The 144,179-nt window shown below is 39.6% G+C and overlaps 5 protein-coding genes across 6 annotated transcripts; 2 read left to right on the top strand and 3 right to left on the bottom strand.

Moving 5' to 3' along the window:
- Positions 1–4,617: 4,617 nt before the first annotated feature.
- stk35 (serine/threonine kinase 35) lies at positions 4,618–26,679 on the bottom strand. Its single transcript, XM_067445539.1, has 3 exons — positions 25,968–26,679; positions 19,165–19,924; positions 4,618–8,785 (listed from the first exon to the last, which is right to left on the bottom strand). The coding sequence occupies exons 1-2, from the start codon at positions 26,482–26,484 to the stop codon at positions 19,206–19,208; spliced, it is 1,236 nt and encodes a 411-aa protein (XP_067301640.1). The 5' UTR covers positions 26,485–26,679; the 3' UTR covers positions 4,618–8,785; positions 19,165–19,205.
- A 30,681-nt stretch (positions 26,680–57,360) lies between these two features.
- Positions 57,361–59,864, top strand: pdyn (prodynorphin). Of its 2 annotated transcripts, none has more exons than XM_067447160.1 (3): positions 57,361–57,518; positions 57,720–57,857; positions 58,934–59,864. In XM_067447160.1, the coding sequence occupies exons 2-3, from the start codon at positions 57,732–57,734 to the stop codon at positions 59,564–59,566; spliced, it is 759 nt and encodes a 252-aa protein (XP_067303261.1). In that variant the 5' UTR covers positions 57,361–57,518; positions 57,720–57,731; the 3' UTR covers positions 59,567–59,864. The 2 variants fall into 2 exon arrangements, with proteins under 2 accessions (XP_067303261.1, XP_067303262.1); XM_067447161.1 differs by having other exon boundaries at positions 57,395–57,505.
- Positions 59,865–60,555: 691 nt separating this feature from the next.
- On the bottom strand, positions 60,556–87,498 carry gmeb2 (glucocorticoid modulatory element binding protein 2). Its single transcript, XM_067445537.1, has 10 exons — positions 86,739–87,498; positions 86,175–86,346; positions 85,996–86,093; positions 83,445–83,569; positions 80,025–80,128; positions 75,964–76,121; positions 71,294–71,362; positions 71,071–71,208; positions 64,874–64,996; positions 60,556–61,604 (listed from the first exon to the last, which is right to left on the bottom strand). Exons 2-10 carry the CDS (start codon positions 86,306–86,308, stop codon positions 61,003–61,005), a joined length of 1,551 nt encoding a protein of 516 aa, XP_067301638.1. The 5' UTR covers positions 86,309–86,346; positions 86,739–87,498; the 3' UTR covers positions 60,556–61,002.
- Positions 87,499–87,839: 341 nt separating this feature from the next.
- Positions 87,840–90,645, bottom strand: LOC137078345 (dolichyl-diphosphooligosaccharide--protein glycosyltransferase subunit DAD1). The gene is made up of 3 exons (XM_067445538.1): positions 90,368–90,645; positions 89,587–89,741; positions 87,840–88,141 (listed from the first exon to the last, which is right to left on the bottom strand). The coding sequence occupies exons 1-2, from the start codon at positions 90,576–90,578 to the stop codon at positions 89,611–89,613; spliced, it is 342 nt and encodes a 113-aa protein (XP_067301639.1). The 5' UTR covers positions 90,579–90,645; the 3' UTR covers positions 87,840–88,141; positions 89,587–89,610.
- Positions 90,646–91,895: 1,250 nt separating this feature from the next.
- scp2b (sterol carrier protein 2b) lies at positions 91,896–136,346 on the top strand. The gene is made up of 5 exons (XM_067447159.1): positions 91,896–92,044; positions 98,454–98,553; positions 102,380–102,509; positions 116,909–116,988; positions 135,082–136,346. The coding sequence occupies exons 1-5, from the start codon at positions 92,022–92,024 to the stop codon at positions 135,175–135,177; spliced, it is 429 nt and encodes a 142-aa protein (XP_067303260.1). The 5' UTR covers positions 91,896–92,021; the 3' UTR covers positions 135,178–136,346.
- Positions 136,347–144,179: the final 7,833 nt, after the last annotated feature.

The following is a 144,179-nucleotide window of genomic DNA, read 5'->3' as shown; positions in this document are numbered from 1 at the left end:
ATGGAAGAAGGTGGCCTGGTCTGATGAATCACGTTTTCTTTTACATCACGTGGATGGCCGGGTGTGTGTGCATCGCTTACCAGAGGAACACATGGCACCAGGATGCACTATGGGAAGAAGTCAAGCCGGCGGAGGCAGTGTGATGCTTTGGTCAATGTTCTGCTGGGAAACCTTTGGTCCTCCATCCATGTGGATGTTACTTTGACACGCTCCACCTACTTAAGCATTGTTGCAAACCAGCCTTTCATGGAAACGGTATTCTGGTGGCTTCCAGCAGGATAATGCTCCTGACACAAAGGAAAAATAATTTTTGTGGTTTGAGGAGCACAACAAAAAGTTTGAGGTGTTGACTTTGGGTCTCCAAATTCACCAGATCTCAATCCAATCCAACATCTGTGGGTGTGCTGAACAAACAAGTCTGATGGGGGCCCCACCGCACAACTTACAGGACTTAAAGGATCTGCTGCTAACATACCACAGCACACCTTTAAGGGTCTAGTGGAGTCTGTTCTTTATTTATGTATATATATGTCTGACATTAATGAATGTCAATTAGGATTTGTGCCATGTATGAGCTAAACACTGCAAAGCAAAAACAGCATGATCAGATAAAGAAAATGCACACTGTGTACTTCGAGAGAGAGAGAGAGAGAGAGAGAGAGAGAGAGAGAGAGAGAGAGAGAGAGAGAGAGAGAGAGAGAAGAACAGATCCTATAGAGCAGACCAGTCTGTACTTCAGCAGAGAGCGGCTGAACCTTATATGAAACACGCCATTAACACACATGGGTGGAGAGACTGATAATGACTGACAGAAGAACTGATATTATCTATACCTCAACAAACACTGCCTGACCAACAAATTTAAGAATTTCAAGTCATAAGCTACAGAACACATGTGCAGCAGGCAGCAGACTCATGTAGGGAGGAAGTGAGACTTGAGTGTTTTTTACATGCATATGCTCTACTCGGCAAGGACAGGAAGTGCAGAATGATGTACTTTTCCTTTAAGAGCTGCTGTCATTACCATGACGACCACGGCAGATGTGTGAATGAATGTTGCTCGCTCTTGTTTGTTAGTGTCACGCTGCCCTGAAACTTTGGAATATGTTACTTATGCTGTTTAGAAGGTTTATTTGGCGTTTCTGATAACGAAATAAGGATTTTATTTGATAAACGGCAATATTATTCATCATTACCCGTGTCGCACTCCAGTCTTCAGTGTCACATGATCGTTCAGAAATCACTCTAATAAATGATGATTTGTTGCTCAAGAAACATTTGTGATTATTATCAGTGTTGAAAACAGTTGGGCTGCTTCATATGTTCTGATTCATTCTTAGCAGAAAAGGTTCTGTATGGAAAGTAAAGGATTAATCCGCCAGGAACGTCACATAAAGGATATTTTAGGGCTTCCCTTCGTGTGCTCAGTTTATTGATATCAATTAATTTTTTACCTTTAACAAAATTTTATGAGCTTGTAAGCATACTTTATCACTAGAAAATAAAATATTAATAACCTAATAAAGTTTTTTTTGGGCATAAAGTGTTAACTATTTCAAATTGAGTCAAGAACCCAGTGTTTTATTTAGAGTCATGGTCAGAATTATTGGCACCCTTGGTAAATATGATCAAAGAAGGTTGAAGAATTAAATCTGCATAGTTTATTCTTTTGATCCTTTCATTGAAGTAAAACAAGTGAGAGTATATGGGGTAAATCACATTATGAAATAAATGTTTTTTCTTTAAAACACGTTGCTGGCCACAATTATTGCCACCCCTGTGAAGGGGGGAGTGGGCCGACAGCCTTGCCTCTTCATCATATGCATCTTATCCTTTTGAATGATTTTTAATAACCTCATGAATTAAATAATCAGTTATTATCCTTTCAAAATAATGAATTATTGACAATCAATTTTATGTACATTTAACTATTATTTAATATGATTTTGACTCTATGTCTGCTGTATGGTTTCTAAGTTGCTTTCCAGAGACGGTCTGACAAAGACAGTCTGACCCCTATCTATGTGCCCTGACATAGATAGCCTGACCTCTATCTCTGCGTCCTGACCAACAGGGCCTGGAGAGAAAGTTAGAACTTCCAAGAGGTGAATCCTGCCTGTTGTTAGTAACCCCAGGACAGGAAGGGGTGGGAGGATTTGAGTCTCCCAATTGTGATTTCTTCCTATTTATATAGTGTGATTTTTCCCATTGACACATTGTAAATTTTTGTCTTTATATTTCTTTATAGAATGAGGTAGATGACATTAGTCTTTTACTTTTCTTTCTGGAGATTCGTTTGTCATGTGTTGATATCTTGTTCTGTTGATAAGCTCACTGCTGCACTAACCTTGGAGGAGAGATGTTCCCTAGAGTCTTGTGTGTGTGTGTGTGTGTGTGTGTGTGTGTTACATGTTCTGTGCAGGTCTATGCACTTTTCTCACACCCTAGACCTCTTGGCGTCTTTCTAGGACTCCCCTGAAGTCAACACTACCCCAATCTTGGGAATGTCTGATGTATGTACATCCTGATTAACAACAACAACATCTATCTATTCTCGCATGACACATTGTGTAGACTTTATGCCAATCAGTAATATTCCACGTGTTTGTAATGATGTAAATCATGCCCTTGAAATTGGTATAACTGGTGTGGTAATTTTGTGTAGAGTAGAGTCTGGCCTTACACCGCCCTGAGAGACTCTGAAGCTGACTCTACTGATGAAACTGCAAACTATTCTTCAGTAAAATTATCTCCGATGATTGAACATCCTGACTCCTGGTCTTCATTTCGCATATCTGGTCTATGGGTCAAAACTGTAACCCCTAACACCTGGAAATCCCATTTATATTTGCAATTTTCTTTTTTCTTTTTTTGTACAACGGGTGACTAGGAACATGAAATAGTCCAGCCATGACTTCCTGTTTCAGGAGTCTAAATATGAGGAAACACAAAGGGCAAATTCCCTAAATCATTCATCACAATGAGTAAAACCAAAGAATCTGATGTGCAGCAAAAGATTGAGCTTCACAAAATAAAAAAGTGGCTGAAGGAAGACAGCTAAAGCATTGAAAATCCCCATTTCCACCATCAGGGCAATCATTAAGAAGTTCCAGTCAACTAAGGATGTCACGAATCTGCCTGAAAGAGGACGTGTGTGTATTGTCCTAATGCACGGCGAGGAGGAGAGTTTGAATGGATGGAGAATCACGGAGATTAGTTGAGTCTTGCTCAGAAAAAAATAATAATCAAGCAACCCCTACAACACCACATGTTGTTTGGGAGGATTTCAGGAAAAATCCCCCTCACTCATCCAAAAACAAACTCCAGCATATTCAGTTGTCAGATACGACTGGAACTTCAAACGGGACTGGTTTCTGTGGTCAGATTAAACTAACTTTTCGGCAGAAATCCCATCATGATTTGCAGTCCCCTTTTTTTCGACTTAAAAATTACTTTTTGTAAGTAACATATGACGACCGCTTCTTCATAGCACAGTTGATCTAGTGTGAATGCTAAAGATGGCTCTCGGGTATTACAGACCTCCTTGACTTTATTGCACAACTGACCTCTAAGGCCATTAGCTACATCTACGTGTGCTTGACCCGTCACTTCAAAACTGATTATAACGGATTAGTATTCATCACGCACTACTGACCTACTTTAACAAACCCTTTACCTCAAGGGTGACCTTTCACTGCGCTCGCATTATGTGACCATTACGTGACGATGCTGTCACTGAACGTGAAGTTTCATGAGTCTCAAGTCAGTCATGTATTAAACAGCTCACCACAAAGTCACGGTATGCTGTGCAAGTATTTGCGTAGGTAATTAGGCGTGTGTATACAGGCCAGTGGTGAAAAACAAAGGCTTGACAGACATCTACTGTGACATGTTTACGAGTCAAGTGAACCTTAAATCTAAAGGCCATTTTAATATCAATTATGTTTTCGAATGTGCATTATTGGCTAATATTCTGGAGCATTAGCTGGTTTAACACATCTGATAATATAATTTGTTATATTTCTTTACTTCAAGAAAACAAGAGACTATAAAAAGTCATAAAAACGTAAATAATAATTAAAAAAGTTGAAATTATGAGATAATGACTGAGTCAAAATTATTACGGAGTAAATAGAAATTAGGTGGTAAAAAGGTAAAAGTCAGAATTATTACATAAAGTACAAATTATGAGATAAAAAGTGAAAATTTAGTCATAACTATGTATAAAAAATTAATTAAGAGATTAAAAAAAGTATAAATGATGATGAAGTCAAACTTATGAAAGCCTATTTCCACCACAAAGGAAATTTTTTTACTCATTATGACAAAAAAAACTTAAAAAAAATATGACAAAAATTATCGGCTAAAAAAAAAACTAAATTATCATATACATAGTCATAATTATGACAAAAGAAATGGTGACGAAAAGTCGAAATTAGGAGATAAAGGCTAGTCATCATGACAGATTTAAATTTATAAGTAATAATTTGCATACAAATTTTAATAAAACTGAAATAGATAATAACACTGAAATGTCATTATGACCATCACATTTAAAATGATGACTTACAAAGCAAACCCTATAATATATAATAAATCAAGACAGCACTATTTATTTCTATTTCTTTATTTCAAGAAAACAAGAGGCTACATACAGTTAAGAAAGATCGCTTTGCAAAAACATCAAATGGCTCATAGCATCACAAACCAAACCTAGTTCAGTATTAATTATGAGAAGACATTTGCACAATATAAAATATCCGTAATCTCAAAATAATCTGTGAAACTCAGCAACAAATCACCAAAGGATAGAAAGAAAAAAATTCAGTAGAAAGATAACAGTTTGGTTTCCGTGTCTGTAGTGAGAGTATTGTGCGTAGCGCGGTTTAGGTTAGCATTCCTCAGAAAACGTGGACTGTTACGTGGTCGTCGTGTTTGTTTGACCTGCAAACATTTTACAGTGGACACCCGAGGGACAGAAACATGACCTTACTGTGAGTCGTGAGGTTTTTTGGTATCAAGGTGAGTAACACTACATTTTCAGACCTGAAACATCCTTTAGTATGATTCACTGGTGAAAGACATTAACTTCCTGTGGATTTTGTCTTGATAAATGAAAAGCTAGAAGTTCCCTAAGAAACAAGAATGTGTCTGACACACTGGAAGAGGAGGTATATCGGGAATATTTGAACTGTATTGATCCATAACGAGATCAGAGAACTATGGAGCACCTAAAGGGACATGGTGAAAGAGAAAAATATAAGATGGGAGAAAATATTGATTTGTTTCGTTCCCCCGAGGAACTTTGCGTTCGCTAGCTAAACATTTGTGTTCTCGTTCCTTCGCAAAACCTTTGCATTCTCACGAAAAACTTTACGTTTGCTGGCAAAACGTTTGCGTTCCCAAAAGAAACTTTGTGTTCGCTAGCTAAACATTTCCACACCCCGAGAAACTTTACTTTTGGTAGCAAAACGTTTGTTTTCTCCCGCCAAACTATGCATTCACTTGCAAATAGATTGTGTTTCTTCAAGAAACTTTGAGTTTGCTTGCTAAATATTTTGCGTTCCCCTGAGAAACTCTACATCTGCTAGCAAAATGTTTACATTCCCAGAGAAACTTTACGTTCACTAATTAAACTTTATGTCCCCAGGGAAAGTTTAGGTCCGCTAGCTAAACGTTTATGTTCTTAGAGAAACTTTATGAATGCTAGCTAAACGTTTCCATTCACAGAGAAACTTCAGGTTCGCTAGCTAAATGTTTGTTACAGGAGAAACTTTACAATCGCTAGACAAACGCTTACGTTCCCAGAGAAACTTTAGGCTTTCTAGCTAAACGTTTATGTTCTTAGGGAAACTTTATGATCGCTAGCTAAACATTTGCATTCCCAGAGAAACTTTACGTTCTCTAGCTAAAACGTTTGCTACCAGAGAAACTTTACGTTCTCTAGCTAAAACGTTTGCTACCAGAGAAACTTTACGTTCTCTAGCTAAACATTTGCATTCCCAGAGAAACTTTACGTTCTCTAGCTAAAACGTTTGCTACCAGAGAAACTTTAGGTCCGCTAGCTAAACGTTTGCATTCCCAGAGAAACTTTACGATCGCTAGCTAAACGCTTACGTTCCCAGAGAAACTTTAGGCTTTCTAGCTAAATGTTTATGTTCTTAGAGAAACTTTATGATCACTAGCTAAACATTTGCATTCCCAGAGAAACTTTACGTTCTCTAGCTAAAACGTTTGCTACCAGAGAAACTTTACGTTCTCTAGCTAAACGTTTATGTTCCCAGAGAAACTTTAGGCTTGCTAGCTAAACGTTTATGGTCTTAGAGAAACTTTTATGTTCACTAGCTAAACGTTTGTGTTTTCTAAACTATGCATTCACTTGCAAATTGTTTGTGTTTCTTCAAGAAACTGTGTTTGCTAACAACATTTTTTGCCCTCTTCGGAAAATGTTACGTTTGCTTTGTTTGCGTTTTCACAAGAAACTTTGTTTTCTAGCAAAATGTTTGTTCTCCCCACAAACAATGCTTTCACTTGCAAATTGTTTGCGTTTCTTTGAGAAACTTTGAGTTCGCTTGCTAAACATTTTGCGTTCTCCCCCCAAAAAACTTTGTTGGCTAACAAAGCGAACGTTCCTAGAGAATCTTTGCGTTCGCTTGAAAAAAATGTTTGTGTTCTCTCAGGAAACTTTGTGTTTACTTGTGAAATGTTTGCGTTTCTCCAAGAAACTTTACGTTCGCTAGCTAAAAAAAAAAATTTTTTGCGTTCCCACGAGAAAATGTGCGTTTGCTTGCAAAACGTTTACGTTCCCCGAGAAACGTTGTATTCGCTTGTGAAATGTTTGCGCTTCTCCAAGAAACTTTGCGTTCGCTCGCTAAACATTTAGCATTCCCCGAAAATGTATGTTTGTTAGCATAATGTATGCATTCTCACAAAAAACTTTGAGTTAGCTTGCTAAACATTTTGCGTTCCCACAAAAAAACGTTGCTTTCGCTCTAAATATATAATTTAAATATATATTTTGCACCCTATCTCATATTTGTCCCTTCAGGGGCTCCATAAAAAACATACGATACATGCAAAGACCTTTTTGTTTTACTGTAGTAATTGAAGATTCATCTTGCTCCGTAACTCATAGATAAGCACAATAAAATAATATAAACAGTGAAATGCAAAGTCTGTTCGAGACGTTTAATACGTTACGGATAAAAGAACTGCCGCTGAAAAGATAAAAAAAGCAAAAGACTGAACTAAACGCAACGCACCCCAGCGAGGAAAAGTGAGGTTAAAGATGTCCTGAAAGTGAGGTAGAAACACTGAGCATGTAAACAAGAACACTGAACAGAATTCACTACTGAAATACAGAAGGAACTGGCTTTACCTGGTACAAATGTCCAGTTCACAGGAGAAATATTAACTATTGTGACCTCAACTGTATGTATTATAACCTTGAAAGTGATCAGGATTACAATTAACATCCCTTTTTGTAATTAAAACAAGTATTTAACTGATTGTTTTCCTGATCTGGTAGTGTGTTTGTGTCAAACAGTACTGAGGAGAATCAAGCTTCTTTGACTCAATGGTTCCTCTAGAAACAGAATCTTGCAATGTTCCGTTTAAAATCACATCAAGAGAATTCAAACTGTTGCATTCCAAACGGAACTAAAACATTCCATACATCCGTTCTCTAATGTGAAGAGCCTAAAAGAAATTAGACATTTTGCTACAACAATAAATGTGAAGATGAATACCAAGATTAATAACCACAATATCTGATTCCTCACCAATTCATTATTTACACAACGCCAGCTGTCGAGTCTGCATAGAAAGTAAAATAATCTCTTTTAAACGGCGTTAGTACAAAGAAAAGTGTCATTTTGTTTACACCTGATCTGTTTTTTGATAGAGGATAAATGACTCAAATAAAAATAAATATTTGACAGAAATTGCACCTGCTTCAATGGATCCTGTCAAATGAATTCAAATCCAATTTAAGTTAAATATTATTAGCCTGGGAATAATATGGAAACATTTCAGATCAAATAAAGTCATTTAAAATATCTTTAAAAAAAATGAAATAAAATAATTAAAATCATCCAAACACTTACTTTAAAAAATAAAAAAATAAGGCACAACGGTGATTTTTGTATTTTTTGTAGAAGTGCTGTTGTTGGGGTCAAAAACATTCACACCTACAGGAGAGACGGGGTCACTCTCTACCCAGTTATTCACATTATATCGTTCACAGTATGTCTTCATGGTTGTGAGCTTTATATAATAACTTCCTTCTCTGTTATCCTGTAAATATTTTAGCGCATTCAACAACATTCGATCAATCCTACTGCTGCATTATCTACATCTGAGTATTTACATCTATACTCTCTGGTAAACTCCTTCCAGACGGACGGCCGGTTTTCACCGACCGGATATGCTTGTTTGGAGACATAGTGCAACGCGTGTCTAAATCTGGTCCAAAACAACAGCACGAGTCACAGCAGACAACGAGAGCCTCGTGAAATCACCGCTGGGGAGACCGGAGCAGGAAAAAGCGCTTTTGACGTCAGTTTTGGAAGACTTGTGTAAGGAATCCGATGCATGGAAGTAGAAAAAGAGTGTGTTAAGAAAGACACCTGCATAGCATTTCCACCTGACGGGTCTTTAATATAGAGATCGAGACTTGTCTTTTCACTTCTGCTTTCTGGAAGTGAGCGCAAAACAAAATTCACAGTTCCAGGATTCACTGATAGCTTTTTTTATTTCCAGGGGTGAGCAATTTTACTTGGTAAACCTGTAGAGAGAGCAAAACAAAGGTTATAATCAATTATAACAAAAATGCTTATAAAAGATGAAAATATAAAATTGAGGCACAATTATGAGATAAAAATGTATGGACATTGACAAAAAGTGGAAATTAGGAGACAAAAAAGTTCTTGTTATGACACAAATAGTAGAAATTATGACATAAAAAGTAGAAACTAAGCAGTCAAATTCATCAATATGACAAAAAGTATACATTATGACACATTTAATAGGATATAATTAGGTCATAAGGATATAAAAAGTCAAAATGATTACATAAGTCATATACTCAAAAATTCGAATGATATCCAATTTAACCAATCGGCCATTTTGAATTTTGTGCTTAAATGCTGTATTTTAAGAACGTATGAAGGGATTGTTACGAAACTTGGTATGGGTCATTAGAACAATGCCTTGAAGGAGCTTGGAAAGTTTCGGACCAGCGCCACCTAGTGGCAAAATACATTTGTTTAAACGCTTAGAACCTTGGGTTTGGTCAACTAGTTTTCTTTTTCAACTTTTTTGTCTCCTCAATCCTTGATGAGTCCAACGATACCAAACATGCCAGGTTTCGTCTTAAGGTTTGTACAGTGTTGTGATTTAACGCTTAAAAAACATTTGCGAATATCTTTGAAACCGATTGAGGCGAAACCAGTGACATAATCCGATAATGCAGTCTGTTCAATTGTTTTTCTACGTTTGGCCTGATGGAATTTACTTTTCAGAGACTCTGAGTGAAAATATTTTCCACAGAAGGATTACACAAAGAAAACAAAGAGTTAATATTGGGTTATTATTTGAGATGCACCGATTGTAAATGTTGTAAGTGTGACCTGCCGATACAGATTTTCTTTATGATTTTAAGAACGTATGAATGGATTGTTACGAAACTTGGTATAGGTAATCAGAACAATGCCCTGAAGGAGCTTGAAAAGTATCGGACCAGCGCCACCTAGTGGTAAAATACATTTTAAAAAGCTTTAAGAAACTTTGAGTTTGGTCAACTAGTTTTCTTTTTCAACTTTTTTGTCTCCTCAATCTTTGCTGAGTCCAACGATACCAAACATGCCAGGTTTCGCATTAAGGTTTGTGCAGCGTTGTGATTTAACGCTTAAAAAACATTTGCGAATATCTTTGAAACCCACTGAGGCGAAACCAGCGACAGAAACACGGAATCCAAAATTTATTGTAAAGACAAAAGTCAAAATTATTTTTTAAAAAAAGTAAAAGATAGGGCATAAACAGTCAAAATTATAACAGTACTAACTGAGATAAGAAGTCAAAATTATTACATTAAAGTCATAATTATTAATTCAAAATGATGATAAAAATTTAAAATTGGGAGATAAATATATTGGGACAGTCACAATTTTGAGATAGATGATGACATGCTAAAACAATTATCAGAATTTAGAAATTAAGAGATTAAAAATTAGGAGATAAATCGAAATTATTACATTTTAGGAGATTCAAAATTAAAACAGTAATAATTATGAGATAAAAAGCCACAATTCTTGCATAAACAGTAAAAATGTATTTCAATTTATTACTTATGACAAAAAGTAGAAATTTAAAGATAAAAATATATATTGAGTGTCACAGTTGTTATATAAAAGTCTAAATAATCATACACAAAGTCATAACATTATAATACCTTAACATTCATTAATGATGAACAAAAAGTAGATATTAGGAGATAAAGTCATTGTTATGACAAATTATGACATGCTAAGAAAATTATCAGAATTTAGAAATTAGGAGATAAACCTCATAAATATGAGAAGTCAAAATTATTATTCAATTTAAAAAGACAAAAAAATTAATTAGGAGATTAAAAGTCATCAAGAAACAAAAACTCAAAATTAGGATATAATCATTAGATAAACGGTAAAAATTATGACAGAAAAAATTACGAGATAAAAAAAGTCACAATTAAGACACAAAAAGTTTTATTACAAAGAAATACATTGAGATACAAAATGTTTTAAATGACTTGTTAATGTCAATTGATCATGTCATAATTTCAACTCATCTCATAGTTATGACTTCTTGTCATGTTAATATGGACTTTTTATGTCAACCACTCCAAAGCGGTAAGCGCTAGCTATATTTATCAAACCTCACAAACATAACATCATAACTCAGCCAATCATCAAGTGATAGGTTAAAGGGTTTGTTCACCCAAAAATGAAAATTCTCTCATTAATTACTTACCCTAATGTCGTTCGACACCCGTATGACCTCCGTTCAGGAACAACAAGTGACTAATGAGAGAATTTTCATTTTTGGGTGAACTAACCGTTTAACTAGACCCCGAGACTGATAGCAGCAGTTCTGCAGACGCTGGTATCTGAGCTCAACCCCAGTAACATCTGTCTGATGACAGGGATGTGAGTCAGCAGAAACCAGGGGAGCGCTGGTGGGCTACATGTGGGCTTCCCTCCCAACATCACACACAAACGTGTCCTCCTAGCGTTTCTAATCCGGGGTCCATGTGTCGGACGCGCGGCGAGGGAATGATTTACTGATGTCATCCAAGCTGTTTCTGCATCAGATCCCATTTCATCCTCGGCCAACTATGGCTGTAAGCTAATCCGATAATGCAGTCTGTCCAATTGTTTTTCTACGTTCGGCCTGATCGAATTTACTTTACAGAGACGCTGACTGAAAATATGTTCCACAGAAGGATTACACAAAGAAAACAGAGTAAATATTGGGTTATTATTAGAGATGTGTAAGTGTGACCTGCCGATACGGCTTTTCTTTCTGAGAACTATAATTGACAGCATACTTTTCTTCAATGTAAAGTATTAGTCTCATAAAATAAAAAACAGTTCTTAATAAAAAAAGAACAAATAAACAAATTGCAAACAACAGCACAATAAATGCAATAGAACAAGAGAGATACAGATTAAACCTGTGGGTCTAACAGTTGGGTATTATTCAGGTATAAGTAAAATCACTGTACATTTTCCAGTGAAGTCTATCCAGTGTTATTTTACATCTGCACAGTGTAAAAAGTACAATGATTGTTCTTTGCAGCAGGAATATTAGGCTGCTGCCCCTTTAAGAGTTTATGCACGGATCCAATACACTGTTACACAACATCCGTCATCTTTCCCAACTATATTTACGCTCCCACACTGAAGACACAAGACGAGCATTTTGACATGAAGTTGTGTGCCGCCACAGAGAAGACGTTATTGCCTGTGCCGCTGGCGACAAAAAAAACGGATAATCATAATATTTCCTTACGGTGAGACACTTCAGATGCGCACTGTTTGCCATGCGGGGTTTAAATTGCTTAAAATATGATTTGGAATCACTTCAAAAAGGAAAATATGGTTAATAATACACAAATCGATAATAAAAATAATAAAATAAAAATAGTATTAATTAATAAAATGTAAATAAATAAAAATATTAAAAACAAAACACATTAAAAATAATTAAATAAAATTAACATTATAAAAACCATTATCAATATGAATCAATAAAATAATGATAATAGTAATAATAATAATAATAATAATAATGAAATTCCTTTAAAATATTACAAATAAAATGTATAAGAAATAATAGAATTAAAAATAAAGAAATAATATAAAAGACATATAAAAATATTGATATATACATAAATGTGTTATTAATCATATTAATTAGCACCAGCAGTGATTTTTTAAATACAATTTTTATTAATAAACAAACTCATAATACTACTAATAATAATAATCATATTAATAATTTAGTATTAATTAATAAAATGTAAATATAAATAAATGAATAAAATATTAAAAATAAAAAGCATTGAAATAATTAAATACAATCATCAATATAAATAAATATACTATAATTCTTGAAATATCGTGATATAATGTTGAGGCTATATCGCCCACCCCTAGTTTAAATGGATTGAAATATGATTGAAATCACTTCAAAAAGGTCTTATAGACAACATTATGATAATGCGTGCTTGGGACGTGGCTTTAATGGTGAGACTTTACTTTTTGTAAAAAAAAAATATATCAAAATTTAGATTAAAATTTATCAGCTGAAATATCGGTTATCAGCTTTCAAATATAAACAATTGTCGGTATCGGACGATATGTCCATATCTCTAGATTTAGGCTAAAACTAACTCATCTAAAAACAAACAAAACCGTTTACCAATCAAAAAAGTGTGCTAAATACATGGAAAAACAGCATGTTTTTAGCACAATTATCAGCTGGGAGTTATTCCAGCTTACATAACAGCCTGTAAAACACTCGCTCCGACATCATTACCTCCCCGGCAATCCTGGAAAACCCCCAAAACCACCCCCACCTTTCCCAAAGGAGTCGGAGCCTGGTAGCTTTGCAATCTTTAAGAGTTAACCTGCAGATCAGTGAGATCAGATGGTCATCGGTGCCATCTAATGCACACATTTATCTCTGCTGGGATCGACACTAACGGGACAGCGTTCTGCTGAACAGAGACACAGCCAGCCCAGGACACACTGTCCCATACATTACAGCTGCTGTGCACTCGCTGACCCGCTTATATAATCACTATAATCGCAGACAGACGAGCGCTTCCAGACGGCTTCACATCCGCAGATGAGCCGAGCACAGCGATACTGGAGCCAAAATAGTAGTAGTATAGAAATTATACTGTTTATAAAAAGGAACAAATACAACTTGCAGGGTGGCCCGAGGCAGCAGATTTTAAAAATGTGGGTTGAACTTTATTTTACGGTATATAGTAACTGCATGGGTTAAGTTTAGGTTTAGAGATAGGTTCAGGGTTAGTAACTAGTTATTACCCAGTTATTGCAATTACTATAAGTATAGATGGGACTACCGACAATAAAGTACTTTACTGACTTTATTTACAGTATGATGACTTCTAAAACCCCTTCATCCATTCAGTGATTTACTTGGACAATAATATAATAATGTAATGTATATAATATAATGTATTTGAATGATCTTCAGTTTAGGGCTTTTCTCAGCAAATATTTATTTGTAGACAATTCATTTTGATTAATCACATATTAATCAGCACTAGCAATGATTATTGAATTGATTAAAATTTTTTAATCTGATAATAATAATAATAATAATAATAATAACTGTTAATAATAACTGTTAATAATAACTGTTAATAATAATAATACATTAATAAAATGTAAATATAATAAGTTGATAAAAATATTTTTTTTTTTAAAAATATTAAAAATATTTATAAATAAATAAATAATTAACATTATAAAACATCATTATCAATATTAATGAATGTTAATAATAATAATAATAATAATAATAATAATAATTACTTATTTAATGCATTTTAAACATAAAGAAAAAGTATTAGAAATGACACAATTTAAAATAAATAAATAAATAAATAAATAAATGTAAATTTAAGATATTATAAAATATTAATACATAGAAAATTAAATTTACTCATTAATTAGAACCAGCAGTGATTTCTTAATTGATTAAAATGTCAAATTAAACAAACACACAATAATAATAAAAAATAGTATAAATGAATAAACTGTAAATATAAATAAATTAATATAAATATTAAAAATAAATAAAAATGTACATTAACAACACATCATTATCATTATGGATAAATAAAATAATAATTATTATTATTATTAAATAAATATAAAATATTAAAAAGAAAAATATTAGAAATAAAATTAAATAAATAAATAGTACAAATGTATGTTATTTAATTGTATTAAAATGATTTAATTAAATAATATAAATTAATTAATAATAAAAGTTGTATTCAAAAAATTCGAAGTATTAGAGATAATACAGTTTAAAATAAATAAATAAATAAACAAACAAACAATTAAAGTAATAAAAGTGTTAAAATAATCAAATATATAATAAGTATGAAACATAATTGCTGTGAATTAATATAATGTACATATTGTTACACACTGCATGTGTGTTATATTCTTGTGGTGTGAATTCCTGAAAGTGTGAATGTATAATAAAAAAGGGCCGCAAAATCACCACTGCTATATTTCAGATCTTCAGGATCCACTTCGCGTGCGATCCTCTGATGTGAATAATGTATACCTGTCCGTTCATACGCAGACTGCGGGCAAAGAACAAAATGTCCTGAGCCACAGCCCCTCAGTGTCTCACGGCCTGCAGAGATGGGCGTGTGGGCCGTGGGACGGGAGGCTGCAGTGATCTCCCTGTCCCTGCGGCTGTCAGACTCACGGCCCGCTCCCAGCCAGGCCTGCGTGTTTAGACGGATGGCTGCATCCATTCAGGCCGTGGGGGGGGGGGGGGGCGGGGGGGAAGGAAGGAGGGTTGCATAACTGCTCTATATGCTCAGTAAAGAACGAGGCCATAAACCCCTGACGCACGAGTCCCGTGCACGGCCACACCGACCGCAGTCATCGGCGTCTTCATCGTGTTCTGCTGGAGATGCGTGCTAGTCTCAATGAAGTCATTGTTTTCCAACAACTCGGCTGCCGTATGTTCTAGCCTCGGGACAGCAATGAAGCCAGTTTTGATTAAAACTGAGCAATAAAGTGGCTTCAAAATGCATTTAATTTCCTCTGGCCTTTTCGGTTGAACCTCGTCCAATGCCAGATCCATCAAAGAATGCAATAAACTCTGCGGGAACGCCATTCTGACGTTGTATAACACGTAAAACTCAAAACATGAAGCACCTGGTTAGGCCGTATTAAGACGGCACACTTCAAGTTAATCAAATCCTTTACTGACTTTAATCACAATATATAGACGCCTAATGGCACATGACAATGTAACATGTACATCATATATTTTTGTTGAAAAGTATATATATATAGATGAGCCATAGTTTTTAATAGCCATTTTGACTAATTAGATTATTCAGCATATTGTTTCATTTGATTAAAATGTTGTTGTTGTTGTTTTTTTGATTGACAGCCCCAGATTTGAACAAAAAGTAAGTTATTACGGTTATTATTGAAATATAATAATTACTGATTCAGCTCATTTGTAATCTTCCAACATGAACAACAAACCCATAAATAAATAATGCACATGAAATTACATATATAAATAAATAATTCAATATAAATGTATTATTACTAATTCAAAATAATAACCAAGGCAGCTATAATTATTAATAAAATCTATCTATCTATCTATCTATCTATCTATCTATCTATCTATCTATCTATCTATCTATCTATCTATCTATCTATCTATCTATCTATCTATCTATCTATCTATCTATCTATCTATCTATCTATCGTAATAATTATTAATAAAAGTTATTTTAATTTTAATTCATTTTAATTCATAATATTTACATTAAAAAAAGCATAACATATAATATAATATAATATAATATAATATAATATAATATATATATATATATATATATTTTTTTTTTTTTTTTTAAAGCAGCAATAGTATAATTTCTAAAAAAAAAATTATAATACTAATTTAAATAAAAAAAAATTCCTTTGGCCTTTTCAGAAAGTGTCATAAACTCTGCGGGAACGCTATTTTTGACGTTATATAACAATTGGTTTCTACCCAAATGCAAAATGCACCTGGTTGGGCGTATGCCGTGTATTACACACTCACGCTATCGCCCCCCGGCAGGGTGCATTCTGCTGCTAAAAAGGTGTCGGGTCTTGTCAGTCAAAATGTTCACAAGAGCTCAGGGTGTGGCGTCGGAAAAACCAAACAGGCCTGCGAGACGTGCGATGGGTCGAGCATGGCAGCCTCACACGGTACATGCTGCCCTCGAGGCCAGATATGTGCGTTCGATTAGAGAAATACAAAGCAGCTGGAAGGACGAGAAATTCGACAACAGGCAAAAAACTCTGGGTAGATTCGGCCTAGCCCCGATTAAAGGCTGCATCCCAAATCACATACAAAAAACAGTTTGTGACGAGTAGTGTGTCTGAACTCACAGTACCCAAAAAAGAGCAGGCAAAAAGCACCGAGGAGACCTACTACTTCCAGCGAGATTCGAAAGTGTGCGTGCGATGAGTATATTACATATTCAAAATAATTTGTTACGTACCCACTATCAGTTTGGCACCTGAGAGCACTTTAACACGTAAATAAATGTTTGTAACTGTCCCTTATGTACTGTAAAGCATCCAATAGAGGGCTGCACATAGGAGATTTATTTTTAAATATAGACTGAAAGAGTTGCTGAAGCCTAATGGTAGTATCGCTGAAGTCATGTGATCGTGGTAGTGGATCGTAGATTAACGTCAGTGAACTTGAACTTGAAAATTGGTGTGGACTGGCATCTTTCTGCAGTTGAAACAACATTTCTTTTAGTGTTCATTTGATGCTTATCAGTAGGGCTGCACGTTTTCAAGTTTTTCATTAACCGTTAACCGAGGCCCTTAGCGGTTAATACTCGGTTAACCATAGTGTGCGTCAGGGTTATTTTTATCTTATTAATTTGACGACCACGATCTCCGTAGTGAACGCGCCTATATAGAGAAATGCACATCATGGATTACACAATCAGAGAGTAGCCTATTTCTTTTCGTTTTAAATTGTTAAAAGACATTTCAAGTTTCTTAAGATCTATTTCATGTCTGCGAGGCGTACGCTGAGTTTCGTTAAATTAGGATGAGATGCGCTCCAGTTCACGAGCAATGCGAGTGGCCGCGAGGGCGCCTGCATGATTAGAGCATGTAACGTTAGTAAATTATGCAGCCGAGAATGATTCACACAGACACAGCGTTTGACTCGCTGTTGACTCTAGTTTGACTGAGCCTCTCCCGGCAGAGAGTTCGAGCATCTGTGGACTCGTTCCTTCAGCTCTGGCCATCTTGCTCTCAGTCCGCGATTAGCTTTTTTGTTTTCTTCATTACAGTTAAAGTAACGTCTGCTTTTCTCTAGTCATTCACAAGTTTCTCACTTCAAACTTTCTTTCTTCTGATCCGTTATGAACAAGCGCGCGCGGCTCGCGCTCTGCTTCTGCCCTAATGCGACTTATAGTCCAGTGCGACGTATGTTATTTTCCTCTTCATGACGCATATTTTGACTGATGCGACTCATACTCCGGAGCAACTTATAGCCTGCAAAATGCGGTAAGCACTGCATTACAATACTTGCATTTTGCCCCGTCACTCTCATTTTTAAAGTGCTCCCACGCTTTCTTTGCCCGCTTAGAAAGCTGGTCATGACTTCTTCTTGTGGATATTACAAATGTCTGGGAGCGCTCTTGCGGTCTCTAGGGGTGCAAACATATATTACAAGTAAATTCAAGGCACGTCATTGACGCCACTTAACCGAGCAAAATGTTTCACTCGGTTACGCAATTTTTAACGGTTAATCGGTCAATCGGTTAACCATGGACACCCCTACTTATCAGTGAACTAGAAGGAAGAGTTGATTGGTTCACGAGCAGCTTTAACTGAGGTGCTACAGCCATCATGACATTAAAGAGCCACAAAACTGTATTTATGTTTAAATTTCTTTTAAAAAAAGACAAATTTTGAAAGTTGAGACTTTGTTTCATAGCAAAAGTAACTTGCTCGGTCCTGTCTCTCGGTGCGCTGTTAAGGGGGTCGCACACCGGACGCGGAGCTCGGCGGCGCGCCGCGCAGCGTCTCAGGTATCGCAAACCGGACGTGCACATTTTAAAAGGCTACGTTTATTATACATTTCCCCAAAATATGTTTAGACTTTATTCAAGCTGTTGAACTCAGAATGTAAAACAAATGTGTCTTGTAGCAAAGGTTGAAATCAGTATACCTTAACGATAATATACTTTTAATATAAAGCCTTGAAATGGCGCTCTGTGGCGCGGCAGGATTTAGAACAACTTCCTGAGTCGCCGCAGACAGGCGCCGAATGCCGCCACCGGTGTGCGTACACTCATTGAAAACAATGTGTTCGAATTTTAAAGACGTGGCGCGCCGCCGAGCTCGGCGTCCGGTGTGCGACCCCCTTTAGAGTCCTCTTTGCTCAGTGATGTATTTTTTCTGCGTGAGAACATTTGTGGTGTGAGACCGCCATGGCTTGTTGGACTTAGCAACAGTAACTAAAGGGGGCGGGTCTTCGCAAGCGGGCAATTGGAAAAATATGCCAGTAGTGTGAAAAACCGCTTTGGTGGACACAAAGCCTATGACTTCAAAACTCATAAAACTTGTGCTAATTTGTGAAGATTATCACGATGAATAAAACGTGTAATCATTCATTTTGTTCTGCCATAGTCCAAAAGGATCCAATGGAAAATCATTTGGGTTTTTGTTGAGGGAACCAGAGTGATGTGAACTACATCAAGAGGCTTTTTTTTTGTACATTATGGGATTTAAACTGCACTCTTGATTTTTGAAGATTTTGAACATGTTTTAAAATGATATCAAAAAAATTGCAACCCACCTGAATGAGCAAGCATGCTTGTCTTGGCCAGTCGTGTTGGCTTATGCCGCACATGTGACTTGGTTCATTCTAACTTCCAGCTGAAAAGCGTCGGGCCGGTCCTGCGGGTTGACCGCCAACATATCCTGCAGAAGCCGCTTGACGCCTTCCGACATGATGCTGCGTGTCCTCTGCGGGATGAGCAGGACCATCTTCGGGTTTTCCAGCAAGGCCTCGCCCACCGGGACGATCTCGGTTCCCTGCCGAATGTAAGTCCCGAGAAGCTCTCGCTTGGATTCGGCGTCGATAAACGTGATCCGTTCTACCATGGCCCAAATGATGATGCCAAGCGCGAAGATGTCCGCCTTGGCGGTGTAATGGCCCTCCCACACTTCCGGTGCCATGTAGAAGTCGGAGCCGCATGCTGACGACAGCCAGAATTTGTTAATGTTCACCATGTTCTTGTTATCCTGGTTGTTGCCTTCGTTCTCAATGCAGCTGAGTCCCGCGCACACCTTGCTCAGGCCGAAGTCGGCCACCTTGATCACGGGGCCATCCGATTTCTGTGAGATGAGAATGTTGTCTGGTTTGAGGTCCCGGTGGACAATGTTGTTCTTATGGAGGAAGGCCACAGCGCTGGTCAGTTGCTTCATGAAACTATGGTTGGTCCGTGGATCAGGTCTTCGGGAGAGGATGTACTGATTGAGGTCGCCGCCATCGCAGAACTCCATAACAAACCAAAGATAGCACGGTTCCTCTGGGTAACCCAAGATACGCTCACCTGGAATGATAGAAGAATGTGGATATAATTAGGCAATGCAAATGCACAAGTGCTAAACTAAAATCTGCAGTCAATTGTTGTGCATTTCTAGTTGGGGTGTACATGTTCATTTTAAAGGGATTGTTCACTTTGAAATTAAATTTGGATATGTTTTAGCTTACCTCATGGGCATCCGAGATGTAGGAGTATTTGTTTCCCCAGTAGTTTCAATTTAGATCATTTTAGGTCAGACCGTTCTTGTCTGTGCCTCACATAATGCAGGTCTATGGTCACCACCTCAAAGAGCATACACAGAGAAGTCCAAATTGAACAATCCCCCATCGTAAGTACACACTGATGGCCTAAGACATGAAACGAGTGGTTTGTGTGAGAAAACCAACAGTATTTATATCGTTTTTACCTCTTGTACACCACAGGAAACACGCACGCACGCCCTCGGATCAGTCGGACGTAGTGGTGTACAAGAGGTAAAAACGATATAAATACTGTTGGATTTCTCACACAAACCGCTCGTTTTGTGTCTTAGGCCATCAGTGTGTACTTACGACGGGGGATTGTTTAATTTGGACTTCTCTGTGTATGCTCTTTGAGGTGGTGACCATAGACCTGCATTATGTGAGGCACAGACAAGAACGGTTTGACCTAAAATGATCTAAATTGAATATACTGGGGAAACAAATACTCCTACATCTCGGATGCCCATGAGGTAAGCTAAAACATATCAAAATTTTATTTCAAAGTGAACTATCCCTTTAACAACGATTCGATTCGTATCACGATTTGAGGTTGTCGATACGATTCAAGGGCGACATTGGTTCATTTAGAATGAATCGTTTCGGATCGTATCAGTGACTTGAAATCGATTCAGTAACTTTTTAGCCAAAAAATTTTAATCAGTGTGACTGAAATAAATACGTGCAGGTGAAGTTTCCTAGATTCCTGTTGTTTCTTTTACGGGAATCAGGTATCAATTAATTATGGATATAAACAAACAAGTAAACAATTAATGGCAAATGTGTTCACATTTTATTTGAATAAAGTCCAACCAACAGTTGAGGTTGAATTAACAGGAAGTTAACCTTTTCTGCTGTCATTTTCAAAAAGTACAGTAAGTGCAACCAACATACTACAACTGCTACTTCTGCTTGTTTTTCAAAATAAAAATATGACATTATTAATATCAAAAATAAAGTGCAACTAACATCTCTTCAGGTTTAGTTAACAGTAGGTTTACCTGCTACGTTTGCTGTTGTTTTTTAACATAAAATAATACAAATATAATATTAATATCAAAAATAAAGTGCAACCAACTTTTCTTCAGGTTGATTGAGCAGTGGCTAAACCTGCTACTATTACAAACAGAGAGCGACTTATTAAGAACATCTCCATCTTTACTAGAGCCAAAGTGTTTTCTCACACTGGACCGCAATGGTGGCCTGATCATTTTTTTTAATGGTGGCCTGTTTTCTTTGCGCTGCTGCTGGCGCAGGGCTGACGTCACATATAGGCAGACTGAGTAACGTTTAACGCCTTTATCATTAAAAGTGAAAAGAAAAAACATCCATATAGAGTCTGACGTGCTTAAATCAAATGTGTTATTTCCCATTATCGATACAATCGATCGATTACCTTTTAAAGCGATATTAGATCGCTATATGTCGTCCGGAAGGCCAACTTGCCGAGCACAGATCGATGTAGTTGGAACATAGGAATATAAATCGATACATCGATGTAGTAGATGAATCCTTACACCCCTAATTTCTAGTCAAGCAGCAACACCCGCTGTTTGAAACTTAAGGCCCTGACACACCATGCAAGAAATCCATATCAGAGCTCAACATTACAAAGACAATATTTTCTTTAAAATAAATTCACAATAAGACCAGAAATGTGTATCAAAGGGTTGGTTAGTTTTCAGCCAAAAATAAAAATACATTCTGTCCTATTTACTCATCCTCCTGCTCCAAACCTGCAAGGCTTTTGTTCATCTTCGGAACACAAACGAAGATATTTTTAATGAAATCTGAGGCCTCGTCCACACGAAGCCAGCGCTTTCCTAATCCGATCTTTTTTTTCCCTCGTTTCAAGAAATATCTGCGTCCACACGAGATTAAGAAAACGGACTAAAAACGATGTAATTAGCATGCCAGGCCAGTGTGTGGCGCTGTAATTCTGCCACAGAAATACACTAAAAACGGAGAAGAAGAGTTGTGGCTAGCAGGGGTATAGCAGTGGTCGGAGGTGAGGCCAAAATCTCACAATAAAATAACAATAAATACATTTGCTACTTAACAGATGTGATTTATTAATGCCTACACCTACCCCAACCCAAAACATACCCTTACAATAATGCAGATACGGTCATTAAATGACGCAATATTGATGTGCGCATGCCCAGTGCCCGTAGTTGTATCCCTTAAACTCTTTCACCGTGCTGGACGTAGTGTGATGACATCACCGTTTCACAAAATATACGGATTCGCTGTACACACGAAGACGGAAGATGATCGTTTTCAGATGTACCCACTTTGGGACCCGGTTTCGAAAAATATCGGATTCATGCTCCTAAAACGCAGGATCCGTGTGGACGAAACGCTGATACGGTACAAAATTTATACGTATACAGCTAAACGCGTCTCCGTGTGGACGGGGCCTGAGTCAGTTCTGTACTCTTCATTGACAGCTACACAACTACCACTTTACACTTTAAAAACTGCATAAAGAGATCGTAAAACTAATCCGTATGAATTGAACGGTTTAGTCCACATTGTCTGAAGAGACATGACCACTTTATATAATAAACATATTGAATTTAAGCTTTTATTCACATATAAACATTGAGCCGTGAACATAAACCGAAGCTCAATCAAACCTGTAAAACACGATTCATCATTGGTACTTCCTGAAGCTCAAACGTGCTGCGTAACACGAGAATGAACCTCATTGGCTCTTGAGCTTCCGTTTACCACAACTGATGTGCGAGTTGATGAATATTTAAATGTGAATTGAACCCTAAATTGATCTGTTCATTATACAAAGTGATCATGTCTCCAATAAAAGGTGGACGAAATCGTTCCATCCATATGGTTTAGTTTTGCGATCTCTTTATGAACTTTTTGAAGCGTAAAAATGGTAGTTGCATAGCTGTCAACGAGGGCAAAGATTTCTATTACTCAGATTTCATTAAAAAGATCTTCATTTGTGTTCTGAAGTTGAAGGAAAGTCTTACAGGTTTGGAACACCATAAGGGTGAGGAATTAATGACAGAATTTTCCTTTTTTTGGGTGAACCAACCCCTTTAAGAAAGTAAACAGGGTCAGTTTCCATTTCATGTGAAGCAACAAACAATTTCCTTTGCCTTTTTAGAAACGTGTCGCTTTCAAAGAATAAAGTTCCAATTTTAGGATTCAAAGAAAACATTGGAGGACAACAATGTGCTCCAAGTGTCCACCTTTTTAACAGGAGACTCAGAACTGGCATTTATTGTTCACCACTTCATGATGTTGGCCAATCAAACCCACTCCATAATCTACTCATTGAGCTATTTCTGCTGAGTTAGGCCAAACGTCTCTTCATTGAATGTTTCTGGTCTCTAACTGATAAGCCGTGGTGTCAGACTCATTAGCAAACAGGGGCGGTTGTGTTTGATCACACCCAGTCCTGTACAAACTACAGCGGCTTTACTGTTCAAACCCAAGCCTTCCACAAAGAGTGTTACGCCAGCTAGAACTAAAGTGCTGCTTTAGCTAAGGCAGATAGGCTAGCAAAACACCAATCAGATTTCCGCTGAGCGACACGTTTGGAGCCTTTCCAAAGAGCCCTGTATGAGACTAAGCGTTGATAATCTGCCTGTGTTCTGTAATAACTAACACAGCTTAACTTCAGGAAAAAAGAGTTGGGAAATGCATGAAGCACAGGTGGACTGTGACCTGTGGAAGTGAAATAGAAACAGACAAACACTTGTGGAAAGGAAACGCTAGTTCCCAAACTGGGGTTATTACACTTTGATATAGGATGAGAAACATCCAGAGATCAAAATAAAGCAACATTTAAAATATTGAGTTTGCTTACCTGCAGTTCATGTAACATTTAAAGTGCCCCTATTATGTTTTTTTTAATATTTTTTATTATCTTTCATACGGTGTATAACAGGGCTATTCAAATCTTACCCTGGAGGGCCAATGCGGTGCAGAGTTTATCTCCAACCCTAATCAAACACACCTGAACATGCTAATCAATGTCTTCAGGATCATTAGAAAATCGCAACTGGGTGTGTTTGATTAGGGTTGGAGCGAAACTCAGCGCCACAATAGCCCTCCAGGGTAAGATTTGAATAGCCCTGGTGTATAATATAGCTGTTTTTGAATGTAAAAGGTCTGCAAAGTCTTAAAAGTTTAAAGTGCAAAGCAAATGAACTGATTTGCATAATGGCAGTCATTACACTGGAGTCGTAGGTGAGACTGGAAGAGTTTGGTTCGTGTGTCGACATGTCAAGAAGACGCTGTTTTCTGCACTTACAAAGCAAATCCACTTTGCTGAACTTTAAAATGATAAGGATGAGGACTCGCGCTGGAATTGATGTGGTGAAACCGACACAATCGCTACTGTTCACATCACTGTGTCAAGTGAAGCTGAAATTTAGATATGGTCCATGAGCATTTCGTCTCAGACACACGCTGTAAGTGGTGGACCATTCACAACAGACTGGGTCATCTGACCAATCAGAGCAGAGTCTTATGGAAAAGAGTTAATGTGAGGTAATGTGCTGTGTATATATGATGAGAAATTTCAAGAGTTTTTGACCTTTCATGCATGAACACCTACTGTAGGAGAACATTAGGAACCTTTGAAATAGCATAATAGGGTTAATAGCTATATTAACTGCCACCAGAGAACCAAGAACATGCAAATGTGTTAAATTATTGAAGTATTGACTTCAAATTTCTGAGAATAGTTCAAGTAAGTACTTTAGGTCACACACAAAAAATGGGGGGACTCCCTGATATAAAGTAATATGCAATGTGTTCACTTTGACCAAGCTGACTGACACAAACAACAAATTCTGGCCTAGTCAAACATATTTTTGTCAAAATCCACCACCGAAAGCATTTCTATTCGGATAATTTCTAAACAAGCCTGTAACACCAGGATTAGTTGTTCCATTGTAGACGAGGCCACTAAATGGTGGCACTTACATAACAACTACAGTCAGCACAAAATAGATCCTGCCACTGCTGAGCACAACCACAAATATAGCCCCAACACCACACCACAAACATACACCTCCACACACCAAATGCCACCAAAACACCAACATCACATTATTATTATTTTAGCTGTTTTTAAATGTATAAACTAATATATAAAAATACAATTTAAAACCATACTATGTTTAATCAGTTCCTATGACCATGGAAATATTAGGGAATAAAAAAAGAAAAGATTTCCAAGCCCTGAAAAGTAAAAATGCATGACAAACATTTACATTTCTCACCTAATGAACCATTGAAACAAAATCATTTAATGAGCTAGAAATTGTTTTTTTCTGATTCCAATGACCTGTCCGCAAAAGTAGGCTATTTGCATTCTGCACAAAGACAGCAGAGTTTAATCTGATTTTGGCAATACAAATGACATGAAAATAATACTGGAAAACTAATGAACTCAAGTTGTGTAAATTGCAAAAGTGTACATGCAAACTGACCTATGTGGGAGTGAAGGGGTTAATGCACCATGTGTACTGGAACATGATGTTCCCTCACGCACAGTATAGCTTCTCTTCCTACTTTGTGCACGTTTGATAATGTGCATTTAATGCATTCAATGATGACGCATGCATATTATTAAAAGCGTACAGTGCAATTGCTTTTATGCAACTTTTAAAGCAAAACAATGTTAGTCTGACATACTTGTGTTGACAAGATCTTCATAAAATAAATAAAAACATAAATAAATCAGATAGCAAGCAACATGAGCAGTGCACATGCTTTCAAAAGGCACATCACAGCACTGGTCAGTCATAAACATGTCGAACTTTCTTTACCTTTCAGTGAAGTTTCCACTAATCTCAAATACTGCTTGTTTCGTTTGTTCCCGTGGCTCATTTTCTGTGCCATGCCGTTTCTTTGCAGCACGCACTCCTCCAGCTGCACCACATTCTCGTGCTTCTTCTCCAGGCTCGCCAGGGCCCAGAACTCCGCCAGCGCCAGTTCCACTTTCTCGGGCGCGTCGCAGCGGAGCTTCTTGACGGCCACTCGGGCTCCGGACCTGCGGGCGACGGCTTCGTACACCACACCGTAGCTCCCGCGACCCACCTCCCGAATCAAACTATACCGGGGCGCCGCGAAGAGCATCGCGGGGTCCAGGTTGGCATTCTTGAGGAAGCCCGTGGAGAAGCAGTCCTCTTCTTCCATGAGCTCGCTGTCATCGTTGGTCTCCACGGGCAGCGGGCGCAGAACTTTACTGACATCCCGCCTCATGTTCACGCTGGGCGGCTCGACTCTCTTGCAGCCCCGCCGGAGGTTCGCTATTCTCCCCTGTGTGCCGTTGCGCAACTCCATGAGTTTATTACCCCCTGTGTTAACATATGTTTCGGGGTAATAATCCTATTTGTCATAACGTCCCTATCAAGCTGACAGTTGTTGTTTTGAGGGGGAAACTCGACAGGTTTGTTTAGGGTTTATTTTTTTGGTCTCTTCTTCCATCTAACTGATACAAACAATAACAACATCAACGGGAGAGCGCAGAGGGGGCGTGGCTCCAGCCGACTGTTCCATTCTATTTAAAAGACGGGGGAGATGTGCCACAAAAACAACATGTTTCAAAGCTTTTGTGTAGTTTAAACAACTATAAAACGATTTATTCGGCAGAAGTTCATTTAAATACACAGATTAAAAACCACCGCTTCACTGACAAACAGTATTGGCTAAGTTACTCTAAAAAAAGAAATTAATTAGCCTAGCTACTAATTACATTTTGGAAAGTGTATTAAGAGTACTGTACTAATTAATGTATTTTAACATGATATCATATAGCATATTTTTATATTATATTTAAATTATTCTTTAAATATATTTTTATTATATTTATAGGATTATATTTTTATTCATAGAATTTGTACAGCATTTAATCAGATATACTCATTATCTGGAGACATATTAAAATTAAATAAAATACAAAATAAATAAATTAATTAATTAAATATTGTTTCCACACACTCGCACTATACACACACACACACACACACACACACACACACACACACACACACACACACACACACACACACACACACACACACACACACACACACACACACACACAGGTCCTTCTCAAAAAATTAGCATATGTGATAAAAGTTCATTATTTTCCATAATGTAATGATAAAAATTAAACTTTCATATATTTTAGATTCATTGCACAACAAACTGAAATATTTCAGGTCTTTTATTGTTTTAATACTGATTTTGGCATACAGCTCATGAAAAATTCCTGTCTCAAAAAATTAGCATATCATAAAAAGGTTCCCTAAATGAGCTATTAACCTAATCATCTGAATCAACTAATTAACTCTAAACACCTGCAAAAGATTCCTGAGGCTTTTAAAAACTCCCAGCCTGGTTCATTACTCAAAACCGCAATCATGGGTAAGACTGCCGACCCGACCCTGTCCAGAAGGCCATCATTGACACCCTCAAGCGAGAGAGTAAGACACAGAAAGACATTTCTGAACGAATAGGCTGTTCCCAGAGTGCTGTATCAAGGCACCTCAGTGGGAAGTCTGTGGGAAGGAAAAAGTGTGGCAAAAAACGCTGCACAACGAGAAGAGGTGACCGGACCCTGAGGAAGATTGTGGAGAAGGACCGATTCCAGACCTTGGGGGACCTGCGGAAGCAGTGGACTGAGTCTGGAGTAGAAACATCCAGAGCCACCGTGCACAGGCGTGTGCAGGAAATGGGCTACAGGTGCCACTTTTGGGCTACAGAGAAGCAGCACTGGACTTATGCTCAGTGGTCCAAAGTACTTTTTTCGGATGAAAGCAAATTTTGCATGTCATTTGGAAATCAAGGTGCCAGAGTCTGGAGGAAGACTGAGGAGAAGGAAATGCCAAAATGCCTGAAGTCCAGTGTCAAGAACCCACAGTCAGTGATGGTCTGGGGTGCCAGGTCAGCTGCTGGTGTTGGTCCACTGTGTTTTATCAAGGGCAGGGTCAATGCAGCTATCAGGAGATTTTGGAGCACTTCATGCTTCCATCTGCTAAAAAGCTTAATGGAGATGAAGATTTGGTTTTTCAGCACGACCTGGCACCTGCTCACAGTGCCAAAACCACTGGTAAATGGTTTACTGACCATGGTATTACTGTGCTCAATTGGCCTGCCAGCTCTCCTGACCTGAACCCCATAGAGAATCTGTGGGATATTGTGAAGAGAAAGTTGAGAGACGCAAGACCCAACACTCTGGATGAGCTTAAGGCCGCTATCGAAGCATCCTGGGCCTCCATAGAATCTCAGCAGTGCCACAGGCTGATCGTCTCCATGCCACGCCGCATTGAAGCAGTCATTTCTGCAAAAGGATTCCCGACCAAGTATTGAGTGCATAACTGAACATAATTATCTGAAGGTTGACTTTTTTTGTATTAAAAACACTTTTCTTTTATTGGTCGGATGAAATATGCTAATTTTTTGAGATAGGAATTTTGGGTTTTCATGAGCTGTATGCCAAAATCATCATTATTAAAACAATAAAAGACCTGAAATATTTCAGTTGGTGTGCAATGAATCTAAAATATATGAAAGTTTATTTTTTATCATTACATTATGGAAAATAAGGAACTTTTATTACATGCTAATTTTTTGAGAAGGACCTCTATATATATATATTATGTAAAAGAAAGCTAAAAAATAAATAACGTCTAATCTTAATGTTAAATCTACATCTAAGTGTTAAAAACAATGACTGTAATACTGCATGGTATAAACCATTTTTAATTCATAATTATTTTACATTATATTCAAATAAAACACAAAAGTCACCATCTTCGCGAGAGGTTATCCATTATGTATCATAGAGCTGTGTTATTATTTGTATTAATGTGATCAAACTACACCAAGCGTCAATCTGTAATATGCAAAGTAGGGGGATCCCACTTCTCGACGGGGGGAGGAAATGACGCGGCTTATTTGCGCTGAATTTGATATCGATGAGATTGAAATTCATCAACATCAACTGATTAAAAAAAGATGTTGCACTTATGAAAGGACAGCGTCTCACGGCTTTGTCTCGGAGTTGATGTGCGAGTGTCTTTCGCGTGCACGTGAGGGGGAGGTGAGGGAGAGGAGGGCACGTGCGGTTCAGCATGTTCCCTCAGCCCCGCGCGGACTGTCGTTGACGTCATCGAAGAGATCTGGTCATATAGCCGGCGCATGTATCAGAAGAAGATGCTTTGTTTTTATGATACACGTTAATCTTAACCAGTGATGTGCAGATTGATCATCATATTTGTCCATACTCATGTTTATTCAGCTATGGGCTTTTCTGGCTTGCTTTTCTTTTTCATGGTACTTCATTGTAGCCTATTAAATGACTAAAATCATATTTTGCATGAAAGGCAGCTACATCACGTGACTGCATCTTGTAGCAATTAATTAAATATTTTCCGATTTATTTCATTTTGATGCCACCAGGAAATCAAAATAAAAAGAACTAGTCCTATAGGCTAAGCCTATAAAAATAACTGTATTTGCCAAATAAGTGTTTTACTTTCTCATAATATTTATTGTGATAGGTTTTATAGGATTTTTTTTCAAGCACAAGCCTTTTTTATATTCTTGTAAATGAAATGCATCATAGTGAACAACATTCACAGATATACATTATAATTGTCTTTATTGCGACAGGAAAAAATCTTTAATATCAGTCAAATATATTTTAAAGCTTTTTTTTTGGGGGGGGAGTAATAATAGTTGTATATATATTTTATATATATATATATATATATATATATATATATATATATATATTTATTTATTTATTTATTTATTTTTTTCAGTGGATTATCTTTTTCTTTTCTGCAAAGCACTAAAAAAAACTACTGCATTTTTAAGTCAGTTTAATTTTTAGTTTTTTTTATCCTATGTATGTATGTATGTATGTATAATTCACTGACAGGTGAAGTGAATAACACTGATTATCAGATAAATAACAGTGGAGAACCGGCCACAGGGTCATGGGCTCATTGTGGAGCCCATGACTCCACAAAGGCTCATTGTGGAGCGAAGGCTGGGCCATGTGGTCCGATCAAACAGACGAGCTACTGGAGCTCAAACTGCTCAAGAAGTTAATGCTGGTTCTGATAGAAAGGTGTCAGAATACACAGAGCATCTCAGTTTGTTGTGTATGGGGCGGCATAGACACAGATCTGTCATGGTGCCCATGCTGACCCCTGTCCACCACCGAAAGAGTGTCACGTGAGCATCAGAACTGGACCACGGAGCAATTGAAGAAGGTGGCCTGGTCTGATGAATCACGATTTCTTTTACATCACGCAGATGGCTGTGTGCGTGTAATTTATGTTTGATTATGATTAACATGATTTTAGGTCATTTATACCCACATCAATAGCTTCTCTTTCATCAATAACTAACTCTTTTGCATCAGTTCCATTGATTTCCTCATTACTCCAAGACACAAACCTGGAGAACGGACACGAAAGCTTCAGAAACAATAACAACTATGATTGCATTCAGAAGAGCACCGGGGCCGAGCTCAAGAGTTTACAGCCTTAATTGCTGCCCACTCAAAGCCAGCGGTAGTTTCAGGCTAAGGGCTCTTTGAAGAAGCGTGCTAAAGATCAAATCAGAGCTGTGCCGCTTTCACATCCTCACATCTCCTCACGGTTAGCCATCACACTGCATGGTGTGCCTCTCATGACTCTCTTCCATTACTCTTCAGGCACTTCAGCAATTTGATTTCTCTGCCGATAGGCACCAACTAACCATCGCAGCCTCCCAAAGGGGACGATATCATGCAGAACATCAGGTTTTTTTTAGGTCATTTTGGCTGCAACATTAATAATTCTCATGACCTTCCATATCATTCATTGTTTGTAACTGTAGGCAGAATGTGTTGCTCAAGTTTCAGGGTCACATCATGACTCACATATGCCTCTCTTTCTGTCTTTCACGTTCTCTTTCTCCTCTTTGTCCATCACTCTCTTACTTTTACACCCTGCATCATGTCACTTGCGTTGCCACGGCAACCCGAAGGCCAGCATTTTTTTTTTTTTTATAAAGATAAATGAAAAATCACGTAAACAGCTTCACAATAACGTGTTTATCATCTGCAGAGAGGTAAAAAGCAGGCTCGGATACTAATGAGTGGAAACCTAGAAAAGGACATATAGAGTAAACTAAGAAATGTACACTTTAAAAGTGTATTGAAAACACCAAATTCACTTTGTGGTGGAATGTGCATGAATAGAAACACTTTTAAGAGGCACCATCAAACTCAAGGCTTGCTTTAGGATTAATTATTTTTAAACATTTCTATTTATTTAGTTATGTAAATCACAATAATGAATTACATGATTTTAATAGTGTCACAAGGTGTTGAGTATCTGAAAAACATACTTGACTAAAAGTTGACCATATATATATATATACACTCACCTAATGGATTATTAAGAACATGTTCAATGTCTCATTAATGCAATCTAATCAACCAATCACATGGCAGTTGCTTCAATGCATTTAGGGGTGTGGTCCTGGTCAAGACAATCTCCTGAACTCCAAACTGAATGTCAGAATGGGAAAGAAAAGTGATTTAAGCAATTTTGAGCGTGGCATGGTTGTTGGTGCCAGACGGGCTGGTCTGAGTATTTTACAATCTGCTCAGTTACTGGGATTTTCACACACAACCATTTCTAGGGTTTACAAAGAATGGTGTGAAAAGGGAAAAACATCCAGTATGCGGCAGTCCTGTGGGCGAAAATGCCTTGTTGATGCTAGAGGTCAGTAGCCTAGAAATCTAGACACACCCTAGCGGCAGCAAATCTAATCTGCCCGCAAGTGTCGTCTAGCAACTCTCAATACCTTTCTGAGCTGTAATCGCCTAACTCTTGCCGGGCCAATCGTATTGTGTATAGAGTCGGTGGGCGGGGCCATAATGACGACGGCCGAGTGGCGCTTGCGTGCTTCTAGTAAACACAGAAACTGGCGAACGGCGGTCTTTCGACTCAGCTTTGACCGCGACTCTGGAAGACTTGGAGTTAAGCTTTTCTCTGAGAAAAGAACAAAGAACGGCACTGAAGTCATTCTTAAAAAGGGAAGATGTGTTCGGAGTTTTCCCGACCGGATACGGCGAATGTTTAATCTATCAACGAGCTCCGCTTCACCTTCGTTGCTCTGGTTGGTGTAGCGCTATCCTATCGCGTGCAGAGGGAGTTTGAAAGACAACCGCTTATCCCGCCCCTCGGATTGAGCAATGGTGAGTTTCCAGACCAAACATCTTGATGTGGGTCTGGCTTGTCAGGCTAAGAGGTCAGAGGAGAATGGGCCGACTGATTCAAGCTGATAGAAGAGCAACTTTGAATGAAATAACCACTCGTTACAACCGGGGTATGCAGCAAAGCATTTGTGAAGCCACAACACGCACAACCTTGAGGCGGATGGGCTACAACAGCAGAAGACCCCACCGGGTACCACTCATCTCCACTACAAATAGGAAAAAGAGGCTACAATTTGCACAAGCTCACCAAAATTGGACAGTTGAAGACTGGAAAAATGTTGCCTGGTCTGATGATTCTCGATTTCTGTTGAGACATTCAGATGGTAGAGTCAGAATTTGGCGTAAACAGAATGAGAGCATGGATCCATCATGCCTTGTTACCACTGTGCAGGCTGGTGGTGGTGGTGTAATGGTGTGGGGGATGTTTTCTTGGCACACTTTAGGCCCCTTAGTGCCAATTGGGTATCATTTAAATGCCACTGGCTACCTGAGCATTGTTTCTGACCATGTCCATCCCTTTATGACCACCATGTACCCATCCTCTGATGGCTACTTCCAGCAGGATAATGCACCATGTCACAAAGCTCGACTCATTTCAAATTGGTTTCTTGTACTGTACTAAAATGGCCCCCACAGTCACCAGATCTCAACCCAAAAGAGCATCTTTGGGATGTGGTGGAACGGGAGCTTTGTGCCCTGGATGTGCATCCCACAAATCTCCATCAACTGCAAGATGCTATCCTATCAATATGGGCCAACATTTCTAAAGAATGCAGCACCTTGTTGGGGTGAACCAATAAAAATACACAATACATGCTAAGGAAAAACATTGCCATTTTCAGTACATCATTGCATGCGGTACCTTGAGGCACTCAAGTTGTTTCCTCAAGTTGAGGGCTTAAATACACGGCTAAATGAGGAACCAAACAAGACACAGAATCATTTGAACCAATAATAAATGAACTAATGAGTAACCATATAAGGGAACATGAATTTAACACAGGAACAATCGGAAACTACATAAGAATCCACAAACCGAACATAATTATTACAAAATAGTGAACAAAATGAGGGATATACAAATGATAGTCACTGGTCACTGGTCAGTGTTTCAACCCCCTCCTCAGCTGGAGCTGGACAGCTCAATTGATATATGACGTCACGTAGCATACATGTCGTTTGAGCAGAGCCTCTTGTAGTGAATGATGTGTGAATGTTAAAGGACTGAGGGACTTACAGATGGAAAACCCTTGAGACGAGAAGAGCAGACACCTTATGAACACTAATAAAGAAGCAGCTCTTCTTCTTCAAGATCTAGCCCTCTGGATTCAAAAGAGAGAGAAAAAAAAATGATAACCTCCCCAAATATTTCTCCCTTTAAACACCAAATCACTCTCTCAGTAACCTCTGAAATACATTAAGATCATTACTAATATAATACATGCATTGCATTCACAACCTATCACTAATTTCTCCTTCACTAGTGACTCACACACTAAAAGATTTTTAAGACTCTGAGGGTATGTTTACATGCCAATAATGTACTAAAAAAAAGGGAATAGTTTTTATTTTGTGTTTTTTTGTGTACAGATTAGGCCTACAACATTGTCAAAAAGATCCCCGTTCACACAGATCCACGGAAACGTCTAAAAACGCTGTATTGTGCTGCCAGGCCATAGGTGGCGATGTCAATTAGTAAAAAATAAAAAAAATAAAAAATTAAAAAAATACAACAAAAAATTAAAAAAACAGTTTACTGAACATGTACGGTTTTCACAAATTCCCATTTTTAGTTTACACAGAGATGATAGCGCCTTCATTTTCAAAAACGTACATTTTGAAAAGTAAAATGCTGTTGTCGTGTGAATGAATGGCCAAAAACATAGATATCCATAATAAAGGCTATATGTCTCGTGTGCGCTGTTGGCCAATGGAGGTCGCCGTCCGCAACTGGCGGACATCTTGTCACCGGCAGCTCGCTCACTCGTAACAGTGTGTTTTAATGGTGCATGTACTTTTAAATAATCATAACTTGCTCAATTTTCAACCGATTTTCAAACTATTTCGTTTGTTATAAATGTCAGAGATGTAGTCATGACACTACATACTTATGAATAATAATAACCATGGACTTCAATATGAAAGTAACATTGAACTGAACAGATAGGTGAATGAATATATATATATATACACACACAAGGTATTGTTAAATCAATATATAGGCTACTAAAACTGTGTACCGAATGGCAACATGAGAAATTATATATATTTATACACATATACAGCTCTGAATTTTTTCCCCAGAGCTAGCTATATATATATATATGCTTTTATAATAAGAATATCACTATTATAATAAAATAATTTGTTTTTTTAAATAAAAATTAAACAAAAAAAAACATGCAAACTAAGTTTATTTTAACTAGACAAAAGATTGGTTGTCATAAAATCGTTATTGGTGTCAATTAAACCTATATAATTGAACAGCTCGATTGTGGTCAGCTTTGATAACGTGCATGTAAGTTAGCCGTCATACACAAGCTGCACGATTAAGTTGTTTATCGAAACGAAAAGCGAAACGTGTTAAAGCATCCATTGGTAAATCCGACAAGATTTCAGCGAGATAAGAGTATTTATGTTCGTACAGATCACTCATCTTACATCAGGTTCCACAGAGCCCGACAGAAAGCCTACCTGTGACAAGATGGCCGCCGGTGATGACGATGGCGACTCCGCCGTAAGACATCTAGCCTAGCTCTTATTATGGATATATATGGCCAAAACGCATTAAAGGTGCACTATGCAACTTTTCGTCCACTGGAGGGTGTCTATTCTAAATGGCTCGCGGGTACCAGGAATTTTTTTATGACGGGACGGGACACAGTCGCCAGGTGCTCGCACTTCCGCTTTTTCCGGTCAGGTAAAACAGCTATTTTTATCATATCAGATACATTTAAGGGGCCAAGGGCTTCGGCCATCCGTCCACTCTCTTCCCTGAACTGAAATGAAATAGTGGGCTGTACTTTCCACACGATTGACATCCGGTTCAAGTACGCCAGGTTGGCTGGTGGTTATGTTGCCCGCATACCGCCTCCTGTGGCCGAGACTGGTATTACGATACCTGACGGCCGGGGCTAGTAATGCTACTGCTAACAGCACTATAACTGGACATTTTTTAATGACATCATCACCCTTATTACTTCTCATTCTTTTGATGCGTGTAGGTCATTTTTTTAATATCATCACCCTTATTACTTCTCATTCTTTTGATGCGTGTAGGTCATTTTTTGGATATTTTTACCTCAATTTTTACAGATGGCACCTCACTTTAAAATGAAAATTCCCTGATAATTTACTCACCCCCAAGATGTTCATGTCTTTCTTTCATCAGTCAAAAATTCATTTTTTTTTTGAGGAAAACATTCCAGGAATTTTCTCCACAAATTGGACTTCAATGGCAACCGGTTGAAGGTCCAAATCAATGCAGTTTCAAAGGAAGGGCTTTAGAGTCTCAGGATAGGGTCTTATCTAGTCAAACCATCTGCCATTTTCAAGAAAAATAAACATGTATGTTCTTTTTAACCTAAATTGCTCATGTTGCACAGCTCTGCGACACACCAGAAAGGTGCCAGAAAGGTCATAGACGTAGGCAGAAGTACAGTACAGTAGCAGAAGTACATCAACATCTTGGATGAGATGAGAGCGAGTAAATTATCAGGAAAATTGTGAATGTAGGTTTCAGTTTTATGCAGAACATTTGTTTTTGGCTGCAACATTAATAAAAGCTATACAGTATGCTTTTTTTTCAATTAGGGATGTCTATTTGCACAACTTAAGACCTCTTCGACAGCACTAGAAGCGAATGAAGAGAAAGCGATGGAAAGTGCCTTAAGGTACAAAATGACAAACTAGTCAGGGATGTTACACCCTCATATGGTTTCAAATTTCAAAAAAATTAGTACACTAATAAAAGCCATTAACAAGCAAGGCTTCGCTTTAACCCTATTAATACAATTCCAGATTAAATTCCAAGCGAATTTACATACTGAAATGTTTGTGTGTGTGTGTGGCGGTCGTGAGTGTATTGTCCTGGGAGACTGAACACCTGTGCCCCCTCTTGAGTGACTGGTGCCTGGCGCCCCCTTCTGTCTGAACACAGAACAGCGGCTGAGATGAACAAGAGCTTCTAGATGTGATGATGATGTGTGCGGCCCGTGGCGATCTCACAGAGCTTATAAAAACAGATATTTTTATACATGACGTCAAATCTTTTTTTCCACACCACAAGAGTGTCTGTATCTAGAGCTTCTCTTTCTAGTTGAAACAAATAAACAAAGAAAGCATCTTTTTACAGCTCTGATGTGTGATAGGCCTACTTAGATCTTTTAATAGACCGCACAACAAGTGTCCATAATGCCTGACAGATGTAGGCTACACTATAAAATCACAATGTTTTTAAAAAACAAAAAGCTGTGATTGCCAGAATAAATCTGTAAAATAAAATAAAAAAAATTGAATAATTTTAAATTTAATTTAAGTCAATTTTACAGTAGGCCTATAATACTGTAATTAAAAAACAAGAAAATCATAATTTAAACTGGTAAATCTAACAACACACTACTGCTACTAAAATGTATTTTGTACCTTTAACATGACATTCACTATAATAATGCAGGTGGTAAATTATTTAAAGTATTAAAGTATACAGAAGATGCCATTCACACAAACATGACACTAAACATTCATTAAACAAGACTTCGCAATGAATGACAGAGATAACCAGGCATATATAGGCAGAGGTAATGAGACACAGGTGTAAACAGAGTGCTAATGAGTCCGGGGAAAGGATTATGGGTAATGTAGTTTGTGATGGAATGACAGTCCGGGGTGGAGTGCCCTCTGGTGGTGATCACGGGCACTCACACTGATGAATTGTGACATAGCCCCCCCTCAAAGGAGCGGCTTCCAGACGCTCCTAAAATTGTCCAGGAGGGAGGTGGAGCGGAGGCGGACCCGGGGGCGGGATGGAGGGCCAGGCCCATGTAGTGGAAGAGGGCCTGGAGATTCAGGCAGAGCAGGAGGCCAGGATGGAGCTGGCCGGGCAGATGACCAGGGTGGCGTAGACCGGGCAGATGACCAGGGTGGCGCAGGCGACCGGAACGGAGCTGGCAGTCTTGAAGACCCCCACGGCGGAGCAGACGACCACCACAGCAGAGCAGACGGTCTTGAAGACCTCCACGGCAGAGCAGACGGTCTTGAAGACTCCCACGGTGGAGCAGGCGACCACCACAGCAGAGCAGACGTTCTTGAAGACTCCCACGGCGGGGCAGACGACCACCACAGCAGCGCAGGCGGTCTTGAAGACCCCCACGGCGGGGCAGGCAGAGCAGGTGGTCTGGACTCGGGGGAAGGAGGCGGAGCCCTCTCTGGACTCGGGGGCAGGAGGCGGAGCCCTCTCTGGACAAGCCGCACGGGCCGGAGCCCTCTCTGGACTTTGGTCAGTGGCTGGAGGTTCTGGAAGATCTGCTGAGATGACACAAGGCTTTGGAAGGTCCGCTGAGATGACACAAGGCTCTGGAAGGTCCGCTGAGACGACACAAGGCTCTGGAAGGTCCGCTGTCTTGTCCAAAGATACAGGTTTGGTGGCCATTTTGTCAGAGGACACTGGCTCGGCGGCCATCTTGTCAGAGGACACCGGCTTGGTGGCCATCTTGTCCCATGACACCGGTTCGCAAGGTCCTCTTGTCCGAGGACACAGACTCAGCGGCCATCTTATCCAAAGACACCAGTTCAGTGGCCATTTTTTCAGAGGACACTGGCTCGGTGGCCATCTTGTCCAAAGACACAGGCTCGGCAGATGCAATGGAAATGTCACGGTCATCCTCCATGACACCCACTGTGAAAGCAGAGCCGCTTACCTGAAGGGCATAATCAAGGATCACACTCAGGGACCCTCGAGGACCATCACGGACGAGTTTGCCTTGTAACTGTTTATTGAGTCCATGGCAAAAAAAATAAATCAACATAAAGTCCGGGAGGTTGGTGAAGTTTGCAATGTTCAGAAAGTCTATGATGTGGTCCTCGAGTGAGTGAGTTCCCTGGCATAGACGGACGAGATACTGCTGGATCCATGTTGGCGAAGTCTCCTGTTATGAACTGCTCTGAGACAGAAGGTTGGAGATCCAAACGCAGTATTTATTGAAGGGTAATCCAAAGTCGTAGTCCATAAAACACGCAAATGTCATACACAGGCAAGCAGTCCGAAAAGGCAAACAAAACAGAAGGAACAGGCAAAAGGGTAATCCACGGACAAGACAAGAAATCAAAGACTAAGATACATGAAAACAGGGAAACACTCAGAAATGCAGTTGTGACACTAAACAAGACTTCGCAATGAATGACAGAGATAACCAGGCATATATAGGCAGAGGTAATGAGACACAGGTGTAAACAGTGAGTGCTAATGAGTCCGGGGAAAGGATTATGGGTAATGTAGTTTGTGATGGAATGACAGTCCGGGGTGGAGTGCCCTCTGGTGGTGATCACGGGCACTCACACTGATGAATTGTGACAACATAACACGAGAATGAATTGTGACAACATGACACAAGACCTGACACAAGATCTAAATCGTAGGCCTACTTTACAAGTTCCCTAATTCTTACAAATAACCTCGCCCTTAATGGACAGTGTTGCACCAGACTAAATTTGCCAAATCTTCACGGTGTGTTGGACCGTAATGCAGACATGAGAAAAGGGTTCCTGTGTAAAAATGAAGTTCCTGGGACAAATTGTTCCGGGTAATCTCGGTGGCAACGCGGCGAACGCATCTCAGCATGTCTGTGAATGCTCATCATTTGTTTGCCTGTTGCTTTTAAAAGCATCATGTAGTCTGTTGCAGTATTTAATTACAGTTACACTTGCACTATGCTGTTTTCACACTAACAGTAATCTGAACCTGAGGAAGGATTTTTTGTTCAAAACAACTTGACTAGACAATAAGACTTTTGTTGCTGTATTCATTTTTGGGAAATCTTCCATTTTAGGCTATAAAAGCAATAGTTGAATTAAAAGGCACCAGAATACAGGAAATGGCATCTACTCCAGTCATATTTTCTGGGGGATGACCTACACACATTTTCTTTTCTTTTTTTTCCTTCTTTTTATTTACATGTAAGACAAACATTTTCTCCTTTAATGTTTCAATTCACACAGAACATGTATAGCCTTCAGAATGTTTTTTTCATGAACTATTCCTCTGCAGTAGGCTAATTTACAGCTTGTGATCATTTTCTTCGCATTTATGGCACAATAATAGAGGGCATCACAATCAATGTTAATTAAAGATGATGATGCAGGACACAGTCATAACCCCAATAGAAGCAGTGTCTTTTGTTTTAAAGCCTTAAAGAATTGGCCATTTTACTTCCAATTCTCAGAAATATAAACCAAAAGACGTCTTCTTGACTAGTTATTGTCCCCTGTCATCTTCTCCTTGAACCGCGGGCACACGGTCCTGCTGCGTCGGTCGGAGCGGAAGGCTTTTGTCCTGCATCCGGAAACGTCAGAAAGCTTTCAGCCTCCTCGCGTGTACAGGGCTTCACGCTGCTCACGAGACACGCGGAGCTCTGCCATTATAAACCCTGGTCTGACATCAGAAGCGCTGTGTGTATCGTGACAGCGAGGATCTCAGAAGCTGATCTCAGATCAGGACTGCAGGAGGAGAAGCAGCGCACTCTGATCTGAATTATTTCTCAGCATTTAAACAAACAGAAAGGAAAGAGCTGCGGTTTCTATTTAAAGTCGCTACAACCATCACTGACAATTCTTGCTGTATTTTATGGAATATATGAGTATGCTATTTATTATAAATTATTTATTTTTGCACATTATTACACTTTTAACGTGTTGGGTTGTTTTAACCCATGCTTGGGTCAAATGTGGACAAACTCAACCACTGGGTTTAAAAATGTAATTTAAACATTTAAATCAATGGTTGGGTTTGCCCATATTTGACCCAAATGTGTTGAAACAACTCAACATTTTAAGAGTGTAAAAAAAAAAAAAAAAAAAAAAAAAAAGCGTGTCTTTGTATTCTTTAAAAGATGAATGAAAGTCTACACTCATAAGCCCCGTTTCCACCACAGGAACTTTACCCAGGAACTAGGAACTTTGGGTGGTACTTCGTGTGTTTCGACCGCAGGAACCAGGGTATAAATGAAGTTCCGGGTAAATATTTCCCCCTCCAAACGGCCCTGCTCGCGAGGTAGTACTTTTTCAAAGTTCAGGAACTTTCGAGGGCGGGACTTGGGCGCTGAACATGCTGATTGGTTGAGCTCACGCAGCATTTTTAAGTTCAACAGGCATTTTTAAAAGTCTTTTGCGAGGTTCGTTCTGCGTTCAGTAAATATCAGTCTTGCTCTCTGTCTGGTGGAGCGCGGTCGTCTCAGCCATCTCACGTTCAATGTCCGTAATATCTGATAATAATATATTGTCATTTTAAATCTAGCTTTACAAGCTTTCTGAATATGCTGCATGCTGCTGAATCTGCATATTGCTCTTTTCTGTCGTTGTTAATTACCTCGTAAACCTATACATAACCAGCAAAAGCAGCACAGCTTGAATCTCTTCCATACTCGTTATTAATTTTTTTTCACCATGTAAACGACCTGACCGATTACTTTTTTAAGTGTGTGTCCTTACATGACGTGACGGCGCGCGCCGCGCTCATGTTGACAAGAGAGGAAAGTAAATTTTTCTGAGGGGTAAACTTTTTATTTCGTGAGTTATGAAGATAATGTTGGAGTAATGACACAGCGTATATTGCCCCGGGCAGTTTTTACTTTAACTGCGCCTGACAGAAGATTTTTTTCTCTGGGATGATTATTACACTTTACAACAAATAGATATAAATAATACTGTATTAGTCCTGGTGGCCGTTAAGAGTTGCTATGGCTACAGTAAACACATTCAGCTGCTGGAGAAAACAGCGGCGACATTTTTGATGCGGCAGACAAACTGCATGTCACAAAATGATTGCGATTGAAAGTCATCACATGTAAACATCAGATCGGTTTAGATAACGTCTCATGTAAACAGTCCTTTCAATCGGTACACTTAAAAATGATTACATGTCCTTCACTGATTTGGAGGAGCAGTCGCGTGCAGTCCTAACGTTACATCACCGGACTAATTTGCCTAATCTTCTCGGAACTTTATCGCGGTGGAAACGCAGACAGCTGCAGGTCTGGGGGGGAGAAAAGTTCCTGTAAAAAAGTTCCTGGTACAAATTGTTCCGGGTAATTTTGGTGGAAACGGGGCTTTATATTGGGTTGTTTTTTTCTACCTAAATGCTGGGTTGAGCCTTTTGGGTCATTTTTGGGGGTTATTTTTCAGCGTGTGTGTAGTTTTTGTGTTATCCAGGTCCTGGGTCAGACCAAACAACCCAGTGTTTGGGTAGTTTTTGTGTTACTCAGATGCTGGGTCAGACGTAACAACCCAGTGTTTGGGTAGTTTATATGTTACTCAGATCCTGGATCAGATGTAACAACCCAGTGTTTGGGTAGTTTCTGTGTTACTCAGATCCTGGGTCAGACGTAACAACCCAGTGTTTGGGTAGTTTTTGTGTTACTCAGATCCTGGATCAGACGTAACAACCCAGTGTTTGGGTAGTTTCTGTGTTACTCAGATCCTGGGTCAGACGTAACAACCCAGTGTTTGGGTAGTTTTTGTGATACCCAGATCCTGGGTCAGACGTAACAACCCAGTGTTTGGGTAGTTTATATGTTACCCAGATCCTGGATCAGACGTAACAACCCAGTGTTTGGGTAGTTTCTGTGTTACTCAGATCCTGGGTCAGACGTAACAACCCAGTGTTTGGGTAGTTTCTGTGTTACTCAGATCCTGGGTCAGACGTAACAACCCAGTGTTTGGGTAGTTTCTGTGTTACACAGATCCTGGGTCAGACGTAACAACCCAGTGTTTGGGTAGTTTTTGTGTTACTCAGATCCTGGATCAGACGTAACAACCCAGTGTTTGGGTAGTTTCTGTGTTACCCAGATCCTGGGTCAGACGTAACAACCCAGTGTTTGGGTAGTTTCTGTGTTACACAGATCCTGGGTCAGACGTAACAACCCAGTGTTTGGGTAGTTTTTGTGTTACTCAGATCCTGGGTCAGACGTAACAACCCAATGTTTGGGTAGTTTTTGTCTAACACAGATCCTGGATCAGACGTAACAACCCAGTGTTTGGGTAGTTTTTGTGTTACCCAGATCCTGGATCAGACGTAACAACCCAGTGTTTGGTGATTAGGTGATTTTGTGTTACCCAGATCCTGGGTCAGACGTAACAACCCAGTGTTTGGGTAGTTTCTGTGTTACCCAGATCCTGGGTCAGACGTAACAACCCAGTGTTTGGGTAGTTTTTGTGTTACGCAGATCCTGGGTCAGACGTAACAACCCAGTGTTTGGGTAGTTTTTGTGTTACCCAGATCCTGGGTCAGACGTGACAACCCAGTGTTTGGGTAGTTTTTGTCTAACACAGATCCTGGATCAAACGTAACAACCCAGTGTTTGGGTAGTTTTTGTGATATCCAGATCCTGGATCAGACGTAACAACCCAGTGTTTGGTGATTAGGTGATTTTGTGTTACCTATTTGTTCTGTTTATGAAGGTTTCTAAGCATGTGCATATTTGATCAAAGTTGTTATAAAGTGTCAAAGAATAGAGTTGCTTAAGCTCATTTTAATCAAGTATTGAATAAGCAGCAAAAATAATGTTATTAATGAAGAATTTTCTCCAGCGCTGAATGATATAGTAAAGCAGATCAGTCAGAAAAGCAGAGGCTTTGAATCTTTTCTGATTAGGTGACTCGGAAGTCAATCCGTCTTAGTCACTAACTCGCTTGATTTTTTTCCTGCCGTATCTTTGGAGACCAAGGTCATCTTCTACTGTACTAAATCCAAGTGTGAAAATAAGAGCTGTTCAGACTCTCGCTCACACAGAAACACGTCATACATCTTCATATTTATCATTATTTTCAATGTTACTGTATGGACACGCTCACTGAAGGATACGTTTAAGAACAAAAGGACAAGCCGATAAAGCTGCCAGCACGTTTATCAGGAGGAGTGTGTCTCCTGCTTCTTTTACCTCATTGCACACCCAAATCTTCTATAGGAATGAGCTGTCATAATGACTGCATGTTTTATTTTGCCTATTTGTTTGCATCTCTAATGTTGTAGAGAGGAATGCAATGACAGTCTTCCCTACTGAGAGTGAAACAGCTTCTCAAACAAGAACAAATGTAGGGGCGGGGCTTGTGGAATCGACTGGATGGTGGCGGTTTGCTATTGGTGGATCTCATGTGAGTGACAGGTTGTCCCGCCCTCATCATCAGAGAAGAGATGTATTTTGGATTCAAGGTCTCAGGTGGTCCTAACATTATTTCTTCCATATAATTATTGAGGCATGGTGTCAACACATTTCTGTTGTGTTTGGTGCACACAAATAAAGCATATTAAGCACATTAGGACGGGAAGTATGAAATAGGACTAAAATAGCTCCATTTATCTGCTTATTTAAAAGCAGAGCACGATTTATTAACAAGGCATTGGGTGTTTGCAACAGCTTTTGTATGATTCAAGTCCTTCTCTGAGATGTATTTTTATCCAAATGAATCTCTGCAAACATTGTCATCACATCTCGAGCTCTTGGAAATCATTTCCCTAATGCAGTACGCGACAGAACGCCATCTTCCTATTGACCAAGCTGTGAAAAAACTCATCGTGTCACCTGTTAATGCTTCTCCATTCCTGTCAATTCCTGAGGATGATTCGGGGGTTATGGGATGTAATGAGAAGTAATGAGAAGTTAAAAGTTGCAACTCCCACAGTAATTATTTATGGCAACCAACACAGTTGTCTCTGCTGCCATGGTTACGTTCACACCACACGCAGGTGCAGTTCAATCTTAATGATCTAAATGGTTCTCCCTCACTGTTTTTACGTCATCGGCTTGCTGCTTTCAAAACTCATTACAGACTCACTGTCTAATCGGATGAGGAGGATAGTAAGAAATGCGTGCATGCAATCACAGTAAACAGTAGCCTGGCTCTGCCCTCCTACGTACTTCCGCTCAATTTTCATTTTCCTTCAGTACTCCGTCTGGGACTGCTGTGTAGTCTTAGGTTTTCTCCGAACAAATTTTTCCCGGTCCAATCAGCGAACAGAGGGAGTGGCTGAGAACGATGACGTTGATGTCGAACGCTAGTTTGAGATGTAGTTCAGTAATGGCGGCGGAGAAAGATGCGAACGAAACCATTCATTCCGTTGTGGAACCGCTGCCGAATATCCAGAAGTTAAAGCCGGAGCAATAACAGTCTTTGCGGGGGTTTGTTGGTGGCCATGATGTTGTGGCCCTCCAACAGGGTAAATTCGGGAAAAGTTTGATTTTCCAGATCGCTTCGTTAGTGATGAAGGAGTTGGCTGAAGCTATTCGGACGGTAACTGTTTCTCGTGGGGTCGGAAGGTATTGCCATCATTTAAGTTACAGGGACTGGTCAGTTATTTTATTGCCGTCCGTCTCTCACCACCCGTGTAAAAATCCCCGGCCGAGTTACCTACTGCTTTTGACAAACGCAAGGTCGTGTTGATGTAATAACTGTCCGAATCCACATCTCTGAGTTTTCAACAAGATATCACTTCAAAATTCACTGTTTGTAATCATTTTTGACCACTGCAGAACACCGTACGGTTGCTTTGCTGTTATTAGGATGCATTTCTAGACTTGTATTTCCTTAAAATGCTGGCAAGTATTTAGAAGAGCAATATATTTCATCACCGCTCAAACAAATTAAAATAAAAGCACTTAAACATTTGAATTGGTCCGTTATTTATAGCAGCATTTATTATCATACCAAGCATATGACATTTTATTTACAGCATACAATGATGTTACGGACCACTTGAGCGGCGCATTCCTGATCACAAAACTCTCCTCTCCACTGCGGCGTGAATAAATCACAATCCGAATGCACGAGTTTTAGGTTTTATCCTATAGTTTTATTACTGAGGTGGCATGCACATGTGCACTTTTATTTTGTCGGATTTCCATGAGTGAAACAGGCGAAGGGCGCATGACATACGCCACCAAACGTTAGCGATTGGTTATGGCAGATCCAGAGCGGCTCAGGGCAGATGCAATAGTTTTAAACCTCAACAGGGTGCCCGCCTTCGCGGAAATAAACCCTTGTCAATGGAGAGTGGCCAGACTCTCTGTACAAATGAAATGTACGAGAGTCTGGTAAAACCAGGCTAAGTAAACAGAGCATAACCACATGCTTTATTAGTTGTATTTAGTGCAAATTCATGTTTAAAAAGTTGCATTTACGCATTTGGCAGACGCTTTTATCCAAAGTGACTTACGTTGCATTCAAGGTACACATTTTTTATATTTTTGTCAATTCTTGCTTTCTCTGGGAATCGAACCCATGACCTTGTCAGTGCTCACGCCGTGCTCTACTGTTTGAGCTATAGGAAAGTTCTAGCCTGGAAATCTAGACGCACCCTAGCGGCAGCAAATCTAATCTGCCCGTGAGTGTCGTCTAGCAAGTTAAGGAGTTAAGCTTTTCTCTGAAAAAAGAACAAAGAACGGCACTGAAGTCATTCTTAAGAAGGGAAGATGTGTTCGGAGTTTTCCCGACCGGATACGGCGAATGTTTAATCTATCAACGAGCTCCGCTTCACCTTCGTTGCTCTGGTTGGTGTAGCGCTATCCTATTGCGTGCAGAGGGAGTTTGAAAGACAACCGTTTATCCCGCCCCTCAGATTGAGCTGTCAATGGTGAGTTTCCAGACCAAACATCTTGATGTGGGTCTGGCTTGTCAGGCTAGGAAAGTTCAGTACTTTTACTTGAAACATATTAGTTAATACTTACAATGTGCTTGTTATGCTTGACATGTAGTAATGATAAATTATGCATAACTGTATAATGCAACAGTAGTCAATAGAGGGTATGCATTGACGTCACTTTCCTGCTGAACAGCTGGACTGAGTGGCAGTAGAGCTGCTGCATGAATGGATTTAATAGAGGAAACTGGGAAAACACAAAGACAAACAATTACCAGTTTAAACTAAAGGTTAGACTCCATATAAGTGTTCCTTTCAACTTACCAAAGATCCAGTGACCCATGGTTATAGACATGCAGCCAGGAATCGTGTTTCCTGACATTTATATGAGCCTGATTTGGATGCCTGATACATTAAGCAACTTTGCATGTGAACGCTCTATTTAAATACTAAATCTGGGTGATCACTTATATTAATGCTATATATTATAGCATTAATATAAGTCGCTCTCAGGAGCTCAGTGAACTCAAGCGTGGTACCGTGATAGGTTTCCACCTGTGTAATAAGTCCATTCATGAAATTTACTCACAACTAAATATTCCACACTCAACTATTAGTGGGGTTATTACAAAGTGGAAGCAATTGGGAGCAACAGAAACTTAGCCACAAAGTGGTAGGCCATGTAAAATCACAGAGCGGGGTCAGCGCATGCTGAGGGTCACAGTGTGCAGAAGTCACCAACTTTCTGCAGAGTCAATAACAACAGACCTCCAGACTTCTGTGGCCTTCAGATGAGCTCAAGATCAGTGTGTAGAGAGCTTTATGGAATGGGTTTCCAAGGCCGAGCAGCTCATCCAAGCCTTAGGCCGGCTACACACTGACTGTGTGGTGTGTCCGTTTTTATTTTGCCTCCCATGTTAACATGTTAGAGCTTGCACACTGCCTGCGTGACACGCGCGTCTCAGAAAATGCGTACATTCTACAAATAGTATCGATGCCTATTTTTCACACCACACACAAGTGTGTTGAAAACGTTTCTAGGCAAAATAGAATAGGAAATGCTGTTTATTTGTAATTTTGACACAAATACATATTAATAAATTACATTTTGATGTTTGAAAGTCTCTAGGTTGACAGATATAGACCTAATTGTAATTCATTTATTGTAAAAAATAAATAAATAAAATCGAATTGAAATATTGCACCAGATCCTGTCAATCCTGTCAAAATGCATATTTTGCCGTCAACTCTGCCGACAGAGTCTTTGCTGTGTCAGTAGGCTATATATTTCTGTTTGACATGAAGTATTGGCCTTCCCTGTATGTCACAGCAGCGTCGCGTCAGACACGCTCCTGGTGTGTAAAGACAGAGAAAATGCCACGCAGCCAGTGTGTAGCCGGCCTTACATCACCAAGAGCAATGAAAAGCACCGGATGCAGTGGTGTAAAGCACACCGCCACTGGACTCTAGAGCAGTGAGACGTGTTTCTGGAGTGACCAATCACGCTTCTCTGTCTGGCAATCCGATGGATTCCATGAGGATTGGTGTGGAGGAATTGACTGGCCTGCACAGGGTCCAGACCTCAACCTGATAGAACACATTTGGTATGAATTAGAGCGGAGACTTAGAGCCAGGCCTTCTCGTCCAACATCAGTGCCAGACCTCACAAATAAGCTTCTAGAAGAATGGTCAAAAAATCCCTTTAACACACTCCTAAACCTTGAGGAAAGCCTTCCCATAAGAGTTGAAGCTGTTAGAGCTGCAAAGAGGGGGTCAACATTTGCATAACCAAGAAAATAAAAACATCTTCAAAAAAACTATGCTCAGAAATAACATTTATAAGTTAATGGAAACATTAGGAACATATTTTTGATATCTGGGTAGCTTCCTGAACTGTGGATTTGAAACAGAGTCATTAACATACTGTTTTTAAAGTGTATTTGATATTGAGGCCACTGTTCACGTCTCACGTACACGGGTCTGTTTTAGATGTGAAAGAGGATGTTTCCGTTTGTAATGACTCAGGATTGACGTGCTTTTGTTTCTAGGTTACTGGGAAGGATAAACACTGACAGTAGAACAGTAGAGTATATAAAAACTGTGTTCGCTGATGGGCCCACATAGATAATTGAGTATTGTGTTTGAACAGGCCTCGGCATTAGATTAATGATTTATTCAGGACTTACAACAGAGCTGGTGCACGACACACTTCTGTCCAGACCGCCTCCTCCGGGATTGTGTGGAAGAATGTTCCAGCTGTCTCGGGTATTGCCTGTTAAAATAAGTGCAATGTATAAAAACAGCAGGCTTCCACTGTGACAACTTACCTTATACAGTGTGACAACCATAGGGGCATGTTGTCACGGCGTCTTTGTAAACTCGTCACCTTAGAATTATAAGGTTCAATCTAACATCTATCTATCTATCTATCTATCTATCTATCTATCTATCTATCTATCTATCTATCTATCTATCTATCTATCTATCTATCTATCTATCTATCTATCTATCTATCTATCTATCTATCTATCTATCTATCTATCTATCTATCTATCTATCTATCCATCCATCTATCCATCCATCCATCCATCCATCCATCCATCCATCCATCCATCCATCCATCCATCCATATTTAGCACTATAATTCTATAAATTATGCTTAACTTGAACAACAAAATAATTATTCATCCTAAAATATGAAATAAATGTCATGGAAAGCATTACATTTAACTTTCTCATACATTGTTACAAATTATAAGTAAACTTGCTTCAATTAAAGTGGTGGTAAAGCACGATTTCACTTTTCTCACTTTAGCTAGTGCTAGTGCACTGTAAAAAGTAATTGTTGAATCTACTAAAGAGAAACTTGTAAAATTAACTGATTTTGGAAAATTTTTTGATTTAACTTGAATATACTGAGTATTGTGAACTTTTAGGCGGATGCAATAGCTAAACTAAGAACTAGTTAAAATAACTATTTGTTTGAGTTCTGCTTACAAACCCCAACTTATATATGTAAGTTGGCTGAACTTTTGAAACTGAGTTACTTGTACTCAAGTTTTATGGTAACCTCTACAAATACACAAGTTAACTCTACAAAGCAGTAGTAAGTAGTAGCAAGTCAAAAATGATGACCTAATTTGCTAGAAAATTTTGAGGCAATCAGTTTCCACAGCTTTTCTAAGACTTAAGTCAACTTATTACTCTTTACAGTGTGTTGCTATTTGAGCATAAACAACATCTGCAAAGTTACAACGGTCAAAGTTCAAAGCAAAGGGAGATATTTGCTTTTAAAGAAATACATTTCTAAGGACTACAGCAAACAGCCGGTAGGGACTACAGACATTCCTCCAGACTCGCTGATCTCACCAACCCCAATATTTACATAAACCCCTCCTCTGAGGTAGAGAGAGAATTTTGTTGTGGGGCCCTCGGGTGCGTGATGCGGGTGGTGGGAGCAGCGGCACTGAGTGTTGTTGCCACAACGGCGACGAAACGCTGTTATTTTTTATCTGGATTGCATGTTCACTTCGTTCAGCCTTCCTAGGGACCGGGGAAGTTAGGGGTGAATGGATAAAATTTATTTTTAACTCATAATTATTACCCAAATCTCGCTCTCTGTGGTGCACATTATACGGAGGAAAGCTTTCACAATTGTCGCGCATTCAGTGCAGGATTCGCAAAACGGCTTGTCCTGAAAGATGGAGCAGTTCCAACTTTAAAAACGGGCCACATCCTGTAAGTATGATTTATTTTTTTATCGTGTTTTCCTGTAATAGTTCGTATTGTTTTTTCTACATTGTAGTAAGAAGTAAACAAATGACAATGCTGTTTGGCTCTGCAAACCAGTTTGTTAAATGCTCATTCGTACTTAACGTTATCCAACAAACCACTAACATTACAAACTTTTTAAAAATCTCAACAGAAAACTTGTATTAGTGTCAATTATTCTTCGATTGAGTGTTTATGTATTGATTATCTAAATGCTTGTTTATCTACAGGCATGCTAAACATGGTTCTGTGTTTGATTTGGCACCTATAGTAAAGCCAATGTTTAGTGTTCGTTTTAGGTTAATAGTTCTTGCGACAGATATTTGGTTATAATCGTTCTTACAGTTTTTCTCTGTCACTTAGGTACATTTCTCAGATCAGAATTGAAATTCTCAAAACTACCTGTTCAATTCTCACATCATTGTGTCACTTGTGCACATCAAAAAAGCAGTTTCTCATTTCTTTGAACAAGTTGCAAATGCTGTACCATCCAAATGATTATGTCCAATTATCTGTTGTTTCCTACATTATCAGTTGCTTATGTCATGTTGATCAAAACGTATTATATTGGGTCTCTGTTGAATAGTCTCACCCCCACAACATTTAGGCACAAGCAAATTAGCATAAGTCTTTACATGCAAAATGGTTAAACAAGTTATCATCAAGCATATTTCTATACTTTCTATATTTCCATTAGACTTTTTTCTAAATCTGCCCTGAATTGGTAAATTGCTCCCAGGTGAATCTTGACTTTCTCTAACGAAGGTGCTTCTCATGAAACATAAACTAACAGCTATATATATATATATATATATATATATATATATTTCTACAGCACCGCATGTACAGTTTTTCCTATGTTCACATTTCTTCTTTAGGTTTTTTTGTGTGTGTGCTATTCAGTGCTGTCTTTTCATTTTTGTATCTCAATGACATGTTCTGTCAAAAAAATACAGCACAAACAGTAAGAGTGTAAATTTGAATCTTTTCGATTCTCTTGCAATTGACAATAATTGTCATCAAAACTTTAGCCGTAGTTTCCATCAGAACATCCCTCCAGAGTAAACTGTTATATTGGCAACATGACTAAACAATTTGACTGTCTTATCCGTACACAATGACACAAGGACTTGTCATTCTGATGGCACTGACATGTTCATTGACACAGATATTTACTTTTGAGAGATGAACTAAGGGTTTTGAGGAAGAGAGTGGCTTTTGCAGGTTTTCCATAGTGTTTTGCTATTTGTACAAATTGTTTTGAGAAATGCACTTACTGTTTTGCAAATTGTGAGTTTGATTCGAGAAATGTACCAAGGCGACTGAGAAAAACTGTAAAATACAAAAGGTGCCATTCAGTAGCGGTCACTATAGATCCGCAGTCTTTACAGACTAGCGGTGCACTAGGGGGTTAGCGAATCACAACACACTGGGCCATCTGACATTCATTGCGCATTTTTGAGGGACCGGCTTCATAGAACCCGGAAACCATTTTTCTTTCTTATTCTTTTTTTACTTTACAAGGAGGGGCAGAGCAGTGTATAATAAAGGTAAAAAATATATTAAAAATAATGCAGTTTTTTTAAAACAAAGCATTAACACGTTACACTGCACCCCACAAATACAATCAAGCCTTCGCAAGAATGTGTTTTACCACCCCTTTAATGTTTTGCCAGATTACCAGATTGCCAAATTGTAATTTTTGTAAAGTACTGCAAAATATTTGAAGCTCAATATTGCAAAACCGCTTGGAAAACAGGCAGAACCTTACAATTCCAAGCAAAATTCATCTTTTCTTGAGTGCTTTCTTCGTGGTATCAAATCACTATATTTATTATTATTCTTATTATGCCTCATGTGTAGTGTTTGTGAAGATGTACAGATTTCATTTTTGGCTCACACACGTCACTGAACTTCTCCTGGGAGGAAAGAAGTTCAATTTGTGCATCCTACGTAACAACCTAAATTATAATTTTTTTCTCTTTGGTTCTTTGGCAACAAGCAGGAAGATCAACATGTCCAAACGAGCTCAGGAGACTCACACACATTATACTATTAGGTGAGGTTGCTTAGAAACTGCCATTTATTGATTCAACATCACTGACAATAGTGTCTATCACTGTACGACATCACATCACATACAGCTCTAGTTCTTACAGAGGTGTGTGTTGGGGGCTGAGGTTTAAAGATCTGAGCTGGCAACTGAAAGTTTGTACACACAAGAAGATTACAAATGAATTCAGCTTTATATATTAGGTCTACAGACATGAAGTTTTTGTTTTGTGAATAAAAATGAGCGAGTGAATTCAGACACACTTTTGCATATTTTCTGCTTGCTGTTTAATAATTACTTGAAACGACGCAAACCGGCAGCTCCAGTAATGAAAAGATTTATCTTGAACACTGCCATGGAAACGAGCATGCATAAGCCATAATTAAACAAATTAAAGCTGCAGTCCGTAAGTTTTACCTCCATCTCCGTTTGAACCCTGAAATCGCAGTTATTTGCGGAGTGTATTTGCGTAGTCTTTATGTGGGTTGTGCATCGGCACGGCTCCTCAGCGCGGAAGAATCGAATGTTTTGATGTATATGTGTGGGTTGTATCAATGCTCCAGTTGTCAACGATGACTGTCGTTTTGACTGTCTGGATTACAAGCCACCATCAAAATGACAAGTTTAATTACATTCCAGCTGCTGTTAGAAGAGGCCACAAACGGTCGCCACCTCCAGCATCCACACCCACAATATAGCCTACTAGCCCCGACTCCTTTAATTATACAGACGTGATGTAATGAAGAAAAGACTAATGTCGGAAGCTCGTATTTCCCGCGGAAACCTACTAGTAACACTCAAATTAGAACACATTATTACAAGCGTGAATCATTAAGGAGATTGTTTTGAACACTGGCTGGTTATGTACTTGCTCAAAAATTAGATTTTGTATCATTTTTAACCTAAAAAAGTTACGGACTGCAGCTTTAATAATCAATTAAAAAGGAATTGAAACATATATGAGGCTTCTGGAAGAGGCAGACGTTGGACTTCATTCAGCGCATTATGGGCATAGCCATTGAGCGTACATCGGTTATACACACGATATCGTGGTGCATTGTGGGATTGAATGAGTACACTCAATAACGTCCACTATGGTTTTGGACGCCATGACCGTCACCTTATTATGGTCCTTCGTGGTGTGAACCAGGCCTTTAGAATGACTTCGATGACATCATTTTTGAATAGTGAATTGTGATTGGGCTTATCTTTAAAAAAATGCATAACAAAAACCTACCCAAAACTTTAACACAATTATTGTACTTTTACTATAATTTATTCCTTCGCAAACACTTTAGCAATCACAAACGTTATCTTTCAAAAAAGTGCATTACATAGATGGCCGGAAAAACAACAGTAGGCTAAGCTGTTTAGATTAGTATGCCGATATTATGAATTGACTTACTATCATTCCTTTGTTTATAGACTTACATAAATAATGATTTTAGTAGTTTGTTTGAAAAGTCTGTGAAATAGTTAGCATTAGCATGCTGGGAACCACAGTCCGCAGATTGCCTCCAAATTTGCCTTATTGCTTGCTATTGATTGCTTTTTTTTTTAAAAACCTGTTTTGTAAAGAACTGAAGGGCCTCGATCAGCTCTCTGGTTCAGTAGTCAGGGCACTGATCAGGACACAAGTCAATGGGCTGACTCCCTGATCAGTGCACTGATTACTGAACCAGAGAGCTGATCGAGAAGTTTGTCCAGAACACAGAGGAAGTTTGTCATGTAAAACGAGAGCCTATGCAGTTCAGTCCGCCAGCTATTCGATCTGTTAATGTTACTCCTGATCACTGGCTTCCGTACATATTATATAGGCCTACGAAGATTTCAACTAAGTTTAATGGTGCAATGCAAAAATATTCAGGAGTGCATAAGTTGTAACTTAGTGCATATTACGTCAAAACTAGGCTAGTTGTACCTTGGCCACAGCTGGTGCTACAGGTGTCCTGACATTCAAAGGACCCAGCATTCAAACCCTCACCTGGATGTATTTTCAACGGCATATTATAAACTTACGAGAATACTTTATTACTTGAAAGAAGTAAATATACATTAATGAGCACATATATTTTTGAAAGAACTGTGTTTTTAGCTAAGAATAAAGTAAAAAAGTTACACAGTTTAGCTTTAAATTAAAGTGCGCAGTGAACTCCATTGAAATGCTGGCGCCCATTCCTGCCCACCAAAATGGCGTCGTAAACAAAAAGGGTCACGTGATCTCCGAGCGAATAAAAATAATGTTTGAGCGAGGAGGTAGGCTAACCATGACAACTGTACTTTTACAGCAAAAAACGTTAATAATTACGGAAATTAACCATGGTTTTATTGTAGGCTAGTAAAACCGTGTTTTATATTTTGGTCGGTCATCAACATGTATGATATAAGTTTTTCCACCCGAATCTATTTGCTTTGGCACTAGATCACTTTCGGCAGTTTATTCAGTTGACAGCAAGAACATTTACTTTTACATGCAAAACATATATGTTTGTGAAAAAAAAAACATGCTGACCACAACACCATGAGGTCATTTGATGGCCAAGGGGAAATGGAGGGGCTTGAAAACATAATGGTCATATGACCACAAATGTGTTCTGTTGACCAGATACAGGGGTGTCTCACATTACCCCACTCTCCCCTACTATTTTCTATAATCTGATAAATGACAACCTTACTACAATTAGCATGGTTTTGCTACAAGTAAAATAATAATAATAACATTCTTATATTTATTATAGTAGCCACAAATTAACCATGGTTTAACGATTTAAAAAAACAGTTAAACATAGAAAACCTTAAACACAGGTTTTCGTAGTAATCCCATGGTCACCACAAAGTGGTTATACAAATGGCAAACAATAGCCTACGCCAAAAAAAACATGTGATGATGCTATCTGAAGATTAGCCTGAATTGCTAAAAATGATAATTTCTTTCTAAAAATGTGGTGGTGGGGTAAAGTGAGACATGAGGCACAAGTTGAGTTTTTAAACATATTTGAGATCTTAAACATATTTTAATGTAATATTACATGACATATGTTTTATTTTTAATGCCATATTGCCTAGTGAATGGACCTATTGAAACAACCCAATTTCTGGGTTTGTCCATTTTCAACCCAACTTGAGTTGTTTTTAACCCAGAATTTTTTAGAGTGTAGAGTAAGCCTAGTTTTAGAACATGTCATTAGGCCGATGTTCTAATCCAGGTGGGTCTAGTCCTGTGTTCTGAGTCCCAGGCTGTTCTGGCTGGTTCTGATTGTCCTTTGCTCCAATATCATCCAACTGTGGCCACAAATGGGTGTTATCGTGCTGGTGGGGGTTTCTGTTTTCGCAGACTGGAATGCCCCCTTCTTCTTCGCCTCTTCTGCTGAACTGCTAGCGGCCAACATCCGGATTAATATGTTCAACATTCGCTAGTAAGTTTTTCTCAAACAGAAGCTTCAAAATAAGATCTAGCATCTTGCAACATGACATCATGGCTTTGCGTAAACAAGGGGAAATGACATCATACCCAGTGTGCTTTGAGAAACTCATCGTGATTAGTCGACGAGACGCTAGCAGGAACGGCCAAGCCGGACCCTTCTCCTTTGCTCGGACCCCCAGAGACGGGCTGGCTCTAATGGTCCTGTGTTCTGACCACCAGACTGGGTTCTTATCTAACTGGTTCTATCTGTTATTTTGAATGTTAATTAAAACATTTTGAATTATAGTGTGTTGTATTTGATTTGGTTCAGAGAGACCTTGAAGTGTTTTGAATGTTTGTTTTTTTTGCTTATTGACCCATGATTCTGTTACTAGCCCAACATTAGTTCTGGTATGTGTGGTTGTCAAGCTAGCTGTCAGGGTTCTAACTGCTGGATGTGTTGTTATGGTAGTTTCAGAGTCGAAAAAGTAAGTGGTTCACTTTACCCCCTTGATTTCTCTTGTCTGTCTCAGTTTACCCCTAAGCTGGGGCAAAGTGAGACACTAGACCACTTTTTTTTTTAAATACACTGTGTAACTTTTTTAGGTTATTCTTAGCAAAAACGCTTAGTTCTATCAAAAATATATGTGCTCATTAATGTATATTTACTTCTTTTAAGTAATAAACTATTCTCATAAGTTTATAATATGCCATTGAAAATACATACGGGTCAGGGGTTTGAATGCCGGTCGCCATGTTGCCCCTCCATCTTGAAAGTACATTAGCCAAAGAGGGACATACCCGTAAATTCAAGCTTCGCCTTTCGCGTTTTAACACTCGATGGCACTCGTTGACGAGGTCGAACTGGAAGCCATGTTAATCTTGGACTAAATAGGCCACCGTAGGAGTTAAAACGAAATCGAATTGAGAGGAACAGAAACTAATATTCACTGAATGGTCATATACCTTTTGACCGCTTGATGGGGAAAATATCACACAGTGTAGCTTTAAACATATTTTTCACTGACCTTTGTCTTGAATACATTCTGATCATTTACATCGCTAGTAAACATCCTGAATTAATGAGAAATGTGCCAATTTTACTGATATATCATTTTAGTTTGCTTAGAGGGGAGCAAATGTAAAAAAAAAACTGTCTTTACGTCACATTACCCCACTCTCCCCTATTATAGTTTTGCATATTACAAGCGTAGCCTATTACAAAAACTTCAGCGAGAACGTTTGAGACGAGTGCGCGAGGCAAATTCATTAGAAATGATCGAGTCATTATTCTCACGACATCTGCGGCCCACAGTGATTTACTGCAGCAGTATACGGCTTTCCTTGAATCGCTCAAATGCACTGAATTTTGAGTTCCAGAAACTGAGATTGTGCTCTGTGAACGAAGCGTAATGCCAACCGGAACAGCGTCCATTAAGTCCGGAATGTTAGATTTAATGGAGGACAAAGACAGCGATCTGGGCCTTGATCTCGTGTAGCTATTTTGAATAAAGGACTTGCTGAATGGCAATGGAATACAAACGAGGAGCTGCAGTCTTTGAGAAGAGAAGACAAGCCTGCAGCCTTGAGCTAATGGTGCGACTCAACAAGTTACCTCAGTGCATCATTTTATGAAAGACTATTTCCTTTAAAGTACTGCCAGGTGAATAATCAACAACCCGATATCCCCATAATGTTAAAAAACGTAACAGTTTTGCACATTATAATAACATCATTAGCCTATATGATTTTGTATTAGCTATTATTGCTGTGACGTCAGCATCGCGTCGGTGGACCAGTCAATCACCCGGCTCGTCGTCCCATTGGTCAGATAAACGTTCATTCGGATGGCTGTGTGGGCTGCGCGAATAAAAGTATGGAGACTGGGTTGAGTCCAAATAAGAGCAGTGGATGGATAAAGAGTGACTATTAAAGGACAGAACAAAGAAGTTTCAACCAGCTTCCCCAAGTGATCGCCCTGACGCTTGGACAACACGAAGCTCTGTAGGTACTCAAGGTAACGGAGTAGATTTTACAAACTGTAGCTATACAAAAGATATGAAACTCGTAAGAAAAAGACAACATACCTAGACAAACAAGGCACTTCATAACCTCAAACATCAGTGATGAAAGCTTGAAAAGCCTCGCAGGAGAAGATAAAGTGGATCCTGAGGAAGACAGAGTCACTTGTCTTATGTTTTCTTCTCTCGCACCACAGGAACCCCTGTAGATGATGGAGTGGTATGTTTTGGTGTTGATGCTGAGCTTGCCAACCTTGAGTCAGGCAGACTGTGCGGCGCAGTGCCTGAGATGCGCGCAACAGATCTCCGACCTGGACACTGCAGTGAACCGCTTGGTGAGATCACTCTCGGTTCATTTTCAACATTCAATCTTATCTGCTCAATTTTGTTTGTAAATGTGATGCACGAGCAGGGATAAACCCCGACAGAAATGGATTTAACTTTATCATTATTGGCTCAGTACTTGTACTAATAAAGTTAGAATCGAATCAGAAGTGCTGATAGTATACATCATTGAATAAATGATGGTCGCATGCCTTAACATATTAAGTAAAAAGGGAATGAAAAATGAGATGCAATACGCGTTTCAAATTATAAATACATGAAAAATAGAAATCTGTAATGGAAACATTTTCAAAAATAAAAATGGTAGCATCTTTTGTCATTTTTCTTTTCTTTTTTCTGCAATTGAACTCTCACTGGGGCGCGCGCGTTCAGCACCACGGAGAGCGCGACAATAGCGCGCGCTCTTTTTTAGATTTTAATGTTGGGAAAGCCTTCTTCATTGATATGCTGAGGGGAAAAAAATAGAACGTTTTCCACAATAAAGTGACAGAAAGCATAGTTTGTACAAAAATAATATCTCCCACTCCCTATAGGTTAATTCTCTGTGATATTAAAAATGTTAAATGTATGGTTCTAAGTGGTTCCGAGTTGTTGTTTTAGAACTAAATGAACCGTTCTTTTTCGAATTTTAGGCATCAGATTAGATTATTATGTTAGGAAAGCTTTCTTCATTGATAGGCATTGAGAAAAAAAATAGAATATAAATATAAAAAATAAAATATAAATATAAAAAATGTGTTTTTCGACAATAAAAATGACAGAAAGAAGTTTCCACAATTAAAAACAATGTCATATATAGTTTTGGTACAAAATAAAAAGAGATGTATATTTTTCTATAGCATAATAAAATGTTCTGTATCAGCCCACATTTATATATTGATTCTTTTAAATTAAAAAGTAGCCTACTTGACGTGAATTGTATGGTTCTATCGCATGTGTTTTGTGTTTTACAACTAGGGAATCAAACGTTCTTTTTTGGACTATAGCCATTACTTTTGGTTCCAAAACGGAACTTTTATTTTCAAGAGTGCAAAGAGTCAAGTTGATCCAACTTTTCTTTTTGCAGACGTGCACTTTAGAATGTGAAGGAGCACTCCCATCTTCTAGTACACTAGACAGGTGTGAGGAGGCTTTACAGCAGCTCTCGGATGAATTAGCGGACCTTATCCCGGACGCCGACGGGGAACGAAGCGCGCTAAACGCGGAGGATCTCCGAGACAAGGCATCCAACCTGGTCAAACGATACGGGGGATTCATCAAGAGGATCGATAAGAATAAAAATAAAATTTTCGCCTCGCCCTGGAAGGAGAACGCCGTTCTAAAAGGATTGTTCGCGAAGAAATACGGAGAATCCCTCTCGAAACTGGGCGAGCGAGACGTCCCGTCGATAACGGAAGACGACGAGGGCGAAGATGTCACGGCGGAAAACGAAACGGGACTTTACAACAACGAAGTTCCTTTAAATGAAGTCAAACGTTACGGTGGGTTTCTTCGCAAATTCGGTCCAAAGAGAAACGAATTGGTGGACAGCACCAACCCGCAGGCGTTGCAGAAGCGATACGGTGGTTTTATGCGAAGAATTCGCCCGAAGTTGAGGTGGGACAACCAAAAGCGATATGGCGGGTTTTTACGGCGCCATTTTAAAATCTCCGTGCGCTCTGACGAAGAGCCCTCATCGCACGAGGACTATGCTTTATAGGCTGTCGTATCACATAACTCAATAAGAACTCATTTTGCCAACGCATTGCAGTCCCCAACCCCCACGAACGTCATGATCTTACACGTCTTGAGGCTCTTTTACTAACCCAAAAGGCTGCTGACCCCTCTATGCCATCAATCATTCACTATCAACCTTTCAATCATGCCCTCAGGTCGCTTCAGAGACCGACCACTTGTTGTTTCCAGTGAACCCCAATGTAAGCAATCAATACATAGCTACTGCAATGCTTGTTTAAGATGACCAATAAAGGGCAAGACCATTATACCTGCTAAAATTGGTTCATTCCGGAAATGTTGTGTGTGACTTTTTTTCCCAACTTAGAAAAGTTTCCTGGTTATTCCCATTAATTTTAAACATATTACATGTTGATTTACACAATACCAATAAGATAGCTTATCTTTCAGGATCTAGTAAAGGGATACCAAAAGTGAAAACTGTCATCTTTTTCTCTATCTCTTGCTGTTCCAAACCTGTATGAGTATTTACTTCTTATGTTGAACACAAATTCGACTTCAGTAGTATGGAAGTCAATGGGTGTCATCAACTGTTTTAGTCACCAACTATCTTCAAAATATCTTCTTTTGTGTTCAGGTTTGTTCCAAACCTGTATGAGATGAAAGAAACTCATACAGGGTTGGAACAACTTGTGGGCGAGTAAACGATGACAAAATGTTCATTTTTGGGTGAGCTATCGAGACATCTCTTCAAATCTCACGGGCGCATACGGGTGAGTAAACAGCACCACCTGTTGGACAAAATTACAAGTTCAATTCAGCTTGAAAAAAAAAAATATTGTGAAGAAACACTTACTCAGTGATGCACAAAAAATGCCTCAGAGCTTATGACTTTATGCTGATTATTCTGTAACAAAACACACTGTTTTACTATGGTAAGTGGTTAAAGACTGAAAAACCTATGAGGAACATCAACCGCCTGTTCTTATGTAGAATTTGACCCCCAGTCTCAGATATTATGTTGTTGATGTATATTTATTTTGAAAGACAAGGTGGTCTGGGTTAATCAAGTTTAAATAATCATTGATGAGTCAAGTACAGATACCATTGTAATGAAGGACTTTCAGAAATGTTAATATGAAAGACATCAACATGGAAAAAATAATGTGCACAGTATAAATATCGAATTGAGCGTTACATCAAAAACACATAACTACAAATTATACACACTGGTCAACCACAAATGTTTTGTCACATTTTCTTTAAAACGCCTGTATTTCACCACATTGTAATCATTTTACAATGAAATCAAATGCAATGCAACAAAATATTTTCATTACCAAACCCTGGCAGAAGTTGCAAATTCCACATAAAACGGCAAAAAAGTTCATCCTTTGTTAACAAATTATGTTATGCAAAAAAAATAATAATTTCAACTTTTTTCTGGGTTTCAAGAGATTTTCACTCCTGGTCATCTCTGTGTTCTGTAGCCGCTTCTGCTTGCGGCCCAACGGTCTCTACGACGGCAGTGTTCATGCTACTGACAGCGCTAACTGTGCTCACGGGCACCGCGACTACAGTGTTGCCCGCAGCGCCCCCTACAGGTGCTGCCAGGTTCTGCAACGTGGCTCCTGCTCCCACCGTGGGCAACGTGACCAGCTGAAACGGACTGACCACTTTGACGAACGTGGGTCCCGTGGAGCCCTGTGGCACGCCGGCAGCACTCAGCATGGTCATGTTAGAGCCATCGTGGTGGAGTTCGGTCCCCCCGGGCGACGTCAGCACCGTGTATCCGCCGATCAGCGGAGACTGAGTTTGAGCCGACAGCACTTTGTCCAGCGGGATGCCCGCGAGCTGGCTGATGGGCAGGGTGAAGTGTGTGGACTGGCCGGGCGTTGCTGCCACGGTGGCGGGGCCCGAAATGGCACGGGTCAGACGGGGGCGTTTGGCAGTGGGAGGCGAGGTCACGGGGGTCAAGGTCATCAGGACGTTGTTGAGGTGCTGTGACTTGCTCTTCAGCTCTTTGGCGCGTTTGCGATGCTCGTCGCACTGTTGCTCTAGGGCTATAAATGCAAAACGTTAAAAGTCACTTCTTAAAAACTAGATTTTTGTGATAAAAAGTGTGATTTAAAAAGAAATAATCCATGTTTGCTGTGCTTGTTTATAAGGCTATATAAAAATTATAAATAAAAAATAAATATAAATAAATAAAAACAAAATAAGAAAGACCACTATAGTAACATTTCAAATCAAGCGTTTAAGAAAAATAATTAGTGCTGCCAAATCGATTAATCGCATCTAACATAAACGTGTGTGTGTGTGTATACATGTAAACAAAAACACTCACCCACACACAGTCTTAAAAAATTAGCCAGGGGATTATGATAAAAATTGCGGTAAAAAAAGTCAAAGTCTGCCATCATTATTATAAATGTAAAAAAAAAATCCAAGCATTTAAGAAAATAATTAGTGATGTCAAATCAATTAATTGAATCTAACATAAAAGTTTGTGTTTACACAATATGTATGTGTGGGTGTATATATATATATATATATATATATATATATATATATATATATATATATATATATATATATATATATATATATATATATATATATATATATATATATATATATGTGTATATATACAGTGAGAAAATAAGTATTTGAACACCTGTCTATCAGCTAGCATTCTGACCCTCAAAGACCTGTTAAGTCTAGTTTAGACTGTACGGTTTTCCAACTCGTCGGGTCACTGCTCTTTTCACACTGCATGACTATCTGGGGTAGGATTCAGTCACTGCTGTGTTCACACTGCACGATGGATACACGACAGGAGGTTTCACACTGCATGAGTATACAGGAGGAACAATCACCGACAACTCTCTCTCTCTCTGGTGTGCAAACTACGTTTCCTAACTACACGTGCGATGTGACTTGTTATTAAAAATGATAAACTGCACAAAGTTTGCTTCAAATTGTCTGTGCGCTAATTTGTGGAGAAAAAGAAAAAAAGATTATGGTGGAGGAAATTGTTGGAGAAAGAGGGAGCAAGGATTGTGTTCTGCAAAGAGAGTTTGATGTGCTGCTGCTGCGGCTGGACGTGCAAATGTTTGGGCTTTGTTTCTGTTCGATAGAATTGTAAATATATCTATTAAAATACTGATATTCTGCTCTATAGCTCCTCCCTGAACCTCCCACTGCCCTGTATCTCACTCTCTCATTGGCTGTCGATCGTCAGAACTCATTTCACACAGCAGGAGTTTGAATCGCAGACAGCTCCAAATATTTAGCATGCCAAATATCTTGTGGGCGTCAGTGACTCGACGAAGATTCTCTCTTATCGCGTGTTTGATCATTCACACTGCGTGATTGTCACTCGCGTGCATGAGCACTGATTTGCCTATAATTTCGGGCATTTGTCGGCGATTTCGCAAAACCCGTTGGAGAGTCAAAATCGGGGCTAAAATTGGAAAGTGTGAACTAGGCTTTAGTCAGCCTTTAAAATGTCCACCTCCACTCCATTTATTATACTTAATTAGATGCACCTGTTTGAGGTCATGAGCTGTATAAAGACACCTGTCCACCCCATACAATCAGTAAGAATCAAACTACTAACATGGCCAAGACCAAAGAGCTGTCCAAAGACACTAGAGACAAAATTGTACAACTCCACAAGGCTGGAAAGGGCTACAGGAAAATTGCCAAGCAGCTTGGTGAAAAAAGATCCTCTGTTGGGGCAATCATTAGAAAATGGAAGAAGCTAAACATGACTGTCAATCTCCCTCAGACTGGTCTCAATGATTCTAAGAAAGGTGAGAAATCAGCCCAGCGGGCGTTTCCCAACCGGGGTGCCGTCTGACGTGAGCAGGAGTACCGTGTTAAAGGTGTCAGCACGCACTTGCACCACGGTTCATTTCCCATCTGATGACGCATCTTTAATATGGGTTGTAACTTGAAAATAATGCTTTATGTATGTTTCTGTCGATGGATATACACGTGCTGGCTTCTCAGGGATACACTACAACAACAGCGATAATAAAAGAAAAACGTGGGCAAAACGGTCTCTCTTTGTAAACTGTTCAGTGCATGCAAGTGCTGCCGTATGTTTAATATGACCAGTCATTTTCACCGTCATCACCCGGGTATATCCGCCAGAAGATGCGAATGAGAACTCGCGCGCACTGTGAGAAGATCTGTCTCCGTGCACTAGTCCCAAAGTGCACAAACGTCTCACAGCGCGCAGATATTGAGTTATCTTTCAAGTCTTGCGCTTGAACGGACATACTCACACAGAAAGTATGTCAACATGTCGATCTTGATGAGTATCCAAGCAGACATAGTCTGTATATGCCTTAAGTGAACTGTATACAGTCGAGAAAGACGAGCATATCCCTGCACTAGGTCTTAAAGGGGCAGTAGCCTTTACTGCTGTCTGTCAAACAAAAGATAAAGTCATCACTCACTACTCTTGAATAAATAGCTTTTGTAAATTTAATAAGGATTAATCTTTAATTTAAACAGTGAAACATGCAATTATTTTACATTTGATTACTTTATTCAATTTCTGTACCTAAAAACTAATGTTAGACCCACCTGAAAAACCTGAAAAGCATTGTTTATTTTATTAGTATCTTTGCTCAATAGTATTTATTTGTGCTGCTGCTTCTATTTAAGTTATTTGTTCTTATTTTCTTTATTTTTATTTGACAGTTTTCCTTTTTTTCCTGAACATAAATACAGAACCGTACCAAAACCGTGATAGAAACCGAACCATGAGCAATTTGTACCGTTACACCCCTAACGTAACGTATGTGAGAGGGTAGCACACGCATTTTGAAAGCCTTTGGCAGAATTCAGATGATCTATTTTAATCTAGATTAATTTCAAAATGTATCTAGATTAAAAAAATAATATATGCCCACCTCTAACACACATACACAAAAATATAATATTTCATATATAAACAAATAATATAAACTATACAATTAATTGATCTGACAGTACTAAAAATAATATAATAATAACAATAATTTACATTACAACTGTAAAATTACAATATTAATATGTAAGGCTCTCTTTTACTTTTATTAAATAAACTTTTATCTTGACAACACCACAGGGAGCATTTAAAGCTTCTAATTATTACAAGTTAGGGAAGATGGTTGGCGCTTGTTGCGTTCACAACACCCGGTGCATATATTTATTTATTTAGTTGCAGCCTTCTTGATTTGATATATTGCCATTAATCATGCAGCTGCCTGATGCCACCACCACACTGCCAGTAGGCACAAAATAAAACCACACACACACAAACACAGGTACTGACCCACTAAGCTGCGTGTGTACTGCTCCCTACAGCGGTCCATCTGGCTTTTGTGACTGGACAGAACTTTCTTCACCAGGTCCAACATCCCAAAGTTCTGAACTATATTGTTGAGCAGAGCGGCATCTATTGACAGATTCAAATAATAAACAATATTGAATCAGTCTGAAGATTAATAGATGTGAAGCATATTCAATCACAAAAACAGTATGTATATATATATATATATACTGGGCAATGATTAAAATCAGACCTGCAAACTCCTCAGAGTAAAAAATATATATGTATATATGATATATGTATATATGATATGATATATATATCATAGATATATAATCTATTATATATATATATATAGCATTTATTTAATTAAAAATGCAGTAAAAAACGTATTACAATGAAATAATATTCTGATATACAGTCTTGTTCAAAATAATAGCAGTACAATGTGACTAACCAGAATAATCAAGGTTTTTAGTATATTTTTTATTGCCACGTGGCAAACAAGTTACCAGTAGGTTCAGTAGATTGTCAGAAAACAAACAAGACCCAGCATTCATGATATGCACGCTCTTAAGGCTGTGCAATTGGGCAATTAGTTGAAAGGGGTGTGTTCAAAAAAATAGCAGTGTCTACCTTTGACTGTACAAACTCAAAACTATTTTGTACAAACATTTTTTTTTTCTGGGATTTAGCAATCCTCTGAATCACTAAACTAATATTTAGTTGTATGACCACAGTTTTTTAAAACTGCTTGACATCTGTGTGGCATGGAGTCAACCAACTTGTGGCACCTCTCAGCTGTTATTCCACTCCATGATTCTTTAACAACATTCCACAATTCATTCACATTTCTTGGTTTTGCTTCAGAAACAGCATTTTTGATATCACCCCACAAGTTCTCAATTGGATTAAAGGGGGGGTGAAACACTCAGTTTCAGTCAGTGTCATGTCAATCTTGAGTACCTATAGAGTAGCATTGCATCCTGCATATCTCCGAAAAGTTTTTATTTTTTTAATAATTATATATGAAAGATGCGCTGTTCCGAGTCTTTCCGAAAAAAGCCGAGCGGGTGGGGGCGTGTCGTGTGAGCGGAGCTAAATAATGACGTGTGCAGCAGCGCGCTGTGTGTTGAGTCGAGTGCATCCCTAACAGCGGAAAAAAACTTTATTCAAAATAAAAATATGGCTTTTAATCGGATACAGCCATACATCTATGATCCGGAATCAGACCCAGAGGCTGCAGTTGAACAGGAGCAGCAGCAAAAACGACTAGAGCAGGACGTCTGTATGTGGTAAGTTACAAGTTATACACTAACTATATAATATGCTTAGCGGCTTGTGTTATTTACATATTTATACTTGAATTATATCGTCGTATTTTTGTCTTTGAAGGTGTACATGTGGGAAGTGCAGTTGTGCACGTGTGTTTGTGTGTTTACGCGTGGTTTGTGTAGACAGTAAGGTGACTAAAAGCAGTCTCACTCACCCTTCTAACGTTGGGACTGCTCCATCCTTCAGCATTAGGCGATTGGGAAAATTCGGCGTCGAGCTGGGCCTTGTTTATGAAACAGCGAACAGATATAAACATTCGCGCAACTCAGTTGCTGATCCGGAAAAGCAAATTACATCCACTGTTGCCTTAACGCGGGGTTTTTGGCGAATCTGTGCAGGACTGTCTTGGTCTGGCAACCAAAAACCCACTTTTTTGGTGACATTGTTATGTGCTATGTGTAATTGTCACCTGTCCAGCATCCTACAAGCCCCGCTTTGATGGGCGTAGGCTGTTGCTTTCGCTCTCTCCCTCGCTCTCTCTCACGCGCAGGCTGTTGCTTTCGCTCTCTCCCTCGCTCTCTCTCACGCGCTTCCGGTAGAATTGTCCGTAAGGCCCATACAAGGAAATTCCGCCCCCACTAACGTCAATGGGGACGCATGATCTCAAAAAACTTGCCGAAACTTATGACTAACCGGAAGTAGTATTTTTGACAAAGAAATACTCCCATCAAACGTCCACCTTAACTTTTGAAACTTTGTCTATGTTTAGTATGGGATTCCAAGTCTTTAACAGTGTAAAAAGATCAGTATGCATGAAACAGCATTTCACCCCCCCTTTAAGGTCTGGAGATTGGGCTGGCCACTCCATAACATTAATTTTGTTGGTTTGGAACCAAGACTTTGCCCGTTTACTAGTGTGTTTTGGGTCATTGTCTTGTTGAAACAACCGTTTCAAGGGCATGTCCTCTTCAGCATAGGGCAACATGACCTCTTCAAGTATTTTAACATATGCAAACTGATCCATGATCCCTGGTATGCGATAAATAGGCCCAACACCATAGTAGGAGAAACATGCCCATATCATGATGCTTGCACCTCCATGCTTCACTGTCTTCACTGTGTACTGTGGCTTGAATTCAGAGTTTGGGGGTCGTCTCACAAACTGCCTGTGGCCCTTGGACCCAAAAAGAACAATTTTACTCTCATCAGTCCACAAAATGTTCCTCCATTTCTCTTTAGGCCAGTTGATGTGTTCTTTGGCAAATTGTAACCTCTTCTGCACATGCCTTTTTTTTAACAGAGGGACTTTGCGGGGGATTCTTGAAAATAGATTAGCTTCACACAGACGTCTTCTAACTGTCACAGTACTTACAGGTAACTCCAGACTGTCTTTGATCATCCTGGAGGTGATCATTGGCTGAGCCTTTGCCATTCTGGTTATTCTTCTATCCATTTTGATGGTTGTCTTCCGTTTTCTTCCACGTCTCTCTGGTTTTGCTCTCCATTTTAAGGCATTGGAGATCATTTTAGCTGAACAGCCTATCATTTTTTGCACCTCTTTATGGGTTTTCCCCTCTCTAATCAACTTTTTAATCAAAGTACGCTGTTCTTCTGAACAATGTCTTGAACGACCCATTTTCCTCAGCTTTCAAATGCATGTTCAACAAGTGTTGGCTTCATCCTTAAATAGGGGCCACCTGATTCACACCTGTTTCTTCACAAAATTGATGACCTCAGTGATTGAATGCCACACTGCTATTTTTTTGAACACACCCCTTTCAACTAATTGCCCAATTGCACAGCCTTAAGAGCGTGCATATCATGAATGCTGGGTCTTGTTTGTTTTCTGAGAATCTACTGAACCTACTGGTAACTTGTTTGCCACGTAGCAATAAAAAATATACTAAAAACCTTGATTATTCTGGTTAGTCACATTGTACTGTTATTATTTTGAACAAGACTGTACATCATCTGTTCGCTAAATGAATATATAGTAAAGTGTCATTAATTTCTGTGATCAAAGCTGAATTTATCATCATTACTCCATTCTTCAGTGTCACTCATCATTCTCATATTAGGATTTGATGCTCAACAAACATTTATGATTATTATCAGTGTTGAAAACAGTTTTGTTGCTCATGATCATGCTGCTTCATTTTTGTGGAAATCACCATACCATTCAAACATTTGTGGTAAAATTAAAAAAGAGAGAAACTAATACTTTTGTTGATCAGACATAGGCTACATTAAATTGATCACAAGTGATATTACAAAAGATAATGTATTTAATAAATGCTATCCATTGAACCTTCTCATCAAAGAATCCTGAAAAATAAAATGTATCATGGTTTCCACAACATTTTTAAGCAGCACAACTGTTTTCAACACAGATAATAATCAAAAATGTTTCTTGATTATGAAATCCTCATATGAGAGGGATTAGTGAAGGATCATGTGACACTGAAGACTGGAGTAACGTTAATGATGATAAATTCAGCTTTGATAACAAGAATAAATCACACTTTACTATATTCACATAGAAAAAGGCTGCTTTCATTTGTAATGGTATATCACAATATTACTGTTTTAACTGTATTTTTGATTAAATAATGCAGCTTTGGTGAGCAGAAGATAAACATTTCAAAAGCTGTCAGTTAGGACTGCATTATTCATATGATATAGGCCTACTTTATAGTCAATAAATAGCCTACATTGAGATGGCTTAAAAAACACACATAAAGCATATATTGTCGCACTCGTCTGATTGTCGTCGTCACGTTTCATCACTCATAACGATTGTTTTCCTTCAGCTGCAGCTCCAGCGTGACAAAGTTTCTACGAATCCGCTTTTGGACTTTCTGTGAGAGCGCCCTCCTCATATTTAGATTTGAATAAAATGACAGGTCATGCATAGATTATTTTTTGTCTCTGAATTTAAATCTTGATGTATTTATCATGTATTCATGTATTGATTGTGACCTCAAGAAGCGCGCAATCGAGGTAGAGAAAGCTCTCTTTAGCGTCCCTGTTAACTTGCCCGCCCTCATGCAGGTAACGCCGGTTCATATCCCGCTCGGAGCGGGTCGACTAGGATCGGGGAGACCCAGTAAACGTGCGGAGGATGAAAGTACACTTTATTAAAAGTGCAGGGGACACGTCCCGTAATCTAAGCCCATGCTTGAATTGAACACTAAGCTTGCTGACTTCCATCCGTCAGACTCGCGTGGTATCTCGATAGCCGCTGTGTGCTTCAAGATTCTGACGCAAATGAGCTAAGATTCCGATTGGCCCAGAGAAATGTCAGTTATAAGAATTATCCAATAGTGTTTCGCATGTCTAGTCTACAGAACTGCAGACCCCCCCACCCCACGGTTCTACGCGATTCACGTAAATGACCCAATTGACCAAGAAAACGGCGATTGTCGCCGAAAAGCAAAAAGTTTGCAGGTATGTAAAATGTTTAATCGCAATTAATCGCATGGTGTTCTGTGATTAATCGCGATTAATCGCAGCATGCGCAAAATTCAATAATGAATACAAAAGTGCAATAACATATGGTTTGCAAACACTTTAAATAGATAAGGTGGTTTTTACAGCAGTTAAAAGTTAGTAACAGTTACAATATTTCTTGTAAATATCCACTTAAACATTAATTTAATCAAATTAAATTAAATTGGTGGTATACATCTATTGATTCTGTAGTAATATTCTCATCAGTGTTCTGTCAGCTTTTACAGAGGCCGACTTAAATCTGCATATTTGTGATATTCACCCCAGGGCGTTATTTAATTTTATAAAGGCCATTTTTTTAAATCTTATTAAATGTATGCATCATCTTTTCTGTTAAATTCTTACATTTTAATAATGAATTCAGTTATAATAGTAAAAACACTATAGGCTGTTACCAATCAAATTAAATAATTTTAAACTGCAAAAAATACAGCTGCAATAAATAATGTTATAAGATTGATGTTCTAAATAAAACATGCAATCATACTTTTAAACATAACCGCCAATAGGGGGCAGCAAGTGATCGTCTTCATAAGTGAGTCATTGAGTGGTTTATTCAAATGATTCATTCAAATCGCTGAATCATTTAGTATCAAATCACCGCGCTGAGTGTTGCTTTCCTCTGGAACTATTTGTCGGTGAAATCATGGGTGAAATGGAACAAAAAAAGGTTGTTTGGATCTAAAATGTAAGTAACTTAATATTAATTATGCTACTGTTTATTGAACTAGGCTACACCATTCATGCTACACAATTCACGATTGCAAAGTCGACTTGTGTTATTAACAATATCATAAATCATAAATATCAACAACTACAAAAAACTCAGTTTTACCCCAGTATGTTTCTTCTGTGAGTTTATATTTCTGCTCAATTGTTTTGATTTCTCCACATAATACCTCTGACAAACAGACCGGCAGCGCGAGCCTCAACGTGACTTGTTAACGTACCAGAGGCAGAGATACACTCATCAATCGCTGTTTACATTGAATATAATAAAAACAACCAAAAAATCTGGATCATTCTCGCGTTTCGGGTCATTTTTATATTTTATTTGTCCCAGACAAAGAATGCCAAGCCCTTTGCTTACAGACAGCACTGTATTCTCCTGTGACCAATGGTTTGTCTGTATGTGTATTCAGAGGCAGTGAGCAACGGCCTTTCAATATAATAATAAATAACTGTTTTAATGCGCGATAAAATAATTGTCGCCGTTAATTAATAAATGCGCTAACGCGATAACGCGTTAACGTGCCCAGCCCTAATATATATATGTCAATGTCATGTACGACTTATTTCAAGCACTGAAGCATAAGGGCCTGTAGATCAAAAGGTTTATGCATTTTTTTAACACCAACAACAATTGCAGTTTAGTGTGTCCAAACGTTTGACCAGTGGTGTGCACTCTGACTGACCTTTGACCTGCAGTGGTGGGTCTTGGATTCGTTCCTCCAGGCCCTTGAGAATCTCCTGGATCTGTCTCTCCAGGTCCTCCATCACTTCCTCCAACAGCCCAGCATCCCTCAGTCCTCTCCAGAATGTCATGGTGTCCTCTGACACAGAAAAGAACGGCCGGTGAAAGAGTTAAACCAATGAACTGCACAGATAAACGTCAGAAACATCCGCAGGGCCTCTCACCTCCTATAGCCGTGACCCATTCGGTGCTGTCGTCACCATCTGTGGAAAACGAAGCTGACGATCCATTCACTGAAACGGCAATAGAAATGAGTCACGCACTCAACCGATTCGTTCAAATGACAGATTCGAAGCAAGTGACAGTCTTCATGAATGAGTCACTGAATCATTGGCTCACTCGATTCATTAAAAACCACAGATTCATTCAGTAACAAAACACCGCTTTAGAGACGCACAACACTTCTGCTCTGGCTTTCATTGGCAAAATGTAACAATATGAACTTTTTTTTATTGAACTGTTGAATAAAATCAATATCACATTTGCAATAGTGTAGATATTCTGTAAAAAATAGCAACAATTGCTAAACTTTTATCATATGATATAAACCTAAGACAACAATACATTTTTTATAATACTTTTTTGTGCTCATGTCTTGATTTTAGTGCATTCTTAAGGGTTTTTTCAGCAGCCTCCAAAATGAATCTTTGTCCCGCCAAAAATTAAATGGACAATTTAATGTGACGATAACTGTCCTGTTGTTCAAATACCCGCTGATAAACATTATGAACATTATGCACTATGAAGAGCATCAAAGGTTTCTATTTACCTGTTTTTGCAGCCAATTACAGACATATCTGTTGAGCGTGTGAACGCGATGGCCAATCAGATGTTTTAGTGAGTCAGAATCCACCTAACACTGCTCAGAATGACGGTTTTTGTTCTGCACACTCATGAATCCTTTCATTATAACCAACACAGTATAAACACTGACAATAAGAGATTTCGTTTTGAGTACCTCGAATTGTGATTGACGGCTTCAATGATTATAATGGCAGCGATCTTTACTCGCGTTCTGTTTATAATATTTTCATGGTAAAATTATGATAATATGGTAAAAAGTTGTGAAATTAGGCACACAGATAGAGGACAATGTCACTGGAACGTCACTATAGAAAAATAATGTTGTGTTCTGTTTGAATTAAGATTATTTTTCTTACCCCATTGGCAGATTATTTATCTTATTTTAAGCAAAAACTCTCTTAATTCTGAGTTATTTTTCCCCAAAACAAGACAATTACTTTTGCTTGTGTAGGAAATGTTTCTTAATGTAAGAATTTTTTGATGTTTTGACTAGAAACACGTTTTGTGTCGACAGATAGTTGATGACATGGTGTCATAATGACTCTGAGGCTGTATCTCTGCAATGCCTTGACATATTGACACTAAACTTTGCATGTGTCATTGTTACCTTACTCTGACCATACCACATCAGTTTCCTTACAGCACCACCTATTGGTCGAAAGTGATACCTTTCAAAAACCATTCAATCCTATTATAGTGACTGATTTTCAGCCATTTTGCCTAAACTAATCTTAGTATTTAATTGCTCATTGTTGTATTTGGTCTGACACTCCCAGCCATGTTGGCGTGTCTTGTCTTCTTTGCCCCGATAATTGTTTTTTTTCTATAATTAATCCAAATTACACCAAATGAACTTTATGAATAATATATATATATATATATATATATATATATATATATATATATATATATATATATATATATATATATATATACAGTCTTGTTCAAAATAATAGCAGTACAATGTGACTAACCAGAATAATCAAGGTTTTTAGTATATTTTTTATTGCCACGTGGCAAACAAGTTACCAGTAGGTTCAGTAGATTGTCAGAAAACAAATGAGACCCAGCATTCATGATATGCACGCTCTTAAGGCTGTGCAATTGGGCAATTAGTTGAAAGGGGTGTGTTCAAAAAAATAGCAGTGTCTACCTTTGACTGTACAAACTCAAAACTATTTTGTACAAACATTTTTTTTTTCTGGGATTTAGCAATCCTGTGAATCTCTAAACTAATATTTAGTTGTATGACCACAGTTTTTTAAAACTGCTTGACATCTGTGTGGCATGGAGTCAACCAACTTGTGGCACCTCTCAGCTGTTATTCCACTCCATGATTCTTTAACAACATTCCACAATTCATTCACATTTCTTGGTTTTGCTTCAGAAACAGCATTTTTGATATCACCCCACAAGTTCTCAATTGGATTAAGGTCTGGAGATTGGGCTGGCCACTCCATAACATTAATTTTGTTGGTTTGGAACCAAGACTTTGCCCGTTTACTAGTGTGTTTTGGGTCATTGTCTTGTTGAAACAACCGTTTCAAGGGCATGTCCTCTTCAGCATAGGGCAACATGACCTCTTCAAGTATTTTAACATATGCAAACTGATCCATGATCCCTGGTATGCGATAAATAGGCCCAACACCATAGTAGGAGAAACATGCCCATATCATGATGCTTGCACCTCCATGCTTCACTGTCTTCACTGTGTACTGTGGCTTGAATTCAGAGTTTGGGGGTCGTCTCACAAACTGCCTGTGGCCCTTGGACCCAAAAAGAACAATTTTACTCTCATCAGTCCACAAAATGTTCCTCCATTTCTCTTTAGGCCAGTTGATGTGTTCTTTGGCAAATTGTAACCTCTTCTGCACATGCCTTTTTTTTAACAGAGGGACTTTGCGGCGGATTCTTGAAAATAGATTAGCTTCACACAGACGTCTTCTAACTGTCACAGTACTTACAGGTAACTCCAGACTGTCTTTGATCATCCTGGAGGTGATCATTGGCTGAGCCTTTGCCATTCTGGTTATTCTTCTATCCATTTTGATGGTTGTCTTCCGTTTTCTTCCACGTCTCTCTGGTTTTGCTCTCCATTTTAAGGCATTGGAGATCATTTTAGCTGAACAGCCTATCATTTTTTGCACCTCTTTATAGGTTTTCCCCTCTCTAATCAACTTTTTAATCAAAGTACGCTGTTCTTCTGAACAATGTCTTGAACGACCCATTTTCCTCAGCTTTCAAATGCATGTTCAACAAGTGTTGGCTTCATCCTTAAATAGGGGCCACCTGATTCACACCTGTTTCTTCACAAAATTGATGACCTCAGTGATTGAATGCCACACTGCTATTTTTTTGAACACACCCCTTTCAACTAATTCAACTAATTGCCCAATTGCACAGCCTTAAGAGCGTACATATCATGAATGCTGGGTCTTGTTTGTTTTCTGAGAATCTACTGAACCTACTGGTAACTTGTTTGCCACGTAGCAATAAAAAAATATACTAAAAACCTTGATTATTCTGGTTAGTCACATTGTACTGCTATTATTTTGAACAAGACTATATATATATATATATATATATATATATATATCAGTCCCTCCAGTTTTTCGCGATTCCGCGATCACTGAATACAATGCAAATCAGAAAAATGTCGCATTTTTTTTGCGATCCTGCATAATTTGCCATTTCACCGCAAAATAATCACAAAAAATTGATTTTCAATAACAAAAAATACAAATAAATATCTAACTGAACTCTCTCTAATTTATTTAAAGCTTTAATACATTGTTTTCATGAGGATTACAGACGTTGGGGTGCTTGGACAGTGTGTCTTTGTAAAAGCGAAAGTAAATCTTTCTCGTCTGCCATCTCGTCTCGCATAGGCCTAAGTGCCAGCACCGGACGAATTGATTACTCTAGATGGATGAATGACCAAATAAAAGTATGATATGCCCGATAACTAAATTGATGGGAACACTAAAAAAGAGTTAATAAAAGCGTTGTATACCACAAACTCAATTCGCTCATGACACACGGACCGATGTCAGACTGGCGGAGTGTTTGCCGGCTGTCAGTGCTCGCGAGTGTACAGATCTGTTTTTATATAGGCTTATGCCCTTGAACAATCATAATCAAATACACCCATTATTATGTCTAAATGTCCGTCTTGGCAGTGTCTTGAGTGAATAGGTTTGGGAAGTGTGACAGTATAGGCTATAGGCTGATGGGTCCGTTTATTAGCCTACTGTAGGCAGTAATCTTTAAAGTGAAAGCAACCGCAGCCTATAGGCTATCAAATAACAAATAACAACCACTGAACAAAATAAAAAAAATAACAGTAGCCTGACTTAAACGATAAAAAAACGACTTAAAAAAGCATTTTTGTATTTATTTATCATTGTATTTATTTGTCCTCATATCATTTGTTTATTAGTTCTTATTTTATTACTGACTGTTTACTTGATTAATTCATTATTTGAGAACTTTTTATATAAGGCAATTGCTTATTGCTGTATTTACTTTTCCCAGATATTTCCCACCATAAGCGATCATGTTATTAAAGCTAATAGTAGGCTACACCACTGGACTACCCTTTTTTCTAAGATACCAAAATAAAGAAGATTTGTGCATTTTGTTTGTTCTATTGCTGTGTATGACTATTGTGCATCTAACATAATATGGTAAATGTGGTATCTTAATTATTTAATAAAAACATCGCAAATTTTTTCTGGAAATTACCTCCACAAAATCAGTCATATTGATCGCAAAAATCACAAAAAAATATAGTGAAATCCTGAAGGGACTAATATACACACACACACACACACACACACACACACACACACACACACACACACACACACACACACACACACACACACACACACACACACACACACACACACACACACACACACACACACATTATCGCTGCTCAATTAACAGCACTATGAATAGCATTCTAAAGTGCAAACATATGTGAAAGTCTAAGCATAAACTATTTAAATTGACTGTGTGTCCGTACCGTCCACGGAGGCGGGGGTTGCAGGAGCCGTTTCTGTGGACTGCTGGCTGCTGAGAGACACTCGTGACCCCACCAGGTCAATCTTGGTACTGCGGCAGGTGTTTGAACACAGTCTGGAGTGCTGATAAAAGTCCAGCTCACCTGAATCCATGATCTTCCTGTAGGAAGAACCAGGAGCTACAGCTGAACAATAGCTTATTCATCTTGAACAACATAAGGAAGACTGGAACGTACAGTCAACATGAAATCAGAATTAAAGGGTTAGTTCACCCAAAAATGAAAATGTGATGTTTATCAGCTTACCCCATCCAACATGTAGGCGTGTTTGTTTCTTCAGTAGAACACAAATGAAGATTTTTAACTCCAACTGTTGCTGTGTGCCAGTCATATAATCATGTGAATGGGTAAGGCTTTATGAGAGCAAAAAAAACATGCTTAAAAAACATGCACAAAGAGCCCTGTGCCTCATGACGACACTGATATTTGAAGACACAAAACGATCGGTTTGTGTGAGAAATCAAGCCGTATTTATATATATTTTTTACCTCGAATACAACGCTATATCCAACAGTCTGAAATGCACTTCACTTCCGGTAAGTTCAATAATACACGCTCTGGATATGGGATATATGAGCCAGAGTGTGGTTATTGACCTTACCGGAAGTAAAGCTCGTTCCAGGCTGTTGGATATAGCGTTGTATTCGAGGTAATAAATACAGCTCAATTTCTCACACAAACTGATCGTTTTGTGTCTGAAGATATCAATGTGTCGTCATGAGCCACAGGGTTCCTTGTGCATGTTGTCTAAGCATGTTTTTTTTTACTCTTATAGAATTGTTACCCACATGATTATATGACTGGCACACAGCAACGGTTGAGTTAAAAATCTTCATTTGTGTTCTACTGAAGAAACAAACACATGTTGGATGCACTGGGGGTAAGCAGATAAACAGCTAATTTTCATTTTTGAACTATCCCTTTAATATGCGTTTCTGATCTTATTGTGAACTAGGGATGAAACGATTACTGGTTTCACGATAAACCACGATAAAATGTACTGACGGTTAGTAATATCGTTTAAAATTTGGTTATCATTAAAACCGTCAGTTTTATCATTATCATTATCACAATTTTGAAAACTCAGGAGAGGCTGTAAATCCTATCCAGTGTGGTGCAGGCGCGCAGCACGTGACGAAACGCTGTTTTCTGAATGAGAAGAAACGACAGAAGGCAGTGACAACATCGGGAGATTCAGCCTTCTAAAAGTACAAAATCCGAGGTGTGGCCATACTTTGGCTTTTACCAAAGTCCTGAGGGAAAATGAATCGAAGATGCTCTGGCAGCAGATCATGCCAGAAATAAGTCGCTGTAATAGGGGAAACGCTTCAAATCTGTGAAGATTTGCGAACGCAAGGCAAGTGGACTTTGACCTCAATACCAACCTACGTCTGGGAATTAACGTGAAGCTTGAGCCAAAGACGAATGAACGCATTCAGACACGACTAGGGTGACATTTAAAGAATAATAATCAGGGCTTGACATTAACACCGGCTGTGTGTGAAACGCAGTCACTCACGTCGCTGTTGCTATAGTCACCTACTAGTTATAGGCTTCTCAAAAGCTATCTATTATAATCGCGTTGCGCATTATAACCTATCACATGTGTTTCTATTGAGTTTATGAATGCAATGTCCAATAATCAGATGTGTAGCGATAAACCAGAGTTTTGTTCAGAGCGCGCTCTCACTGTTATCTGCACTCAAAGCAGAGATGATCGTGCTCTGTACGCAGAAGATTCATTCAGCATACGGTTGTTATTTTACGGCCTATTTCAGCAGCGAAAATAGTTTAAAAAAACAGCAGAACCATAGCGCATCTGATATGACTAGCATAAAGTTGGCTTGACGTTCGAGATTCGCCAATTTTAAGGTTAACTAAAGTTATTTACTTGGTATGTGCGTTTGTATAAAACTATAAAGTGTTCATCTAGGTGTCGGCTATAATGCACACCTTTTGGATTTTTGATATTTAATAAAATAAACTGTCAAATCACATGAAAATATGGATATGATTTATTTTACTGGGATAGGCTACTGTTTGGGCTTGTACACAAAATATGCTAGATTTAAATGCATCATAGCTGATAGGACACTGATGAGAATATTGCTTTTAAAAAGTGCATAGAGCTGTTTGATTTATTTGTTGTTTGTTGATTTTCAAATATAAAACTTGTTAAAATGTTTAATGTTTTCAACGAAGCGGAGCTCGCTGACAGATTAAACTTTCGCCGTATCCGGTCGGCTAAACTCCGAACACATCTTCCCTTTTTAAGAATGACTTCAGTGCCGTTCTTTGTTCTTTTCTCAGAGAAAAGCTTAACTCCAAGTCTTCCAGAGTCGCGGTCAAAGCTGATTCAAAAGACCGCCGTTCGCCAGTTTCTGTGTTTACTAGAAGCACGCAAACGCAACACGGCCGTCGTCATTATGGCCCCGCCCGCCGACTCTATACACGATGTGATTGGCCCGTCCAGATTGTGAGGAATACAGCTCAGAAGGGTATTGAGAGTTCCTAGACGACACTTGCGGGCAGATTAAATTTGCTGCCGCTAGGGTGCATCTAGATTTCTAGGCTACAAAACCGTGATAATTAGGGCTGTCCTCGACTAAGGATTTAGACAATCGAATCAGAATTGTCGAATATCTCTATGGTCGACTGATAGTCGAATCATCTGTGTGTGTGGGAATGGGTTGGGAGGGGCACGACACTGTCAGCAGAAGGGTAAAACTATTTTTATTTTCCTTTACACACTGCACACAGCAACAACTTTTAATAAAGCGACCAAAACTGCCTGCCAACTGACAGACGAACTGACAATGGCTTTCTTATTTAGGTTTAAATAGCCTAAAAGGTAATGTGGTGGATAAACATTAATAACCCGTTTTCTCATAACATGTTAAAGCCGCGATCGAAATACAGAACATCACACAAATATATAAAAGAACATTTTGATAAATAAACCTAAAAAAATACCTGCCTAGAGAGGAAAAGAACACTTTGAGTGCGTTTACATGACTGTTCTGAAGCCGATTGTGCCTAAAGCGGGTGAAGACGTACGCGAAGCTCAGCCCCGCGCCTCAGAATCTCACTCACACCGCCACCTGACGCACACATTATATACACGTGAGCTCAATTTTGAATTGACTGACAGATGAGGTGCACGAAAGCGCTCTGCGGTGCAGCAGGATTATAAACAACTTCCTGAGTGGCCGCGGACAGGCGCTGAATGCTGCCGCCGGTGTGTGTACACTCATTGAACGTGCTCTAATTTTAAAGGCGCGGTGCGAAGCTCAGCACTCTTAAAGGGGTCGCACACCGATGCTCAGCTCAGCTCAGCGCCGCGACACGTCTTTAAAATATTGAGCACCCCCATATTGCCAAAATGGTATGATCCTCGTTTCATAACACCCGCAAAGATTCGACCGTGAGATCGGTGGTCGAATCAGGCTCCGCATATCGATGCATCGAATCTTCGACTATTCGCGGTCACCCCTAGTGATAATATTGATAACCGTGATAATTTGGGTCACTATAACCGCGATGTGAAATTTCCATACCGTTTCATCCCTATTGTGAACAATTCCTCAGTGCACAGAGGCCATCTTTTATTCAGTTCAGTTTTTTTAGGAATGCTTTGAATTGATGGTATACACTATGTTCAAAAGTTTAAGATTTTTAAAATGTTTTTGAAAGAAGCCTCTTCTGCTCACCAAGGCTGCATTTATTTGATCAAAAATACAGTAAAATATTGTGAAATATTATTACAATTTAAACTAGCTGTTTTCTATGTGAATATATTGTAAAATGTAATTCATTCCTGTGATCAAAGCTGAATTTTCAGCATCATTACTCCAGTCTTCAGTGTCACTTTTAATAAATGTAATGCATCCTGGCAGAAGAAACGATTAGTGAGACAAGTGTTTGTGCTTTATATTCCACCATATATTAATATAAAAACCACCAGTGCTTCTAGTTGATTTTTTTTTCTGCCCAGTGCCACTAACCTTAGCATGGTCCCGTTGAGGCGAATGGCTCTCTTCCAGTCCTTCAGCGTGGACTTTCCTGCTATATAGACGAACTCCTTCGGACTGATGAGATGCTCGTCCAGCTGGAACACAGCAGTGATGAATACGGAGCGTTATGAGGTGTCGGACATGGAAAGCCACTCGGTACAGTCTTATATTAAATGGGTTAGGCACGTTTAAAATGGCCTATGTGGCGAGGATATCGCAGCACGTTTCTTGAAAGTACTAATGACATGAGGAGTGAACTATTTTTTTAATCTGTATCACAAGATGACGTTTATATATGATCAAAACATTATCATTCACATTGCTCATCCTTTAATAATGCTGCTTCCCATATTTCGGAATGACAGGAAAGCCATCAAATCTATGAAAGAACATTAATGAAAGTATGGGAATTATACAGAGACTACAACTAAATCCTATTAAAACATTTCATTAGGATCTTAAATCAAGATGTTAAGATTTTCATGCAGTTTGAGAAATATAACATCTGTTATTCTATGCAAGATGGGTAGTCTGCAAACATGATAATTGACCTTTTATAATTGACCCTTAAAGGGGGGGGGGGGGGGGGGGGTGAAATGCTGTTTCATGCATACTGAGCTTTTTACACTGTTAAAGACTTGGATTCCCATCCTAAACATAGACAAAGTTTCAAAGACTAATGTTGGACGTTTGATGGAGTATTTCTGTGTCAAAAATACTCCTTCCGGTTTCTCACAAGTTTCGGAGAGTTTTTTTCGAGTATGGGTCGGCTTGACGTGAACAGAGCGGAAGGTCCTTGTATGGGCCGTACAGGCTCTTCTCCCGGTAGGGTGCGCGCGCGTGTGACTAGAGCGAGAGAGGAAATGCACACCCATAAACACTCCGCGCCACACTCCACTTTATTCCTATGGGTGACGTCGAGCGACTTCAACGCTTCAGCACAGCATTCCGGGAAGGCAGCGCTGCATTTGAACCGATTTGAACGCAGAAATGACGGGAAGCTTCACAACATCGCTTCAGTCGCGTCGCAAAGTGGATCTCCACCGTTCACTGCTGTCAGGACTTCACCAAATCATACTGTGGTGTGACAGGCAGCGGGGCGAGGGACCGCGAGAGCGGGCCGGTGATTAATGTTCACGAGTGCCAGCTGCGTGGCACACCAGTCTCGTCTCGCGGCCATGTGACGGGAGCATAAAAGGAGGAGCAAGGACAGCGGAAGACGAGAGAGGACCAGGCCTGGACTTTATGTTTAGTTTTGTTTATGTGTTTGTGGGCAGTCGTCCGTGAGGGGCTGCCCGCGGTTTTACTTTCATTTTGTTTATTTGTTTTGAATTAAAGTTTGTTGAAAGTTCGCCGGTTCCCGCCTCCTTCCTTCCCATCTACGAACTGTATTACACATACCAAAGAAGTGTGTTTTTGATGGAGCGGTCCCAGCGATAAAGGTTCGGTCCTGCTTTGGAAGCAGCCGGTAAGTAAAACTCCTTCAAATGTCTGTGCTGTTGGCTATCGTCGCGTGAGTAAACATCAGTAAACGACACGATCGCGTGTTTCGTCATTCAAATGCGCTAACGGACTCCTCCATTGTTGTTCTATGTATAACGTTACACTAGTCTGACGTGCAAAACCGTTTTGCTTGCTACTGCTAAGGTTTAGTCGCATACAATAGTCCATAAACCGAATCATGTCCTCATAAACTGCGAGTAAACACACACAAATGTTGACAGGCCACTAAATACAGTCCATACCACAGAGACGGACGTCCTGCTGTTGCTGTTTCTCCTGTTCAATTTATTTCAGCCTCCGAATCTGATTCTGGATTATATATCTATTAGCTGAGATCGATAGCCATGGGTTTCTCCACGCTTGAGGACGTCACCGCTTTGTGCGCACTCGTCATTCATTAGCTCCGCCCACACGATACGCCTCCAGACGCTCGTTTTTTCCGGAAAGAGTCGGTACAGCCCATATTTCTTTTATAAATATAATAAAACTAAAGACTTTTCGGAGATATGAAGGATGCAATACTACTCTATAGGGACTCAAGATTGACATGAGATTGACTGAAACTGAGTGTTTCACCCCCCCTTTAATAATCGAATAAGAATTTTTAAAAAACATATTTCGATTTTCATGCGTTTCTGATGCAGTTCGAGTTGTTTTTCTGTGAGATGAGTAATTAGCACTAGTGTTATTTACTAGTTTTTATTAAAACTACAGTGTCTGACACAGGACAAAAAGTGTAGAGTACTGCAGATAGCACTCTGTAGAGCACTTTGTCCGTTTAGGGCTACTGTAGATAGAAACGGCTCATTCTAAAGTAATTAAAACATAACGATTCATTATGTAAGGCCTTTATACACCACTGAAAACATAGTTATGTATACGTATAACGGTGCTTTTAAAACAGCCTGAACCGGTACTTTTAAAAAAAGAGTCACAAAGCGACGGTGGATGACAATAAAGAATGACTTTTTATTGATTTTTTAAATTTGTATTATTATTTAAATTTAACAATTTATTAAATTTTTTTAAGTATATTTAAATAATTAGATACAAAACACAATTTACTTAACAAATTCACAGTAAAAGCTAAGCCACCTAACTCAACTACGATAGTTCTAATTTAACACTAAATAAGTTACAGTACTAATAACAGCAAAGTAGTCTGTAATCTTGGTATCCTGCAAACCAGCTTCAAGGTTCAGCTTTATTTTGCAGACATTTGACCATATTCTTTAGCTAAATATTTTAGATTGCATCTCCTTATTGTTTCCCTGACACACAGCAGCCGCAATAGCGCTGTTCAAATATGTGTAAAGTGAATGTGTGTTGAATGACGGGCATCGCCATGTTAGTTTGCGACTCGGATCTGTCGGATTTACATCACGTCTCACAAAATACATGAAAGTAAGAGACCCCTGAACTGGGAAAAGAATAGAGTAAACTATATAGTAACTTATAGAATGGGTATTTGATATAAATAAGACATGTTGTCAAATTATAACTGTCTGAAAGGATTGTTATTGCCGCTTCTATTGACATCAGTGTGTGTTCTTTGCTAGTCCTCATGTGCATTTAAATGTCTGAAATAATGTGGTTAAAAAAAAACTGAATAGTAGTGATATGTGACGAGTAATTTTCAGCCAAAGCGTGTTTAAACTTAAGTGGGCGGCACCGAAATGAGAAACTGAAATCTGCGTTCTGATTCGGTCCGGTGCATGCCGGTTATATAGGTACCATATTGGCAACGGATTTCGGTACCCAACCCTAGTTATGTATATTATATTGAATTTCTGTCAATAGATCCTCATACATACTACACACTGCACTTTTAAGCACAAGCCTTTAAATCAACGATCATGAGAAACATACGTTTGTAGTGTGCTAAAATAGACCGCATCACGTGTTTACCTGCACACATTTGATGTTGATCCCAGGACACACAAACTTCTTCCACACGAGGTTGGCTTTGCTTTCCCCACAGGTTATTGGGTAGAGAATATCACCCTCCACATCTGTATCGTCAGATATTTTCACTGCGTATATATGAACATGGCATGTCTGTTATTACGGCAAAAATACCGTCATTTACAGCAAAACCGATATCATTTAGAAAAATGCTGTGATATATATTTATGGTCATACCGCCCATCACTACATCTGACCAATCACTGACCTTACACTACGTCTTAAAAGTATTTACTTTTTTGTGAAGAAAAAGCACATACTTTTGAGTCTGTAGCAAAATGTAGATAAGCTTTGGGGCATACTATCAGCGCATACAATTGCTCTGTCCCATCCCAACCATTCTGCCACATTTCATTTCCTACCTTATTGGAGATTCATTAGCACAAAGATCTGCAGTTGCAGGTCTTTCATACGGAGACTCTCCTCATATTAATAAAGTTTATGGCCAAATGGATCTTTTTAAAAGTCCAGATGAAATAAACACAGATAACAAATAAATCAATATTTGTATCAGGTTAAACTGATTATTCGTCACTCAAACCTTTATCTAAACCTCTCAACGTTGGTCGCACACATCCGCCATGTTTTGAAGTTTTTAACATTTGTTATTCGTGTTTGTGGTTCTGAACCGAATCCTCATCCAAACCCTCATTTATCAATCTTGCGTAGAAACTGGTGTATATGTTGGCGTAAGATTATGCTTACACTCCTCTCACCGCCTGATTTATGAAACTGTGCGCACCTCTGCAATTCAGGTGTACGCAATACCTGCCCTTGATAAATGCCGCAGCTGAAAACGATCGTCATTAGAATAACACGCCCCTATATATTCAAGTCTCCGCCTCCCCCACGCCCTCATTTTACGCCATGGACAAACAGAAGACGGCAAAGAAGCGAAACTTCTCCGACGTGGAGATCGGGCGCGCTCAATCATCTCACTAGTCCACTAGTCAGGGCACTGATTAGGACATAAGTCAACGGGCTGACTCCCTGATCAGTGCTCTGACTACTGAACTATTGAGATGATTGAGACGCGCACATCGAGACCTTCACCAGGGAATTGGGAAAAAAACCCGAAATTGTTTTATTTGGGAGTTTAAAGAGTGGGATTAAAGGCACCTACAAAAACAAAATATGGACCCAAATTACGAGTACTATTAATAGTGTGGAGGTTGAGAAGCGCACTCCAGCAGTTTAAAGCTGTTTGGATGATAAATTACCATCACTGCATTATTTTACAGCACGTTTTGAAACAATTAGCATTTAATTTCGTATCACAGCACATGTAGGCCTATTGGGGTGTACAATAGTGATGATGATGTGATGTGGAGTACCATTCATTCACATTAATAATTACATGACAATTTATAAGATTCTTCTTCTTATTATTATGATTATTATTCTTAATGACGCTTGTTATTTAGAAGAAGAGTGTCGTTTTTATTGATTTTATTACTATTATTATTTAAAAGAAGAAGGTCATTTTTATTATTTTGTCAGTCTGAATTATTTTAGTCCCAGTCCGTGCGCAGCTGCCGGGCCAGACGGGCCTGAAACGTCAGATAAAGCGCACAGGCTCGCGACTGGAGGAATACATATGCCTAAAAATCAAACGCTTTGGTAAAGTCACACAAATTAAACATTGACGTTCATGTTGCACAAAAATAAACACTGAATGTTGTCGTTGTGGTTTTTAACAGTGGGTCATAATATAGCATATCTTGTCAGTGCGTTTTGTGGTGTTAGGAATTGTTTTTCTGCGCATTTTCACACTAACTCAAACGTGCGTACACCACCTCCTGAGCTGGCGTAGGATTTGAGCGTGCCGTACGCCAACGTCCATATTGATAAATCTCAAAGTCACCGTGGGTTTGGGTGTACGCAGGAAATTTGGTGTACGCACTTTTGATAAATGAGGGCCAATGGGTCGACACAGGGCATATTAGCCTTCATAGTGTGCACAGATTCGCACTTCAAAAATCTACCGCAAATAGCAGACCATCTAGGCATACTCTTTTCAACATACTATGCATTGGGATACACTTATTATAATCGCACATACTGTGAAGGGGTGAATCTTTAAACGAACTGAGTTCAGACTCTTTGAGAAATGTGGTAAAAGTGTTTCTTTGACCTCTGGTGCACGTAAATAGACTGAGTAAACCCAGCCTGATCTGTCGGCGATTTGATTTAACCAAGCAACTCAGTCTGGAAACTCGTACATTGAAGCGACAGAGAAGTGATGGGTCGTTGCCTGTTGATCACACCTCTTGTGGTCTGATTGGTTGAAGGACTATCCAATTACGTACAGAGCCATTTGAATAATACTCGTTGATCACATCTCTTGTGCAGAAGAAAACACAGAGCAGACTCCCCAGTTCAATCTTAAGTAGAGCTTGTTCTGGTGATAGCCAGACAAGCACATAAACCTATTATAGGAAAAATTAGGAAACTTTAAAATAGCTATACTTGAAATAAAACTTTGTTTTTATACCTAACACGGTGTCCTTGGGAAGAGAGAGAGTGGTGCTAGACTCGGCCTCAGCCTCGGCCTCGGCCTCAGACTCCATGGATTGCTCCATAAGGTTTTCCCTGCGGAGGAAAAAGACAAAGGCTGCAGTGAGAGTCTGAAAGAGGTGCATGATGGGAGTCACAGCAGAATGAAATGCTCACCCAGACTGCTCCAGGTCCGTAGCCACCAGAATATTCTTCTCCTCATCGCCGGATGAAGTCTGACCTGCCGTATCAGGGGTCGTGACCACCACCACCTCCTCCATGTGGACGTTCACCTCAGAGGACGATGCCATGATGAGGTCATCAGCATCTGACAGCTGTCAATCAGCATCTGATGGGTGTGGAATGGAAAACTGCCTTTTAAATGATGGTTTAGCCACAGTACTTTGATATTTAGCATGTTACTTAATGATTACTACATCACTATACCTTTGGATTCAAATGAGCTACAAAAAAACCCTGGTAAATGGTAATAGCATGGTATAGTTTGTTAGTGTAATCAGAAATTGCATTTATTGATAATGATTGATTATAATAATCATGCTCACGGGCTTAAACTAACAGATTAAATGTGTGTTGAGTTTTATCGCTGAATGCTTACGCTTCGTTCAAACTTGCCAAATTAAATACGCAAAAAACAAGCTATAAATACGTGCGCATGCTGACAACATTTCACAATTCATATAATAGCCAGACATAACATTGTATAAAGCGAAACGTTACCCGCAAGAGTTTGAATCCGTTGGTGTTTAGGAAGCGCTGGGCAGACACACAGACTCCACTGCGCATGCTCTCTGATGACGTCACACGAGGGGCGTGGAAAACACTAGTACTGCACATTGAAGTGGAGGTAGATGGCAGTTTGCAAGACACTGGCGATAAAAATGGGCGGGGTTGTTTTAAATCATACTTTATTAGTTAAAATAGCTACTTTGTATTTAATCTAATAGCTATTAAGCTTTCTCAGTATAATCAATCGCTTTTAATTCATTGTCCCGCGTCAAATAAGCACTTTCTCTGAGTATTAGATTCGGCTTTATGGGACTCCATGCGCCGCCTTGTGGAAAGTTCATATTAGGTCGGTCTCATTGTAAACAGTGTGTAACTCTACTCAATTTGTGAAGAAAAAGTGCACACTTTACAAGCTTTGGGACATACACTACTTCATCATTAACGGACAGATTTGTTGTCTAGTTACGTGCATCCTGTCACTTGTCAATCATCTTTAATTTCCTATAGGATAGATAGGTATATCGGAGAGAAATGTAGTTTCTCTCTGTCTACTACTTCTAGTCTACTTTTCTGTAGTTTCAGTACGTTTATCTGCCAGTCGTGGATCTGAAGAAATCTCACTTGTTTGCAGTTTGAGTATGACCAAACTTAGGCCTATATCTTTCCAAAAGTTCACACACAGTGCTGTTGCAGATTAAATATAATGTTAATATGGATAACATTGAATACATTTCAGGTTAAATACTGATTAATCACTCAACGCAGTTTCTAATGCTGCTTTCCAGACAGATGGGAATTTGAATTTGCCTTTCTCCTATAACGCCACTCATACGGAAACTCGACCTCTGAACTCGGGGTAGCCTACATCTTTTTTATTATAAATTAACAACAATAAAAGAGTATGTTACAAATATTAGAATAGGCTACAAGAAAATATAACAAAGGGTGCATTCAGAAAGAATGGGACACTTTTATCAAGTCATCTCAATGGCAAAAGTGTCAAGGCACAATGAAAGTCAGACACTGAATGGCAAAAGCTAAGTTAGCTGTGAATCCTTAGAAGAGACTTATGCTTATCTCAGACAACACGAATCAGCAAGGTTTATTGTCATTTATTTCTGAATAAATATATATCTATGTCATACTGGTAATGAAAATAGTGCAAACATATTTGAATTAAAAGAAAAAGAATATGAATAGACACTCAAGTTGAGTATATATTAGTCAGACTGATTGCATTGGCCCGTTTCAGGATTTGTCACGTGCAGTGTTAAATTTGATAAGGTCTGCATGTGCTGCATGTCAGTGGATAGGAGAACTACATGATGTGTCTTCTCTGTCTTTCCTTTAATCTGCATGAGCATTTCAGGTTTGGTCAGTCCTCAATGGTCAATCTGCATGAAGAGACAGAAATTTATTAATGAGCATGTGGAAGAAAATATGTTTTTTAAATTGTACGTTAAGTTACTGTATAATATAGGCTACATGGAAGTGTCAATGTTTTTTATGATTTTATGGCCATAACAAAATATACACTGATCAGGCATAATAGCAGATGTTTTTATCCAAAGCGACTTACAAAAGAGGAGCAGTAGCATGGAATTGCTTTAAGGAAATTTAAGTTTCAGTCGAAAAGTACACTTTTATTTTTATTTTTATAAACAAACAAATAAACAGAACATTTTATTGGATAGTTAAGTGCTAGTCTTTATTGGTCAGATGCAGCTGGAAAAGATGTGTCTTAAGATGTTTAATTGAATAACACTGATTATCTCTTTGTCACGGCACCTGTTAGTGGGTGGGATATATTAGGCAGCAAGTGAACATTTTGTCCTCAAAGTTGATGTGTTAGTATCAGGGAAAATGGGCAAGCGTAAGGATTTGAGCGAGTTTGACAAGGTCCAAATTATGGTACGACAGACTGGGTCAGAGCATCTCCAAAACTGCAGCTCTTGTGGGCTGTTCCCGGTCTGCAGTGGTCAGTTTCTATCAAAAGTGCTCCAATGAAGGAACAGTGGAGAACCGGCCACAGGGTCATGGGCGGCCAAGGCTCATTGATGCACGTGGGGAGCGAAGGCTGGCCTGTGTGGTCCGATCAAACAGATGAGCTACTGGAGCTCAAACTGCTCAAGAAGTTAATGCTGGTTCTTATAGAAAGGTGTCAGAATACACAGAGCATCTCAGTTTGTTGCGTATGGGGCTGCATAGACACAGATCTGTCAGGGTGCCCATGCTGACCCCTGTCCACCGCCGAAAGCACCAACAGTGGGGATGTGAGCACCAGAACTGGACTCTGGCTCTTTCAGCAGGATAATGCTCCTGCCACAAAGCAAAAATGGTTCAAGAATGGTATGTGAAGCACAACAACGAGTTTCCCAAATTCCCCAGATCTCAATCCAATTGAGCATCTGTGGGACGGATATGCTAAACAAACCAGTCTCATCCACCTCGCAAAAGGATCTGCTGCTAACATATTGGTGCCAGATACATTTACATTTACATTTATGCATTTAGCAGACGCTTTTATCCAAAGCGACTTACAACTCAGGAGAACAGGAAGCGATCCGTCAAGAAGAGGCAACGAAACACAAAAAGTGCCCTAGATACCACAGCACAACTTCAGGGGTCTAACGGAGTCCATGCCTCCAGAACTGTTTTAGTAGCAAAAGGGGGACCAACACAATATTAGGTCATAATGGTATGCTTGATCAGTGTATGTAAGATGACATACAGTACAACTTGACCTTTAAACACTTCATACATTGCAAATGACAGCAATAGTGCACTGTATTCCTTAATCTGTAGATTATGGCCAGATACAGTGTTTGCTTTTCTTTACCTTTTTATTAGCACATGTGGACAGTTAACCAATGAAATTAATAACAACCAAATGTAGCACAGTGTGGGCGAACAGGAAGTCAGCAAAGGCTCTCTCTGGAGAGATGGACAAGAACTCGCCTTTATTCTGAGGATTAATCTGGATTCTCAGACACACTGAAAATGAGATGGACACATGTTATTGAAAATCAGTCAAATGCACTGCAAATAAAAGGATAAATAAGTAAAGTACTTAAATAATAAATGTTGGATAAATTACTCTAAAAAAATGAATCAAATATACATCTTCAACAGTGTAATTAGATTAGGCCAAATAATTAAATAATAGATAAGTATTTAATAGATTAAATAATTCATACTAATTATATATAATACAAAGTTGTATAAATGATTCTTGAACTGACAAAGGTGTGTAAAGGGAGATTTCAGTATACATATTTTAACATTACATTTTCATGTTAAAGTCTTTACATAGTTTTGTTCTGTAGTAGCCTAGGCTATACAGTATTTAATGCAATTGCATCAGAAGTCTAACGGATTGGAAGTAGGCCTAATTAGATTAGCTACTTGCTCAATATTACAATAAATAAAATAAACTACCTGCATAAAGATGTTCTTGTCATTGAAAACCATTAAAATGCTATTTAAATTGTGTCTCTATTTGTTATAACTTATTCATAAATTAATAATTAGGCTTACAAAAATAAACAAACAACTGTAATGAGAAAACTAGATATTTACTGTCCACTTAAACAAATCGAAACATAATCGATTAGGCCTACCTGCGAGAATAAACGACCCAACACACGCTATGAAACCAGATAGAAAGCTGTTGAACGGAAACGTGCCGACTAATAAACAATAGAGGAACTGCAGCGCTCCTGTCATCATGATATACAGAAGATACGCGTCTATCACTTTCAGTTTATTAGGCGTGCTGGACGCATATTCCTCCAAAAACCTGGCAATTACTGAAATCACCGAATTAGACATTTTAACTATCGATATGAAACACCAAACAACACCGACAACTGTCGTGCGCGCAATTCTCTGAGGCCGCTCTGCCTGCAGGGGGCGCGCTATGGCTCAAATACCAAAATCCTCCGTTCAAACGTGTTTAAATATAAAGAATAAATGTAATTCAGCATTTCACAACATTAATATAGGCAAACCATGAACGTGGGTCATGTAATTGTACGTACCCTATAGGAAGGCATTCCGAGTCACGTGAAAAAAGCAATGGTTTGGCAGATTTTACATTAATCACACACATCGAGAATGAGAACAGAACTGCCACATCTGCCCGGCAGAAGGCAGCAATGACCATCCTAATGCTCTCTCTCTCTCTCTCTCTCTCTCTCTCTCTCTCTCTCTCTCTCTCTCTCTCTCTCTCTCTCTCTCTCTCTCTCTCTCTCTCTCTCTCTCTCACTCTCTCTCTCTCTCTCTCTCTCTCTATGTGTGTGTGCACGCGCGCGCGCCTACTAAACGTATTTAAACGTCGTATGAAATACATGACACAATGTGTGCAATATCACAGCATAAACAAGAAAATCATCTTCTATAATCCAGAAATGTTAACTGTCATTTGATATATTTTGTGTTAATCAATAGAAATAGGCTACTTATTATTCAGGTGCACATGCTAAATTCATGAGAATACATTTTCTTTCTTTCTTTCTTTCTTTCTTTCTTTCTTTCTTTCTTTCTTTCTTTCTTTCTTTCTTTCTTTCTTTCTTTCTTTCTTTCTTTCTTTCTTTCTTTCTTTGTGAACTGTGCAAAGAAATAATAATAAAATAGTAATAAATAAATTATACCAAAAAGGATGCTGCTAAGATAGTATGCCATTAAAAAGACAAATTCTTTCTATCTTCTGTGATGGAGACATTGCAGCTCCTCAGGATCCAGAGGTGACAGGTCACTCTGCTGGACGCCTTCCACTCTGTTCATCCTCTCAACAAAAAAAAAAAGAGTAAATACCCAGTAATGTGTGCAGTTGTGCGGTCTGTGTCCAATATATTGCTGCACATCAACACTACATATCTGGGAGATAACAGAATGTTCTAACAAAAGTTATATTTGTTTCTTAGGTCTATGGTTCGGCCCATCGGCCTAAAGCGAACGTTCTATTACTTAGGCCTATGTTTATTTATAGTGACTTTGACAGCTATTTTGTGAGTTTTCTTTGTGATGCGTTTCGACTTTTTCAAAAGGACAGCTTTAAGGCTCTTTCTTTTCTCCTTGTATGCATACTTTGCGTATAAAAACCGTCGCACTGTCTTATTTTGCCTCTCAATCATCGTTTGATTATTCAGGTCTGGCTCATGGCCACAGAACACGGAAGTAGCGTTCAGACACAAAAGTATCGCCGATCGTTGGAGTGCCAGCAGCGGCCTTGTGATCACCTGTCTGTCTGTCTGCAGTTCACATCCACGAACAATGCGTGTCCCACAGTTGTCAAGGTGAGGAGGAGGAGGATGATGATGAGGAGACCAGTTTATTCAGTCATTATGTGTGTTTAATGGTTCTGCAGAGTGTGACAGTAGCACATGGAGGACATTTACGTGTGTGTGTGTGTGTGAGCCATTTATTACAGGGTTTCTGTTTTTGATTCGCTAATATGAAATATTCAGCTGGTTTTGTGTGATGACAGTGGATTGATCCAATGTTTGAAAGGGATTTCCGGTTTAATAGAGCTCAGATCTGTGTAAACTCTCAGGAATGAGACATTCAACACCTTAAACGCATATGTCATGTGTAAATGTTAGGACACACTATTGAATTCAGTGGTTTTCCGAATCAGGAGGACATAAAAAATCATCTAGTGCCTGGCAGGTCTTCAAATTTGGAAAATAAAATCTCAGATGAACAATAACACATGTGGGTGACAAAGTTAGGACACCCTATCATTTAATCGCCTGTAGATCCACCTTTAGTAGCAATAACTTGAAGTAATCGTTTTCTGCATGATTTATCAGTCTCTCACGTCATTCTGGGAGATTTTTGCCCCGCTCCTCTTTACAGTGTTGCTTCAGTTTATTGAGGTTTGTGGGTATTTGTTTGCACAGCTCTTGCCACAGCATCACATCATTTCAGTCAGGATGAGGTCTGGACTTCGACTGGGCCACTGCAACACCTTCATTCTTTTCTTTTTTCAGCCGTTCTGTTGTAGATTTGCTGGTGATCTTCGGATCATTATTCGGTTGCTTGACCCAATTTTATCCAAGCTTTAGCTGTCGGACAGATGGTCTCACATTTGACTCTAGAATGCTTTGATATAGGAGGAACGCATGGTCGACTCAGTGACTGTGAGGTGCCCAGGTCCTGTGGCTACAAAGCAAACTAAAACTTCTCTTCCACCAAAGAGTCGCTGTGCATTATGGCCAAACCTCTCCACTTTGGTCTCATCTGTCCAAAGGACATTGTTCTAGAAGTCTTATGGTTTGTCCAGATGCAACTTTGCAAACCTAAGTCGGGCTGCCATGTTTTTTTAGAGAGGCTTTCTCCTGACAACTCTTCCAAACATGCCATTCTTAAACCGTCTTTTTCTAATTGTACGGTGATTAAGTTTAACATTTAACATGTTAACTGAGGCCTGCAGAGTCTGAGGTGTAGTTCTTGGGTTTTCTGAGCAATGGTAAGAGCATTACACAGTCAGATTGTTTGGAAATGCCTTGTAACCCTTCGCAGATTGCTTTATAAGATCATGCTGATGTATTTCCTTTTTGCCATTGTGTTAACTCACACAAATGCTTCAGACCAGCAAACTGCCAGAACTTCAGCTTTTATAGAGGAGATCACACCTGCTAGTGATCAGTTAATCAAAGGCATTTGATCAGCAGTGCCTGACCGTTATTAACTCTTAATTCCCATGTTAACAGTAACTTAGGCGTCCTAACTTTGTCACCCATGGCTCTTCCATTTTGCCTTTATATTTGCTAAACAAATAATAACACCATTGTGATATGTCATGTGTTGTTTTTCATTCTAGGTTTTATTTTCCAAATTAAGACCTGCATGCCAAGGACCAGAGGATTTTTAAATGTATTATTATGACCTGATACAGAAGCAGTGTCCTCACTTTTTCACATGACTGTACGGTATATAATACAATATGCGGTGACAAGTTTGGAAACATTACTCTTTTTTATGTTTTTGAAAGAAGCCTGCATTTATTTGACAAAAAATACAGAAAAAAGATTTATTGTGAAATATTATTACAATTTAAAATATTGATTTTTCTTATTATCCACAACTTTCCTGCAAGTCTTAGTGGGCGTCGCCATGACACTCGATACTTCCGGTTGACGGTATCTCGGTTCCGGTAGGGCTGGTCGATTCCGAAATTTTTGGAATCGATTCCGATTCCAATTCGTTTCCGGAATCGACGGAGTCGATTCCAAGAATCGATTCCGCACTGTTGTTTTCGATTCCTTTTCGATTCTTCTTTTTTTAACAAAATCGATGGTGAACCTAGTTCCGGGGTGACCGCAGGATACAAGGATGTAGAAAGTATCCTTCTCCGAAACTTTATTTGTAAAATGATGATACATTTCCATAACTCTGATGAATTTTAAATGATGGATTCTCCTGAAATGGCCCGTATAGCCCAGAAGTAAATGCGATTTAGCCTAATAAATCAAAAGGATAGCACATTATTCATGGATGTTCATTTATTGCTTGTTTAAAACTACATGACATGTCTAAAATGCATGTGCACAGTTAAGTTAAATGACTACGTTCAAATAAGTGCTTTTGCACAGAATGTACGAGGTAAAATAACCACAATATTAAAGAAAAAAAATTATATAAGAGTGTGCAGTTTATTTGTCAATCAGATGCGCGAGCAAGTTGCGTTCATTAATATAGCAACATTAGACTCGTCATATTAAGCTGTTCTCTAGTCTAGGCACGTTTTCTTTCAGTTATCAATGGATTAATGAAAATAAAAGAAAATTGAAAATTAAAATAAGACCCTCACATCTGCATCTGTAAGCAGCGCTCAAAACCTACCGTTGTGGACAACAGAACCATTTCACAATTTAAAATTATGGAGTTTTTGTTTGCAAAATGTAGCAAACTTGTCCACGATGCAGGATCACAGAAGGAAACAATGACAATAAACACTATTAAACTAAGTGAATGAAAGGTATAGTAATAATCAGCGATATGCGTTCACATATGGCTTGATTTGAACGTTTCATACCATAAAAATCAGTAGTTAGAATTACGCTCTAGTGACGTCATCACACAATGACGCAAAAAAACGCTGAATTGCTTTATTTTTAACTCGTAATTTGAAACTAACTGTTCAAAAGAACTTTTTGCAAAAAATAAATAGACTTCCAATCATTATTAGTAAGCGAGAGACAAGTGAATAAAGAGGAGTCGATTCCCCGCGATGGAATCGATTCCCAACGCCTTAGAATCGAGGAATCGATTCTTTTTTGAGTTCTTCAAGCCGTCAAGGGTATTTTCATAATAATAAAGTGTATTATAATGCAGTGCTGATTGACATCGAATACTATAAAATAACGCCTCGTCTGCCTCACTCTGATGAGAAGCCACATCAGCTCACACACACTCGACTGACGATATGAAGTGAGGTAAAACATGTTATTAAACGTTGTCTTTTGCTGAACAGGTTTATGAACGCTTCACTAGTTTGTGAAAATGTTTGACTCGTGTTGCTTTTTCAAACGCACGTTATAAACGACTCAAACTCGCAGTCTTTCAGACGGAGCAGCGTTTATCACAGAGCCGCTCTTCGCTAACACACTGGGCATTTATTTATTTAATTAAAATCGCAGCCTTTGAGCTTTCATAATCGCACACAAGCCAAATCGCGATTGTGGTTCGATTTAGATTAATCGTGCAGCCCTTTTATATATATATATATATATATATATATATATATATATATACATATATATATATATATATATATATATATATATATATATATATATATATATATATTTGTAAACTGTGATACTTTTTTTCAGGATTCTTTGTCTTTTGTAACAATAAACACACACTACCGTTCAAAAGTTTGGGGTCAGTCATTTTGTTTTGTTACTTTTTTGAGTGTTAAAGGGGGGGTGAAACACTCAGTTTCAGTCAGTGTCATGTCAATCTTGAGTACCTATAGAGTAGCATTGCATCCTGCATATCTCCGAAAAGTCTTTATTTTTTTTATAATTATATAAGAAAGATGCGCTGTTCCGAGTCTTTCCGAAAAAAAGCCGAGCGGGTGGGGGCGTATCGTGTGAGCGGAGCTAAATAATGACGTGTGCTCGCTGCTTCTATGTTGAGTCGAGTGCGTCGTAAAGCTGTGTCATCCCTAACAGCGGGAAAAAAACTTTATTCAAAATAAAAATATGGCTTTTAATCAGATACAGCCATACATCTATGATCCGGAATCAGACCCAGAGGCTGCAGTTGAACAGGAGCAGCAGCAAAAACGACTAGAGCAGGACGTCTCTATGTGGTACAAGTTATACACTAACTATATAATATGCTTAGCGGCTTGTGTTATTTACATATTTATACTTGAATTATATCGTCGTATTTTTGTCTTTGAAGGTGTACATGTGGGAAGTGCAGTTGTGCACGTGTGTTTGTGTGTTTACGCGTGGTTTGTGTAGACAGTAAGCGGACTGGTTTTGCACGGCAGGTTAAGTTAGTGTTTACATAGAAAGACACGGAATAGTAGCGCATTTGAATGAAGAAGCGCGCTTATTTAGTTCAACATATTTCCCCACTCTTTGTGTATTGTTGTTTGGAGTGCTTTTACGATACACAAACATAAAGTTACACATATAGTGGCCAGCTAAACAAATGTACACGCACTACACATCGCATGCTCCATTGATCAACTATACGTGATCATGTTTGGGCTACTTGATGAGCATAGGGAAAGACACAGACATTTGAAGCAGTCTCACTCACCGCCTGCGGTTCTAACGTTGGGACTGCTCCATCATTTAGCATTAGGCGATCGGGAAAATCCGGCGTCGAGCTGGGCCTTGTTTATGAAACAGTCGGCACCGAAATGCAGCGAACAGATATAAACATTCGCGCAACTCAGTTGCTGATCCGGAAAAGCAAATTACATCCACTGTTGCCTTAACGCGGGGTTTTTGGGGAATCTGTGCAGGACTGTCTTGGTCTGGCAACCAAAAACACACTTTTTTGGTGACATTGTTATGTGCACATCACCTGTCCAGCATCCTACAAGCCAGCGCTTTGATGGGCGTAGCCTGTTACTTTCGCTCTCTCCCTCTCTCTCTCTCACGCGCTTCCGGTAGAATTGTCCGTAAGGCCCATACAAGGAAATTCCGCCCCCATTAACGTCAAAGGGGACGCATGATCTCAAAAAACTTGCCGAAACTTATGACTAACCGGAAGTAGTATTTTTGACAAAGAAATACTCCCATCAAACGTCCACCTTAACTTTTGAAACTTTGTCTATGTTTAGTATGGGATTCCAAGTCTTTAACAGTGTAAAAAGATCAGTATGCATGAAACAGCATTTCACCCCCCCTTTAAATTGACAAAAAGTGAAAATATTTCTAGTTTGATTTTTTTAAAATCTTTAATTATCAATAAATCCTGAAAAAAATGAAGCAGCACAACTGTTTCCAACATTGATAATAAATCATTATATTAATATGATTTCTGAAGCATCATTTGACACTGAAGACTGGATAAAGACTGGTGAAAATTCAGTTTTGATCACAGAAATAAATTATATTTTAAAGTAAAACAGAAATCATATTTAAAAAATCTGTATTTCTGCAGAAAAGACTTTATTCAAAAACATTAAACGGGATGTCAAAAGCTTTTACATGCATTCTCATGCTAAATGTGTCAAAGTTTTTTTTTTTAAAAAGCTAGTTGGGCGTATGCCAGAGTATTACTGTGACAAATACATTCTTTCAGGATCGAACAAGTCTCGAAAGTTTTTTTTTTTTCAGAGTATGGCCCTGTATGACGTTATAAAGAGCGGTATTGCTTGTATGTGCACTTCTCCTGGATACACACACACACACACACACACACACACACACACACACACACACACACACACACACACACACACACACACACACACACACACACACACACACACACACACACACACACACACACATCAACCAGAGTGAGAGCAAAAACTTGTATGAGATTAACGTGAGACTGGCAGAAACTGTGTGTTATGACCCCTTCAAATATTTTAACATTTCCAAACTTTAGAGCGGGGCTGTGTATTTTACGGGCTCATTTTAAGTATTTTCAAATAAAATAATTTGTGTTCTGTGTTTCACCCATGAGAAATTATCCAAGTTGGTGCAATTGTTCTTGATACATTAGTGTAGCTTGTTTTCATCTTGCAGTCTCCAGCATGTTTCTGTGAGGAACGTCTCTGAGTAACTCCACATGTGTGTTGTGGGATCAGTTCGTCCAGAGATCTTTGTGTCTGGATGTCTTCCTGTGCTTAAATATTTGTACTGAACAGACCCATTGTTCTTTTCAGATGGAATATATGGGGTTTTTAAAGTGTTGAGAGAGAGAGAGAGAGAGAGAGAGAGAGAGAGAGAGAGAGAGAGAGAGAGAGAGAGAGAGAGTGAGAGAAGAGAGAAGAAAGAGAGAAGAAAGTACTGTAGAGATGATGCTGACTGGAAAACAGCATAAGGAAGCCATGTTACTTAAAGGGATAGTTCACCTCAAAATCATTGACTCATCCTCATGTTAGTTCCATATCTGTGCAGCTTTCCTTTTTCTGTGGATCAGCACGCAGAACAGCGCTCTGGTTGAGCTATTCCTTGAAGTGTATGTTTCTTTCATGTGTATATCTCTTTTCATTCCCAGCTCTCCACGGGTCCAGGCGGTGTTGACCAGCGCGTCTTCGGGTCTAGAGGGCTTCAAAGCTCACGCCGTCTTCCAGGAGATCAATAAAAAGCTGCATGAGGTACAGGATGCCTGCTTGGGTTAACTCATCTGAATTAGTTGGCTGAGGTGGTCAAGCCTCTTTACACCTCAGCGTCTCTGCCTGAGGCTCCATCAAGTTGGGTCTGAATTCGAGTTATTACCCAGCTTTAATCATGGCAGTGATCCGCTGTCAGGCCTGCTTTCCCCCCGCTGGCTGGTGTGAAAGCTTTTTATTCAGACTACAAAGTTATTGGGTGCTGAAGAAATCGTCAATTCATTAAACCCAAATCCCTTGGTTATCTAGACGATCCTTTTCATGTTGCTTCATGTGCATCACATACTTTGAATCTGCAACATATGTGTCCATCCCCCTCCTTTAACTGCAGTTTCATGACCTGCTTAATACCTCAATGCGTTAGCCCGCTCATCATCTGGGTTTACAGGAATAGTTATTCTCCACGTTTTGTTCCCAAGTCAGACAAAATATATTCTATACATTGAAGTTGTGTATATACGTGAGCATCAGCTCATTTGCATTTAAAGGGACACTAAATGGCATGTTTTTGCTCGCCTTCAAAAAGGGACATTTTTACATGCTATAAAAATGATCTGTGGGGTATTTTGAGCTAAATCTTCACATACACAAAATCAGAGACTTCTTTAACATCTTGTGAAAAGGGTTGTAATAGGACCCCTTTTTTAAAATGCTTTTTCTTTAGCAAGGTTGTCTAAAATTCAATCAAATGTACATTTATAATCTTTCAAACCATTTATATTTAGAATAAATGCTGTTCTTTTAAACTATCCTGAACAGAAATGTAACAGTTTCCACAAAATATGAAACTGTTCAACATTTATAATAAATATAAATGTTTCTTGAGCAGCAAACCCTCATATCAGAATGATTTCTGAAAGATCATAGATTTAAATGATAATATTTCACAATATTTCAGTTTTTCCTGAATCTTTGATCAAAGAAATGCAGCAGAAGAGACTTGCAGAGAATAAGTAAATAACTTCGAGACTTATTAATTATATTTAGTTTTTCCATAATAATTCCTTAACTCAACCCGTTTTATTTGCGTAGACATGAAAATGCACTATCCAAATTTAGAAAATTAAATTAAATAGAAAAAAAGGTTAAGCATATGTAAATGTATAATGTAAAAATAGAATTGTTCATATTTTATGTAATATAATCTTTTACAAACCTGCAAGAAAATCAAGGCCAAAAATATGACCGAGTTGTGTTCCAAATTTATATCTCAAAAAATGAGCTTTCAGTGAGATTTTGTTTAGATGCAGTACCAAACTTTTCAACTATTTTGTTATTTTATTAAATAAAGTAATTGCATTTAATCTCATGATTTCTGACCAGTCTTTAGAACATAGGATGAAATTTAATGTTATCAAAGGTTAATGTAAAAATGTAAAAAAATTATATTAATGTTTTTAAAACAATAATTTTTGCAGACAATATGGATTCATATAACTTGTAATTATAAGTTGTATTGACTACTTAAAAGCTACACTGTGTAACTTTTTTAGTTTATTCTTAGCTAAAAACACTTAGTTCTTTCAAAAATATATGTGCTCATTAATGTATATTTACTTCTTTCAAGTTATAAAGTATTCTCATACGTTTTTAATATGCCATTGAAAATACATACGGGTGAGGGGTTCGAATGCCGGTGGCCATGTTGCCCCTCCATCTTGGAAGTACAGTAGCCAAAGAGGGACATACCTGTAAATTCAAGCTTCGCCTTTCGTGTTTTAACACTCGATGGCACTGTGTCAAATGTGAAGAGGGGGATTGCCATGTTAATCTTGGACTAAATCGGCCACGGTAGGAGTTAAAACGAAATCAGAATTGAGAGGAACAGAAACTAATATTCACCTTTTCACCGCTAGATTAATAGTGTCTTTTTTTAGCTTGACAGTAAAAATGACCATAATATCTTTTCAAAAAGTATTCCGTAGTTTTTTATCCTTTTGGATGGAACCACCTAACGGGTAACAAAAACAGTAAAACATTATTTTTGTGAACTAACCGTCATTTATTCATCAGTGTCTCTGATTTTCCTAGTTGTGTGTTCAGATTCAGTCTGGGTTCTGTTAGTGGCTAAGTGAAGTGTGCTTGTTCTTATTCATCCGTGGATCTCTCACCTTCTTGAGAGATGAGACACCATCTCTCACTGTCAGCCATTTGAGCTGAATTACTCAAATTACAGCCTGTTACACAACAGAAGTACTCTGGGGAAAAACCAATGTGCTTTCTGATCATTTTTGCTCCATTACGCTCTGCAATGCAGTGTGTAATTTTATGAGGTAATTATTGTCTCACTCTCCCAGGCTTGAGGGCTGAGGCGGTTTGTTACGAGCACCTGTTTATGATGCTTCTGGTTTGTGTAAAAGCAAGCAAGTGTAACAAATGGGATGCAAATGTTGTATGTATGTATGCAATGCGAGTGTTTGTGGGTGTTTTATAGGATCTTTTCAAGGTTAAAATCAATTTTATTTTGCTCGCTGCTTTATCCAACTATACAACCCCTTGCAACCAAATATTCTTTAAAATACACTGATAATATGTCCCACTGCTGGTGATTTTTGTGTAATCTGTGTGTGCGTCTCATAAAGAAAGATCTCTTTAGAGATGTGGCCTAGCGTTTATTGTGTGTTTGAATCCAGCTTGAAATATTTTCTGATCCTGCTGCCCCCTTTTTGATGTTATTTTTGTATTATAACACTTTAATTAAAGGGATATTTCACCCAAAAATGAAAATGATCAAGTCATCCTAGGTGTATATGACATTCTTCTTTCAGACGAATACAATCTGAGTTATTTAAAATATTCTAGCTCTTCCAAGCTTTATAATGGTAGTGAATGGCAGCCCAAAATTTGAAGCACAAAAATTGTCCATCCATCCATTATAAAAGTAATCCACATGGCCCGGGGTAGGTAATAAAGGCCTTTGGAAATGAATCTGATGGGTTTTGTTAGATAAAAATCCATATTTGACATGTTTCACAAATATCTAGCTTCCGCCAGACCATTTTCCGCCTTCAATTTACGAAGGATGTCTTGAATGGGTGTAAATCTGGGTTATTTTCATTATTTGGGTGAACTATCCCTTTAACAGCTGCCTGATATTGGAAAAAAGCGGACTTTGCAATTATAAAAACAACTTCACCAGATTACTTGAATGATTGGGCTGATATTCTAGGGGAGTGAATCTGCACAGAACATAATAAACAAATTACAAGCACAGATAAATACAATAGAACTAAGTGCTAAAATAAATAGTGATATATGTTTTTCAGGTAAATCTAACAGTATTCAGGTATATAAAATGAATAATCAAATGTAAATTAACACTGCATAGTCTTCACTTTATGAATTAAATATTCATCTTTGTTAAAGCTACAAACGCTGTATTTTCTCCTTGTATTTTGTGGTTTGATTAACATTGATGACAGACAGCAGCTGGAATATTAGGCTACTGTCACTTTAAGACCGAATGCACATATCCAATATGATGATGCACATCTGTTTTCTTTCTCAATTGTTTGCGTTCACGTTAGTTATAAGTGACTGTTTATGGAGGGACTCACCAAGACTGGCATTTTGACATGATTTTTGTGTGTGTGTGTGTGCAGTCATGCACAAATAGATGCAGATGAGAAAATAATTCTGTTGGATTCGGTTAATGGTTAAACTTTGGGGACAAAAAGTTATCTCTTCATCGTTTAAGTTTAGCTGCGGTTCACACAGTTTATGGTGGGTGTGCAACTGATGGCCTCTGTGTGTGTGTGCGTGTGTGTGTGTGTGTGTGTGTGTGTGTGTGTGTGTGTGTGTGTGTGTGTAGGACGGAGAGCAGTTTGTGAAGAAGATCGGAGGTGTGTTTGCCTTCAAGGTGAAGGATGGGCCGGACGGAAAGGAAGCCATCTGGATCGTTGATGTGAAGAACGGAACGGGCTCCGTTCACAATGATGCTGGTGAGTCTGTTATAAAATGCAGATGCTACGAACAGCTGTGACATTTCCTAGTTCAACGGTATCTCAGGCTGGACGCATCTGGATCAAGTGTAGTTATTTTCATGAAAACAGCTCTAAATTTAAAGGAGAAAATGGCTGTAGGTTGAAGGAGAGGTTGGATATTTTCCCCAGTAGAGATGCATCTTTCTGAAAACTGTGAACACTTATCAGAACACACACTTCCAACAAACATTCAACACCAAAACCCACTTAACATTAAAAAATAGAACTTAAATAATAAACTTAAATCAGTGAACACAAAAACACACAATGTAACGTTAATAAATTATTTTGTAGCTTAATAATATAAAGTCTATCAAATGAAAGCTGCTGTCCGTGTTTTTTTGTATTCAAGATTTACAAATATTATACAATGACAATGTATGACATGAATCCATTTTCCAAACCGTGTTTTTGTCTTACCCTGAATCATTATGGTACACTTTTAATAAGTGTTTATATTGGGACTATTTCAGGCCAGACTGGTAGGTACCGCTGCGGAGGAGCACAGTCCCTGCGTGATCCGCCATAGACATAAACAGAGAGAAGTAGCTCCGGCTGCAATGTTCTTCCGCAAGACACGTGCAGTTCTGCTTATTAACCACTAGAGCGCAAAAAGTTACGGACTGCAGCTTTAACACAAATACCCGATTAATAATACTATTAAAATAACGCCTTAAACTAAGGTCGTTAAGCATTTGATTTAAAACAAATGGCACAGAAGCACTGAAATGTAACCTCTGACCAGAATGTTGGTGTATTAAGTAGATCAGTGTTGGGCCGTAGCGTCGCTACAAGTAGTGACGCTACTAGCTTAACTACATTTTTCAGTAGCGTGGTGGTAGCGTCGCTGTTTTCTCAATGAAATAGCTTTTCAGTAGCGAAGCTCTTCTGTTGATCAAGTAGTGCGGTAGCGTCCACACAAGCTAACGTTTCATTTTCCCAAGCATTTCTGAGGATCAAGCTCAAATTGTAAACACAACTGATAAGAACGCGGATATACTTCACTTTCTACGTTCCTTTCTGTCTCGCGCAGCCGCGCACAGATGCGCGCGCGAGCCTTTCAAAGTACTTCTTTGGCAGTGAGCGCGTAAAGACGGGATAGGCGCGTGCGCATCCGCACTATCTAGTTGATGTTTTTTTTTCTCCTAGCGCTCAATTAGCTGTTGCACACGCATCGTCCGCGCGCTGACAAAAGAGAAACTGCGGGGTTTTAAAATCTATTGTGTCTCTTGAATAAACAGCTCTTGTTAAAAGTATCGGGGTCCAGCCTGGCCACCTCTTGATATGAATGAATGAATGATTGAAACTTGTTTCATGTGTGTGGGAGACATACACACACACACACACACACACACACACACACACACACACACACACACACACACACAGGCTGTTTTGTTTTTTTGCCATGTTTGTACTGTTTGGAGCTGGGCTTAATTATTTTGCTACTGTACTTTCTGGACTGGACTTTTTTTTGTACAAGTTGAGTTGTAAATTAAAGGGTTACTTCAGCGATTAGCATATGGCTTTGTATCAGTAGAAACCCTGGAGTATATTCAAATTATTGTGCTTTCCCCCCTCATATCTCCCTGAGACAAGAGATTTATGCATTTTATTTCTAGAAAAATTCCTCCTATGATGCAAATTGACGATTTTTGCATCATAGGAGGAATGTTTGCCCAAAGGCTAAAGACTACAGCCAGCAGAGGGAGCCATTTCCGCATGTTTTGATCTCGCACATGGGGGATGGGAGATTACACTCAGCTTGCAGGGAGAGCTCAGCTGGCAGGCACTCATTTAAACGGAGCTATGGTGTGCAATGTAAGTCTTTTAACTTATCAAATTAATTTCTATGAAAGTTAAGCTTGTAAAGGCATGAACTGAAACGCGCCGGACTGAACTTGCGTTGTGAATGTATGCCGCGAGTGTAGTCGCGATTACCTCAGCTCTCATCACTCGTGCAGTTAGTGCTCAGTGCTGTGATACTCGCGCGGTGACCCACTCATATTAAACAGACGCGTTCAGTTTTTAATTGTAGTGTCTTCTCTAACTCAGTCGCTGTAATCAAGTTGGTGGCGTTGGGGAATGGCACAGGGCAGCGAAGCATTCTGGGAATTGTAGTCTTTCATCCCCATGGGACAAAAATACATTTTCTGTCTTTTCTCAGTCTAGAAAGCACCAAATTCAAAAATAATTTCACATTTCTACTGCATTGATGACCCAGTTCAAATACAGATTCATCTTCCCAGCGCTGAAGTACCCCTTTAACTTACAGTTTGTCCTGCAAAAGTGCCCAAGTCTAAATTGAGCATAAATGCAAACACACAGGTGCATATGCATATCATACACATACAGATGAACATACACACACACTCTCTCGACACCAGGGACCTATTGCACAATACTAGGATAAGGGATTAAGCTGGGATATTTTGGTGATCCTGGCTCAATTTATCCGCTAATATGCAGTTATCTTTCATTATCGTTATCGTTCTTGGTATGAGTTTGCCTTTAGGGTATGTTTGATATCCCGGCTTAATCCCATATGCTAGTTTTGTGCAATAGGCCCCTGGTTCCCTTTCGAGAGAGGTTCCTCGTATTACGTATGGGAAAAACTCCTTTTCTCGAGAATATGAAGCAAAACTTTTAATAAAGGTATCTATGTAAAGCGCAGTGAGCTGCACGGCCATAGCCCAGCGCGAGGAGCGCTCTGATTGGCCGGGCTGCGGCAACTGCAGGAACCTATGGTGAGGCGGCTGAGAGGAACGAACCAATGGGGGGCGTTCCAGAAGCCCGCCGAAAAAGGTGCTTATATTTGCATACAGGAGGCTATATAAGACCCTAATTCGCCATAGGTGTCAGATTTTATCTCCTTCAGCGATACCTTCGCTGGTCTCCGGAAGAAGCACCGCCGTTGAAAAGGCACCAGCGGAACCTGCAGCTGAGGACGACGGACTCCCTCTCCGCCTTCTCTGCCGTTCCAGCTACGCCATCCGGCGTTATATATCCTTTAAACTGTGTCTATGTTGAGTGTTATATGTGTTTGTGTGTGTGTGTTGCCGCTGCAACGCCACTTCTAGAGCTTACAGGCTTGTTCTACTCGAGGACTCTCTCGTTCCGCCGCGTCGTTAAGCGCCGCGGAAAGACGGAGCTCTTCTCACTCTCCCTCTGCTCTCGTCCCGTCGCGCTGAATAGCGCCGCGGAAAGAGAGAATGTTAGAGGACATGAGCACACTCAAGCCGAAGCTCTCTTCACTCTGCCGCCGCCGCGGCTCTTCTTCCGCCGCTGCCACAGAGTTGTTCCCACTCTTCTCTCATTCCGTCGCGCTACAGCCGCGGACAGAGAATACTAGAGTGAATAGGCGAACTCGAGCCGAAGCTCTCGTCACTATACCGTCGCGCTGAGGAGGCGCCGCGGACAGACGGAGTTTTTCCTCAGTCTTCCTCTTCTCTAGTTCAGTCGCGATATCGCCGCGGACAGAGAATACTAGAGTGAATAAACAAACTCGAGCCGAAGCTCTCGCCGTGCTAGAAGCGCCGCGGACAGAGTTTTACCTCACGCTTCCAATTCTCTCGTCCTGTCGCTCTATCGCCGCGGACAGAGAATACTAGAGTGAATAAACAAACTCGAGCCGAAGCTCTCGCCGTGCTAGAAGCGCCGCGGACAGAGTTTTACCTCACGCTTCCAATTCTCTCGTCCTGTCGCTCTATCGCCGCGGACAGAGAATACTAGAGTGAATAAACAAACTCGAGCCGAAGCTCTCGCCGTGCTAGAAGCGCCGCGGACAGAGTTTTACCTCACGCTTCCAATTCTCTCGTCCTGTCGCTCTATCGCCGCGGACAGAGAATACTAGAGTGAATAAACAAACTCGAGCCGAAGCTCTCGCCGTGCTAGAAGCGCCGCGGACAGAGTTTTACCTCACGCTTCCAATTCTCTCGTCCTGTCGCTCTATCGCCGCGGACAGAGAATACTAGAGTGAATAAACAAACTCGAGCCGAAGCTCTCGCCGTGCTCATTCTACCGCCGCCGTGCTGAAGCGCTGCGGACAGAGAATACTAGAGTAAGTTAGACGAGCGAGCTCGGGCTGTTGGGTATGTCAAGAACAATGTCGCTGCAGCGCGCGCTTACTGCCAAGGAAGTTGTAATGGCTGCCTTGTCATGATAGCGCGCGCCCCTTCCACAGCGCGTTGCTGACTAGAGCGCGGCTTACGTCATAGCACGCGCTCACTGTCAGAGCATAAGGGCGTCGGAAAATGGCTGCCAAGCTAAGCCCTTTTTTCACTCTATCACTTCCAGTCCCCTTTATTCAGGCGGCTGGAAAGGTTTTTACACTGTAGACAAAGTGTCCACTACACAGTGTGCACCCCTACATAAGCACTGTTAATTCAGCCTCACAAAATCACAAATAAATCCCGCCGCGGCCGGATTACACCATATAAAGTCAACTAGCCTTATTGCAGTCAACTAGCCTGTGGTCAAACACGCTTGTCTGCATGCGCGCTTTCAGTCTAGACTAGAGCATAACGGCATTGTGGAATGGCTCACATACCACCCGCACTTCCTTACATTCTCCCAGTTCCCTTAAGTTAAGTGACTGGAGATGAAATATTGCAGTCAACTAGCCTGTGTTAAACACGCTCGTCTGCACACTATGCTGTGTGCGTTTACCCCTGTGGATTTGCTCACTGGTTTGCACCGTGGGTATTCTACGTAGGTTGTGCGCCACTGCACATTGTTTACACTACACACAAAAGAGCTTTCTATGTAGGAAATGTGCCCACTTTACAGTCTGCACTCCTGCACCCAAGGACTTTTCACAAAGTTCACTCTCGCACACACAATATAAATGTGAGGCGTGCGCCCACTGCAAAGCCTGCACCGCCAAAACTAACACTATCCCCACAGTGTTACAAGCAGTGTTACAGCACAAGCAACCCGGCTAACAGGCCCCTATTACTAAGCGGCCAGCCCCCGAATCTAATTCAACCCCTGGCTTTACGAGCCCAGGCCTGGCAGGCCATTCCTGGTATATAATATTGGGTGTTGAACATATAAAACGAGGTTCTCGCTACAGTTTTGCTCGCAGACCCCGCGATTCAAGCCGTGGTCGAGCCCTCTGTAAGAAGCAGTGTCAGTCACGTGCTCTCGCTGAGGCATTGAGACTGTTAAAGGAGAGAGCGGCGAAAACAGTACACCCGACGCTAGCGAGTCAGGTTTTTACTGTCGCTAATTCCTCATGCCGAAAATGGGTGGCGGTCTCAGGCCCATTTTCCAGGCATCTGAACAAAGCACTTATGACACGCTCGTTTCAAGGTGCTGACGGTGAAACAAATCCTTGCGCACATTCGCCCCGGGGATTGGGTTTTCTCAATAGATCTGAAAAACGCATACTTCACGTTACGATAACCCCCCACCCCCACTACAGGCCATTCTTGAGATTCGCCTTCGAGGGGCAGGCTTATCAGTACAGTCATTGTCATAGACTCAAGACTTACGGCATAAGAACCGTGCATGGCTAAGCATCTCCTTTTATGGGCAGAGCACAATCTGAGCTCCCTAAGGGCGGCTTACGTGCCAGGTATTCTGAATCAGGGTCTGGACATGTTATCCAGAGGACCCATGTCCCCAGGGGGATGGTCCCTTTACCCGCAAACAATTCAGCTCGCACAGCACACGCTGCCCAATATTTTTTCTGCAAACGCAGGGATGCCCTGGCCCATGTTGGCCCAGACTCCCTCTATATGTTCCCTCCGATCGCGATCCAGCTGCAGCCTGTGCTTTTTAATAGCCCCACTTTGGAAGAACCGCACATGGTTCTCCATACTGTTTCAGCTGTCAGACACAGCCCCATGCCTATTCTGCCAATGAAAGGGAAGGTCTGGCATCCCAATCCCGAGCTGTGGGCCCTCCACGTATGGCCCATCAACGGTATCCGGGAACCTCTCTGACAAGTTATGAACACTATTTCGGAAGCTAGAGCCCCTGCTATCTGGCAGCTCTGCTTTGAAGTGGTCAGTGGTTTTCTAACCAATGTGCTACGCGAAACATCGACGCACACTCATGCGAACTGGCGGAACCGCTCGCTTTCTCCAAGAGCTAATGGATGCGGGTCGTCCCCCCTCCATACTCGGGGTGTGTGTCTCCGCCATAGCAGCTAGCCACGCTCCGATCGCGGCACATTCACTAGGGAAAAGTGATCTTATTGTGTGTTTTCTTAAAGGGGCCAGGAGATTCAGCCCGCCTTGCCCCTACCTCGGTCCCTATTTGGGACCTCGCCATGGTTTTGGAGGCCGTGAAGGGTTCCCCCTCCTAACCACTTCAGAACACGAGCTTGAAGCACATATCACTCAAAACCGTTTTTCTGCTGGCTGTGGCCTCGGTTAACCGAGTGGGTGGCTTACCTGCACTCTCCGTGAGCCCTTCCTGTCTTGAGTTTGGGTCCAGCAACTTCAAGGTTGTGCTCAAACCGAGGCATGGTTTTATGCTGAAAGTGCTATCAACCCCTTCAGTATGCAGGTCTTTGCACTGCTTAACCCGCGTCTCAGAGAGAATAAGACGCAAACCTATTCTGCCCAGTCAGAGCATTGAGATTGTATCTAGAGCGCTCCGCCCCCTTCAGGCAGTCGGATCAGCTCTTCATTGCTTCGGTGGCCGCACTAAAGTTTGTGCTGTCATGAAACAGTCTCTCACACTGGATAGTGGATGCAGTCCCACTAGCATATAGGTCCAGGACCTAACCTGTCCTACAGGCATTTAAGCCCACTCCTCTAGAGGCATGGCCTCATCTTGGGCTTGGTCGTGTGACATTTCTTTGGAAGATATCTGTGCGGCGGCAGGCTGGGCCTCTCCGTCCACTTTTATCAGATTCTACAAGTTGGAGGTTCCAGCTCTACAAGCAGGGCTTCTCTCCATCTAGGCTCTATCTTGGCCCTGGCAAACAGATTGGCTTACATTTTGGCCTGTACACATTAGTCCTTAAGCACTATTCATTCATCATAAGATCCGACTATGTCCGATCAGCTGTTCAAACGAACCGACTCTTCCGGTTCTTCATTCCCCTTATAAGCCGCCTCTGTCGGTGTCTCGGGGGTTTATAACATGTGCTTTGGGTATACTGGGTCAGTCAGCACACACGGCGCTTTACATTGTGTTCCCATACGTAATACGAGGAACCTCTCTCGAAAGGGAACGTACTCGGTTACTTTCGTAACCTCGGTTCCCTGAGAGAGAGGAACGAGTATTACGTTCCGTGCCGTGTTTATGCTTCTCAGGTATCGCTTCAGTCGATCTTAAAACCTGACACCTATGGCGAATTAGGGTCTTATATAGCCTCCTGTATGCAAATATAAGCACCTTTTTCGGCGGGCTTCTGGAACGCCCCCCATTGGTTCGTTCCTCTCAGCCGCCTCACCATAGGTTCCTGCAGTTGCCGCAGCCCGGCCAATCAGAGCGCTCCTCGCGCTGGGCTATGGCCGTGCAGCTCACTGCGCTTTACATAGATACCTTTATTAAAAGTTTTGCTTCATATTCTCGAGAAAAGGAGTTTTTCCCATACGTAATACTCGTTCCTCTCTCTCAGGGAACCGAGGTTACGAAAGTAACCGAGTACGTTTTGTTAATATTTTGGATCACGTGTTTTTGTTGCCGAATTGATTTCGGACAGTTTTTGTATAACTAAAAAAAATGTGATCACTTTTATTGATCACTGAAATAGCATTGATTGGAATGAAGTGGGTTCAATATAAAATTAAATAAATAAAAAGTAGCTTAGATGTAGTAAACTTCTTTTGTCAAGTTGCTGTAGCTTAGCTTGCTACATTTCCCAGGGGGGTAGCTTCAGTGTAGTGAAGCTTAATTTAATGTAGAGTAACTGGTAGCTTAGCTCACTACATTTTCCAAGTAGCTTGCCCAACACTGAAGTAGATGTTTAAACTTTTACACTTCTACGGTCTCTGATGTTCTAGCCTGTTAATGTTAAGCGTGGGGTTGTGCTAAACGCACGAAGACAGATACATTTAAATCGTTTTTAATAAACTTCACAAATTATTCCAGGCACAGGAAAACAAAGAACTCAACCTACACAGTGCATAACTTTAAATGAGACCAAAATGAATAGGAAGGCATATGAGGTTATTAATGACACATAGCTGAAGGAAATAACTAATCATATTTGTAACCATGGTAGCCAAGAAGCAGTGGGAAAACTGAACAAAGGTAAAAACACATAAGCTAATGAATACAAACTAAAAAGTCCCAAAATAATCATACTTACAGAACATACATGAAACACTTAAAATCTTAAAATTGCTTTCAGTGTAATTATCTGGTATATTTTTGGCCTGTTTTATCACACACCAGTCGCAAATCATAAATCTGATCATTTTGAAAAGAATAGTGACACAGAAGGCCTGCTCCTTTGAGAATGTCGTGACGCATTGGGGCGTTTTTGTGGTGTTTGTGCTCTATTGTTGGTGTTCAGCACAAATGGCATGAAAATGACATCACAGTAGGCGGAGTCACTGCGGTTACACCCACTGAGTGGAGGTGTTGGTGTTCAGCGTAAAAAAGTCACTGTAGGCGGAGTCACTGCGGTTACACCCACTGAGTGGCGCCGTTGGTGTTCAGTGCAAAAATTGTCACAGTAGGCGGAGTCACTGCGGTTACACCCGCAGAGTGGCGGTGTTGGTGTTCAGTGCAAAAAATTGTCACAGTATGCGGAGTCACTGCGGTTACACCCACTGAGTGGTGGTGTTGGTGTTCAGCATTAAAAGTCACAGTAGGTGGAGTCTCTGCGGTTACACCCACTGAGTGGCGCCGTTGGTGTTCAGCATTAAAAGTCACAGTAGGCGGAGTCACTGCGGTTACACCCACTGAGTGGCGGTGTTGGTGTTCAGCGTAAAAAAGTCACTGTAGGCGGAGTCACTGCGGTTACACCCACTGAGTGGCGCCGTTGGTGTTCAGTGCAAAAATTGTCACAGTAGGCGGAGTCACTGCGGTTACACCCGCAGAGTGGCGGTGTTGGTGTTCAGTGCAAAAAATTATCACAGTATGCGGAGTCACTGCGGTTACACCCACTGAGTGGTGGTGTTGGTGTTCAGCATTAAAAGTCACAGTAGGTGGAGTCTCTGCGGTTACACCCACTGAGTGGCGCCGTTGGTGTTCAGCATTAAAAGTCACAGTAGGCGGAGTCACTGCGGTTACACCCACTGAGTGGCAGCGTTGGTGTTCAGTGCAAAAATTGTCACAGTAGGCGGAGTCACTGCGGTTACACCCACTGAGTGGCGGTGTTGGTGTTCAGCATTAAAAGTCACAGTAGGTGGAGTCTCTGCGGTTACACCCACTGAGTGGCGCCGTTGGTGTTCAGCATTAAAAGTCACAGTAGGTGTAGTCACTGCGGTTACACCCACTGAGTGGCAGCGTTGGTGTTCAGTGCAAAAATTGTCACAGTAGGCGGAGTCACTGCGGTTACACCCACTGAGTGGCGGTGTTGGTGTTCAGCATTAAAAGTCACAGTAGGCGGAGTCACTGCGGTTACACCCACTGAGTGGGGGCGTTGGTGTTCAGCGTAAAAAAGTCACTCTAGGCGGAGTCACTGCGGTTACACCCACTGAGTGGCGCCGTTGGTGTTCAGTGCAAAAATTGTCACAGTAGTCGGAGTCACTGCGGTTACACCCGCAGAGTGGCGGTGTTGGTGTTCAGTGCAAAAAATTGTCACAGTATGCGGAGTCACTGCGGTTACACCCACTGAGTGGTGGTGTTGGTGTTTAGCATTAAAAGTCACAGTAGGTGGAGTCTCTGCGGTTATACCCACTGAGTGGCGCCGTTGGTGTTCAGCATTAAAAGTCACAGTAGGCGGAGTCACTGCGGTTACACCCACTGAGTGGCAGCGTTGGTGTTCAGTGCAAAAATTGTCACAGTAGGCAGAGTCACTGCGGTTACACCCACTGAGTGGCGGTGTTGGTGTTCAGCATTAAAAGTCACAGTAGGTGGAGTCTCTGCGGTTACACCCACTGAGTGGCGCCGTTGGTGTTCAGCATTAAAAGTCACAGTAGGCGGAGTCACTGCGGTTACACCCACTGAGTGGCAGCGTTGGTGTTCAGTGCAAAAATTGTCACAGTAGGCGGAGTCACTGCGATTACACCCACTGAGTGGCGGTGTTGGTGTTCAGCATTAAAAGTCACAGTAGGCGGAGTCACTGCAGTTACACCCACTGAGTGGGGGCGTTGGTGTTCAGCGTAAAAAAGTCACTGTAGGCGGATTCACTGCGGTTACACCCACTGAGTGGCGCCGTTGGTGTTCAGTGCAAAAATTGTCACAGTAGGCGGAGTCACTGCGGTTACACCCGCAGAGTGGCGGTGTTGGTGTTCAGTGCAAAAAATTGTCACAGTATGCGGAGTCACTGCGGTTACACCCACTGAGTGCTGGTGTTGGTGTTCAGCATTAAAAGTCACAGTAGTTGGAGTCACTACGGTTACACCCACTGAGTGGCGGTGTTGGTGTTCAGCATCAAAAGTCACAGTAGGTGGAGTCTCTGCGGTTACACCCACTGAGTGGCGCCGTTGGTGTTCAGCATTAAAAGTCACAGTAGGCGGAGTCACTGCGGTTACACCCACTGAGTGGCAGCGTTGGTGTTCAGTGCAAAAATTGTCACAGTAGGCGGAGTCACTGCGGTTACACCCACTGAGTGGCGGTGTTGGTGTTCAGCATTAAAAGTCACAGTAGGTGGAGTCACTGCGGTTACACCCATTGTGTGGCAGTGTTGGTGTTCAGTGCAAAAATTGTCACAGTAGGCGGAGTCACTGCGGTTACACCCACTGAGTGGCAGTGTTGGTTTTCAGCATAAAAGTCACAGTAGGCGGAGTCACTGCGGTTACACCCACTGAGTGGGGGCGTTGGTGTTCAGCACAAAAATTGTCACAGTAGGCGGAGTCACTGCGGTTACACCCACTGAGTGGCGGTGTTGGTGTTCAGTGCAAAAATTGTCACAGTAGGCGGAGTCACTGCAGTTACACCCACTGAGTGGCAGCGTTGGTGTTCAGCGCAAAAATTGTCACAGTAGGCGGAGTCACTGCGGTTACACCCACTGAGTGGCGGTGATGGTGTTCAGCATTAAAAGTTACAGAAGGTGGAGTTACTGCGGTTACACCCAATGAGTGGCGGTGTTGGTATTCAGCGTAAAAAAGTCACAGTAGGCGGAGTCACTGCGGTTACACCCACTGAGTGGCGGTGATGGTGTTCAGCATTAAAAGTTACAGAAGGTGGAGTTACTGCGGTTACACCCAATGAGTGGCGGTGTTGGTATTCAGCGTAAAAAAGTCACAGTAGGCGGAGTCACTGCGGTTACACCCACTGAGTGGCGCCGTTGGTGTTCAGCGTAAAAGTCACAGTAGGCGGAGTCACTGCGGTTACACCCACTGAGTGGCAGCGTTGGTGTTCAGTGCAAAAATTGTCACAGTAGGCGGAGTCACTGCGGTTACACCCGCAGAGTGGCGGTGTTGGTGTTCAGTGCAAAAATTGTCACAGTATGCGGAGTCACTGCGGTTACACCCGCAGAGTGGCGGTGTTGGTGTTCAGTGCAAAAAATTGTCACAGTATGCGGAGTCACTGCGGTTACACCCACTGAGTGGTGGTGTTGGTGTTCAGCATTAAAAGTCACAGTAGTTGGAGTCACTACGGTTACACCCACTGAGTGGCGGTGTTGGTGTTCAGCATTAAAAGTCACAGTAGGTGGAGTCTCTGCGGTTACACCCACTGAGTGGCGCCGTTGGTGTTCAGCATTAAAAGTCACAGTAGGCGGAGTCACTGCGGTTACACCCACTGAGTGGCAGCGTTGGTGTTCAGTGCAAAAATTGTCACAGTAGGCGGAGTCACTGCGGTTACACCCACTGAGTGGCGGTGTTGGTGTTCAGTGCAAAAATTGTCACAGTAGGCGGAGTCACTGCGGTTACACCCACTGAGTGGCAGTGTTGGTTTTCAGCATAAAAGTCACAGTAGGCGGAGTCACTGCGGTTACACCCACTGAGTGGGGGTGTTGGTGTTCAGCGCAAAAATTGTCACAGTAGGTGTAGTCACTGCGGTTACACCCACTGAGTGGCGGTGTTGGTGTTCAGTGCAAAAATTGTCACAGTAGGCGGAGTCACTGCGGTTTCACCCACTGAGTGGCAGCGTTGGTGTTCAGCGCAAAAATTGTCACAGTAGGCGGAGTCACTGCGGTTACACCCACTGAGTGGCGGTGATGGTGTTCAGCATTAAAAGTTACAGTAGGTGGAGTTACTGCGGTTACACCCACTGAGTGGCGGTGTTTGTGTTCAGCATTAAAAGTCACAGTAGGTGGAGTCACTGCGGTTACACCCACTGAGTGGCGGTGTTTGTGTTCAGCATTAAAAGTCACAGTAGGTGGAGTCACTGTGGTTACACCCACTGAGTGGCGCCGTTGGTGTTCAGCATTAAAAGTCACAGTAGGCGGAGTCACTGCGGTTACACCCACTAAGTGGCGGTGTTGGTGTTCAGCGCAAAAATTGTCACAGTAGGCGGAGTCACTGCGGTTACACCCACTGAGTGGCAGTGTTGGTTTTCAGCATAAAAGTCACAGTAGGCGGAGTCACTGCGATTACACCCACTGAGTGGCGCCGTTGGTGTTCAGCGCAAAAATTGTCACAGTAGGCGGAGTCACTGCGGTTACACCCACTGAGTGGCGACGTTGGTGCTCAGTGCAAAAAATTGTCACAGTAGGCGGAGTCACTGCGGTTACACCCACTGAGTGGCGGCGTTGGTGTTCAGCGTAAAAGTCACATTAGGTGGAGTCACTGCGGTTACATCCACTGAGTGGCGGTGTTGGTGTTCAGCATTAAAAGTCACAGTAGTTGGAGTCACTGCGGTTACACCCACTGAGTGGCGCCATTGGTGTTCAGTGTAAAAGTCACAGTAGGCGGAGTCACTGCGGTTACACCCACTGAGTGGCGGTGTTGGTGTTCAGCATTAAAAGTCACAGTAGGTGGAGTCACTGCGGTTATACCCACTGAGTGGCGCCGTTGGTGTTCAGCGTAAAAGTCACAGTAGGCGGAGTCACTGCGGTTACACCCACTGAGTGGCGGTGTTGGTGTTCAGTGCAAAAAATTGTCACAGTAGGCGGAGTCGCAGCGGTTACACCCACTGAGTGGCGGCATTGGTGTTCAGCGCAAAAGTCACAGTAGGTGGAGTCACTGCGGTTACACCCACTGAGTGGCGCTGTAGGTGTTCAGCGTAAAAGTCACAGTAGGCGGAGTCACTGCGGTTACACCCACTGAGTGGCGCTGTAGGTGTTCAGCGTAAAAGTCACAGTAGGCGGAGTCACTGCATTTACACCCACTGAGTGGCGGTGGTGGTGTTCAGCATAAAAGTCATAGTAGGCAGAGTCACTGCGGTTACACCCACTGAGTGGCGGTGTTTGCGTTCAGCGCAAAAGTCACAGTAGGCGGAGTCACTGCGGTTACACCCACTGAGTGGCAGCGTTTTTGTTCAGCGCAAAAGTCACAGTAGGTGGAGTCACTGCGTGGTTACTCCCGTTTGTTTTAAGCGCAACAATTATATCACAATATATTAAATAACCTGGGAAGCCCACACCACTGAATGTTTTGGATGTTTGAGAAGCACTGGACTAGCAGATTTTTATCTATTTCCCCGGTGTCAAAATCAGACACATAAATGTCAGGAAACACGGTTATCACTGGTTTTCACTGTTGAGCCCTTCTTGATCTATCAAGAAGATGATAGATCTTTTTTTTTATTCAATTTTTGCAGTGCCCCCTAATAAATTCAATCATGTTGCTGGATGTTTTGCCACTCAAATGTTAGTAGAAGCATCTGCATGCCTAGTGCTTGATTTATACACCTGTTGCAATGGAAGTGATTTAACACCTGAATTCAGTGATTTGAAGGGGTGTCCCAATAATTTGACAATAAAGTATTAAAGTACTGATTATCGCTTTTATTTAGATTATTTTTATAATATGACCTAATGTTCTGCTATAAATTTATAGCAGAACATTATGACTTAATTTTCTGCTATAAGGCAGCTCTCCGGTGTGTTTGTTTTCTCATCGACTTCTGACCTCAGCTGAACAGATGAAATAAGCCAGGTTAGATTTATATGTCAGAGAAGACGGAGCCTCAGAGCCCCACCCACATATTACATCATGGCAACAGCCAATGGAAGTTCAATGGTGTTTACCAGCCGGAGCGAACTTTGCTGAAAGCAGTTTCAAACTTCTGAAATCAACTTTTAATGAACTTAGAGTTTGAAATGTCACGTCAGTTTGTTCTTTGATTTCACTTGAAGTGTACTGTGGCCATCAATGTTCTCCTCTTGTGTTTCTCAGAAAAGAAAGCAGACTGCACTATTGCCATGACCGACTCTGACCTGCTGGACCTCATGACTGGGAAGATGAATCCACAGACCGTAAGTAGTGATAAAGCAGACAGCCAAATCACCAAAACAACCCTCCGTCTACCTCTCTAATTAAATGACCCATCTATCCCACCTTTCAGTTACAGGCTAGAATTTATTAACCTGTATTTCCCCCCATTCAAAACACATTAGTTCACCCAAAATGAAAATCCTGTCATTAATGCTGCCCTCATGTCGTTCCAAGACATCCGTGAATGATTTGATTTTGACGATTTACTGCAAATATAATAATGATTTTGAGCTAGTATGCTGTAAATTTACTGCTCATTCCAAACCTGAGATGAAGTTCTTTCTGTCAGATAATTTGAGAAATCATTTTTTTTTGTGTTTGTTAAAAGGGGTTGTTACCAACATTCAAAAACTCTTCTTTTGTGTTTCACAGACGAGAGAAGCTCATACAGGTTTGGAATGACATGAGGGAAAGGAAATGTAACATTTTGGGAGATCCATCCCTTTAACAAAAGTAACATTGCTGAAGAGTTAACACCTAATTTATGTAAGACACTGATATTTATATTTCATCAAGCGCAAATGTAATGAACATTTACTTTAATTAAAATGCATTAGAACAATTAAAAAGTTCAACTATGAGTAAGATCTTGGTAAAAACAGATAAAACCATGCTCCTCGTAACCATGGATATGGTTTCCAAAATACATAAATAATCCTAAACTATAGAATTTGAAATAAAAATAGTGTAACCGTGTAGAAAACAACCTAAATTAAAGATTTTAGGTTAGGAACAGCACAAATTTGAATACAATAAATACATTTCTGACAACCATATTTCCATATTTGTTTATAGCTGCAAAGTGAATTATAATACATGTGCTGGATTGACAATACATGGGCGGGACCTTTTCATAACATTTATAACACCGCATTCATAGTCATATCTGGATGATCAAGGGGTTTGTGCAGTTTATTACTTGATAGATCAGCAGAATCTGGACACTGGTGGTTGAGGAGAGACTCCTGACATGAGTGTAAAGTGCTTTGGGTGTACAGTAGTACATATGAAAGGGCTTTATAAATGCTTTTCATTCATTCATTCATTCATTCATTCATTCATTCATTCATTCATTCATTCAGAAGCACAGAACACATTCGATCAGCTTTCCTGCGTGGCTTGTGGATGCTCAAGTTTCGTACCCACATTTGGAGTATTTGCCTTTTGCAGTTACTAGGGATGTACCGATACATCGTATGGTGAAATATCACGATATAAAAATGTTGTAGCCAAGTCTTGTAGCCAATTTTGTAGCCAAGTCTTGTACCGCTCAGATTTTGCCCACATTTGTCCTGAAGGCCCCTTGAGGGTCAAAAAGGTCTTATGAAATCTTATGGGTTTGTAACATCATTTCTTTCAGGGTGAACTAACCCTACTTCTACAAAACAAGCTTAATTTATTTGAGGAATTGGTTGTCTTATTTAAAGGGGTGGTTCCGTGGCTTTTTTTTTTCTAGGCTTGGTTGTGTTTGTGTGGTGCAGTATAACATGTCTTAATACTTCTTTTTTTTTTTAAAACACCATATTTTTATTTTATTTGACTTTTACTCCACACTGCTGTCTCCACTGAACGGCTCATTTGCTTCCTGCTTCTATGAAGCCCATCCCTCCGAAAAACGCGATGGTCTTAGATTGGCTAGATGGCCAAATGTAGTTTCCTGTATTTTTATTGGCTGAAGTGCCAAGCACAGGTTGTCCTGAAGCCACGCCCCTTACCATTAGTCACATCTACCCGTGATTAGCAAGGGTTTATGATGTCACCAACCCAGGAAGAAGCTCGTTGTAGTCCAAACCGGCCGTTTTTGTAGGCAATAAACTGCCATAACTTTAAAAGACAATATCTCCGTTTGCATTGAACTTTCAGCGCTGTAACTGTGCAGATACTGTTCATGCTAAAGCAGCAACATTACACACTAACTAAAGTTAGAAAAGTCAAATCGCATGCAACCACCCCTTTAAGCAAAAATCTTTTGAGTAGTATAGAAGAATTCAAGATGTATTCTCTGAAAACTAGTCTTCATATGTTGTGAGGGTTTGCTCATCATTGTCTTGTTTAAAGAATGTTTAAATATATTTTTAGTTTTGTACAAAAAAAATTACATTTTTCATTAAAGGGGGGGTGAAACACTCAGTTTCAGTCAGTGTCATGTCAATCTTGAGTACCTATAGAGTAGCATTGCATCCTGCATATCTCCGAAAAGTCTTTATTTTTTTTATAATTATATAAGAAAGATGCGCTGTTCCGAGTCTTTCCGAAAAAAGCCGAGCGGGTGGGGGCGTGTCGTGTGAGCGGAGCTAAATAATAACGTGTGCGCGCTGCTGCTATTGTGTTGAGTCGAGTGCGTCGTAAAGATCCCTAACAGCGGGAAAAAAACTTTATTCAAAATAAAAATATGGCTTTTAATCAGATACAGCCATACATCTATGATCCGGAATCAGACCCAGAGGCTGCAGTTGAACAGGAGCAGCAGCAAAAACGACTAGAGCAGGACGTCTCTATGTGGTACAAGTTATACACTAACTATATAATATGCTTAGCGGCTTGTGTTATTTACATATTTATACTTGAATTATATCGTCGTATTTTTGTCTTTGAAGGTGTACATGTGGGAAGTGCAGTTGTGCACATGTGTGTGTGTGTGTGTTTACGCGTGGTTTGTGTAGACAGTAAGCGGAAGGCTAAGTTAGTGTTTACATAGAAAGACACGGAATAGTAGCGCATTTGAATGAAGAAGCGCGCTTATTTAGTTCAACATATTTCCCCCCTCTTTGTGTATTGTTGTTTGGAGTGCTTTTACAATACACAAACATAAAGTTACACATATAGTGGCCAGCTAAACAAATGTACACGCACTACACATCGCATGCTCCATTGATCAATTCACTATACGTGATCATGTTTGGGCTACTTGATGAGCATAGGCAAAAACACAGACATTTGAAGCAGTCTTACTCACAGCCTGCGGTTCTAACGTTGGGACCTTTATCGTTGGGACTGCTCCATCCTTCAGCATTAGGCGATCGGAAAATCCTGTGTCGAGCTGGGCCTTGTTTATGAAACAGTCGGCACCGAAATGCAGCGAACAGATATAAACATTCGCGCAACTCAGTTGCTGATCCGGAAAAGCAAATTACATCCACTGTTGCCTTAACGCGGGGTTTTTGGGGAATCTGTGCAGGACTGTCTTGGTCTGGCAACCAAAAACGCACTTTTTTGGTGACATTGTTATGTGCACATCACCTGTTTAGCATCCTACAAGCCAGCGCTTTGATGGGCGTAGCCTGTTACTTTCGCTCTCTCCCTCTCTCTCTCTCTCTCTCTCTCTCTCTCTCTCTCTCTCTCTCTCTCTCTCTCTCTCTCTCTCTCTCTCTCTCTCTCTCTCTCTCTCTCTCTCTCTCTCTCTCTCTCTCTCTCACGCTCTTCCGGTAGAATTGTCCGTAAGGCCCATACAAGGAAATTCCGCCCCCATTAACGTCAAAGGGGACGCATGATCTCAAAAAACTTGCCGAAACTTATGACTAACCGGAAGTAGTATTTTTGACAAAGAAATACTCCCATCAAACGTCCACCTTAACTTTTGAAACTTTGTCTATGTTTAGTATGGGATTCCAAGTCTTTAACAGTGTAAAAAGATCAGTATGCATGAAACAGCATTTCACCCCCCCCTTTAAGTTGATTTAAGTTATTTTCTTTTTTTCTCTCTGATCAACCTGTTACACTACCATTCAAAGGTTTACGGTCAGAAGATAATGCCTCTATTCAGCAAGGATGCATTCAACTGGTCAAAGGGAACATATCACCGTTTTCAACATTGGTAGTTATCAGAAATGTTTCTTTGGCAGATATTATAATGATTTCTGAAGGATCATATGACGCTGATAACCCGATCTCACGGCAGTTCGTACATATTTTATGACGAGTTGGTAAATTTGTATGATTTTGTACAAATGACCTACCCCAAACCCCACCCCAAAAACGTTTCCATCACTCCAGTATAGACGAGTCCATACGAGTGAGGTCGTACAAATTAGACACCTCGTAAAAATACATACAAATTGGTCGTGAGAAAGCGTTGGACACTAAAGACTTGAGTAATGATGCTGAAAATTCTGCTTTTATCACAGAAATAAATTATATTTAAAAAAATTAGAGCAGTTATTTAGATTTTTTTTTTAAAAATCACTATATTACTGTTTCTACTGTATCATTAATCAAATAAATGCAGGCGTGGTGAGCAGAAGAGACTTCTTTCAAAAACTTTACATTATCTGACTGACACACTTTATTGAACAATAAATGTCAGGATGAAATGACATTCGCTGACATCAAAGAGTAGATTGCGAATGTCTTTTCATCCTGACATTTAAGCGTATGTTGCATACAATATCCTGTAAAATAATGTCTTGAATAGAGTGGGAACCCTAGAATGGCTGCAAAAGCAGATCTCTGACATTTCCAAAGTGGTTTGTATGGTTATAATTATGATTTGGCTGATTTCTGTCTCCGTTTTCCCGTTTGTGACTCATCCCACATAACCCTGAGGTTTTCTTTCTTTGACACAGTCTTGCGTAGGTTTGCAGTACGAGCGCACCTGCATGTGGCGCTGAATTCAAAGCAGTTTTGTCTTTTCGCTACACTTGTGCTGTGATTTATTTATTTATTATACCAAAATGCAATTCACAGTCGAATGAAAGAAAAATGAAGATGTTTTGTTTTTCATGCTATCACTTTCCAGGGACATCAATGTTGAGCGTTTAAAAGCACACTTTGTAGCTCCCTCCCTCCTTTTGTTTATTGTCTCAAACCGCCTACTGTTTTCCATGAACAATATCTCCATGGACGCTCAAAAACACACTTTCACCACTCGCTGTCCTTTTCGAATGATAATGGCCCGTGTTGAGAGAGATTGCGCGGCCTCCTGTATAGGGATGGGTACCGAAAACCGGTATTAAACGGGCCCCGGGGGTGCATTTTGAAAGACCGTTGTATCGATAAGCTCGGACGTTATCGGTTCTGCTGTCGGTACTTTTGAAAATACACGTGACGAGAGAAAGAGAGAGAGAGCGCCGCACAGCCGAGGACAGAACCAAACATTCAAACATAGCCTGGTGACGCTTTAGATCTGTGATAGTCTGATTTTATTTTAGATTTTGTCTTCCAAAGATTATAATAATATTTATGTCTAGCGCAACTTAATTCCCCTTGCAGCAGTAGCCTACGCTGCCATTTCTCCCTAAAACTCAAACCTAATGACAGAATCAGCACGATTAGTGATTGTTGTAAAATACAGTCTAGCTACTGTTGGTAAATTGTGGGATGCGTTTAATAATAAAAAGAGCGATTAAAAGCACAAAAATGTCCGCAAGAGATCGTTCCCAAGTCGGCGCGCGCTCTGAAACAGCCCGCAACGAGACGAGCAAATTACACTTTCGGTTTCACACTCGCGTCTAAACGATCAAATGTACACAAACATCTATGTCAAAATGACCGGGTCGGAGAGTCTCTTAAACACAACACAGTTTGTGTCTAAAATGGACGTAGTTATTATGGATATAGTCGGGAGAAAATGTAGGCCTAGTGCATCTTCCCATTATCAGTCGCCTATAGATCTGCACATCTGTCTTAAAGAGGCAGCGGTGTAAATAAACATGCTGACGAATTATTGCGAATTAAACAACCAAATGCAAAGAGAAAATCACTCACAGCTCTTGAATGAATAACTTCAGCTTTAATAAGCATTATTTTGGCTATTTATGATTAACAGTGTTATTGTACATTTGATTACTAGAATTCTTCCTGAAATGAAAGCACTGCATGTGTAGGCTGTGTATTTTTGTTAATTGTGTGTGTGTGTGTGTGTGTGTGTGTGTGTGTGTGTGTGTGTGTGTGTTTATATATATATATATATATATATATATATATATATATATATATATAAATAAATAAAATCTCAAAAAGTACCGATAAGAATACCGTTAAAGTACCGGACCGATAAGCAGTATCGTTAAGAGTAGTAATACCGTTAAAACCTTAACGATACCCATCCCTACTCCTGTATGGATCGGAGCGAGTTTCCATGCCTCCAAGTTTCCACGCTTCTTCTAATCAAAGCTGTTTGCCCTTCATAGAAAAGCCACAGACATTTTTGACCCATTACAAATCAACACGCTCGAGTGAGATAGTTTATCCTGGAAACTGGTTCATTAGCCAAGTTCACTAGCTCCTTTTTTTTTTTTGTAAGAGACATTTTAAATGTGCTCAGTTGTTGTTTTTTTATATATATTTTAATTTATCTTATATATATGTATATATATATATATATATATATATATATATATATATATATATATATATATATATAAATATATATATATAATTTTTAAAAAATATAAACATTTTCTTGAATATATATGCAATTCTTCGATTTTACCCTTCATGATAATTGAGAGGGGGGTGATTTTTATTTATTTATTTATTTTGTACCTCATTTGTTAACATTATATAAAGCCTGAAAGCTCTGCATAATTAAGGGCGTGGCCACTTTGAGTGGCAGGTGGATAGCCATTTATCCGCTGTCTGTTAGTCATCGCTAGGCCTGTCGCAATAGTCGATAAATCAATTAATCGCACGATAAAAAAAATGAGCTCGATAATTTTTCCGTCCGCGATAATTGCCATTTGCATGTTTTTTTTGTTTGTTTTCCTCGTCTCTCTCGTTGACTGCGCACGCCTCGTCCGTTTGGGGAGGTGTTTATACTCGAGGCGCAGACTGGGTGCGGCGTGATGAGACATCGTTCTCGGCCAGTAGATTCGTCTGGAACTCGTGGCTCTTCGGTTGCGGAGCCACACGCAAAGTTACGAAGGTTGACGTGCACAACGGCAAGCGAAATGGGGTCTCCGCGTCGACGTCATTTTTGCCGCGCGCACCCTCACGCTCGAGCGAACGCGTCGTGTATAAACGAGGCTTAAAGCTACACTGAAGTTTGATTAACGCAAGTTAATTCTTCAGTTCAATCTTTGTGTGATAAAAAGGCACATAATTTCCTGTAGAGATAGCAAGATACATTCTCCTTTTTTTGCCAAATAAATGAAAAGCATGTCATCAATGTCTTCTCTCTCGCTGTATCAAAATATCACTTTCCTCAGAGATGGTCAAGTTCAGTTTGTGCATGATTAGGCTATGATATTTTTTTTTTAAATACTGTATCCTAAATTGTGGATAATTAATATATCATATGCTGAAGTATTTCTGGATTAAAAGAAAAAAAACGACAAGAACCGTACAGAACGGAAAACCGTGAACCTAAAACCGTGATACGAGCCGAACCGTGGGTTTTGTGAACCGCCGCATATGCTCCTAAAACGCAATCATCCGCTGCAGTTTTCATCCATTTGATTTATTGTTTTTGGTACTTATTTAAATGCATTTTTTAAACAGACTGAGAGTTCATGCTTTTATTGTTTTTGGTTGTTTTGTTCATTATGGTTATTTAAAGGGGGGGTGAAATGCTGTTTCATGCATACTGATCTTTTTACACTGTTAAAGACTTGGATACCCATCCTAAACATAGACAAAGTTTCAAAAGTTAAGGTGGACGTTTGATGGGAGTATTTCTTTGTCAAAAATACTACTTCCGGTTAGTCATAAGTTTCGGCAAGTTTTTTGAGATCATGCGTCCCCTTTGACGTTAATGGGGGCGGAATTTCCTTGTATGGGCCTTACGGACAATTCTACCGGAAGAGCGTGAGAGAGAGAGCGAGAGAGAGAGAGGGAGAGAGCGAAAGTAACAGGCTACGCCCATCAAAGCGCTGGCTTGTAGGATGCTGGACAGGTGATGTGCACAATTAACAATGTCACCAAAAAAGTGCGTTTTTGGTTGCCAGACCAAGACAGTCCTGCACAGATTCCCCAAAAACCCCGCGGTAAGGCAACAGTGGATGGAATTTGCTTTTCCGGATCAGCAACTGAGTTGCGCGAATGTTTATATCTGTTCGCTGCATTTCGGTGCCGACTGTTTCATAAACAAGGCCCAGCTCGACGCCGGATTTTCCTGATCGCCTAATGCTGAAGGATGGAGCAGTCCCAACGATAAAGGTCCCAACGTTAGAACCGCAGGCGGTGAGTGAGACTGCTTCAAATGTCTGTGTTTTTGCCTATGCTCATCAAGTAGCCCAAACATGATCACGTATAGCTAATTGATCAATGGAGCATGCGATGTGTAGTGCGTGTACATTTGTTTAGCTGGCCACTATATGTGTAACTTTATGTTTGTGTATTGTAAAAGCACTCCAAACAACAATACACAAAGAGGGGGGAAATATGTTGAACTAAATAAGCACGCTTCTTCATTCAAATGCGCTACTATTCCGTGTCTTTCAATGTAAACACTAACTTAACCTGCCGTGCAAAACCAGTCCGCTTACTGTCTACACAAACCACGCGTAAACACACAAACACACGTGCACAACTGCACTTCCCACATGTACACCTTCAAAGACAAAAATACGACGATATAATTCAAGTATAAATATGTAAATAACACAAGCCGCTAAGCATATTATATAGTTAGTGTATAACTTGTACCACATAGAGACGTCCTGCTCTAGTCGTTTTTGCTGCTGCTCCTGTTCAACTGCAGCCTCTGGGTCTGATTCCGGATCATAGATGTATGGCTGTATCTGATTAAAAGCCATATTTTTATTTTGAATAAAGTTTTTTTCCCGCTGTTAGGGATCTTTACGACGCACTCGACTCAACACAATAGCAGCAGCGCGCACACGTTATTATTTAGCTCCGCTCACACGACACGCCCCCACCCGCTCGGCTTTTTTCGGAAAGACTCGGAACAGCGCATCTTTCTTATATAATTATAAAAAAAATAAAGACTTTTCGGAGATATGCAGGATGCAATGCTACTCTATAGGTACTCAAGATTGACATGACACTGACTGAAACTGAGTGTTTCACCCCCCCTTTAAAATGTTTTCCATTTTTAGTGTTAAATAGTCTTTAGAAATTAAAGTTTTTTCTTCTTCTTCTTCTTTCGGCTGTTCCCTTCAGGGCTCGCCACAGCGAATCATCTGCCTCCATCTAGTCCTATCCTCTGTATCCTCTTCTCTCAGACCGACTACCTTCATGTCCTCCTTCACTACATCCATAAACCTCCTCTTTGGTCTTCCTCTTGACCTCCTGTCTGGCAGCTCTAACCTCAGCATCTTTTTACCAATATATTCACTCTCTCTCCTCTGAACATGTCCAAACCATCTCAACCTGGCCTCTCTAACTTTGTCTCCAAAACATCTCACATGAGCTGTCCCTCTGATGTACTCATTCCTGACCCTATCCATCCTCGTCACGCCCAAAGAGAACCTCAACATCTTCAGCTCTGCTACCTCTAGCTCTTCCTCCTGTCTTTACCTCAGTGTAACTGTCTCCAAACCATACAACATCGCTGGTCTCACTACTGTTCTGTACACCTTTCCTTTCATTCTTGCTGGTACACTTTTATCACACAACAGACACTTTTCTCCACCCATTCCAACCTGCCTGCACACGCTTCTTCACCTCTTTTCCACACTCGCCATTGCTCTGGACTGTTGACCCTAAGTACTTAAAATCCTGCACCTTCTTTTCCTCTTCTCCCTGTAACCTCACTGTTCCACTTGGTTCCCTCTCATTCACACACATGTATTCTGTCTTGCTGCGGCTAACCTTCATTCCTCTTCTCTCCAGAGCAAACCTCCACCTCTCTAGGCTTTCCTCCACCTGCTCCCTGCTCTCACTACAGATCACAATGTCATCCGCAAACATCATAGTCCATGGAGATTCCTGTCTGACCTCATCTGTCAGCCTGTCCATCACCACCGCAAACAAGAAGGGGCTCAGAGCTGATCCTTGATGCAGTCCCACTTTCACCATGAAGTCCTCTGTCTCACCTACAGCACACCATACCCCCGTCCTACTGCTCATACATATCCTGCACCACTCTAACATACTTCTCTACCACTCCAGACCTCCTCATACAATACCACAGCCTCTCTTGGCACTCTGTCATATGCTTTCTCTAAATCTACAAAGACACAATGCAGCTCTTTCTGACCTTCTCTGTACTTCTCCATCAACATTCTCAAAGCAAATAATGCATCTGTAGTGCTCTTTCTTGGCATGACGCCATACTGCTGCTCATAAATGTCCACTTCTCCCCTTAGCCTTGCTTCCACTACTCTTTCCCACAACTTCATTGTATGGCTCATCAGCTTAATACCTCTGTAGTTTTCCACAACTCTGCACATCTCCCTTGTACTTAAAAATTGGCACCAAAACACTTCTCCTCCATTCCTCAGGCATCCTCTCACTCTCTAAGACCTTGTTGAACAGCCTAGTTAAAAACTCTACTGCCATTTCTCCTAGACACTTCCATACCTCCACTGGTATGTCATCAGGGCCAAAGGCCTTTCCTCTCTTCATCCTCTTCAAAGCTCTCCTAACTTCACCCTTGCTAATACTTTCTACTTTTTTGTCAACAATATTTGCCTCTACAGCTCTTCTCTCCCTGTCATTTTCCTCATTCATCAGTTCCTCAAAGTACTCCTTCCATCTTTCCCTCACCCTCCTGTCACCTGTCAAAACATTTCCATCTCTATCTTTAATCACTCTATCCTGCTGCACATCCTTTCCATCTCTATCCCTCTGCCTCGCCAACCGATACACATCCCTCTCACCTTCCTTACTATCTAACCTTGCATACATGTCCTCATACGCTCTCTGTTTGGCCTTTGCCACCTCTATCTTAACCTCATGCTGCATCACCCTATATTCCTGTCTACTTTCCTACGTCCTCTCACTGTCCCACTTCTTCCTAGCTAACTTCTTCCTCTGGATACTCTCCTGGACTTCCTCATTCCACCAACAAGTCTCCTTGTCTTCTTTCCTCTTTCCTAGAAATTAAAGTTTATTGATCTTTGAAAAGGTGTACCTGCATTTTTATGCCATTATCATTATTTTAGATGAAAATGATCTCAGAACGACAATATTATCGTTTATAGCAATAATTTCTTGGCCAATTTATCGTCCAGCAAAATTTATCGTGATAGGCCTAGTCATCGCATCACCTTAGCTCCGCCCACGTCCCGCCTCTTTGCTCATTTTCTGTTATCCGGGCATGACGCGCTGCCAAGATGGCACCGGCCAGCTCGTCTCTACCAAGCGGCAATCTCCCGCGATCTCTCTTGAAGCCAATACGGAAGTAATGTAAACTGCAATTCCTCAACTGGCCACTAGAGACAGGCTCTAGAAGGAGCAGAATCTCATTGAGCTCCATGTTAAAATGCCCAACTTTACAGCAGAATAAAACATGTGTACAGTCTGGTACAAATTGTGGTTTTGGCCTATACGGCTAATTTTGATCTTCATGACATCTGTGAGGGGGGTGAATTTTTTTATAACTCAATCGTTTACGTTATATAAAGCCTTAAAGTTCTGCATAATTAAGGGCGTGGTTACAGGTGGATAGCCATTCATCTGCCGTCTATAGTCATTGCGTCACCTCAGCTCATAATTTTCTGTTATCCGTGAGTGACATGCGATGACTCGCTCACAAGATGGCAACGCCCAGCTTGAATCTACTTTAAGCTTCAGAACAGCTTATAGGAATCCTATGGGTGATGTCACAGACACTACGTCCATATATTTTTTTACAGTCTATGATTATATATATATATTCACGCGATAGGATAGTGCTACAACAAACCAGAGCAACAAAGATGAAGCGGAGCTCGTTGACAGATTAAACTTTCGCCGTATCCGGTCGGCTAAACTCAGAACACATCTTCCCTTTTTAAGAATGACTTCAGTGCCGCTCTTTGTTCTTTTCTCAGAGAAAAGCTTAACTCCAAGTCTTCCAGAGTCGCGGTCAAAGCTGTTTCAAAAGACCGCCGTTCGCCAGTTTCTGTGTTTACTAGAAGCACGCAAACGCAACTCGGCCGTCATTATGGCCCCGCCCACGGACTCTATACACGATGTGATTGGCCTGACAAGTGTTTGGTTTTTACAGCTCAGAAGGGTAGCTCAGAAGTACAGCTCTGACACTCGTGGTAGATTAGATTAATCACAATTAATTTTTCCCCGGAACGAATGTATTGTATATTCTATGTTGTATGTTGTGTGTATATATATATATGTGTGTTTGTGTGTGTGTGTATATATATACACATACATACGTGTGTGTGTGTGTGTGTATGTATGTGTGTATATATATATATATATATATATATATATATATATATATATATATATATATATATATGTATATGTGTATATATATATATGTATGTGTTTGTGTGTGTGTATGTATGCATACATACATACAGGCCAAAAGTTTGGACACATTACTATTTGTAATGTTTTTGAAGAAGCTTATTCTGCTCATCAAGCCTGCATTTATTTGATCAAAAATACAGAAAAAAATTAATATTGTGATATATTACAATTTAAAATAATTGTTTTTTAATGTATTATACTTTAAATGATGATTTATTTCTGGGATCAAAGCTGAATTTTCAGTCTCCTTCCTCCAGTCTTCAGTGATCATGATCCTTCAGAAATCATTCTGATATGAGGATTTATTATGAGGATTGGAAACAGTTCTGCTGCTTAATATTTTTTCATAACCTGGGATAATTTTTCATAATACTTTGATGAATAAAAAGTAATAAAAAAAAAAAAAGCAATTTTTTAAAAAAAATAAAAATATTTTGTAACAACAATATACACTACTGGTCAGTCATTTGGGGTCGGTCACTTTTTTCTTTATTTTTAAAAAAATAAATCAATAATTTTATTCAGCAAGGATGTGTTAAATTGATAAATTTATAGTAAATGAGATTTATATTATTTGAAAATATGTTTTTATTTTGAATAAATGCAGTCCTTTTGAACCTTTTATTCATCAAATATATTAGGCAGCAGGCTCATAATAAATCCTCATATCAGAATGATTTCTGAAGGATCATGATCACTGAAGACTGGAGGAACGAGACTGAAAATTCAGCTTTGATCACAGAAATAAATGATCATTTAAAGTATAATAAACACAATATCACAATTTCTTTTTTTTTCTGTATTTTTGATCAAATAAATGCAGGATTGATGAGGCAGAAGAAACTTATTTCAAAAACATTACAAATAGTAATGTGTCCAAACTTTTGGCCTGTACTGTATATATATATATATATATATATATATATATATATATATATATATATATATATATATATATATATATATATATATATATATATATATATATATATATATATAACACAGACACAAAGCATATACAATACAAAAAAAAAAACATATTTATTTAAACATCACCAAGTAAAATGCTGCAACATGACAATACAAACAAAAATAAAATCAGAATGGACATTAACTGTTAGCGCTCACAGAGACAGTCTGGGATTCGGGATCCTGTTAAATATAGTATATTGCTCCAAATGTGCACACTTTTGGACTAGCTTGTAGGCAATATTGTGTACCAAAGCACTGTGATCAAAAATAAATGGGAGCAAATGCAATTGAATATGTACAGTGTCTCGTTATATTATTTAGGATATCGTAATTTGTAAATAGTTGTCAAAATCCAAAGCTATCTAATCCAATACTTCAAAGCTCAAGGTTGAATCTGAATATTTATTGCAAAAAATGTTTCTGTCAAAAAGGCTATATTGCTCCACTGTGGTTTGTGATTTATTTATTTTTCTTCCAAAATACCCCCCCCCCCCATTTGTTTAGATTTTCTTTATTTATTTTTTTACCTTTACATTAGTTTTTTTCAATAAATAATATAGTTTAATCACATTATTTCAACTTAAATTCAAACGCTCTCCAATAATCCAGCTCAAATCAGCTCAAAATAGCTCACATTAGGTCAATTTGGGTGTCTCTGTCAACCTCTTGTGGAAAAATAATAATATATTTCATGATATTTGCCACTAGATGGCCTTTTAGCTCTTTCTATATGGAGCAAATGAGCTGTTGCGCTGGGTCCTAAAGTCAGTTTTTCTCTTCAGTATGCATTCAGATGCACACCTAAACGTTATAAAATCATTTTCTGGTACAGTTTTAGCATTTTTAGTTTTAATTGAGCATTTATTTGTTTTTTTTCTATGTATATTGAAGCATTCCTCCCTTTCCATTCATTCCTAAGCAGGATGAAGTGATCTGCGAGGGAAGGATTTGTGTCTGTTTTTGTTACAACCACATAATCTCCTTGAGTCTTGGACCACTTGGTTGAACACTTCAATAAAAAAAGGAAGTTTCGGGTCAAAATGACGCGAGGGAAGGATCTAGTGTGAAAATGTGATTTTATTTAACACAAAGAAACTTCATACCGCTCTCTGAATGTTTAATACTCACTCTCATAATGTCAATTAATTCAAGCTTCATTCTGATTGGTTGAGCAAATGAGCTATTCCACTGGGTCCTAAAGTCAGATCTTGAGTTTACCTTTTCAATATGCATTCAGATACACATGTAGATATAAAATAATGTTCTGTTTTTCTGTGTACTGAAGAATTACTTGCATTCCTAAGGGGGTCAAATTGACCCGTGAAGGGAGAATATGTTACTCTTTTTTTTTATTGCAACCACAAACTTCTTGAATCCAGTGGCAATTTTGTGTGCTGGTGGTTCAAGTGAGACAAAAGGTCTTGATGAACACTTTTTTTCTTTTCTTTTGTAAAGCCGCCCAAATCGTCCCAATGAAGGCCAACGATCGGCGGTTGAAGGTCGCTGCGCGTTCGTCTTTTCAGCGGGGAAAAGGGGATTTTATTCCAATTCCTCGTTAATCTGACTCCATTTAATTATAATTTAGAATTTGGGTTAGAATGCCATTTGGTTATTTGGTCATTCAATTTTAATAGTTTACACTACTATTGTGTTTAAACTACACATTTAATTATTCCGTTTAACCCTTTGTTGAAATTATACCCAACCTGAATAATTCCAGAGCAAGTCAGAATCAATCAAAGTATAACAATTTATTAACAATCAGGTAAATGTATAACGCCAATTACATAATCAATTCAAAGGTATACTTCACATCAAATACTCTAAAGTAAAGAATGAGATGTATACCTGACTTATCAAGGTTACATAATGCTGCATGGGTTAATACGTCCAGCATTACGGGCTGACCTGAGTACAGTATCGAGCCCTGAGCTCTTTGCAACATTTCCTTAAATACCCAGAACCAGATACCTACCCAGAACCATTTGAAACTCTTTCAAATGGAAACACGAGTTCACAATAGGAATTTGCATTGATCAGGTCCTATAGACCTGATTAGAAGAGAGGCCAAATGGCTGAAAGCCACACCCACCATACACCAAGGAAAGATATCTTTAAACCCTTAAAACATTTATGATGTTCTAGTTTACTTCTGTGGAGTAGAGATATTTGTACCAGTCGCACTGAGACATTTCAAATGATATCAAACACATATAATACTGTATCGTGAGGATTGACATTGTAACAAAGAGATTTCTGGTGCATTTCAGGTGATCTCAAGTTTGGGGGAAGTTTCATGTGAAAGGAAAGGCATGTAAATTAGAGTCATTCATAGATGGTTCACTCAGTGTGATGTCGTCTCGGACAGAGACTCTAACTGTATGAATGAGTTCAGATGCTAATTTCCTTTGTTTTCTCAGAGCGATTAGACATTTCCAGCATCTACTAGCTTTTTCCAGCCTTACACTTTCATAAAAACAAAAATCTAAAAAAGCTTTGAGTACAACAAAATGACCAGAGTGTAGGATCTAGTATGAAATTGTGATTTTTATTCAAAATTCAAAACTTCCTACCGCTCTCTGAATGTTTAGTTCCCATTTTCATAATGTCAATTCATTCAAGGTTCATTCTGATTGGTTGATCACAAACCATTCTAATCCACTCAAACGGTCAAAAACAACAATTTTGAGTAGTCGTTTCCTGAGCCTGTTTTCTTCTGTGTTTTTCAGTCACGTCTTGTCCTTTCTCAGTTATGTATTGAAATAAAAAGTATGAGTTTGTGTCATTTAAGGAGTGAGGTTGTTTCCTCACGTGACATCCATCAGTATAAATTCTGGCTATATTTACCTGTCCTTAATTTATTTGTATGTTGTGTAATTGCATCCACTCTGCTGGTTTCTGATGTTTGGGAACAGACTGAGACGAGAAGTCATTAACGCGACTCTGTTTGAGTGCTGTACCTGAGTGCTTCCTGTTTGCAGGAATCGAGGCGCGGTTGTGCAGCAAGAGCTCTTAAACGATTCGCTCGCTGAAATCCCTTCAGGGCTCATTCCTTCTGCGAGGAGCGTTTTTGTCCTTAAAAAGGGCTCACTGTGGCTCGTCAACAATCATATCATGAAATGTCTTTCTATGTGACTAGAGAGCAGACGAGAGATTTTGCCTGACCTTGAAATCTTAATGATATAATGAATAAATGAAGGGTTATCAGATTGTTAAGCTTCACTTTTACCTTCAGTGTTTAGAGAATTTATTCTCTTCTGGGACATAGCAAAAATACTTATATACACAGCTATATATATTATATAAGTATTATATAATATATATATAGCTGTATATATATATATATATATATATATATATATATATATATATATATATATATATATATATATATATATATATATATTATATTTCTTAGAATATTTATAAAAGTGCCTCTCTAGGCATGTAGTGAGTGTGGAGGTAGTCCTGTCCCGCTGGAGGATTTTTTTTTTTTTTTGTCGTGATAGGACTTCACATATCTGGCAGCCAGGTTTGAGCTGGCTGGGCTTTCTCCTAGCAGATATGGGAGTTTGGTTTCTGATGGAAGTAGGTTGTGAAATGGGGATAGAAGGTGTCCCTAATATGTGCATAATTAGGGCAGGATGTCAGAAAGTGCAGTTCTGTTTCCACTTGATTCTCTCTGCAGAACACAGCCGGTCACAGCCGGCACCCTGACTGGTCAGCAGCTATGCAGCCCCATACACAACAAACTGAGATGCTCTGTGTATTCTGACACCTTTCTATCAGAACCAGCATTAACTTCTTGAGCAGTTTGAGCTCCAGTAGCTCGTCTGTTTGATCGGACCACACAGGCCAGCCTTCGCTCCACACGTGCATCAATGAGCCTTGGCCGCCCATGACCCTGTGGCCGGTTCTCCACTGTTCCTTCATTGGAGCACTTTTGATAGATACTGTCCACTGCAGACCGGGAACAGCCCACAAGAGCTGCAGTTTTGGAGATGCTCTGACCCAGTCGTCTAGCCGTCACAATTTGGCCCTCGTCAAACTCGCTCAAATCCTTACGCTTGCCCAATTTTCCTGCTTCTCACACATTATTTAAGGACAAAATGTCACTTGCTGCCTAATATATCCCACCCACTAACAGGTGCGAAGAGATTATCAGTGTTACTTCATCGGTCATAATTATATGCCTGATAGTGTGTATTCTTTGTTTTAGGGCCAAATATCATTTCAATTTACTTTTTTGTGCTGTTACATGTCCAATGTTTTAGGTATTTTTCTTTTTCTGCTTTAATTATTATAAACTATTATCAATTAGTTTTTATCTTTTTGGTTTGTATCAGACAAATTGGCCGAGGGCGTTTCTTTCTGTTTGTCTGTCTGAAATCACATGCCTTCAGTCCTGATGGTCTTCTACAGTTTTTATTTTATTTTATTTTTTTATGTAATTGAAAAACAAACTTGTGCCTTTAAAAAATAAAATAATCATATTCTGCTTTGCAAACCTGACATTTTTCTGAGAGGCTTTTACAAGAAGCAATTTGAATATCAGTCAGATATAAACAATCATTTGAAAATTACTCTTTTTCAGGCATTTTAAATGGACAGCACCCACATTTAGTATGTCAAAAACAGCATCCAAGGATTTTTTTTTTTTTAAAAACAGTAAACTGTTGTGTAAGGTCAAAAAAAAAAAGTCACAAATGAATTGCTGTGTCTCAGGAGGTTGAGATCTATAAAATCAATGTTAATAATTATTTCGTGTCCTCTCGTTCATGCAGGCATTCTTTCAGGGGAAACTGAAGATCACTGGAAACATGGGCATGGCCATGAAGCTTCAAACCCTGCAGCTGCAGCCAGGCAAAGCCAAGCTGTAAGAGGCGGAGCCAAGCTCAGTGGGGGCGGGGTCTTGAGTAGCCCCTCCCAGAGAGGTGACTCTGTTAGAGTAGCTGCACAGGAGTCAGAGACCGGATGGGTTTCTGCGCTGTAGTGTTCAGCCTCTTTCTAACGAGGGATAGCGATATTTCACACAGAAATAAAGGGGTCATAGTTTACTCACTGTTGTTTTCCAGCACTTATAGAAATTGAAAAAATTGATTTTTTTTTCCTCAGTGTTATTTCTTCTTTGTTTTCCAGTACAAATATCTAAATCTAATTTACTCAGTTTGTCAGAAAACAAGAAAAAAGGGAGTTTAAAGGTAAACAAGAACATTTTTTCCTACCATTGACCTTTTTTTCTTTTCTTCTTGTTTTAATCTTAGTCTCTTAATTTTGATACATGTGTCCCGAAATTGAAACGTGTAATTTGGCTTTTCAAGTTATTGCATCTTAATTGAAGAATATTGTTAGATTTGTGTACTGGAAAATAAGCCAATACAATAAAGAGTCTCTTCTGGAGGCAGTCATAGGGGTTTGGAACAACATAAAGGGGGGTAAATAATGCCAGAAATCTTATTTTGGGTGAAATATTTAATTATGAATCACTGATAGATACTGACAAGTACTATGGAATTAATACTGTTCTTAATAAGCTCAATTTGATAACTTTGATAGGGTTTTCTATTGATTGGCATGCCGAAAACGGTTTCAATTATATGTGTCTGTGGATTGATTTCCCCAATGCCTACCTGTGGTGTTAAAAATGCTGTGTTTTTACTCTGTAGAGGTAGTGAGGCCTTCGTAAAGTGTGTGTGTGTGTGCGTGTGCGTGTCAAAACTATCAACAACACACGCTGCATGGTGTTGGGCTTTGATGGACGGCGTCTTGTCATAATGTACGACAGCAACATTGAAATTCAATCTCTTTCATCGTTATGGTTATTCTAGGTTTATTCTATTTTACGGCTCTGATAAAACAGACATCAATTATAAATATGTCCATCATATCAGTGTATGGATATATTTTATTGTGTCCTTCAGGTATTATTGGAGTTCATTTTGTGCGCATCATTTCATTTTGTGCGTCTCTCATGCTCGTCATTGAATTCTGCCCATCAGATGCTAAAATACTTTTGTACTAAATAAAGGTAATCTTTCTCATGGAAAAAGGGAAGTGTCTGTGTTTAATTTCTCTATAGATGGCTGATGGTCTATATGATGAGCTGAGAAAAACCCTCAGTCAGGTGTCTATCGTATCTCTCTTTTGGCATGCAGTAATGTAGAGTTGGTAATCAAACACTGGTTATAAAATAAAAATGTCAATTCCTCTGAGTGCATTTGAATATGACCGTAAACCATTCAAGCGCAAGAAGACTCGCACCGTGTTTTATGTAGTGCGCGCACATCTTAAACAAACGCACAGAAAGCCAGCTCTCATACTGAACTGACTTCTCTGCCATGTCTTTTTGCACTTGAACGGACAGATACACATAGGCCGTCTCTAATAACATCAGTCGGACAACAAAAGACGAGAACATTTTCTCGCTGTTATTGACTGAATGAAAGTTTTTAATGCATATTTTATTCATAAAGTACCCGAATACCTGAAGATCTTAAAACACTTGTGTCTTTGTCCAGTTGTTTATTTGTTCTATTTAAAGTTGCAATATGTAGGATTTTTGCAGTAAAATATCCAAAGCCCACTAGGCCAGTGTTTTATATTTTGTTCAGTTGATTACTTACTTACAATATCCCATATATTTTCAACTATTTGTAAATCGAGAGGAAACTGATTTTTAACCAATGAACCGGGACATGTGAAGGCCGTCTGTCAATGGCGTCATATCTGCGTTAGCCTCGTTTTTTGTTTTTACTGCCATAAACCATGGCAACAGATGTGGATGACTGCGCAATGTCTAGCGCTGGTGTAGTTTTATTCAAACATTATGGACCATGGTAAGTAGACTTTGGAACAAAATGAGAACTCAAAAGAGGACCATTATTGACTATTGTTTTCGAGATGGCAAGAGCTTTGCCACAAACTTCGACTTGACAGAGATGCTGTTCTTGTAAGTGCTTTATTAGACAGGTGAGCAAATATAAATGATAAAACGAATCAATGTTATGTAGGTCAACACAAAGAAATATAAGAATATCATCAGTATAATATTCTAGTGTGGATGTATTGCTTAGTCTCATACATAATAGCAGAATAACATATTTTCTTTCCAAAAAAGTTTGTGAATAAAAAGGAATGCAATAATTTACAAATCTCATAAACTTATATTTTATGCACAAAAGAACATAGATAACATATCAAATGGCCAGCCTGCAGTCCAGATCTTTCACCCATAGAAAACATTTGGCGCAGAAGACCTAAGACAGTTGAGCAACTAGAAGCCTGTGTTAGACAAGAATGGGACAACAGTCCTATTCCTAAACTTGAGCAGCTTGTCTCCTCAGTCCCCATTCAACACATTTTCTCTTCAAATTATACATTTTCTCAGTTAAACATGTAATCTATGTTGTATTCTGGATAAAATATTGAAACTTCCACATCATTGCATTCTGTTTTTAATCACAATTTGTACAGTGTTCCAAATTTTTTGGAATTGGGTTTGTACTATATTTGCTTGGCCAGTGTCGTAGTGGGTTTTGGTTCTTTTGCTGTTGTAGTCGGTAAAGACCTTTTGAAATAGCTGAATTTATTTGGCGGAGTAATCTGGAACTGTAATGCGGTCAAGACCTGCCTGGAACTACTTTAGCCGTGAGTTTCCCTGAAAACATTCTCCACATTTATCAACATTGCAAATCTAGTAAAGTTTTCATATTTTCATTTTTTAAAAATATATTTATAACAATATATAGTGTTATGATGCTACATATTGTAAACCTGAATTAATGCAGCTGCAAGGGTGTTTGTAATTCAACAGCTGAGGGAGTGACAATTTTTTTCCCTCTTTTGGAAAGTTGTTGAAACTCTATGAGGGATCTTTTCTTTTGCCATTGCTATTTATTTGTTGCCATTTCCCGTGCACTGCTGTAGAAGTTTACCCAACTATGATACTCCTGAGAACCCTGGAAATGTGAAAAGGGTTCATTAAACTATTGATCTCATAATAATATAAATAATAATTCAGTTTACCAGAAATGCATGTGATATGAAAGAAACAAAGGTTTGAAAAGAAGGGGAGAGAGAAAGTCTCAGCTGTGGAATGTAGGTCAGAGCTCGTTAACAATTTCAGGGATTTAGTGTTTCAGCTGAAGTTTTGAAAGGAAAAACAAAAGCGTGGCAGGCTGGACAGAGGCCAGAAGCTTTGAGTGGAAACTTCTGAGAGCTGGAACACACACTTGCACTGGATCATCTCACAAGAAGAGCAAGAAAATCATACACAGGCAAACAAGCTTCAACACGATCAGAGCACTTATGAAAAAGAAAAAGCGTTGGTTTAAGCTTGAATTGTATCTTGTTAAATCCGATTGGCTTTCTGAAGTATTGGTGTCCACATTCATAATTAATAACTCCTTTAGCAGACCTATTGTGGCAAGCAGGGCAGGGCAGAGAGCCGTGGGAACAGAGCGCACCGCTGTTCTCGAGTCCCACGAAGGTGCTACTGAAGGATAAAAAGAGGAGTAATGACAGTAAAGGACAAGAGACAGACCAGGCCTACACTGTAAAATAAAACAACAACAAAAAATCCCGTAAAGTTTACGATAAAAAATGGCCAGTTGGTTGCTAGAAATTTACTGTAAAAAATTTGGTAGCAACATTTTAGGTTTTACAGATTTATGTTACATTTACAGTAAATAACTATAATATTGTTAAATTATAAATTTTAAAAAAATGAAATATATTTTATGTACTCTTGATATAAACTGACCACCACCAATGAGTCCCATGATGAATCAAAGCTCATCACAAGCAGCTTTTAGGAGGACAATACTAATATACAGTTGTCATTCAGTGTCATTCACACAAACACTAAACACCCATGAAATTTAAAACATGCTATAAACATTAATTTAACAACGTTAGATGTAACATAAATTCCTAATGTACATAACTCATCAGAAAAACTAACTAAAAAAATCTAAGAAAATAGATCAAATGTGTTACACAGGGCATTCTGGGAATGTCAATTTATTTTTTCATTATAAATTACACAACGATTTGTTCTTTTTCAATTCCCAAAACTTTTATCGTACAATTAAATGTAAGGTTAGATCTTTATTTATGGAAACTTTCTAAAACTTAAGTTTTTAACCGTAGCATTTTTACAGTAATTTACTGTTAAAATCACCATACATTTTTTTTACAGTGTGGTCCAGGCAGATTAGAGTGTTAAAAAACCTAATTTAGAGACATTTGTTGTCGGATTTCATTGGTGATTTCAAATATAAAATGTAATTCTAAGCTTGGTGAACAGATTTGGAGAATTTGTTTGGAGAGTTTCCCCATTCACAGACACACTTGTATGCCCGAAAGGCAGGGCCGCGTTATCCTAATGGGCAACATGGGCTTCAACCCCTGAATACCAGGGGGCCCCCGAGACAATTGTCTTTTGCGTTATCCTTTTTTTTTTTTGGATCGTTGTCTCACACCCGAATCGAGTCACAGCGGACACCCAGTACATCGTCACCTCAACATGTCGAACGAAAATGTAAGAAAATATGACAGTGGCAGGGGCGAATCTACCGGGGTTTCAACTGCCACCCCAAAATAAAGACCATTGCCACCCCAGCAGGCAGCTAGTATAGGCTTTCCCAAATTCCCAATGCATAAAATATAAAATGTTCCTCTACCGATTTACATTAGTGGCGCTTCAAATGTGATGAGATAATAGCAATAAAACACGTCTTTCTATTATTGTGTAATAGTCCAACAAATGACTCCTATATGAACTGCTTAGATCTGCAACGCAAATAGTTTGATCGCGAATAGATCGCCTGTTATAGGTCCCAATGGTAACGGATTTCAGCTTTCTCACTACACACGGATGCGGTCCGGCAGCGGTGCGTCTGCAGTCGATCGTTTCTACACCGAGTCTATTTTGTGCTGGACGCACTGAATTAAAGTGACAGAACGTTATTCGCATTAAAATAAACATGCATTGAAGTGAAAATCTGGTTATTTCACCACAGATTCATGTCATTTAAAGTCTAATCTGTTTCAATGACTTTTTGCCTCGGGTAAAGCAAGGAAACAGACACATTTAGGGAAATAGGGTGACATAATGGAGAGCTCTCGTCCTTTCTTGAAGGTGGAGAAATAAAGTTCTTTATGACCTGCAGGATTTCTTAAAAGATTTAGAAATTAAAGAAATTAAAGACTAGATTTTTTGTCTATTGTAAGTTTTAATGTAAAACCTTTTTGATTTTAACAGGCCTAGTTTAAATATTTTGCCACTTGCATGAGCAACGTAATATATAATGAATATAAAGTAAATATAAAGTGATTAAATGAATAAAACGTTGTTTAAACGGGACATTTAAAGGGTGTATTGTAATCCTGACAGGTTCGGGGGGGTGGGTTGGTTGGGGGGGGCAAGGGCCCCGCAAAAACTTAGCCCAGGGCCCCGCAAAGGCTTAACACGGCCCTGCCGAAAGGTGTTTCAAAGATGGACGCCGAGTGAAAGGACTCACCTTAGTGGTTTTATCAAGTCAAGTCACAATTTCTAAAGCTCTTTACAGATTGTTTCAAACAGCTTTACAGGGATAAACAAGAATATAATGATTTATTGTTCCAAACAGAGTTCAGTTCTGCTGTAGAAAACAGTGTCGAAGTCAGTTTAGTATTGATTCAGTTCTGGTCAATATCTGTAAAGATCTGAAATCAGTTTAGCTTTAAAGCAGAAAACAGTGGTTTTATGAAAGTAATACGTGACTGGAGGCTCCATTTTTAATGGTCCAGAGTGTTTCGGCTTTGCATCATGCGTAACCTCACCATGGTAAAGTCATTGTAACATTTTGCTTTACTAAATAGGTTTATATAATTTGCTGCTCATTCTAATGCTCTTGTGTTGATTGAATTAGCCCACAACAGTTCACTGGAGTGAGTTTAGCACACATTGAGTTGTGAACAGGTGCTCTGAAACTTTTAGTCTCTTCACATGAGAAACATGAGTGGAATGCAGAACTTCACAACAGATTGAGATTCTTACATTTAGAGTCAGTCGTTGTTTTTCTTTGGTTTGAATAGAAACACTGAGAAAGTCATGCACGGGAATAGCTGCTGTTGATGTGTGTACTCATAAAGTGTCCTAGAGCTTTTAATGTGAAATGACTGTTAAGAGCCATGCATTTCTCTGTGGGCGTTTTATTGTATCCCATGCTTCTCAGTGTCCTTCACGGTAAAGTGTTTTCTTGTAGCCTTTTTCTCTTGAGAGCTGAACTCAAAGCACGCAGTGCATCTATTGGTGTATAAATCATGTCCTGTGTTTCAAATTTAAGAGCTAAAAAGAAGGAAAATCATGTTTCAGTTAGGGTTATTATTTCGTCACTGTATCACTTTAACCTCTAGTGCTCAAAACCATTAATTGCTTTGAGTTGGTTAAACTTAAATTAGTTCAATGAAATTAACTTTTATGAGCACAACTGACAAATTGTAAGTCATTTGAATTGTTTAATTTTTTTGTTTTATGAACTTGTTTCTTTTAATTTAGACAAACTTAAATTTAATTGATACTGGGCTGGGATTTTTATTTCCCAGCATGCTTTGGCATGATATTTGAAAGGGATGGTAAATGCTAAAATGTTATGTTTTTTCTTCTTCTTCAAGGTTAATGTTAAATGGATGATATAGTAGTGTTTAATGCTTTTCTATGCTAATTAAAATGAGTTTCTGTTATGTTGTTGTTTTGGGGGGTTTGCCATCATGATGAGGAGTGGAGCTAGCCTGACAAGCCAGACCCACATCAAGATGTTTGGTCTGGAAACTCACCATTGACAGCTCAATCTGAGGGGCGGGATAAACGGTTGTCTTTCAGACTCCCTCTGCACGCGATAGGATAGCGCTACAACCAACCAGAGCAACGAAGGTGAAGCAGAGCTCGTTGATGGATTAAACTTTCACCGTATCCGGTCGGCTAAACTCAGAACACATCTTCCCTTTTTAAGAATGACTTCAGTGCCGTTCTTTGTTCTTTTCTCAGAGAAAAGCTTAACTCCAAGTCTTCCAGAGTCGCGGTCAAAGCTGATTCAAAAGACCGCCGTTCGCCAGTTTCTGTGTTTACTAGAAGCACGCAAACGCAACTCGGTCGTCATTATGGCCCCGCCCACCGACTCTATACACGATATGATTGGCCCGACCTGAGTTTGGTTTTTACAGCTCAGAAGTGTATTGAGAGTTGCTAGACGTCACTCGTGGCAGATTAGATTTGCTGCCGCTAGGGTGTGTCTTGCTTTTTCAAAATAAAGGCGTAGTTTAATGACGGCTTGATTTCGCAGAGCTTTTATTATTCTGCCGCAGACGACACTTACGCTCCTCTGCTCATGCGTATGTGGGGTAACGCAGAGCTGTTTTATCATATTAGATACATTTGAGTGTGTTGAACGTGACGTTGTAATGCTACTCTGTGTGTTCACTCGGTGGCTACTATGAGACAGTCGTTCACACTGCGCATTAAATCAAGAAAGCCAGATTTAAATAATAAGACTAACTGTGTTGAGCGGTAGAACAATGATACATTTTCTGCGGATGAATGATCCAAACAGTTGCTCTACTGTCTAATAACACACATAATAAAACTGGAATCGAGGGTAACGTGGGTATGATGTCATTAACAGAGAAATAAGCTATTTTAACCAGGACACAGATCTTGAATATTGTGCCTTTAAATGTTTTAAATTGCCGTAATTATTCAGCAATAGCTATGATATGCTAATGTTATTAAAGCATTGTGTTACCAATTAGCAAGTTAGAAAGCTAGCCAAGTTTCCACTTTTAAAATAATGATAATTTTAAGTTAAATTAAGAATTAGCTAGTAAACAGTACAAAATCTGCCAGTTCTGCTTAAACTTTGAATTTCCTTACGTAACATTTTTTGAAGTAACTCCAGTTTTTTTTTTTTTAGTTTTGCCAACTTATTTGAGTTGAACATTTTATGCCTGACCTCAGGGAGTGTTTCCCAGTCAGGCTGGAAAACTTGCTGCTTCAAGTCAGACTTGCTGCTTCTCCAGGGAGAGTTTTTTTTAGGCAATATATTTCTTGGCCATCAGTTTTATTGTCTGTTTCCGTAGATCAGCCACCAGACACAGAGGACTAAAAAGAAAAGAGAATTGTATTAATCTACGGACCTGAGCAGGTGTTTGACCACACAAAACACACTTTCTGTGTTTAAAAACATTCTTTCTTCCTAGTTTAATATAAGTGAGTCATTCTGAAATATCAGTCATTATTGTTGTAGTTTTATTTGGTGATGCTATACTGTAAACCACCATTTTTTTTAAGTTAAAGCTGCTGTCTGTAACTTTTTTTGTGTTCAAGATTTACAAAAATTATATAATGAGAATGTACAGCATGAATCCATTTTCCAAACCGTGTTTTGTCTTACCCTGAATCATTATGGTACACTTATAATAAGTGTTTATATTGGGACTATTTCAGGCCAGACGGGTAGGTACCGCTGCGGAGGAGCACAGTCCCTGCGTGATCCGCCATAGACATAAACAGAGAGAAGTAGCTCCGGCTGCAATGTTCTTCCGCAAGACACGTGCAGTTCTGCTTATTAACCACTAGAGCGCAAAAAGGACTGCAGCTTTAATAGAGTCAAAGGATGCGGAAATGGCAGATTTCAATTTTCTGTCATTTTAATAGCTCTTAAAGGATTAGTTCACTTCAAAATGAACATTTTCTGGTACTCGCCCCCATCCAAGATGTTCCGGTTTTGTTTCTTTAGCTGAAAAAAAAAGATATATCGTTTTCGGAAATTACAGAAGGGCTTCAGAGGCTCTGACCGATCCCAGATGAGGAATTCGGTCTTATCTACCGAAACCATTGGTC

The sequence above is a fragment of the Pseudorasbora parva genome, chromosome 6 (genome assembly GCF_024679245.1).
Source record: "Pseudorasbora parva isolate DD20220531a chromosome 6, ASM2467924v1, whole genome shotgun sequence".
In the NCBI taxonomy this organism is placed as follows: Eukaryota; Metazoa; Chordata; class Actinopteri; order Cypriniformes; family Gobionidae; genus Pseudorasbora; species Pseudorasbora parva.
This window is presented reverse-complemented; position numbering and strand designations above follow the sequence as displayed.

Bases quoted from the DNA above. Each gene is read 5' to 3' on its own strand.
- stk35 (XM_067445539.1), bottom strand. From the start codon at position 26,484: ATGGAGTTGCGCAACGGCACACAGGGGAGAATAGCGAACCTCCGGCGG. The intron at 19,925-25,967 runs GTAAAGAAAGTT...CTATCATTCCAG, and splicing joins AGTGGAAACTTCACTGAAAG to GTGAGCGTATCTTGGGTTAC.
- pdyn (XM_067447160.1), top strand. From the start codon at position 57,732: ATGATGGAGTGGTATGTTTTGGTGTTGATGCTGAGCTTGCCAACCTTG. The intron at 57,858-58,933 runs GTGAGATCACTC...TTCTTTTTGCAG, and splicing joins ACACTGCAGTGAACCGCTTG to ACGTGCACTTTAGAATGTGA.
- gmeb2 (XM_067445537.1), bottom strand. From the start codon at position 86,308: ATGGCATCGTCCTCTGAGGTGAACGTCCACATGGAGGAGGTGGTGGTG. The intron at 86,094-86,174 runs GTGAGCATTTCA...TTTCCTCCGCAG, and splicing joins ACGGACCTGGAGCAGTCTGG to GGAAAACCTTATGGAGCAAT. The intron at 83,570-85,995 runs GTATAAAAACAA...ATATATACGCAG, and splicing joins TCCCAAGGACACCGTGTTAG to TGAAAATATCTGACGATACA.
- LOC137078345 (XM_067445538.1), bottom strand. From the start codon at position 90,578: ATGTCTAATTCGGTGATTTCAGTAATTGCCAGGTTTTTGGAGGAATAT. The intron at 89,742-90,367 runs GTAGGCCTAATC...TCTCATTTTCAG, and splicing joins TGGGTCGTTTATTCTCGCAG to TGTGTCTGAGAATCCAGATT.
- scp2b (XM_067447159.1), top strand. From the start codon at position 92,022: ATGCGTGTCCCACAGTTGTCAAG. The intron at 92,045-98,453 runs GTGAGGAGGAGG...TTTCATTCCCAG, and splicing joins CGTGTCCCACAGTTGTCAAG to CTCTCCACGGGTCCAGGCGG. The intron at 102,510-116,908 runs GTGAGTCTGTTA...TGTGTTTCTCAG, and splicing joins CTCCGTTCACAATGATGCTG to AAAAGAAAGCAGACTGCACT.